This window comes from Gorilla gorilla, chromosome 18 (genome assembly GCF_029281585.2).
Source record: "Gorilla gorilla gorilla isolate KB3781 chromosome 18, NHGRI_mGorGor1-v2.1_pri, whole genome shotgun sequence".
In the NCBI taxonomy this organism is placed as follows: domain Eukaryota; kingdom Metazoa; phylum Chordata; class Mammalia; order Primates; family Hominidae; genus Gorilla; species Gorilla gorilla.
In genome coordinates this window covers 65,965,634-66,109,812 of record NC_073242.2, presented here as the reverse complement: position 1 = coordinate 66,109,812, position 144,179 = coordinate 65,965,634, and the positions used below count along the sequence as shown (strand labels likewise).

At 38.5% G+C, this 144,179-nt stretch overlaps 1 protein-coding gene and 2 long non-coding RNA genes across 6 annotated transcripts; 1 reads left to right on the top strand and 2 right to left on the bottom strand.

Moving 5' to 3' along the window:
* Positions 1–47,187: 47,187 nt before the first annotated feature.
* On the bottom strand, positions 47,188–50,282 carry LOC129523521 (TP53-target gene 3 protein). Of its 3 annotated transcripts, XM_055366799.2 has the most exons (4): positions 49,914–50,282; positions 49,404–49,822; positions 48,436–48,725; positions 47,188–48,223 (listed from the first exon to the last, which is right to left on the bottom strand). In XM_055366799.2, the coding sequence occupies exons 2-3, from the start codon at positions 49,763–49,765 to the stop codon at positions 48,584–48,586; spliced, it is 504 nt and encodes a 167-aa protein (XP_055222774.1). In that variant the 5' UTR covers positions 49,766–49,822; positions 49,914–50,282; the 3' UTR covers positions 47,188–48,223; positions 48,436–48,583. The 3 variants fall into 3 exon arrangements, with proteins under 3 accessions (XP_055222774.1, XP_063556241.1, XP_055222775.1); XM_063700171.1 differs by having other exon boundaries at positions 49,404–50,282; XM_055366800.2 differs by having other exon boundaries at positions 47,188–48,215; positions 49,404–50,282.
* Positions 48,658–137,977, top strand: LOC115931745 (uncharacterized). 2 transcript variants are annotated; one of them, XR_010131547.1, is made up of 4 exons: positions 48,658–48,766; positions 52,307–52,396; positions 136,282–136,366; positions 137,949–137,977. It is a non-coding gene; the product is annotated as an uncharacterized lncRNA (long non-coding RNA). The 2 variants fall into 2 exon arrangements; XR_008672919.2 differs by lacking the exons at positions 48,658–48,766; positions 136,282–136,366; positions 137,949–137,977 and adding exons at positions 49,714–49,752; positions 52,080–52,187 and having other exon boundaries at positions 52,307–56,379.
* On the bottom strand, positions 61,559–67,635 carry LOC129527823 (uncharacterized). Its single transcript, XR_008672920.2, has 3 exons — positions 67,590–67,635; positions 67,402–67,486; positions 61,559–61,868 (listed from the first exon to the last, which is right to left on the bottom strand). It is a non-coding gene; the product is annotated as an uncharacterized lncRNA (long non-coding RNA).
* Positions 137,978–144,179: the final 6,202 nt, after the last annotated feature.

Sequence of the window (144,179 nt, the reverse complement as noted above, 5' to 3'; positions counted from 1 at the left end):
CTTAATGGATTTTGGGCTTTTAAACCAACCTGGGATTACTAGTATAAATTTCACTTTGTCATAGTGTATAATTCTTTTATATGTTGCTAGATCTGATTTGTTAGTATTTTTTAAGGAATTTTGCATTTATACTTATAGTAGTTTTATTTGTCTATGCTATTTGGACTAACTTTCGTATCAAGGTAACACCGGCCCCACAGAATAAATTGGGAAGTGAATATTTCTCTTTTTAAAAAATGTTAGTCAAGAATTAATATCAGTTAGTCAATACTAACAAATATGATTAATATTATAAATTATTAATTTCTCTAATTTTTATTTGCTTCCTTCTGCTTGCTTTAGGTTTAGTTTGCTATTTTTTCCAGCGCCTTAATGTGGAAGGTCATCTTATCTCATCCTTTCCTTTGTCTTTTCATTTTCTAAACAGTGTCTTTTTAGCATCAGCTGAGCTGCACAGGTTGGTAGTACTCCATGTTTATTGCTGTACAACAATGACAGGTAATATGTCCTGAAGACAATGGAAACTTAACATTCAAAATCCTCCTAGATTCCACCTTGTGTGATATATCTCTTCCTTTGATTGGTCCTAATTTCTACTCTTTCTCTATTATAAACCATGAGTACAATAGCATTCAATGAGTTCTGTGAATCTTTCTAGTAAATTCTTGAAACTGAGGGGGTTCTGGGGAAACCCCTGAACTGGTCGTTGGTGTCAAAAGTGAGAATCGTCTTATATGGCCTCTTCCTTTGGACTTTGCAGCTGGACGCAAACTCTGCACAATTTGGGCCAGAAGTCTCGTGTTGACTTTGCAGCCTAAATTATCTTGTATTTTGTCTAACCCTCAATAAATTTCCTTTCATCAAATATTGTATTTGTTACCCCAAAATTACCATCATGTTTTTTTCTCCAAATAACTAACATTGGGAGAAATAGCCAGCTGAATCTATAACTCAACAGAAACAACTGTGTTTCTGTTGAGTGAACCATATAAGTGAACCATTTCATTTTGCCTCCTTCCACCAAATCTTAGCAACCTCAACCATTGCCATGAGCCACTGTAGGCCTACCGTCTACAAACAAACAAGTATCTTTTAAAAACACTTCATACTCCCATTTGATAAATTTCCCAGCAAAGAGATGCCTACTTTAACTCTATGCAAGTGGCTCATATTCGCAAAGTCTGGAGATATTATTCATGTAGTGTGAGAAAAATCATCCCAGCGATGCCAGCACATTCTTCTTGCCATGATCTGCTAGGTTTGCAAACATGTTCAGGCCATAGGTGAGAAATTCGTATTTCACAGTACGACAATTTTATGGAGGGCATTGAAACTTAGATTGAGCATTTTAGTACAGTCACACATCAGTGAATGATAAGGATACGTTCTAACAGATGCATCCATAGGCAATTTCATCATTTTGCAAACGTCAGAGAGAATATTACAACCACCTAGTTTGCACAGCCTACCACGTCTAGGTTATATGGTATAGCCTCTCTCTCCTAGGCTACAAACCTGTGAACTACATTACTGTACTGAATACTGCAGGCAATAAGAACACAGTGATAAGAGTTTATGTATCTAAACATACTTAAACATAGAAAAGTATGTAAAAATATGTATTATAATCTCATGGGACCACTTTTGTATGTGTAATCCGTCTTTGACTGAAATGTTATTATGCATGATATGACTCTATGACAAAAATAAAATTATACATTGTAAAAAATGTATGCATGTATCAAAGATATTATAAAAAGAAAAATTTTTATTCAGTGTAAGAATTTGTAATGATCACAAAATGTTCACAGTTTATATTTAAGTACAGTTTCAAATGCCTAGTGCAATTACTATTTACTTCTGTGTGTATTTTAAACATGTATGTAATAAATATTTTTCAGGTTCAACAATATATATCAATCCTACTGGCTCTTATAAATATTAGTTAAAATCAATTGGTAAATTCATGTATATATATGCACACGTGTGTATCAGTGTGTGTGCATGTATGTGTGTGTAAATGTAATTGTATGTGTGTGTAAATGTAATTGGATGCATCCTAATATTTAGCCTTACCTACAAGATTTCCAAGATTCATTTATTATCTTTAGATGATGTGCATTTAAAGATTTACCAAATAAAACTCTAATCGTGGAAAACATCAAGATGATATTAAATTCATCTTGTGCACATAATTGTTTCTATAAATTTATGTTTCTTGCAAAACTTGCAGTAATGCTCATGCACAAAATAATTTTCTAAATAAAAATAAAAATATTTTCTCAGTCATTAATTCTTAATAATTATTTCTCCCCAATAATTAATGTGAATTAATTCTTAATTCTTAATTATAGAATAATGTTGCCCTTCAGAGATCAGAAACTTTTACATGTTGTACACATTTCACTAACCAGAACTACTTCTGAAATATTGGCCTTAATTAATGTCACTCAGCAATTATTGATTTCAAAGAAATTAAATACCATTCATATTCTGAATCACAAGGGTATTTTGGCATCTAATTTAATCAAGCTCTTTGTATCATCATCTACACTTTAATTACTTAACGAACATTTTTCTGTGTGAGAAAGATTGAGCAGGTTGTTGTGCTTTTGTAAGATGCAACTTTTCCTTAATCTAGAGATAGGCAATGCTCCCTATAAGGGACAAAGAGAAAAATGAATGAGCAATAGAGATGTGACAGGAATGGAAAAAGACACTACATTTGTCAAACAAATAGGGCCACAGATGACGATAATGGGGACCAAATCTTGAGATACTGACTCAGTTTATAACCGCACTGTATAATAGAGCAAATCATTTGTTAATTTTTTGACAAATGGAATTTAATTTAATTAAGATGAATACAGTGTTTTAAACAAGGCAGGTCATCTTAAAATAAAATAGTGGAATAAAGTGATAAAACCAATGTGAAAATCATAAACATTTTATAAAAAATTTTTGTCATATCATTTAATATTTTTGTTTATTTAAAATCACCCAAATCAAAATAATTTTATCTTAATTAACAAATAATCATCAGAAGTTTAACTAACTTTTACTTTATAATACTAGGTTTAAAAATTCTTAAGTATATTTTTAATCATATATGCTTATACATAAAATAGACATAGGGCATATGTTTACATGTTCACAATATTATATTGTTATTGTTCCTATGGATGTGGTTTTTCAATAGAATTAATAAGTACTTTTAAAAAGTTTCAATTTCAATGATATGTATGTTTGATTTTTCTTTGACAAAGCATACATATATTGATAGGTAATAATATGAAAATCTTCTAAAGGCATTACAGGAACATGAAAATGTAATTAAATACTCACTAATTTGTAATGTTTTATGTAAGCGGAACACATTTAACTGAAAATCGCTTTTATATAATACTCAAACGAGACTAAAAACATTTTAACTAGCGGAGTAAGTCTTCAAATTGATAATCGGAACTATATAAGAGTAGAAACTTCAGGCACTCAAATATTTGAAATGCTACAAAATATTTACATAAACTATTATTTAACAATTTCTGTTTGTAGAGTGCTATACAGTAATCAATGTAAATGACATCTCAAGTCTTTCTATAGCTTCGACTGCATTTACCTCCTAATTTTAATTATTAATATGTTGGAGCAGTGCATACAACTAGATTCCGATCTTCCTTTTTAATGAGTAAAAATATATCCTTTGAGACAGCATTAAAGGAAGAGCACCTTGTATGAATTCAATGCAAAGAGACAAGATATTCTTGATTCTGAAGTCTTGTTCTTTGATACAGCAATGTAATTAATAATAAGAAAAGCAGGACATAGATATGGAGTCTATTTTAATCAAAAATTGTCTACAGATTTTGATGATAAAATTTAAAAATCTACTATATTTAGTTACAAAAAACTTGGTTGTGGGAACATTTTTGGTCAATAAAACACCCCTACCAAATGCTGACAAGAAAAAACGTTAGGTACCACCTTTCTTCTCTGCAGATGGCCTGAAATGGGTTAATTTGAAAGAATGCTTCCAAACCTGAGGTGACCCCTGAGAACAGCATAATCCACTGCTGTCTCCCACATTCAGTTTCTCAGTTTGTGCTCTTTTAATTTTGGAGGGAGGGAAGCCAGTCATTTAAACCGATCTTCAGCATGATGGCAGAGCCAAGGAGTGTGGACAGGTGGCACGGTGTCTGACTTTGTTCCAGCAGCCACTTGGGCTTTCTCTGGGTCTTCTCTGCCCTAGGGATAGCACCACTATTGAAAACATATCTTTGTGACATTCTCTATGCCAGGAACTCCCAACACATTTTCCTTGAAACTGATGAAATGAATAAAAATAAACCAAGAGGTGTGCTATTTGTTTCTCTTTCTTCCTTTCTGCAGGCCTTCTTGATCTTCTAATATTTTTAAATACACTGTCGATCACCAAAAGGAGCAGAAGAGCTTTATTGATTTGTAGCAGATGTATTAATAGCCCAGCCCCTATTCCTTACCTGTAGCTGCTGGGAAGAAAACCATTCTTAACACTCTGCAAGGCCTCATCTCCAGAATTTGCACCTGTTTCTAGCTGAGGACTTTCTCTAGCAGCACGGGAGCTTGATACTGCGCATGAAGTGGGAAGAAAAGGTTAGGGTAACAAAGAAGAATCTCCCTGGATTCAGTAATGTAATTCTGAGGCATGTTCCACATAGCTTCCCATAGAATTAAGCCCAGATATCTAACACAGGAACTTGCCTCTTAACACGTGTGGTATTGGCTTTTCTATCTTTCCTGTTTTATTTTGTTCTTTCTTGTCTCACTTTCACTGTGTCCTCACTCCTGCTTTAAGAATACCCAAACAAATACATTCATTTATTTTTTTTAGACTCTCAGAACACAGTTGATAGTTGAACTTGTAATCTATGATAATCAGCTTGGATGCTGTACTGACAGGAAGATGGTGAACTCACAATGTCTAATTAAGATAAAATTTAAAAATATATTGATTCATTTCCAAAGATTTAAAAAACCTAAGCGGCAGTGTCACAATTTCTTTTTTTTAGTTTACATGGTTTCTTAAACGCCTACAATTATTTTAAAGGAAGCCTTCTGTCTAGGAAAAATTGAGACATATGGAATAAATTACTAACCCATTTCTCCTTGAAATCCATTAGATGCTTGATGATTTTTCACATATATTTCTGAATTGAAAAGGTAGTTGTGAATTATTTTTATCAGCATATCCTTATGTAATATTTTGTTTTTAACAGTGAATTGAAGGTTTAAAGATTAAATTATTCTATCCAGAGAATTAAAAGCAATTATTTCACAAGGAGAACATGTGTATGTTGACACGACATTTTAAAATCTAGATTTTAAAGTAGGTCCCATATACTTTTGAGTCAATTAGAATATGTGTGTATCAGTCTGTCTACAGTTTTACAACTTTCAAAATGTACTTGAACTACAACAATTACCTTGAACAATTTTGGAATTTATTATTCCTCTGAAACGGATTAAAAGAATTATGGTAGAGTGAAATTCTGATTGGCATAATTTGGGAGAGAAATTATTCCTTGGACATCAACCTCTGCCAAGATAGTTTATAATGACATTGAGACTTTTTGATTTACTAAATTTGTTATATAAAAAATACTAAGATGATGGCAGATAATACACAGACTTTAATTAAAATTGTGCTAAAATGAAATGTCTAAATGAATCAGAAGGGTACACGGCACATCTAATTGTATGTTTATATATTTTATTTGTGCATTTTATTCCTAGGGTTGCTTTTGCTTTAGTTTGTAAAACGTTATTTTTATGATAATGTAGCATATACTAAATAAAGAAAAATCAGGAAATAGAAAATGAAGAAGAAAACATTAGCTATTGTCAACCAAATAAAAATTGTGCGATCTCTAAGCACATGAACTATGTATTATTTGTACAGCATGTACAGTGTTTATGCTTCACAGGGTGAGGTAGAGACTGCAAAACTTTGAACCTGGGACAAATAAAAAAGTAAGGAAATTTTCACAACATATTAACATTATAGAAAATGTTGAACTTAACAGTTAAGATACAAGTAGTGAAAAATGATAGTATTTAAGGAGATCTAGAAAATTTAATCTATATCTGTAATGTGTGAGAAGTATTAGAATAATGCTTGTATTTCTGGATTGGCATCGATTTCTTTTGAGACGGGAAACATAGTAGAAGTGAGGGGAAAAGAATTTAAATTGTGGGTACTTGAGTTTTCTACCTAGGAGTTCGAGAAATACATTTTGTTACTATCAAAGCAGTTGGCACAAGAGTGTACAAAATTCCCTAATTGTGTCTATGTGGAGAAGACATAGACAAACAGAGAATACCCAAACAGAAATAGCAAAAAAGCACAACTAAATTTTACCTGTATTTTTACGTAAAAGACAATTAGAGTAGGAAAACATGAAATTTGTGTTTTATCAAAATTTTTCTTTCTCATAATACAGTTGATTACATTACTGGAAAAAAATTGAAGCATTGGTATGTTCACAAAAAAAAAAAGGAAAATAGAAGGTCAATATTTTGCAGGGAGCTGACAAAATATACCTAAACATCGAAACTGATTTTGCCCTATGGACATGTACTAAAATGAATTAGTGCAGATTCCTACTGTCATACATCACATAAGACAGTAAAGAAATACATAGTTTTTCCCAAGATAGGGCATTACACAGGAGCTCCTCCCTAAAGCTAGGACCAAAATTTCTATCCTCAGTATAAAGAAGAATCAGAGGTAAATTAGTCCCGTTTCACATTCCCTGGAAATGGCAAATAAAAATGACTTGAGATTGGACAGATCTAAAGAAACTCAATCATTAATGATTTACAGCAATTAATTTAAAAATTGTTTAAATGTGCAGTCCAAACATACGTCCAAACACCTTTAGGCCAAGAATTAACATAATGTGGTCCCAGAATGGTGGTGCCTTTAGTAGACTCACAAAAAAATTCAAATTCTCTTTGGCAAATTTTCTTCTTACTAATCCTCAAAAGTGCACAAAAATAATTTTCAGAGAAAAATAAATATTTGTCATTCAAAGGCATCTAAGTATGCAAGGAAATGATATTCCACCATTTGAAAGGAAAGCAGAAAAATAGTACAAACAGATCCACAAAGGTTCATTAGTAGAAATATCACTGTTAGATTATAAAGCACATTTGCTGTAAAAAAATTTAAAATAAAATGAATATATTTTTAGGAGACTAAAAAATTGATGTAGCAAATTTGAAAACCAGTTCGTATAAAAATATAGTATTTTAAATTAAAAACTCAAAAATGAACTCATCAGATTAGAGATGGCCATGGTGTGAGTTCATAAATATTTCAGAATGCATTACAGAAAATTTAAAATAATGCAAAATGTGGACAGAATCATGAAGAGACATGGAAGATACAGTGAGAAAGTGTAGCATGTGTTTAGTGAGTGTTCTCATAGAAGAAGTGAACTGGGAAGGGACAATATGTGATGGTATTTTGGCTGAAAGTTCTCTAGACTTTTGTAGGACACTAATCCGCATGTTCAAAAATTCCATGCATGCTAAGCAAGCTACAATGGAGATAAACCTACACCTATGTATCTCCTAGAGAAACAGTAAACAATCAGGAAGGGAAAAATATTTCAATTAGCACTAGAAAAATCAAATTACCTTTAATCATATTGAAATCTGAAAGAATGAAAGGTAAAATAAAAAATATTATTTGTTAAGAATAATAATGCCATTCTGAAATTCTCAACCAAGAAAAATATTCATCAACCTATGGCTAAATAACATATTTAGAGACAAAAAACAAAACGCCACCAGCAGAATTCCACTAAAGAAACTAAAGAGAAACTCTGAAAACATGCTTCAGAAAGGTTGAAGTTCTGAAATCAAAGAATGAACACAGAGCAAAATATATTGTAAACATACAGATAGATCTAAATAAAAAATCAGGTGTTGAAACAAAAAGATATTTAAAATTAGATAAGCAATGCAATATGTATGTTAGGAGGCAACTTATTAGGGCTGAAGTATTCAAAGACCGCTTAACTGTCTGACAAGAGCAGAAAGGTGAGTATGACTTTGCAACTCTTTTTTTTTTTTTTTTTTTTTTGAGAAGGACTCTCACTCACTCTTTTGCCCAGGCTGGAGTGCAGTGGCACCATCTCGGCTCACTGCAACCTCTGCCTCCCAGGTTCAAGCAATTCTCCTGCCTCAGCCTCCTGAGTAGCGGGGATTACAGCCGCGTGCCACCATGCCAGGCTAATTTTTGTATTTTTAGTAGAGACGGGGTTTCACCATGTTGGTCAGGCGAGTCTCCAACTCCTGACCTCGTGATCCACACACCTCAGCCTCCCGAAGTGTTGAAATTACAGGGGTGAGCCACTGCGCGCGACCGACTTTAGAACTGTAATAAATTCACTGGACATTATGCATTTCTCTGTTGTATCCATGAAAACCATAAAAATAAAAGTCATAATTTAAAAACAAGAAGACAGAAACTGATAGGAAAAAATGAGGCATTATATATATAGAGAGAGAGAGAACAAATTAATAAAGCAAATTAAGTATAAATGATCAAAGAGTAACTAAAACCTAAGTAGACAGTGTTTTTGTTAAAATACAAAGATTGGCAAAATTAAAAAAATCCGTCTCTTAGTTACAAGAGAGGCAACTAATATATAAATTTACAGAAACTTTGAAGTTCAAACAATACAGATAGTGTATATATATTATATACATACAAACAATACATGAACATAATTTTTTAAAAAGTTACTATGTAGACAAAATAGAATGTAAGTTAGAAACATTAAAATAAGTTAGTCTAACAAGTGTGATAAAACTTTTAAGTTATTAAAAAGATGTGATGACTTAAATGTGCATTAGCCTGATACATATATACATATATACACACGCACCACACACTCGCTCACATACACACATACACACACACGTATTTAGAGAGAGAGTCAAATTATATAAAGCAAAAATATCAGCAAGTAAGTAGAAATGGATAAGCTCCCAAATCATTGTAGACAATTCAAATACACATCTTTCAGTAATAGATAAAAGAAAAAATTAAAAGATTAAGTTTTAAAAGAAGCTAGTGGATTTTAAAAAGGGCAAATGTTATATAAGGAACATGAATATTATCATTCATGTTATTTTCATGTTCATACAGAATACTTACAAAAATTAACATTTTCTAGACAATACCACAAATTCAAACAATTTTCACGGAAATAACGTGACACAGAATATGTTTTCTTTTTTTTCATATTTTTTAAATTATACTTTAAGTTTTAGGGTACATGTGCACAATGTGCAGGTTAGTTACATATGTATACATATGCCATGCTGGTGCGCTGCACCCACTAACTCGTCATCAAGCATTAGGTATATCTCCCAATGCTATCCCTCCCCCCTCCCCCTACCCCACAACAGTCCCCAGAGTGTGACGTTCCCCTTCCTGTGTCCATGTGTTCTCATTGTTCAGTTCCCACCTATGAGTGAGAATATGCAGTGTTTGGATTTCTGTTCTTGCAATAGTTTACTGAGAATGATGATTTCCAATTTCACCCACGTCCCTACAAAGGACTTGAACTCATCATTTTTTATGGCTGCATAGTATTCCATGGTGTATATGTGCCACATTTTCTTAATCCAGTCTATCATTGTTGGACATTTGGGTTGGTTCCAAGTCTTTGCTATTGAGAATAGTGCCACAATAAACATACGTGTGCATGTGTCTTTATAGCAGCATGATGTATAGGCCTTTGGGTATATACCCAGTAATGGGATGGCTGGGTCAAATGGTATTTCTAGTTCTAGATCCCTGAGGAATTGCCACACTGACTTTCACAATGGTTGAACTAGTTTACAATCCAACCAACAGTGTAAAAGTGTTCCTATTTCTCCACATCCTCTCCAGCACCTGTTGTTTCCTGACTTTTTAATGATTGCCATTCTAACTGGTGTGAGATGGTATCTCATTGTGGTTTTGATTTGCATTTCTATGATAGCCAGTGATGGTCAGCATTTTTTAATGTGTTTTTTGGCTGCATAAATGTCTTCTTTTGAGAAGTGTCTGTTCATATCCTTCGCCCACTTTTTGATGGGGTTGTTTGTTTTTTTCTTGTAAATTTGTTTGAGTTCATTGTAGATTCTGGATATTAGCCCTTTGTCAGATGAGTAGATTGTGAAAATTTTCTCCCATTTTGTAGGTTGCCTGTTCACTCTGATGGTAGTTTCTTTTGCTGTGCAGAAGCTCTTTAGTTTAATTAGATCCCATTTGTCAATTTTGGCTTTTGTTGCCATTGCTTTTGGTGTATTAGACATGAAGTCCCTGCCCATGCCTATGTCCTGTATGGTAATGCCTAGGTTTTATTCTAGGGTTTTTATGGTTTCAGGTCTAACATTTAAGTCTTTAATCCATCTTGAATTGATTTTTGTATAAGGTGTAAGGAAGGGATCCAGTTTCAGCTTTCTACATATGGCTAGCCAGTTTTCCCAGCACCATTTATTAAATAGGGAATCCTTTCCCCGTTGCTTGTTTTTCTCAGGTTTGTCAAAGATCAGATAGTTGTAGATATGCAGCATTATTTCTGAGGGCTCTGTTCTGTTCCATTGATCTATATATCTGTTTTGGTACAAGTACCATGCTGTTTTGGTTACTGTAGCCTTGTAGTATAGTTTGAAGTCAGGTAGTGTGATGCCTCCAGCTTTGTTCTTTTGGCTTAGGATTGACTTGGTGATGCGGGCTCTTTTTTGGTTCCATATGAACTTTAAAGTAGTTTTTTCCAATTCTGTGAAGAAAGTCATTGGTAGCTTGATGGGGATGGCATTGAATCTATAAATTACCTAGGGCAGTATGGCCATTTTCACGATATTGATTCTTCCTACCCATGAGCATGGAATGTTCTTCCATTTTTTTTATCCTCATTTCATTGAGCAGTGGTTTGTAGTTCTCCTTGAAGAGGTCTTTCACATCCCTTGTAAGTTGGATTCCTAGGTATTTTATTCTCTTTGAAGCAATTGTGAATGGGAGTTCACTCATGATTTGGCTCTCCATTTGTCTGTTGTTGGTGTATAAGAATGCTTGTGATTTTTGTACATTGATTTTGTATCCTGAGACTTTGCTGAAGTTGCTTATCACCATAAGGAGATTTTGGGCTGAGACAATGGGGTTTTCTAGATATACAATCATGTCGTCTGCAAACAGGGACAATTTGACTTCCTCTTTTCCTAATTGAATACCATTTATTTCCTTCTCCTGCTTAATTGCCCTGGCCAGAACTTCCAATACTATGTTGAATAGGAGTGGTGAGAGAGGGCATCCCTGTCTTGTGCCAGTTTTCAAAGGGAATGCTTCCAGTTTTTGCCCATTCAGTATGATATTGACTGTGGGTTTGTCATAGTTAGCTCTTATTATTTTGAGATACGTCCCATCAATACCCAATTTATTGAGAGTTTTTAGCCTGAAGAGATGTTGAATTTTGTCAAAGGCCTTTTCTGCATCTATTGAGATAATCATGTGGTTTTTGTCTTTGTTTCTGTTTATATGCTGGATTACATTTATTGATTTGAATATATTGAACCAGCCTTGCATCCCAGGGAGGAGCTGATGGAGCTGAAAATCAAGGCTCGAGAACTACATGAAGAATGCAGAAGCCTCAGGAGCCAATGCGATCAACTGGAAGAAAGGGTATCAGGGATGGAAGATGAAATGAATGAAATGAAGCGAGAAGGGAAGTCTAGAGAAAAAAGAATAAAAAAATGAGCAAAGCCTCCAAGAAATATGGGACTATGTGAAAAGACCAAATGTACGTCTGATTAGTGTACATGAAAGTGATGGGGAGAATAGAAGCAAGTTGGAAAACACTCTGCAGGATATTATCCAGGAGAACTTCCCCAATCTAGCAAGGCAGGCCAACATTCAGATTCAGGAAATACAGAGAATGCCACAAAGATACTCCTCGAGAAGAGCAACTCCAAGACACATAATTGTCAGATTCACCAAAGTTGAAATGAAGAAAAAAATGTTAAGGGCAGCCAGAGAAAAAGGTCAGGTTACCCTCAACGGGAAGCCCATCAGACTAACAGCGGATCTCTTGGAAGAAACTCTACAAGCCAGAAGAGAGTGGGGGCCACTATTCAACATTTTTAAAGAAAAGAATTTTCAACCCAGAATTTCATATCCAGCCCAACTAAGCTTCATAAGTGAAGGAGAAATAAAATACTTTACAGACAAGCAAATGCTGAGAGATTTTGTCACCACCAGGCCTGCCCTACAAGAGCTCCTGAAGGAAGTGCTAAACATGGAAAGGAACAACCAGTAGCAGCCACTGCAAAATCATGCCAAAATGTAAAGACCATCGAGACTAGGAAGAAACTGCATCAACTAACGAGCAAAATAACCAGCTAACATCATAATGACAGGATCAAATTCACACATAACAATATTAGCTTTAAATGTCAATCGGCTAAATGCTCCAATTAAAAGACACAGACTGGCAAATTGGATAAAGAGTCAAGACCCATCAGTGTGCTGTATTCAGGGAACCCATCTCATGTGCAGAGACACACATAAGCTCAAAATAAAAGGATGGAGGAAGATCTACCAAGCAAATGGAAAACAAAAAAAAGGCATGGGTTGCAATCCTAGTCTCCGATAAAACAGACTTTAAACAAACAAAGATCAAAAGAGACAAAGAAGGCCATTACATAATGGTAAAGGGATCAATTCAACAAGAAGAGCTAACTATCCTAAATATATATGCACCCAACACAGGAGCACCCAGATTCATAAAGCAAGTCCTGAGTGACCTACAAAGAGACTTAGGCTTCCACACATTAATAATGGGAGACTTTAACACCCCACTGTCAACATTAGACAGATGAACGAGACAAAAAGTCACCAAGGATACCCAGGAATTGAACTCAGCTCTGCACCAAGCGGACCTAATGGACATCTACAGAACTCTACACCCCAAATCAACAGAATATACATTTTTTTCAGCACCACACCACACCTATTCCAAAATTGACCACATACTTGGAAGTAAAGCTCTCCTCAGCAAATGTAAAAGAACAGAAATTATAACAAACTGTCTCTCAGACCACAGTGCAATCAAACTAGAACTCAGGATTAAGAAACTCAGTCAAAACCGCTCAACTACATGGAAACTGAACAACCTGCTCCTGAATGACTACTGGGTACATAACGAAATGAAGGCAGAAATAAAGACGTTCTTCGAAACCAACGAGAACAAAGAAACAACATACCAGAATCTCTGGGACACATTCAAAGCAGTGTGTAGAGGGAAATTTATATCACTAAATGTCCACAAGAGAAAGCAGGAAAAATCCAAATTGGACACCCTAACATCACAATTAAAAGAACTAGAAAAGCAAGAGAAAACACATTCAAAAGCTAGCAGAAGGCAAGAAATAACTAAAATCAGAGCAGAACTGAAGGAAATAGAGACACGAAACACCTTTCAAAAAATTAATGAATCCAGGAGCTGGTTTTTTGAAAGGATCAACAAAATTGATAAACCGCTAGCAAGACTAATAAAGAAGAAAAGAGAGAAGAATCAAATAGACGCAATAAAAAATGATAAAGGGGTTATCACCACCAAACCCACAGAAATACAAACTACCATCAGAGAATACTACAAACACCTCTACGCAAATAAACTAGAAAATCTAGAAGAAATGGATACATTCCTCGACACATACACTCTCCCAAGACTAAACCAGGAAGAAGTTGAATCTCTGAATAGACCAATAACAGGCTCTGAAATTGTGGCAATAATCAATAGCTTACCAACCAAAAAGAGTCCAGGACCAGATGGATTCACAGCCAAATTCTACCAGAGGTACAAGGAGGAACTGGTACCATTCCTTCTGAAACTATTCCAATCTACAGAAAAAGAGGGAATCCTCCCTAACTCATTTTATGAGGCCAGCATCATCCTGATACCAAAGCTTGGCAGAGACACAACCAAAAAAGAGAATTTTAGACCAATATCCTTGATGAACACTGATGCAAAAATCCTCAAGAAAATACTGGCAAACTGAATCCAGCAACACATCAAAAAGCTTATCCACCATGATCAGAATATATTTTCTAAACAAACAGTGATGAAGGTAGATATCAATACAAAAAAGAAAGCTGGAAACGTAGTTCTAATAATATTGGTTGGAAGCTATTTTAATGAATATTGAAATATTTTAAAGGTGAATAGTCAATACAAATGAACCAAACACTTTTGCAAGGCCACTAAGATGCATGTGTAATGTGTAATTCCTCCTTTTATAAGGAGTAAATCTGTAACATCACCTGGGCTATTTGACAACTGCAAAGTGAATGTGAAAAGGAGAGAAACAGTGAGAGAGAGAGAGAAATAAAACCAGCAAAATAAACATAAAGGATGAAGATAGCAAGGCGCCACGGTTCATGCCTGTAATCCCAGCACTTTGGGAGGCTGAGGCAGGTGGATCACCTGAGGTCAGGAGTTTGAGACCAACCTGGTCCAACATGGTGAAACCCACTCTCTACTAAATATACAAAAATTAGCCTGGCATGGTGGCATGAATTTGTAATCCCAGCTACTCGGGAGGCTGAGGTGGGAGAATTGCTTGAACGTGGGGGGTGGAGGTTGCAGTGAGTAGAGATCACGCCACTGCCCTCCAGCTTGGGCGACAGAGCAAGACTCCGTCTCCAAAAAAAAAAAAAAAAAAAAAAAGGAGGAAATAGGACATGAAAAAGCAGAATTAAAGCAACTGAGTATGTATTTAAAAATGCAAAAGCTCACTTTTTCAGAAAAATATTAAAATATTAAATCTAACTAATATCTAGGTAGACTGATGGAGAAAAATACAGAAAATGCACAAAAAATGAATTACCTGGAATGCGAAGTATACAAAACGTTAGCAGTTGTAGATTTTAAATATTCAATGACTTTGAGTTCAAACACGATGCGGTATATTGAAAAGAATCTCTCAGAAAAAAAGAAAAAGAAAACTGTTATAAAGCTATGTACAAAATGTTAAGCACTATTAAAGTCTTCCAATTCTACCAGTTACGGAGTTATTGGTCTTGGACTAACTCTCCTCGAAAGAAAAAAAAAAAACAAAACAGAACCAAAAAACCCCTAAACACCTGGATAAAATAGCCTACCGTGGGCACTGGCAATGCAACCAAGCAGGTAGGACCTGGGTGCTACATTCTCTTTGTCAGAACACAAAGCATTCATACACTCTTCTCACCCTCACTCTCACCTTTTAATCTTAGATCTACTGTTAAATCTATTCAACATTACTATCAATCCTTTGGTCAAAATTTCTTTACTCATATTGTGCTTGATGCACTTGGATAGACTGTTCAAGAAAGTGTGAGTAGTGAATTCCTCAAACTCTTGCATATTTAAAATTACATTTTTGAGCTTTGATGCTTGAAGTGTTGCTTGGGTAACGGGTGGGCTTTAAGCCAATTTTGGCATGCAAGGGGTTGAGTTTATTAGGCATCAGCACCTCTGAAAATCATGGGGATGCAGGCTTAATTTCAACACTCTTCTAAATACTTGAAAGATATTATATAATTCTTTAATAAACTCCTGTGTCTACAAATGGTTCACATTAACTCAATATCCATGATTAAACATCTATAAAATCAAGGCACTGTTATTTAGTGGAGACTTGCTGGCTATTCTATGAGAGGAGGTATTGTTATTTTAATCTCATCCTCTCATAAAAGTGTATCATATTACTCATAACCAGCCCTTCATATTCTATTCTTATTTTGGTATTTCAAAATAAGATATCTTTGAAACACTTCAGTTCAAAGAGGGAATCTGAATAGTTTTTAAAATGTCAATGAAATGCCGTTTCTTCATGCTTGAACAAATAAAAATGGACTAAAGTGCTTCTCTTCAAACTTTCTGGAACATTTTTTATCTAAATTCTAAGAGCAATCACAATAGGTTTTAACCACAATTGTGAGAATATTCTAAATGTTAGGGTGGAAAAAAAATTAAAATAATTTTATAGTAATTTTTTTATCATAGTGATGGTGTGCCAAATTTTTTAAGTGAAATATTACTGTAGACATTTAAGTCAAGATTCTAGGAAACTGTTGTAAAGTCCAAAATTTTGTTTCATATACAATGCTATTATATATATATTTGCATATAAAATTAATATATGTGAGCCATGTTTCAAATACTTGAGAGATTATTATATCAAAGATTCTTGATTATATAAAATGCCAATTACTTATAGGCACATATGCTTTAAATAATTACAAAGGCAGTTGTGGTTGATTCTACTCTTGCTACTGGCATTTATGTGGACATAATATTATGGTCTGAAGAATATTTAGGCAAATTTATCCCTCATATGATCAGAAGAACAATGCAAGATAGCTTATATCTGAAAGGAAAAAAAATCTTTATATGGTTCTGAAAGCCTAAATCATTAACAACTTGGATAATAATTGGCATAAAAATACACAAACATGCCCTCTTCCTAGCAGTAAGTACACAGTGACAACAGAATCAAAGCATGTGGCTATGTGCATATTTCTATTTCAAGACGCAGAGCACTCTATTCCTCTTCTCTGCCCTTTCTAGATGGCACAATTCCTCATGAATCTAAGTGCAGTCATAGGGTGGATGAAGGTGACCTGCCATTTATATGCAACTGATCTCTATTTTGGAAGTAATTAAAGTAAAAATATATTTTTAAAAGATAATTTCAAATTTCAGTGCAAACTAGTATGGTTTCACCCCTTTTCTTTGTAACATTTTTTCTGAGGTTGGAAAAGTAAGGTAGGCTTTAGTACGATTTTTAATAATAAGTTTTCAAAGTGAGACACAAAATGGTGGCGCCAACACATTTCAAGTCTGCTACATTTTGAATACACTTATTGGAGAAAAGACCTTCTCATCATTTTTCTCTTACAGGAAAGGAAATAACATGTACAGTTGACCCTTAAGCAACACGGAGGTTGGGGTGCTGGCCCCCCTGCACAGTAGAAAATCCACTATAACTTTGACTCCCCCAAAACTTAACTACTAATAACCTACACTAAGTCTTGCAAATAACACAAGCAGTCAATTAACACATACTTAATGTTATATGTCTTATATACTGTATTCTTAACAAACATGCCAGAGAAAAGAAAAAGAAAATCATAAGGAAAATATATTTAGTAGTTATTAAATGGAAGTAAATGATCAAACAGGTCTTCATCCTCATCCTTTCCATGGGCAGGGTGTGGAGAAGGATGTAGAATTCTTGGTTTTGCTAAGTGGACCTGCGCAGTTCAAACCCTTGTGGTGCAAAGGCCATCTGTATAGCCATTGAATAGCAATTTATTTTTAGAAATTCAACTCACTAAAATACTCTTAGAAGGATGCCAAGAAAAAAATCAATAAGTAATTTTGGTTCATCTACTTCATCATTTCGTTTCATTTCATCATCATTTCATCATTTCATTTCATCATGTCATTTCATTTCATCCTTTAATTTCAGCATTTCATCATTTCATTTCATCATTTCATCTCATTATTTCATTTCATCATTTCATCTCACCATTTCATTTCATCATTTCATTTCATTCTTTCATCATTTCATCATTTCATCTCATGATTTCATTTCATCTCATCATTTCATTACATCTCATCATTTCATCTTTTCATCTCGTCATTTCATTTCATCATTTCATTTCATCAATTCATCATTTCAGTTCATTTATTTCATCATTTCATTTCATCATTTCACTTCATTTCATCATTTCATATCATTTCATCATTTCATTTCATTTCCTCATTTCAGCATTTCATTTCATCCTTTCATCTCATCATTTCATCCTTTCATTTCATTGTTTCATTTCATCATTTCATCTCATCATTTCATCTCATCATTTCATTTCATCATTTCATTTCATTTCACTTCATCTCATCATTTCATCATTTTATCTCATGATTTCATTTCATCTTATGATTTCATTTCATCTCATCATTTCATTTCATCTTTTCATCTCATCATTTCATTTAATCATTTTATTTCATTTTATCTTTTCATCTCATCATTTCATTTCATTTCATCATTTCGTTTCATCAATTCATCATTTCATTTCATTATTTCATCATTTCATCATTTCATTTCATCATTTCATATCATTTCATTTCATCATTTCATCTTTTCGTTTCATTTCATCATTTCATCATTTCACTTCATTTCATTTCTTCATTTCATTTCATTTCCTCATTTCATTGCACCATTTCATTTCATCACTTCATCATTTCATCATTTCATTTCATCATTCCATTTCATCATTCCATTTCATCTCATCATTTCATTTCCTCATTTCACCATTACATTTCATCTCATCATTTCATCATTTTATCATTTCCTTTCATTTCATCATTTCATTTCATCATTTCATCTCATCATTTCATCTCATCATTTCATCATTTCATCTCATCATTTGGTCTCATCATTTCATTTCATTCATTTCATCATTTCACCATTTCATCTCATGATTTCATTTCATCTCATCATTTCACTTCATCTCATCATTACATCATTTCATCTCATGATTTCATTTCATCTAGTCATTTCATTTCATCTCATCATTTCATTTCATCTTTTCATCTCGTCATTTCATCATTTCATCTTTTCATCTTATCATTTCATTTCATCATTTCATCAATTCATCATTTCATCATTTCATTTCATTTCATTATTTCATCATTTCATCATTTCACTTCATTTCATTTCATCATTTTATATAATTTCATCATTTCATTTTATCATTTCTTTTAATTTCATTTCATCATTTCATCATTTCACTTTATTTCATCATTTCACTTCATTTCATCATTTCATATCATTTCATCATTTCATTTCATTTCATCTTTTAATTTCATTTCATAATTTCATCATTCCAATTCATCATTCCACTTCATCATTTCATTTCATTTCCTCATTTCATCATTTCATTTCCTTTCATTTCATCTCATTTCATCCTTTCATTTCATTCTTTCATTACATCATTTCATCTCATCATTTCATTTCATCATTTCATTTCATCATTTCACTTCATCTCATCATTTCATCATTTTATCTCATGATTTCATTTCATATCATTTCATCTTTTCATCTCATCATTTTTTAATCATGTTATTTCATTTTATCTTTTCATCTCATCATTTCATCTCATCATTTCATCAATTCATTTCATCATTTCATTTCATTATTTCATCATTTCATCATTTCACTTCATCATTTCATTTCATCATTTCATATCATTTCTTCATTTCAGCATTTCATCTTTTCATTTCATCTCATCATTTCATCATTTCATTTCATCATTTCACTTCATTTCATTTCTTCATTTCATTTCATTTCCTCATTTCATTGCACCATTTCATCACTTCAGCATTTCATCATTTCATTTCATCATTCCATTTCATCATTTCATCATTTCATTTCATCTCATCATTTCATTTCATCATTTCATTTCATTTCCTCATTTCACCATTACATTTCATCTCATTTCATCATTTTATCATTTCATTTCATTTCATCATTTCATTTCTTCATTTCATTTCGTTTCATCATTTCATCATTTCCTTTCATTTCATCATTTCATCTCATCATTTAATCTCATCATTTCATCATTTCATCTCATCATTTAATCTCATCATTTCATCATTTCATCTCATCATTTCATCTCATTTCATTTCATCATTTCATTTCATTCATTTCATCATTTCATCATTTCATCTCATGATTTCATTTCATAACATGATTTCACTTCATCTCATCATTACACCATTTCATCTCATGATTTCATTTCATCTAGTCATTTCATTTCATCTCATCATTTCATCTTTTCATCTCGTCATTTCATTTCATCATTTCATTTCATCTTCTCATCTCATCATTTCATTTCATTTCATCATTTCATTTTATCAATTCATCAATTCATCATTTCATTTCATTTCATTATTTCATCATTTCATCTCATTTCATCTCATTTCATTTCATCATTTCATATAATTTAATCATTTCATTTTATCATTTCTTTTAATTTCATTTCATCATTTCACTTTATTTCATCATTTTATTTCATCATTTCATATCATTTCATCATTTCATTTCATCATTTCATCTTTTCATTTAGTTTCATTATTTCATCATTTCATTTCATTTCCTCATTTCATCATTTCATTTCATTTCCTTTCATCATTTCATCTCATCATTTCATCTTTTCATTTCATTATTTCATTTCATCATTTCATGTCATCATTTCACTTCATCATTTTATCATTTCATTTCATCATTTCACTTCATCTCCTCTCTTCATCATTTCATCTCATCATTTCATTTCACCTCATCATTTCATCTCATCATTTCATTTCATCTTTTCATCATTTCATTTAATCATTTCATTTCATTTCATCTTTTCATCTCGTCATTTCATTTCATCAATTCATTTCATTTCATTTTATTATTTCATCATTTCACTTCATTTCCTCATTTCATTTCATTTCATCATTTCATATCATTTCTTCATTTCATCATTTCATCTTTCATTTCATTTCATCATTTTATCATTTCATTTCATTTCACTTCATCATTTCATTTCCTCATCTCATTTCACCATTTCATTTCATCATTTCATTTCATCATTCCATTTCATCATTTCATCATTTCATTTCATCTTATCATTTCATTTCATCATTTCACCATTTCACTTCATCTCATCATTTCATTGCATCATTTTATCATTTCATTTCATCATTTCATCATTTCATTTCTTCATTTCATTATTTCCTTTCATCATTTCATCATTTCCTTTCATTTCACTATTTCATTTCACCATTTCATCATTTCATTTCATTTCAGTGATACATATATTTAAGTGCTAATGTGATGCTCAGGAGACATCCTACTTCCCTTTGTAAAATACCTCCTTCAACAAAAGGCAACCTCTTATGGCTGGCTAAGTCTACAGGGATACCAGGCTCTCCTCAACCACCCAATTTGATTTAGAACCTCAAACAGCACCTCAGTTTCATGAAAACCTAACACATAAACACAACACTTGGTTGTAAGTGAGTCAACAGCTTCTTGTCTCTTTCTCTGCTCAAGGCTTAAGGCCGTGTCTCCCCAACTACATTCAGTGGAAGAAAAGATCCCCTGGACAAATAAGTTTGAGGACTGTCATTGCAGGACTTCTCAGAACCTTTAAAACACAAATCCTCATCAGCAGGGATCTTCAGGAGGGAGATGGCTGATGCAGCACAACTTTCTTTCACAGGAGCATCTTGCAGAATACAGTATGAGATACAGAAAGGCTGCATTGAGTCTTTTTAAGGGTCCGGGCCTTGGTGGGGGTGTGGTAGGAGCTCTCCAGATAGCATCTAATGAGTAGGAACATTCAGGTTGCTTTTTTTTTTTTCCTTATTGGCAAAACTGTGTGTGCACCATGAATGAAGCTGGTCTCCCTTATCCACATCAAAACTAAACCCAAATTAATTGGCTAAATTGGGACTCAACACCACCAGGAGCCACGCAGAAGACAGCCCTACCACACTTTAAAGTAGCTTACCTCCTCATGTTTGAGGAAAGCAAAACGCTTATGACCAGTATGCTGCTAATACAAGTCTACAGATAATGCTGTAGGAAAAATTATTTTTCCCAATCATAGCTGGCATAGTCCACATTTTGCATTACAATTTCCCCTTTTTTAAAATTTAAACACAGGTCTTTTTCTCTTCTTTTAAAAAATTTTAACTTAATTATACAAGACGGAGTCTATGTTGCCCAGGCTGGTCTTCAACTCCTGAGCTCAAGTGATACATCCCTCTCCGCCTCCCAAAGTGCTGGGATTACAGGCCTGAGGCACTGTGCCCAGCCTTAAACACAAAGTTTAATTCATTCTTACAATTATCCTGAGGTTAGAAAAATGGAAGGGGAAGAAAAATGGCAAGCAGGTAGGCTGACTTCGGCTTCATTATTTGGAAGGACAGTTTGCTCGGTTAAAACACACTACTGCCCAAAAGGCCAAGACAACAGAAAAATACAGACTTATATAAATAGATTTTATATGTGACAGCAGTTTGAATGGAGACTTTTTCAATGCAAATGACAAACAGCTGTGCTTGGGAATAAATGACAAAGAATTTTTTTATCTCAACAGCTGTCCTGAGAGCACATCTCTACATCTCTACCTGCATTCTGGAATCAGGGAGAAAGCCAAAAGGGATGATAAGACACTAGGTCAGCCGCGTCCAACCCTTTGACTACAAGGACTTTTCTGCCTATCTGTGGTGGTATCATGAAAATTATGCACAAATCTTTTTTTTTTTTTAAGCTCATCAGCTATCGTTAGCATTAGTGTATTTTATGTGTGGCCCAGGAGCAGTCTTCTTCCAATGTGACCCTGAGAAGCCAAAAGACACCTGTGCACTAGATCAAAAGGCTACTCCTTCTGGAAGCAATTGTAAAGAATTTCTGACATTATCTTCACGTGAAAACCAATGGATAGTGGGACAGAATGCAAAAATCTTCAAGTATTTTTCTTGTTGTTTTTTTTTTTTTTTTTGAGTCAGGGTCTTGCTCTGTGGCCCAGGCTGGAGTACACTGGTGAGATCACAGCTCAGTGCAGGCTCAAGTGCTCCTCCCACCTCAGCCACAGTAGTAGCTGGGACTACAGATGTGCACAACCACCCCTGGCTAATATTTTATTTTTTGTAGAGATGGGGTCTCACTATATTGTCCAGGTTAGTCTCAAACTCCTTGACTCAAGGGATCCAGGAAAGGATAACAGGTGTGAGCCACCACATCTGGCCATGTGCATGAACTTTTAAGACAAACACAAGTCCCCACAAAAGTTAAGGTTTTCCCACCTAATTTCCAGGGGATCTTTTGGTGCAAGGATGAGAAGCCCTTAAAAGTACCCAGACAACTCCAAAGATTCAAGACAGTTCATTGGGGCTGAGCCAGCCCACTGGACAGACTGACCTTCAAAAAAGGCCCACCCATGATATACACCAGATGGCTCTCCAAGAATCTCTCCAGTCCTCAGGGTCCCTAAGGTACTGGACAGAGCTAGGAAAGCAAACCCATGTGCTTCTTCCTTCAGGCAACCCCTTGAGGTCAAGACCCCACAATCAGATGAGGATGGAGTGGCTCACCCTCAGTCAACAGGCCAGACTCAAGGTGGTATTATGTCTTAACCAAGGGTGTGGGCCTCCAGGTCCCACTCCCAACTCAGTGCTCCTTTAATAACCACACTTTGTTAATTCTCCTTAACAGGGGTTCCAGGCAAGTCAGTTCTCCCTCAGGCCTTTGGTTTCCTCACCTACAAGATGAGAGAGCTGGACCAGATGTAAATTCGGGGGGTAAGGGGATGTCCGCTCGCAGCCCACCTCGCCCACGGGCCCCTCAAGCCTCCATGCCAGTTCCCACCACGCTTCCACCCCACAAATCCTGCCCAAGGTGAGGGCTGGTCCCGGGTCCTCCGGCTGCCGCATCAGCGAGTGCAAGAGGGAGAGGAAGCCTCCAACGGGGTGACTCAGGCTCAAGGATGCAACTCGGCCAGGAGTGAACTCGGGCACGGAGGGAGGTGTCTGGGCCGCTCCTCGAGCCCAGCCTGGGTCCACGACCCCCTTACCTCCAGGGTCCGTATCTCCTGCTGGGTGAGGTCCTTGGACACAGCGCACTTGTTGCGCAACCGTCGCAGGCTGCCGATGGAGATGCGGATAAGCTTCTGGAGCTGCCCACACTGCTGCAGCATCTGGCTGGCTGCGGCCCCCGCGCCTCCCACAGACGCCGCCGCATCACCCCCGCCACCGCCCTCGTTCTTCTCTCCCATGGCCCCTACGCACAGCGCCGCTCTATGCAGGCCGCAGCGGCCAAGGCGGGGAGCCCGGGGCGTGGGCGCCTAGGCAAGGAACCCCCGAGCCGGGAGAGCTGGACCAGGAGCGCCCCTCGGCGCTGCCCGAATAAGGACGCCGGTAGAGCTGGCAGCCCAGTGTGCCGCTCCCGCCCTCAGAGCCGCGGCGGCGGGGACAAAAAGCTGGGGCGGCGGGGACGAAAAGCCTCGGTGGCGGGGGCACAAAGCCGCGGCGGCAAAAACCGGCGGCGGCGTGGGCAAAATGCCGCAGGGGCAAAAAGCCGCAAAAAGCCACGGCGGCGGGGGCAAGAAGCCGTGGTGGCGGAGGCAAAAAACTGCGGCGGCAAAAAGGGGCAGCCGCGGAGGCAAAAAGCCGCAAAAAGCCTCAGCGTCGGGGGCAAAAATCCGCGGCGGCGGGGGCAAAAAATATATTTATATATAATATATAAATATATTATATACATTATATGTTATGTTATAAATATCTGCAATATATGAATGTGTTATATAGATTATACGTTATAAATATCTACAATATATGAATGTGTTATATAGATTATACGTTATAAATATCTGCAATATATAAATGTGTTATATAGATTATACGTTATAAATATCTGCAATATATAAATGTGTTATATAGATTATACGTTATAAATATCTGCAATATATAAATATGTTATATAGATTATACGTTATAAATATCTGCAATATGTAAATATGTTATATAGATTATACGTTATAAATATCTGCAATATATAAATATGTTATATAGATTATACGTTATAAATATCTGCAATATATAAATGTTATATAGATTATACGTTATAAATATCTGCAATATATAAATATGTTATATAGATTATACGTTATAAATATCTGCAATATATATATTATATAGACTATACGTTATAAATATCTGCTATATATAGTATAGATTATACGTTATAAATATCTGCAATATATAAATATGTTATATAGATTATACGTTATAAATATCTGCAATATATAAATATATAGATTATACGTTATAAATATCTGCAATATATAAATATATAGATTATATGTTATAAATATCTACAATATATAAATATATTATATAGATTATACATTATAAATATCTACAATATATAAATATATTATATAGATTATATGTTATATCTACAATATATAAATATATTATATAGATTATACGTTATAATATCTACAATATATAAATATATTATATAGATTATATAGATTATATATAATAAATCTTGATGATGATTCTAAGAATGTTTTCATTATTATCACTAAAACTTATGATAAGTGTTTTATTCATTCGTTTGTGACTATATTGCATGATAAAAATTTAAAGATTTATTATGTTTGAATCAAACCCCACAATTTGTGTCATTTCCCCCTGTAATGTGGAAGTCTGAGTTTTTAGTTCACAAATTTGGCAGAACAATAAACAGAGCGGCACAGCTCAAAGCACTAACTCCTCCGGAAGCAGCAGGTCAAAGTACATGCCAGACATTAAGCAGCAGAGCAACTTAGCAAGAGAAGACAGATCCTCAGGTTGGTAGGCAATGTCTGAACAGTCTGCTCTTGGCACCAATTGTTAGTCACTTGCAAAGATGTGGCTTTAAGAGGGTAAGAAATTACTACTCACATAAATTACATTTGTGAGGTAAGTAGGAAGGCCTTTCAAGGTGATCTGACATGGCTTGAATGTGCAAGAAAAGGAGCCAGGCCTGGATTTTTATTGAGGGTAGGTGGCATGCTAGGGTGAGAATTTATTCCCATGGACAGGGTTTTGAATGGTTTCAATCTGCTGCTGGTACCAGAAAAGGGACCACCCAGGTTTCCTCTTACTGTATTATTTTATACACACACACACACACACACACACACACGGTTTAGGATTAAAAATAGTCAAGAGACAACCATCAAAAAATGAAGATAGTTCCTTTTGGTCAGCCTGGCAAGTAAGGACGTAGAAGGTGACATTCACATCAGCGAAAGTAAAAAGGGAAACATAGGCCAGCAATTCTCCTAATATCTATCAGAAAAATAAGTTCACAGGGCAAATCACCATCCCAAATTGGACAGAAGGACACACACATCCACAGAATTATAACTTACTTGATTAGTAAACCACAGGAAACCCCTATGGGAACAAATACAGGTGTAAGAAAACAAACCATTATTGATGAGTGGCTAAAAGTTTGAGAATTAACATTTTCAGGGTATACAAATTTATGAACTTTACTTTCAGAAACATGACATGGCTTTTACAGGGAAGATGATAGAAAAAATGCTTCTTGATTCCAGTAGGAGGAAGGGAAATGTAGCCATTTTTAACTATTCCCAGAAAATTTTCTTTTTAACATTCCTATCTTCAATATAAACTATGTATCAAAAGCCTAACCAACTGAGATTTTACCAGAGCCAGACTTCCTGGAGTAAGAGAAATGCCCAATTCCATCCCCCTCTAACCTTCTTGATCCAGTTAAGAGAGGTAAAGAGTGAGAAGTCCTCATGAAATTCACAGCCTAGGGATACACCGTTTTGTTTTGTTTTGTTTTAATGAGGCTAATGCATAAGTCAATAGAGTGCTTTGCCTAAGCTCTCACATTACCATTACATCAACAGCGGAATAAATACATGGTAGCAGAATACAACTAAAAGAACTGTATGCCTCAGATCTTGTTGAATAAGTCTCTAAGAGACCACAAGGAAATTGAATAATGTTGATAAAGTGGACACATGTATATGTAGAAATACACAATGTACTGACACTGAGTCATGAACAAATAGAAAATCTGAACAGACCTATAGTTGCAGATTGATGCAAAAATCACCCCTCCAGAAAAAAAAGTACAAAACTGTTATGCTGCTGAATCTATCAAACATTTTAAGAATTAATTACCAATTATCCTCAAACTCTTACAAAAACCTGAAGATGCAGAAACACTTCCAAATTTATTCTATGAGGTAGGCCAAAATTACAGTGACATAAAAAATGAACAAAAGCACTACAAGAAAAGAAAGTTGAAGAAAAATGTTCTTTATAAATAATATAAAAACTATAAAATAAATATTAGCAAAATATATTTAGCAGAATAATAAGAGGGTTATCTACCAAGACTAAATGAGAGTTATTACTGAAGTGCAAAGATGTTTTAACATATAAATATCAATAAATGTAGCCAGGCACAGTGGCTTGTGCCTGTAATCCCAGTTACCCAGGATGCTAAGGTGATAGGTTCACTTTAGTCCAGGAGTTCAAGAGCAGTCTAAACAACATCATAATATCCTGTCTCTAAGAATAAATAAATAATAAATAAACAAATAATCATAATATACCGCATTAATACTGTTAAACACCACAACATCTCAATTTACACAGAAAAAGCATTCTACAAGATATTACTCATTCATGGTACAAACACACAACATAATCAACAGTGAAATACATAAAATGTTTTCCTTAATATCAGGAACTAAAAATAGTTCCTCTTTTTTACCACTTCCACTCAACAGAGTATATAAAATTTTAGCTTAAGCAATAACAAAAATAAAATAAAGACAAAAATGCATGTTAAGAAGAATAAAATAGAAATATCTCTGTTCACAGTAATCATATATGCACACAATTCTGAAGACTGTACAAACAGAAAAACACCTCAAAACAGTTTAGAATAAACTAATTAAGTAATGTTGCAGGATACAAAATTAACTTACAAAACTCAGTTGCACTGATGCACACCAATAATGATTAATCTGAAAAGGAAATTAAGAAAACAATACCATGAACAACAGTATTAAAAAGAATAAAATGCTCTGGAATCAATTTAACCAGGATGACAAACTATTTGTACAATAAAAACTTACAAAATGCTGCTGTAAGAAATTAAAGGTACAAATAAATGGAACAGTGTCTTGTGTTCATAGGTGAAAAGACTTTTTTTAGAATTTCAACTTTTATTTTAGATTCAGGGGTTACAGGCACAGATTTGTTATGTAGGAATATTGTATAATGCTCAGGTTTGGAACACATAGGTAGTGAGCACAGCAACCAATATGTAGTATATTAACTTGCCCTCCCCTGTGCACACTTTAGTAGTCCACCGTGTTTACTGTTCCCATATTTATGTCCATATATGCTCAATGTTTAGCTCTTGTAAGTAAGAACATGCAGTATTTGGCTTTCTGTTTCTGCATTAATTTGCTTGAAATTACGGCCTCTGGTTCCACCTATGTTGATACCAAGGACATGATTTCATTATATTTCACAGCTGTGTAGCATTCCATGGTGTATACATACCAGGTTTTCTTTATCCAATATACCATTGATGGGCATCTGGATTGATCCCACATCTTTGCTATTGTGAATAGCACAGTGATGCATTCAAGTGCATATGTCTTTTTGGTAGAATGATTTATTTTCTTTTGGGTATATACCCAGTTGTAGGATTGCTGGGTAAATTGGTAGTTCTGTTTTAAGTTCTTTGAGAAATCTCGAGACTGCTCTCCATGATTGCTGAACTAATTTACAATCCTGCCAATGACGTAAAGTGTTTCCTTTTCTGCACAGCCTTGCCAACATGTTATTTATTGACTTTTTAGTAATAGCCATTCTGACTAACATGAGATGGTACCTCATTGTGGTTCTGATTTGCATTTATCTGATAATTGCTGATGCTGAGCAATTTTTCATGTTTGTTGGCCACTTGTATATCTTCTGTTCAGGCATATCTGTTCATCTCATTTGCCCATTTTTTATTTTTTAATGGTTTTTTTTTTGGCTTGTTGATTTGAGTTCCCTATAGAGTCTGGATATTAGGCTTTTGTTAGACTCATAGTTTGTGAATATCTCCTCCCATTCTGGAGGATGCCTCTTTCCCCTGTTGATAGTTTATTTTGCTGTGCAGAAGCTATTTAGTCAAATTAAGTCCTACTTGTCTATTTTTGTTTTGGTTGCAATTGCTTTTGGGGACTTAGCCAAAAACGACTTGCCAAGGCTGATGTCAAAAAAGTATTTCCTAGGCTATCTTCCAGAATTTTTATAGTTTGAGGTCTTACACTTAAATTTTTAATCCATTTAAATTTAATTTTGGGGCATGTTGCAAGGTAAAGGTCTAGGTTCAATCTTCTGCCTATGGCAAGCCAGTTATCCCAGAATGTATTGACTAGGGAGTCCTTTCCCCATTGCTTGTTCTTGCCAGCCTTGTCAAATATCATATGGTTCTAGGTGTGTGACTTTCAGCAGTGTTTTGTAGTTCTCCTTGAAGAGATCTTTCATTTCCTTGGTTATCTATATTCCTAGGTATTTCTCTTTTTTGTGGCTATTTTAAGTGGAATTGTGTTCTTGATTTCACTCTTGGCCTGGACATTGTTGGTGTATGGAAATGCTACTTATTTCACCATAATCAGTACTGTTTACACTGATTTTGTATCCTGAGACTATACTAAAGTTATTAATTCTAGGAGCCTTCTGGCAGAATCTCTAGGATTTTCTAGGCATAGGATCATATTTTCAGCGAAGAGAGATAGTTTGACTTCTTTTCCTGTTTCGTTACTTTTTCTTTCTCTTGCCTGATTGCTCTGCATAGGACTTCCAGTACTAAGCTGCATAGGAGTGCTGTGAGTGAGCATCCTTGTCTTGTTTCAGTTCTCATAGAAATAGTTTTAAGTTTTTAACCTATTGAGTATGATGTTGACTGTGGGTTTCCCATAGATGACTCTTATTATTTTAAGGTATGTTCCTTGGATGCCTAGTCCATTGAGGATTTTTACCATGAAGTAGCGTTGGATTTTATTAAGAAGACCTTTGTGTATCTGTTTAGAAAATCATATGGTTTTTACTTTTGATTCTATTTAGCTGGTGAATCACATTTATTGGTTTGCATATGTTGAACCAGCTTGCATCCCAGGAATAAAGCCTACTTGACCATGGTGTATTACCTTTCTGATGTGGTGCTGAATTTGGTTTGCTAGTATTTTGTTGAGGATTTTTACATTTTCTGTTCATGAGGGATCTTGGTCTGAAGTTTTGTTTTTTCACAGTGTCTCTGCCAGATTTTCGTATCATGCTACTGCTGGTTTCAAAGAATGAGTTAGGAAGGAGCTCCACCGCCTCAATATTTTGAAATAATTTTAGTAGGATTGATATCATTTCTTCTTAGTGTGTCTGGTAAAACTCAGCAGCCAATCTACCTATTTCAGGCCTTTTTGTTGTTGTTGGTGGTGGTGGTGGTAGGTTCTTTAGTACTGATTCAATGTCAGAAGTTGATATTAGTCTACTTAGAGTTTGATCTCTTTCTGATTCCATCTTGGGAGACTATGTGCTTCCTGGAATTTATTCATTTTCTCCAGATTTTCTAATTTGCGTGCAGAGCTGTTCATAGTACTCCCTGAGGATCTTTTGTATCTCTATCTGATCCATTCTAATATGACCTGTCATTTTTATTGTGCTTATTTGGATCTTCTCTTTCTTTTTTATATTTGTTAATTTGGCTAGGAGCTTATCAATTTTTGTTTGAAGAACCTTTTTTTTGTTTTCTTGGACTGTTGTATACATTTTTGCATCTCAACTTCATTAAATTCTTCTCTAATTGCTGTTATGTCTTCTCTCATGCTAGCTTTGGGGTTGGTTTGTTCTTTTTTTCAAGTTCCTTTAGGTGCAAAGTTACATCGTTAATTTGAGACATTTCTAACTTCTTGATAAAGGCATTTAGGGCTATAAAGTTTCCTCTTAACACTGCTTTGGCTGCATCTTAGAAATTTTGGTAAGTTGTGTTCCTATTTGTATCAATTTCAAGTAATTTTTATATTTCTGCCTTACTTTGATGTTTACAAAGGATTTATTCAGGAGTAAGTTGTTTAATTTTCATGTATTTCTGTAGTTTTGAGAGATCTTGGTATTCATTTGTATTTTTTATTGTACTGTGCTCCAACAGTGTGCTTGGTGAGATTTCATTTTTCCTTAATCTATTGAGGCTTTATTTATCACTGAGCTTGTGGTTGATCTTAGAATTTTTTTTTTGTGCAGATGAGAAAAATGTACATTCTGTGGTTGTTCGATGAAGTTTTCAATAGATGTCTATTAGGTCCAATTGGTCAAGTGTTGAGTTTAACTCCAGAGTTTTCCTGTTAGTTTTTGTTTTGTTTTGTTTTGTTTTGTTTTTTGTCCTCAGTGATATGTCTAATGCTGTAAGTAGGGTGTTGAAGTCTCTTACTACTATTGTGATGTTGTCTAAGCCTTTTTGTGGGCAAAGAAAAAGTCATTTTGTAAATCTGAGTGCTCCAATATTAAATGTATATATATTTAAGATATTTAAGGCTTCTCACAGGATTTTATCCTTTATCAATATGCCCTTGTCATTCTTCTTTTCATTGGTAGGCAAAGAAGAAGTCATTTTATGAATTTGGATGCTCCAGTGGTAATCACATATATATTTAAGATAGTTAAGGCTTCTTGTTAGATTGCACCCTTTATCAAAATGCTCTTCTTGTCCCTCTTAGATTTTTTTTTTTTGGTTTAAATTTGTTTTATCTAATATAAGAATAGTGACTGCTGCTTGTTTTTGTTTCGTTTGCATGGTAGAATATGCTCCACCCTTTTACTCTGAGGCAAAGGGTGTGTCTTGAAAGCAACAGATGGATGGGTACTGTCTTTTTATCCAGGATGCCACTTCGTGTCTTTTAACTGTGGTGTTTAGCTTACTTACATGTTAGGTGAGTATTGATATGTGTGATTTTGAATTCACCATCATGTTGTTAGCTGGGTGTTATGTAGAGTTGATTACATTATTGCTTTATAGTGCCTGTGGGCTATGTGCTTAAGTGAGCTTTTTTGGTAGCAGATATCATTCACTTGAATCCATGTTTAGCACTACCTTAAAGACCTCTTGTAAGGCTGGTCTAGTTTAAATGTGTCACATCAGCATTTGCTTGCCAAAGGAATTTTTTTTCCTCTTTCACCTGTGAAGCTTAGTTTAGAGGGATATAAAATTATTGGTTAATTTTTTTTTCCTTTAAAAACTCTGCAGATAGGCCCCTAACCTCTTCTGGTTGCAAGGTGTCTGCTGAGAGGTCTGCTGCTAGTCTGATGGAATTCACTCTGTGAGTAACCTGCCCTTTCTCTCTAACTGATCTTAAATTTTTTTTTGCACTGACTTTGGTGAAGCTGATGACTATGTGACATGGAAATAGCAATATGGTTTGGATCTGTGATTCTGCCCCAATCACATGTGGAACTGTAATCTTCAATGTTGGAGGTGGGGCCTGCTGAGAGTTGATTGGATAATGGGGATAGATCCTTGTGAATGGTTTAACACCAGCCCCTTGTGCTGCCTCGCGATAACGTTCTCATGAGATCTGGCTGTTTAAGAATGGGTAGCACCTCCCCGCTCTCTGTGTTGCTCCTGTTCTTCCATGTAAGATGCCTTGCTCCCCCTCTTCCTTCTGCCATGGTTGTTAGTTTCCTGAGGGCTCCCCATAAGCCAAGCTAATGCTGCCATGCTTCCTCTGCAGCCTGCAGAATTGTGAGCCAACCAAACTTCTTTTCATTATAAATTACCCAGTGTCAAGAATTTCTTTATAGCAATGTGAGAACTGACTAATACAGATAGTCATATATTATTGTATCTGACTAGGGGCTGACTGGGGTTCTCTTGGATTTGAATGGCAACCTCACTAGTGAGATTAGAGGTACTTTCATGAACTATATCTTCATACATATTTTCCAACTTGCCTATTCTCTTTCCTTCTCTCTCAGAAATGTTGATATATTGTAGATTTGTTCTCTAAGTAATCTCATATTTCTCAATGGGGATGTTGATTTTTCTTAATTCTTTTATCTTTATTTTTGTCTGACTATGTTGATTCAATAAAACAGTGTTTGAGCTCTGAGATTCTTTTCTCAGTTTAGTCTATTCTGCTGGAAATACTTCTGATTTTATTATAAAATCCTCACAGTACATCTTTCAGCTCAAGAATTTTTTAGTTTAGATATTTCTTAAGATTGGTATTTTATCTTTCAGGTTTTGAATCATTTAACCGGATTGCTTGGCTTCCCTGGGTTAAGTTTCAACTTTCTTCTCAATCTAAATGAGTTTCCCTGCTCTTTTTTCCATGTCTGTCATTTTAGACAATTCAGACTGTTAAAAACCATCACTGGGGCACTAGTGGGCTCTCTTGAAGGAGACACTCTGGCTTTTTGCATTGCCAGAGATTTTGAGCCAATTCTTTCTCATCTGAGAGAACTGGTATACCTCTAATTGGGGTATAAATTGAGTATAGTCTATTGGCTTTCTTTTTTGAAGGTTTTCAGAGGACTAGGACTCTGTACAGTGTCTTTGTTGTTGAATTCTTGCTCTTGGTTTCACAGGGGAAGAATTAGTAAAGTGAGTTTTGGTGGTGTAATCTCTACTGCGATCCAGTAGATAGCACTTGAGAGCAGTGGGATGTAGATAGGTTCTTTACCATGCAGTTCCTTTGTGTATCTTCTTTATTTGCAACTATGTTCTGTGGTACAGGTCTGTTCATGAGTCTTGAGAGACTCACTTCCAAACACTGGCACTATGCCCATTATTATTACTATCATTATCATTATTGTCATTGTTGTTAGGTGTTTCAAGCTGTGGGGCTTCCTCAGGGAGATGTCTTCTAGAAAAATACCCTGCATTTTTATCATAACAGCCCTGTGGAAGGAGGTGTGCCTAGGGCCCACGCCAGCCTGTGAACCTGTGTGAATCTGGCCTCTCAGTTTCTGAAGAGTGTGGGTTCCTCCCCCATTCAACTGCCCAGCACAGATCCCAGCTTGGCACTCCTGAACCACAGGCCACAGCACTGGAGTGCCACGACTTGCTCATGACTCCCTCTTCCTGATGCTCAGGGCCAGGTTCCAAGTGTGGTGAGGGATCCGAGGGATTTCTGGGCTGCCAGAATGCATTCAGGTGGTGCAAAGCATCCAGGTTGGGTAGCAGAAACTACAATGTATACATGCTTCTCCCAGGAAGCCAGGCAGGGGCCATGTAAGAGGCTGGTGGACAGGCATGCCTACAGGATAGACATGTCCCAGTCCTGCGGGTAAGCAGGCCTTGCTTTCTCCCTGCAGTTTAGCTGGGGCCAAAGCCCCTGAGAGAGATAGGCAGCCCCGGAGGTGGGACTTTATGGTTGAGCTCCACCAGACCTGACCCATGCTAAAAAGTCCTGGCTCTGTGCCTGCTACAGCTCCATCTCCATCTACTCTCCAGGGAGATCTCCTTGCCAACTCACATGTCCATGGGGGTGTAGAGCTTCCTGCAGCCAGGATCCCAGTGGTCTGCTGCGAGAGTGAGCAGTCTCCCCGTCCCTTTACTCACTTCTTCCCCAGGTGCCACTCACGGCCAAAAAGCAGTCATAGCGTTCAGGCACCCCATAAGCGCACCCCAGCTTCCTTGCTCTTCAGTCTTAGAAAACGCACCTTTTCTCCATCCACACTATGCATTTTCTCTCCAAATATCTATTCAAACTATGTTGATGTAGTCAAAATTGTGGTCTTTCTCTTTGGGAGCAACACTTCCTGGCTGCATCCAGTAAGCCATCTTAGAAACTCTCTTAAAAGTACTAATGTGGCAATTTCTCCTAAAATTATCTATAAATGCAATGCAATCCCAATCAAAAGCCCAATAACTTTTTTTAAATGGAAACAGAAACTAACATTTTAAAATTCAAGTGAAATCTCAAGGAATTAAGAATAGTCAAAACGATCGCAAAAAAAAAGAGATAAAAATGTTCAAAGCTCTAATTTCATAATGAGCAATTTCCTAACGTCAAAAGTCACTCACAGTCATGTTACTCAAAACAGTGTGGTACTGGGATAGAGACTACAAACAAATGAAATAAAATAGAGCCCAGAAAGGTATCCTCACATATATGATAAAATAGTTTAACAAGTTGCCAGGGTTATTCAGTGGGAAAAGAAAGTCTTCAGAAAAAAAAAATTTGCTTGGAAAACTAGACATTCACGTAATGAAGTATAAAATTGGACTTATACCTTACACTGTATACAAAATGAAATCAAAATGCATCAAAGACCTAAAAGAAAAACTTAAAACAGAACAACTATTTAAAAAAAGATAGGGCAAAATATTCATACCATTAGATGTGGGAATAATTTCTTGCATATGACGCCAGCTCAGTCAACAACAAAATAAATACATGACTTCATCAATAGTGAATTTGTCTCTCAGAGGACACTATCAATAGAGTAACAGGACAACTCTGAATAATAGAACATACTCCATAACAATACTCTAATAATACACCTGGCAAGGTATTAATATAGGGAAAATACAAAGTAAAAAGGTTTGAAAATCTTCAACACTCTTCATGATAAAAACATTAAATAAACTGGAAATAAAAAAGATATTGTAAGACATCTATAAAAACCCCACAGCTAACATCATACTTGATGTTAAAAGACAAAATGCTTTCTACCTAAGATCAGAAATAAGACAAAGATGTCTGTTCTCACAACATCTATTCAACATGGTAAAAAAAGCTGTTAGCTGGGAAATTAGGCAAGAACATAAAAGTATTAGTGATTTTAAAGCAAATACACACATAGCACCCAGGCATAAATACAAAAGCAGACTTTTCACTGCACATAAAGGTGGATACACGCAGACAAAGACACACAAGCTTGCTAACTGTCAGAGTTAGCAGCTGAAACACACAAATAAATGCTCAGAGAGACACCCAGTTTAGACCTCTGCTCTCTTTACCACACTCTCCTCCCACATTAGCAGTAACCACTATCTTACACATTGTTTATTTTACTTGTATTATATATTTATTCTTTCCTAGAATATCAGCTTCAAGTGGGCAGAATTATTTGTTTTGTTTTAGTCATTGCAGCACCTCCTAGAACATCTGCTACACAGGGCAAGATTAATACATAATAAATCACTGGGCTCAAATTCACACAACTATACACAGTGCTTTTCCATGAACCTCATCATAGGCCCACATAAACTTGATTTGCACAAAATGAGTTTTTCTTAACTCGATCCTATGTGGCAGGGTGGTGTCTTCTGAACTCCAAACAAATTCCTAAAGGTTAGCTTACTCAAATGAATTGAAAATGTAAGTCCACACAAAAACCTGCACAAAAAAAGTTTACAGCAATATTGATTGTAGTTTTCACAAAACTTGGAAGCAACCAAGATCATGTATTCACCAACGTCAGAGGTACAAAATTATTATACAAAAATCAATTCTACTTCTATACACTTGCAATGAAATATCTAATAATGCAGTTGAGGCAAAAACAAATCCATTTACAATAGCAATTAAATAATAAATACATAGAAATAAATTTTTAAAAATGTGAAAGAAACTTGTAATCTGAAAACTACAAACCTTATCGAAAGAGGTTGAAGATCTAAATAAATGAGAAACCATTCCATGTTTATGAATCAGTAGGTTTAATACATTATGATGACAATAACTCCCCAAACAGTCTACATCCAGTACAATTAGATTCAGTACAATTAGAATTGAAGGTGACTACCATGTAAAAACTGAAGCATTGATGCTGAAATTCATATAAAATTAAAAGGGACTAAGAATATCTTTAAAAATCTTTAAAAAGATGCCAAATAAGAGGACTCACAAATTACAACTTCAAAATTTGCCTCAAAGCAACCTTAATCAAGATGGTGTAGTAACGACACAAGGAAAGTCATTTAGATCAATGAAATACAACTGAGAGCCCAGAGAGAGTAAAATCAGCAAAATGGCAAGAATGTACAGCTTCAAACACCTGCTCCTCCACAGAAACAGGGAAAAACAAGCAGAACTGTCAGAAACGATGTTGTAAAACCTGTTGAAAACCATCGAGTTGTACAGCAACCATGTAAATACAAAATCAAGAAAAACAATGAAGAACAGGAGAAAAGCCTCGTGGACTTTTTACACATCCTTGCCCAAATCCTTCCCTTACTTGATGGCAGTCTTAAAAACAACATCCTGAGTTGCCAGTATGGGCCTCTGCTCAGTAGTTCCAGAGGGAAAAGAGGAGGTCTTACTTGCAAAGTATTGTGTTGTTCCATTAAAATCTGTATTAGGGCTATCCAAAGGTCTGAAACAAGGCTCTCTTTTTTCTCTAAGTCAGAAAAAAATCAGTTTAAAAAATTGGCATGAGTTACTTGGGAGTATTTTAAGGAAACTGAAAGCCAGCAGCCCCCTGGAGAGCAGATTACAGACGACACATACAATAGGTCACATAAAGCCAAGAATAAAAAGCTAACGTGAGATTTTTTTTTTGTTTTACAAATTAGGCTATTAAAAAGCACCCAGGTATACTGGCAAATTGACAAAGCACTCTGTGCATAACCACGAAAAACACATTTTCTTAAAGACCCAAGAAGACCCCCATTTTCAGCACTGGCTGACATTCAGGCTCAGCTCAGCAGAAAGTGAAGACTGAAGCAAAGTTTTCAACAGTCTGCATATGTGTTAAAGGAATGCCCCAGCCCAGAGCCATCCACAAAAACTGGAAGAATCCATCAGTTTGTCTTTGTCTCAGTTTCGTCATATAGACCTTTGTGACACACAGATCTATATACAAAGAAAACGACAAATTTCTAATGAAAGAGCCATGAAAGATCACAAAAGATCTTAATAAATAGAAAGACATTTAATGTGCATGAACATAAAATCTCAATATTGTCAAGATGTAATTTCTCCCCAATTTGAGTTATAGGCAAGAGAGTCACATCATCTGGGTGATTGGCCAAACATATGTTGCAATCCCTTCCATTGACAGGTCCCAAAAAAGGAGTTACATCACCTAGGTGCTCAGCTCTGAGATGTGTCACAACATTGCCCAATACAGGCAGGGCACAGGCAGAAGAGTCACATTTCCTGGGTGCTTGGCCCAGTGGTATGTCACATTTCCTTATGTAGGAAGGGCGCAGGTAGCAAAAGAGAGTCACATTACCTAGGTACTGTGCTAGAGCTATCAGTCTCTGTGTCATTCAATGTGAGAGTTATGATCTCCTTAGACATCCATGTAACAGAGCCTCAACTCCTTCATCCTCAGATGTAAAGGCTAGTGAAGACCAAATAAGCCTTGAAAGGTAATTCCCCTAAAAAGGCAGAAAGTCTTAGGCTTTGGCCTCTCCCCTTCAAGCACAACGAGATCATAAACTCTCTTTTGACTTCTCACTATGCCCAGCACTGGAACAAGGCTCCTGACTCCACACCCTCACCTTTCCACCCTTGTACCTTCACTGGGCAGACAAGAGATGAGAAGACCTGAACTCTGGGACAGTCTGGGGAGAAAAGAATCCAAAAAGGGTTGAGGTGGCAAGGGCTGAGCTCCCATGGGTGCCCCGGCCCAAACGTGCAGGTCCAGGCTGCTTTCCAGGTGGCATTCAGTGCAGGTTCTTCAATGCCACTGGAAGGCATGAAAAACCCACTGTAGCTGCTGCTTCTTCCTTTTCTTAAGCTCTGAAAATGCAAACACTTTTTCAAGGTTTTCAGATATGCCCAGGTACGCCCAACTGAAAAGGAGGATAATGGCATTGTTCATCATGGCTTATTGTCTTGCCCAGGCAGGAGCCAGCCCCTGACTCGCCAATCCAGCTGCCCCAGGCTGGAGGCAATCCTGTCGAGCCTCCTCCCTGCAACTCCACTCCTCTTTTTTCTCTTCCTCAACCACCGGCATACTTTTGGTCATCCTCCTTGTTGCCACAATGGGGGCGTGATACCATAAAGACCTGGGAACCCCAATGATCTCAGTCCCGCAGGGGTCAGGTGAGCATATAGGAAGTCCAGAAGGACAGTCATCTGCCACCTCCAGTTAAAAAAGAACAAAACCCTCGCACTCCAGGAATGAGTCAAGAACCCAGCGAAGGCCACAGGTCTAGCCCACAACCACCTAGCTATGTGGGGTCCTCCAAGGCTCACGCTTGTGTCCTGCAGGCTGGAGCCCATGCGAGGGTCTGCAGTCTTTGTTCTGGATGGGGAACTACTGCTTCAGCTGGTTACCCAGGTGTCCCCGATGGGGAAAGGAAGGAAATGGTGAGAATCTTCAGCACAGCGGATCACATCACCCTGGCAGAGACCAGTCCTGCCTGCGCATGGCACCAGCAGCCGCAGGCTAGAGGCAGTCATGTCAAGCCTCCTCCATACAGCATCTCTCCTGCTTTTTTTTCAAACTGCCCTAATCACTTAATTTGGTCATCTTCCCTGTCACAATGGGGCACCTGGCGCTATAGACACTTGGGAAACACACAGATCTGGGGTCCTACAGTGTCCAGGTGAAGACGCCGGGAGTCAGAGAGGAAAGTCTTTTGAAGCCTCCAAAAGGAATGCACAGGACCCCACTTGAAGAGGTGGGGTGCCCAGTGGCGGATACAGGCCCAACACATCGCAGCAGTAAACAGGTAAGGCGCTCCCTGGCCCGTGCCTGTTTCCTGGAAACTGGAGCCATGCTCAGGCTGGGAGTCACCATTCCAGACACTGAATAAGCTGTTGGGCTGGCTGCCTCACCCAGCACCCGGCCACGCCAGAGAGAATCTTGGATGCTGCTTCCCCACAGGCTGTAGTGCCTTCCAAGTTAGGCCACCCTAATAACACTTCTCCCACAGGGACTCCAAGGTTTCCAGCTCTCCAGCCTGGGGTTTCTCATCACCCAGTGATTCCAAAAGAAACGATCTACAATGGCATGACTAAGTTCCAGAAACAAATAAACAAAATACTGAGGGAAGCCCGTTGGTCACTTTGATTCTTCAAAGGTGACAATTGTCCCTCCCTGAAATCTTAAGAGTGCATGAACAGGATATTCTAATGTAAATGAAATTCACACTAAAACTGATTGAAAGATGATTCTGTTTCCAAGGTACTTTGTATTCTCAAATTGCATCTGCTTACCCTGGTCCCCTCAAAATGGAAGAGTGATGACTATTTGTCTTCGTAGCACTGTGGGGACACAGAGCCTTAAATGGAAGAGTGTCAAAAGCAACATTCCATAAAGGGCTGTCACTTCCAATTTTCAAGCAAGGTTGGAAACCAACCATGACGTATGAAACACTGTTGGCCAAAGTGCACAGTTAGTAATACAAAATGAATAATATAAACTATTGTAAATATGTGTGGACATCGTGGCAATTTGGACATCAAAAAACACTGCCAAATTCAGAAAGAGGAAGCTGTAAACTCATGGCTGTTAGGAAGCTTAACTTCTGTGTACTAGAACCTATCAAAATTAAATTTCTCCATGTCAATCCGTCCAAACAAACATTGAGATGTTTATTTCTATATAATTCCTATTGAATCCTACTGGGCAGGACCCTTCTGGCCCCATCCTCACAGCACTGGTGCAGTGAAACTGCACTTGCTCCTGCTTCCCCCTATATTGTTAGGAGTGGAAATATTTAGTAACAGGGTGGATTGGGAGGCTACTGAGGCCTCCTGCGTGGGTGGGTCAGGTCTCCTGCAGCCCAAACCTTTTTACAATAAATAAGTTATAGGTAAAATTAGAAAAAAATTAAAAAATGGAACTCATTCTGTTTCTTTGCTCACCACAAAGAGAAACACAGCATCTAGAGATGTCTGTTGGAGCCAGGCTTGTCCTGGGAAAGTAAGAAGTGCTGAGCAGGAGCCCTGGGGATGGAGGGCAGGTGAGATGGGGCTCCCAGGAAGATGCAGCCAAGCCTGGCTCACTCAGGCTGGCAGGGGCCCTCTGAAGGCCAGGAAAGTTGGCCCAGGACACTGAAACTCAAGTGGCTCATCTGGGCCAAAGATCTGACCAGGTCGCACTGAATCTCATCAGCCCTGCCAACTGGAGGTCTGATCAGCCTTGAAGATCTTGCTTACTGGAGGCAGACAGCTGGTGGATGGGTCAGGAGAGCTGCCTACTGCCAATGCAGGAGTCCACTCAGTGTAGGCCCGCTGCCCCACTCAGTGGCCTGGATAACCTGCTGAGGCTGCAGCTTCTTCCAGTTTTTGAGCAATAGGGGCATGCATCATTTCCGAAGGTTTTCAGGCAATCCCTGGTGACCTCTGGCAGGGGGTGGTTATCTTGGCAATCTCCAGCAGGGCCTGTGGACTTGCTCCCAGGCAACACCCAGCAATCCCCGTGCCCACCCAGGCACTAAGCAATTGTGGTGGGGCTTTCTGGAAGCTTGCCTTCTCCTGCTGGCTCTTCATTTTCCCCACCCCGGTACTTCTGGCCATTCTCCCTGTCATCATCACAATGAGACAGCTGGGTGCTGGAGACTCAGAAACTGCCATGCAGACCTTGAGTCCTTCCCAGGCGCAGCCAACAGGGCAGAGAATCCAGGAGAAAATTCATTTTCACCTCCTGAAGGACCAGAGCTGACCAGGCACCTAGAAGCTGTGCCCCACTGCAGGCTGCCAGTGGAGCTCATGACAAGGCCGGAACGTGAAGCACTCCCTTGTCTGTCTTTTTTTCCTGAAGGCTGCGGCTTGCCCGGCCAATGTCACCCTTCAGGACAGGGAATCAGAGCTTTGCATGGCTGCCTTACCCCACCAGGGCAGCGCCACAGAGAATCATGGCTGAGGCTTTCCTGTGGGCTGCAGTGCCTGCCCCTTTAGGGTCCCCACAAAAACACCTTTCCTGCAAATAATCCACCGTGTGCTGCTTGCCAGCCTAGGCTTCCTCATCAGTTGGTGATTTCATGAAAACAAACTATAGTGGAATGAACAAGTTCTAAATCAGGAACACACAAAGAATCTGTGGAAAGTCCATTTGTCATCTAGATTTTTAAAAGATACACATTTTCCCTTCTTGTTATATTCAGTAGTGCATGAAGCCAATATTATAATAGATGTGCAACTCACACTAAAGCTGACTAAAGGGTGAATTCTTATCTAAGGTACTTTGTGGTCTCAAATTTATCTGTTCCCACCCCCAGGACCCCATTAAAACTGAATAATTATCATTGAGAGCAGATGTAGAAAGAAACTAGCTAGGCAGATAGAGCAAAGAGTTCTCAACAGAACGTCCCTTCTAACAGAAAGCAACCCAGGAATTCACTTCTCTTTAACAAAGAGCAGCCTGGAAAATTGGGCTGCAATCATACAAAAGGAAGCTGGAAGCTTGTGTGGGCAGGGATGCCTGCAGCTGCATGGGTAGAAATGACCACCTTGGGCCGGACATATCCAACATGGGGGGCCCCACCCCTCTTTGTAGCATATGCACAGTAGAAAAGAGATAAGCAACTTGGAGTAGCTCAGGCTGAGAATCTGCCTGCATAATAAAAGGTTGGGGTGTGAGCTGCCAGAGATTCATGCTCTAAGCAGATGACACACCTGGTCCTAACCAGTTTTTCATGCCCTATGTGGATAACATACCCCCTCCCACTAGCTCATCTATAAAAACACTTGTATTTCACTGCAGAATGGCAACTCTTTTTTTCTGGATCCCTCTCTGCAGCAGAGAGCTGTTCTCTTTTTCTCACCCATTAAACTTTTGCTCTAACCTCACCTTTGGCATATCTGTGTCCTTGATTTCCTCGGTCCTGACACCAAGAAATTCAGGTGTAACCCCAGAAGACAAGGCCAGTTCATCATGACTTGTCTCATTGCCTCTTGGGACATAGAAATGTCAATGAAAATGCGTCCAAAAGGACATTTCATAAAGTGCTCTCTCTTCCAATCTTCAAGCAATGTGGGACTATCCATCATGTATAAAAAACTTATGGCTGAAATGCATAATTTCTAATACAAAAATGAATGCTCTAAATTACTCTATGTATGTGTATTATGGCCATTCAGACATTGTCACACATTGCCACATTTAGATAGAAGAACCTGTGAACTTGTGGCTGTTAGGAAGCTTAACTTGTGCATACTGTCACCTATGAAAGTTAGTTTTCCCTGCGTTTCTTGAAACCAACCTTGAAATGTCCATCTTGTACACAATTTCTATTTATCCCCAGCGAGGTTCACCCATCTGACCCCGCCCTTACAGCCCTGGTACCAATGGAATTGCACTTGCTTATGCTTCTTCAAATTTTCTTGAGGTCATAAACATTTAGTGACAGAGTGGAATGAGAAGGTACTGAAGCAAGGGCTGATGCCTTCTGGGTAGATGGGTAGAGATCTCCTGCAGCCTGGATATCTTCAAAATAAGTAGGTTATAGGTCAAGTTAGAGAAAAAATAATACTCTTTCTTTGAACACCACAAAGAGAAAAGCACTGGATCTAGATGTGTCTGTGAAGCCAGGCTTGTCCTGGGAAAGTGAGAAGAGCTGAGCAGGAGCCCTGGCAATGGAGGGTGGGTGAGATGTGGTCCCCAAGGAGAGACCGCTAGGGTCAGGGCTTGGTACAGTGAGGCTGGCAGGGACCTTCGGAAGGCAAGGGAAGATGGCCAAGGACACAAGGCTGAAGCAACCCATTTGAGCCAAAGATCTGTTTAGGTCCTTCTGAATCTCAGCAGCCTTGCCAAGGAAGGCGTGATTACCCATGGGTATCAGAGACACTGGAGGCTGGCAGCTGGTGGGTGGGCCAGGAGGCCTGACTACTGCACAGGTGTGATTTCACTGGCAGGCCAACTGCAGGGAGTGGATAAAGAGAGAGCTCTGTGTGGGAATCTCTCTCGGTGGATCATCGGGGAGGTGAAGTCTTCTTCACAGCCTCAAACCCAATTTGTGGGATAGCAATTCCAGTGAAGCTGGGACAAGCTGGCACTGCTCAACCAGGCCTCCCAAGATACCAGGTTTCTTTCCACCACAGCTGGGCCTGGATTGGGATGTGAACATCTATCCCAGAATCCAGAGGATGGGACCCTGGTCAGTGATGGTGCTGGTGTGTGGTGTGAAGCCAGGTAGGGCAGACTCTTCAGGTGGGAGGAGAAGCCAGCCTCTCCTGTGGGCTCCTGGGCAAGTCAACACCGTCTTTGGGCCTGTCTCCTCAACTGGAAAATGCAGAAAGCCTGTTGTGCAGGCCTCACAGGGTCATGATAAGGGGCAAAGGATGAAGGAAACTTCAGAATTCTTGTGCCCACCTCTTCCTGAGAGGGATGATGGTGAGAACAATGGTGATAGCCACATGCAACTGAGTCCTCAGGAGGTACTGTGAGGAAGGTGTTGTTCTTATCACACTTCCTAGATGAAAAAACAGTTTCAGGAAGGCCTGGCTGCATGCCCAAGGTTACACACACAGTGAGTGTTAAAGCTGGGAGTAAATCTAGAATCAGGGCTCACTGGAGCTGGTGGGAGCATTACACCAGCTGACTCAGGCAGTTATCCAAGATCTGAGGTCGCTGGGGCTGGAGTGTAACTGTGAGACAGGCACAGTCTCACTGACCCTGTTTCTGACTCTACTAGGTAGGAACCTTTTTAAAGAGTCCAGATGGGGCTGCAGCAGCAGGTGAATTGGCCTATGGTAGGGAGGGGCTCCAGAGAGTCAAGGACAGGGCTCCTCCCTCCCAGCTGGAGTTCTCCACATCAAGAGACCAGGGTGTCTTCCTCCTCCAGCCCTGACCTCCTGTGGCCACAGTGCTTGGAATGCCTTCATTAGAGAGACTAGAGAAAGGGCCTGGGAGAGCTAGGCTCAGAGTAGATTAGACGAAGAGTGAGGGTGGGGACGATCTGACTTTGTGACTTATTAAAATCACACCATAGAGGTAACTAAGAAGTGCTTAGCGTCTTCGGAGGTTAGCTGTGGAAAGAGGAGGGAAAGATTTTGGGCAAGGAGGTGAAAGGTCCTTGGATGCTCTGAGTGAGAGACTTGGGTACGGGGGTCAAGGAGAAATAGGTTGGTGAGAGTTCAAAGGAGAGGTCTTGTGCAGTTAGCTGAGAATTGGTGCTCATCACTGCTACCACCTTGATAACACAGGCTGCTGTGCCCCCACTCCCCTCCCCCCCACCCCCCACCCTGGGCACACTTCTCAACAACCTGCAGATGCTGGAAATTGCCATAGAGGATTATATAGATGTGAGTGAGACTGGGGCAGGCAGGCAGGGTGGGGATCAGGATCCTGAAGCTTGCGAGGACAGAGTCCTGGACTGAATCCTGAGACTGCAGCACTCAGCAAACCCCTTTCCTGAGAGCCTACCAGATGCCCCTGTAAATGGCAGTGTCAGTTCCGTCTTATCTATGAGTGACAGAGCCTCCAGCAAAGACACGAGTTCCTGTTCCTTGAGTAGTAAAGCTGCAGAGCTAAGTCTCAGCCTCTGCCTTAGCTGGTACCCACTGCGGAAGAGAGAAATTGGGCCCCTCCTAAGACAGGCAGGTCCTAAATTGTTGAGTAACTTCTTTGTTTCCAAGGCCTTTGTCTCCCTGTCTATCATCACAGAGAATCAGGGAGAAAGGTCACTGAGCCTCAGTGTCCCTTCTGTGGAGCCCAGAACCTGATGCAGGTCCAAGTCCTGTTTTATGCACATGCTCTGACCCTGGTGGCCCTGGTGGTGGTGCAGCATAGGAAGTATAAGGGATGAGGTCTAGTCCTGTGGCAGGAAGCCTTTCTCATTAATCTTGGCTGTCTACCTCCTAAGAACATATAATCAACACTAATAAAGGAAGAAGGTGAGCAGCTGGCGCTGTCGCTTTGAGGGAGGGTGGGGATGTGAAAGTCAGACACCACCCTGAGGAAGACACTCCTTGGCTCCATCCTCTGCATCTTAGATTTATTGGGAAGGTTTGATACACAGAGAAGCAGGACACCCATCCCAATGGAGGGTTTGATTAGGGGAATAGAATCAATGATAAACTCCTAGAGGAGGGACTGTTTATATCCAACTCTGAGAACAGGTTGGGGCTACATGGGATTGGAGGGGAGGGTAGGACCCCTTAAAAGAAAGGCCCTAGAAATTGTCCCTACCCCCTCACACCCCCACAAGTTCCCTTTGTCATCTTCCACCCAGGACCTGTCAGAATCCTGCCCTTCCTTCTATCTCCATATCAAAGTCCTCCAGGAAATGCAGCTGCCTCAGTGACAAGAGGTAATTGTCATCTTCTGACTGAGGAGGAATTTGGGGTTTGGTTCCAGTGCATGAAGCTGCACAGTCAGAATAAAAGATGAGGGCCTAGCAGATTAGCAAAGACTAGGAGAAGACTCTATCCTGTGGCCAGCTTCAGAGAACCTGGGGCCATAGCTCCCTGGTCAACATTAGGCCTTGCTGCATGGGGACCCCTGGGCAGGCAGTGGGAAGCCTGAGGTGTGGCTCCTGGTAGCCTCACAGCTGCCACTATTTTCTGAAGCTCCTACTTGTTTTGTCAGATGGGCCCCTATTCCAGCAGGCCAGCAACACCCTCAAGACCAAGAACAGGCCATGGTGAATCTCAGGGCCATTGAGTGCCTGGGCTGGCAGGGGCAGAGTGCCTCAGGGCTCAGTGACATTTGGCCTGAGTGTTGGCTTTGGGAGTCAGACAGCTGCACTGGGCTCCCAGCTTCACCATGACCAGTAATGTGTCTGGGGCCGGGGCCTCAGTGCTCTAAAACTTGAGACACCATAGTGATAAATTTTACACACCCTTCTAACTGCTTTTTCTTTTTTATCTGTCTTTCTCTATAATCACCATGTACTACTGATCTCTGTGTTTATTTAAATTAATAAGCATGTTATACAGTGTGTATTATTCTTCCTCGTGATTTCTTTACTACATTGTATGATTCCACTCATATGAGGTACTTACAGTAGTTCCATTCATAGAAACTCAAAGTAGAAGAGTAGTTCCTAGAGGCCAAAAGGAAGGTAACGGGAACAGAGTTTGAGTTTTGCAAAATGAACAAATTTCCCTATGAATGTGGATGATGGTTGTAGAACAATGTGAGTGTGATTAATTCCTCTGTCCTGCACTTTTAAAAATTGTTAAAATGGTTAATTTTATGTATATTTTACCACAATGTAAAAAATGACTTTTTAAAATGAACAAACTGTAGATATCTGTAACAGCATAAATATCACAAATATAATATCGCATTAAAAAATTGATGTAAAAGTATCCATACTGTGTAATTTTTTATATTACACTCAAAAATCAAAACTGAGCTTCTGGCTTCCACTAATGATGAAGTAGCTAACTGAACTAACACTCTCACACAGAAAAATGATGAATCCTGGGTAAATTATTATATATCGTTATAGAAACACTTCTATATACAATACATACATGAAATATGTGTATATAAAAACTGAATGCATATTTTGGCTATGCCTTCCATAGGAGAGATAAGTATTGAAGATAGAATCAAGCCCATTTAACACCCTCTTTTAAAAACAACACTCTTCACAGGGACAAAACAGAATCCAGTCTTTTTAATCCAGTCTTGTATACAGTCTCCAGGGCATAATTTCCAATTCAAGAGATGCGTGAAGACACGTGAAAATGTAATAAATACACAAGATAAAAAGCAGGCAGTAGCCATCTCCAAGATGTCCAAGATGTAAATGGCAGACAAGAATTTGAAGGCAGCTATTATAAACACGCTCATGAGGGCAAAGGAAAATATTCTCATAAATGAATAGATGTGAAACATCAGCAGAGAAAAAATAGCCATATAAAAAATGGGAAATAAAAATAATAATTTTGAGCTTTTCTATAGTTCAGAAACAGAGACATAGCAATATAATTTATCCAATCTGAGGACAGAAAAAAAAAGAAGTTTAAAGAAAATGAACAGAGACTTACAGACCTGTGGGATGACTGAGTCTGAGAAAAGGTGAGAGATAGAAAAAATCAAATGGAGTATAAAAGTAAATCAACAAAATTTAAAGAAAATAAACACAGCCTTAGAGACCCATGGAATTATTGAGTCTGAGGAGAGGAGAGAGACAGAAGAATTAGATGGGTTGCAAAAATAAATCAATACCTAACAGCTGCAAACTTGCAAAAATTGTTCAAAAACCTATTCTTTTCTTTTTTTATCTAAAGATCCACGAACCCCCCACAAAAGTACAAATAAAACCATACCAAGGCCATATTGCGATTTAGGAAAGTAGCAGGCAGGACTTTCAATGGATTTGATATGATTTATCATTTTTACTATTTGTAAGAATGGAAATAAGTTCTTAGAGTTTTTGTCTTGGAGAAAGTCTGACGTGAGGGACAAACGACAGTTATTAAAGGCAGATGACTTTCCAGACTTGTCTTAAATGTTCCATTCTTTACCTTAGAACTTATTTAAATTTGTTTCTTCCAAATACTGCAGTAATATTGATGCTCCAGAGAGATGTCCCACGGAGATTCTGCTCTTGTGCGTCTGCCCTGCACGGAGCTGAGGCAGTGTCTATCAGTTTCAGAAGCGAGTAGTCGTGCAGTACTTAACCTGAAAAACTTAATGGAAACATGAATTAAGAGAATGATCACTGTTTAGTTCTATCAGAAAACTATTAAAAGTGGTCCAAGGGGGTATTTAAAAAGAGATATTCAAGTATTTTCCAAGGGAGTCCTATTCAGGGCAGAAGCGCAGACACTCTCTCTGACCTCACCACACAAACTACCCTCATGTGTTGAGAGGGACCAAGGGGCGCTCTGGTCCTGCTGACCTGCATTAATCACGGCCGGGAGGTCCACACTAAGACCCTGAGGCCTGGGAAGCAGCCTGGGTGGGGTCAGAGAAGCGGTGGATGAGGCTCCCACAGCAGCTTCCAGGGTCCCATCCCCGTAGCTGTTTCCTTAGTGGATGCAGCAGGGTCAGGCCCTTCCGCTGTGACGTTTTCTCTTCTTTATTACACTGGCGGGAAAGTCTCCGTGAGAGGCCCGACCTAGATATGGACCACGCAGCGAGCCCGGGGGTCCAAGCGGCGCTCCTGGGGTGCAGAGGATTTGTGACAGCCTAGAGAACAGAGGAAATGGTTTTGAAAAGGCAAATGGCAGGTGACTAGGGACACGATGTTTTCACTTCTGGCAGTCAAGTGACAGTTTCAGACACTCATGAGCGGGCTTCTCCAGGGGATCCCAAGGAGCCTGAGACCTGCCAGGTCGGCCGCCATTACCCTACACCTAGGGACGGGCTGCACTGCGCATTTCCGAAAGGGCAGGCCCCTTAGCCCCACCCCTAGGAATGGGTGCACTGCGCATGTGTGAAAGGGCAGGACTTTTATCCCGCCGCTAGGGACGGGCTACACTACCCATGTCTGAACGGGTGTGACAAGAGGGAGGAGCGAGAAGGGACGGGGCGGAGCGGGAGATGGGCAAGAATAGGGGCGCGGTGCGGCCAACGTCCGGCGGAGGATCGTTACCACGGCAACGCTGCTGTGGAGGTCATGAAAGGCGAACGGCCCTTTGTTGCCTGACAGGAAATCGAGACACTCGTGAGGGGGCTTCTTGAGGCGATCCCAAGAGGCCTGAGAACTGCCACATCCGCGGCCCTTAACCCAGCCCTAGGGACGGGCCGCACTGCGCATGTCTGAAAGGGAGTGACAAGAGGAGGAGCGAAGGAGGGTGGGGCTGAGGAGGAGGCGGGGTGAGAAAAGGGGCGGGTCGCGCCCAATGCTTGTCCGAGGAGCGTTACCTTGACAACCCTGCCGCGGAGGCAGTGAGAGGCCACCGGCCCTTTGTTGATCTGCAGGGTATCAAACTTCGAACATGACAAGCATAAAAGCCTGCAGCTCGAGGAGACAGGGTGTCACAATTACCAGGTGAAACTAGCCGCCCTAGCTCCAATGTCTCCTCAGCAGGAGAGATTTGGAAACAGCAAGGTTCCTCTCTGCAGGGCGAAACTGCTGGGCTGCGAAAGGCGGGACAGGGAGTGGAACCGTCTTCAACCGTTCCGGGAGTTCTGGTGTCTGGTCCGCTCCCGGCTGTTGGTCGCAGGGCAGAGGGTCTAGGATGCCAGCTGGCTGCGGGCTGGGAGATGCAGGGTGAGGCGCGCATCGCGGTGCATACTGGGAGTTGTAGTCTCTCCACCGTTCCCCACGGTGGATGGTGGGGCTACAGGAGGACAATCCCAGATTGAGACAGGAGCGGAGGCGGGGCGCGGCCGTGCAGGGAGGGGGAGGGCGGTGTAGGCGGCTTCGTTTACCAAGCTTGCTGGCCATTGATTTCATGCCAAACCCTCGCCGAGGGGATTAAATCAGGAGAGGAACTTGAAGGGCAGGCCTGGTCTCGCCAGTGAGGAGGATGTGTTGTTGGGAAGTGCACCCCGCCTTTGCCTAAATCGGGAGTGTCTGGTCCTCACTCACGCGACTTCGACTTCCCGCTGCTCAGCTCGATTTTCTTTCCCACCCGCACCCGAGTTCTTTCCAGAGCGTCACACCTCCTCCAGCCCATGGAGCCGTCTGCTTTCGTAAGTGGCTGTGGAAACTGGTCTGAGGTCCCAGACGCTGTCACTGTGCTGCTGCCCTCCGCTCTCTCCAAGCAAAGCACAAGCTGAGCCGCCTTTGAAAGACAACCACGGCCTGGCCTGGGAATGCGCAAGTTCAGAGCTTTTCAGGGAGTGACCATGGGCTGTGGCTTCGTGAAAATGTCACGTTCACCAGTACCCTTTTTGCGGATGTGGCCGTGGAGCCATGAGGGGGGTAATCACTGGGTTACAAAGGTGCTGCTAAGAGCGGAGGAGAAAAACCCAATTCCCAGCCATGTGTCTGGTATGGCATTTCACCAACCCATTTAAGTGTGCAGGCCTCCAAATATCTACTTAAAGATTATGATAGATTAGGCATTTTACACTAAAAATCACTGGCTTCGTGTCCACTAAAGCCTTACTGGCCAGTGCCTAAAAGAAACAGACGATAACCTGATCCCTCAGGAACAGATGGTGTTCTAGCTTTGTGGAAGTGAATTTCAAGGTATGGAGCACTTGAGGGGTCTTTGAAACCTGCCAGGTCTCACATCTCTGCTTTTGGTGAAAAGCTCATCAACTAACAGTAGTCAGGAATGTGCCTTTACTTCCTGGGGCTGGTCTGTTGAAATTTTGTGTCTAGACAATGGAAACATCCAGGAGCATTTCTGCTTTCCTATAGCCTCTTAATAATTGATGCCCTAAAGTCCTATATCCTTTGATTCCTGGATGGTACCAGTTTTCATGCTGTTAAATCTAATCTGCAAAAACCTGAGCGTTAATCTCCATGAATAAAAGAACTTGTTGTTTCTTATTTAAATGCTCTTTTTTCTCTTGTCTTAAATTCTGAGCAGGATTTCCAATACGGTGTTGAAAGAAGTAGTGAGAGTGGGCATCTTTTTCTTATAATAAATCTTAAAAATAATTCCAAAATTTCACCATTGACAATAATGTTAACCATGGGATTGTCCTATAGCTTATAAAGAACATACCTCTTTATTTTGAGGTATATTCTTTCTATACCTAATTGTTATAGATTTTATTTGGAATGGATTTTAAATTTTGTCAAAATAATTTTAGGCATGCATAACAAAGTCATGATTTTTAATCTTTTTGTTGTGTAAATAAGGAGTATGGCATTTATTGATTTCCACATATTAAAATATTATTGCATCCCAGAAATAAATCCAACTTGATCATAATAGATGATCCTTTTAAAGTGCTTTTGAATTTCATTTGCAACTACTTTGTGGATGATTTTTCACCTATGTTCATCAGGGATATTGGCCTGTAATTGTTTTCCTTGTGATGTCCATCTCTGGTTTTTGTATCAGTGTAATGCTGGCTTCATAAAATGAGTTTGGAAGTATTCCTCCTCCTTCAATTTTTTCAAAGATTTGGTTCTTTTTAAATGTTTAGTAAAATTCAGAAACAAAGTCATCAGATCTAAACTCCTTACCCATTACTGATCTATTCATATTTTCTATTTCTTTGTGCTTCATTCTTGGTAGGTGGTACATGTCTAGAAATGTATTCATGTCTTCTCCCTTATCCCATTTGGTGGGATATCATGGTACATAGGAGTCTGTGTACACAGCAGTCTTATGACCTTTTTTTATTTCTATTTTACCAGTTGTAATGTCTTCCCTTTAATTCTGATTTTATTTATTTAAGCATTTATTTCTTAGTCTAGCTAAAGATATGTCAACTTGATGTTTTCATAAAACAAGCTCTTACATTTTTTCTACATTTTCTATTGTTTTTCTAATCTTCAGTGTATTCATTTCTGCTCCGAATTTTTTTACTAATTTTATTATCTGGGAACGTTGGGATAAGTTCTCCCTCCTCTAGTTTCTTGAGTTGTGTCATTATTTGTTTATTTGTGATCTGTTTTCTCTTTGGTTGAAGGTGTTTACTGCCACTCCATTTCACTGGGATTAGCACCCATATGCATTGTGGTCTTTTTGTTTGAGTTCATCAAACTTCTGATCCTAAGTCTGCACCTTTAGCATACTGGTAAGCAGCAGTGCTAAAAGCCTACACGATGAGTAGGGGATTTACGATGAGAGAATTACCCAGTAAGTTTTGGGAGGGACTAATATTAAGTTATCTTTCTTTTTTTTATTTCTTATCAGGGCCTGAACCATAAGGCACAAGGAATGAGCCCCTCATCGTGAGAGTGCATGTGACAGGAGCAAAGGAAGCGGCAGCTCAGGAAAGACAAGGTCACTGTTCTTGCTCCCATGACAGTAGCACTTGTTAGAGCAACTGAGTGACGTGCATAATTCTCTCCAAAGTAAAAGTCCTTTTTGTTTTTTGCAATTTTACAAAAAACCATCCCTGGGCCTTTCCTGAGAGTGTGCAATAATAAGCAATGTTCATATGACTACCCGGGCATTTAGTAATGGTAAGCAGACCAGATGAAGTGACCACAGGGATATAGCCTGACTCTTGGTAATCAGGACTGAAGTACTCACTGATTAAGGTTCTGTGTTTTCACTGCCTTGAAAGGCAAGTGTCTTGCAAGCTGCATGCCAAACAAAGGCTAAATATGATGACACATCAGGCTGGAGCAGAGTCAACTGACCATATATGTCTAGGTGATGAGTGTGCTTTAATGTGGTCAGGGAAGGCAACTCATGATAAAGGCCACAAATGGCTATTTAGACCAAAGCAAAAGCCCACCAGAAACTGGTGGCTCTGACTGAGGTGACTTTTAATGTATCATGAAATCAGTAGGCCAAAAGCAGTTAAAGTTGAGCCGATGTCCTCAGTCATGGTTGGTTAATCCAGTTTGTATTGTGAATTGTTTGATTAGCCTCCCCTTTACCCCATTGGTGAGGGACAAATTACCACCCTTGTACAACTGGAACAGTTAAAACCATGGCACCAATCATTGGACAAATGAGATTGACAGCAGTTATTCGTTACATATAATCATGGAAGAAGGAAATTATATAAGGTATACAGATCCACACAGGGATTGCACTTGGGAGCAGAGAGAACAAACAGGGGGTGTTGGGGAAGGCTTTGTAGTATCAAGAGGGTGCGATGCACCTGGTTCCCACAGGAGGTTGTTATTGGTTGGTCTGGATAATTCTGTGACCTTGGGAGAAACTGAAACACATTATACTACCAATTGCTAAGACTACAATAACATACTATAATAGTGTAATGCTATAATGTACCATATACTGTAATACTAATGACAGTATGTTCTCCCTTTTTTGATAGATTCTCAGAAACTGTGACTTTAAGTAAAACAATGTACTATATAATAAAACCAATTTTACCATTGGCTAATTGATATAAACAAGAGTTAATTTTCCATGGCATATAGTATTTTGTTTCACTTAAAGTCAGTTTCCAGGGACCTATCAATGATGTTAAGTGAGCACTTACTGAACATGTATTTTAGTGATGTGTAATAGAAAGTAGCTATAAAAAATATACTGTTCATGTACAAAACTACATGTGGTACACATTACAGTCATGAACCACATAACAATGTTTGAGAAATTGACAGACTATATATATGAGGGTGTTTTCTTGTGAGTATATATATAAACCTACCTTTAAAGGCCAAAGGAGATGAGAGTTTGAAGAATGAGGCTGACAAATCAAGTTTCTCAGAAAGAAACATTTAAGAGGAACATTTATTAATAGAAGCTATGTCTCAGATAGCTGAAGATGGTGGAACCTCACACTGTGACCCCCTAAACCCAGACACTTATCACAGGAAAGGGAATGTGAAGGACAATTGAAATCACTATATAAATTTGCCTAAGGGTAGGATTTATGCTAAGTACCTGTTCACAATAGCATCAGGGTTGTTTTGATTTAAGGGTAGGGCTTATAGAACTGTAGGTTTCAATATATGACATAGGTATTTGAAACCCTCACCAAAAAACATTAGAGGAAGTAACTCTGTCATCATTTTAAGTTTCTTTTTTTTTTTTAGTAATTTAAAATCTTAAAGTCTGGTTATGTTAAATTAAGTAATCTTAAGTTTCTCACTAAAAATTAGTATTGCTAAGCATTAAAATAATAGTTTTAAGACAGTTTTACCCCAGGACTAGTGATTGGATAATACGGCCCCAGGCCCCACCCCTTCAGGTTCTGAATGAGAGAAGATGTGAGCCGACTCGTAGCCAGATGACAACAGGGTAAAATGTTCCAAGCCGCAGCCTTTTTCAGTCAGGACTTCCTCCTTATGCTGAAGCCCGGCCTTCACTGTGGGATATTTGCATTTAACCTTATATATAAGGTTATTTTTATTTATAAATTGTATATATGTGGCCAGGCATAGTGGATCTCACCTTTAATACCAGCACTTTTATAGGCTGAGGGGATAGGAGCTCTTGAATCCAGGCGTTTGGGACCAGCCTGGGCAACAGAATGTGAGGGCCCCACATCAAAACTTTTCTACAAAAAAATGAAAAAATTAGCCAGGAATGGTCACACGTGTCTGTGGTCCCAGCTACTTGGGAGGCAGAGGTGGGAGGGTCACTTAAGCCTGGGAGGTAGAGGCTGCAGTGAGCTGAGATCAGGCCACTGCACTGCAGCCTGGGTGACAGAACAAGATTCTCTCTTTCTTTCTCTGCCTTATTTGTGTGTGTGTGAAGGGGGAGGGGTGTGTGTGTGTGTATTATTCAAAATAGAAACAAAATAATAACAATTATTTTTATTTTTATTTACATTTTTTTGAGACAGAGTCTCACTCTGTCACCCAGGCTCGAGTACAGTGATGAGATATTGGCTCACTGCAACCTCTGCCTGCCAGGTTCAAGTGATTCTTCTGCCTCAGCCTCCCAGGTAGCTGGGATACAGGCACCCACCATGTTGCCCAGCTAATTTTTTTATTTTTAGTAGAGACATGGTTTCACCATGTTGACCAGGCTGGTTTCGAACCGAGGTCAAGTGATCCGCCTGCCTCGGCCTCCCAAAGTGCTAGCATAACAGGCATGAGCCACCATGCCCAACCAATTACAATTATTTTTAATTTTTAGATTTTACAATCTTTCTGGCCTCTTGGCTTTTGAGGCAAACTGAGCTTTGAAATTAGACAATCCTCTATTGCAGCAATGTGCAATAGAAGTAAAATGTGAGCCACATGTGACAATTAGAATTTGCTAGTAGCAGCATAAAGAAAAAGAAAAATGAGTGAAATTGATGTTAACAACATAGCTCAATATATCCAAAATATTTTAACATATAATCAGAATGAAATAATTAAAGAAACATATATATGTGTACATATATATGTAGACACACATAGACATATGTTTCTTTAACCCAGCATTATATATTTTTATGCACATATGTATATGTAACTAAATATTTAAATATTTTCTTGTATTTCTCCCCAGCATATCTTAGTTCATGCTGGGCACAATACAGTTGCTCAGTAGCCCCTGTGCCCAGTGGCTGCCACATTGCAAGTGCATCTCTGAGGGATCCAACTTTTCTGACCTTAGGGAGGTTAAAGGGCCTGAATCCTCCTTTTCTGCCAGATAGGAGTGAATGCCCCTTCTCTGCCAATATCACTCCTGTTTAAAGGATAAGAGAGGTGGTGCCCTGAGAGACAGTAGGGCCTACAAGAAACAAGTGTTCACAGGTAGAACACTGCTGTCCACTGCTGCTTGGTGTGGACTCATCAATCCTCCAGAGATCATACAGCAGTCCAAAAAGTGGGGCCCCAGAAGAGGGAAACCTCATGTTTTTAGATCTGTCCATAGGCTTGATCTGATGTCAAGAGACTAGATTAAAGGCAAACTTTTTATCTTGCAATTTGGCCTTGGCAAATTAAATAGAAATATGTCACTATAAAAATCAATTAAATAAAAAGGAAGGCAGTAAGAGCAGAAAAGAGGAGAAAACACCTACAAGAAACAAATAGAACTATTAACAAAATGGAAGTAGTCCATTCTTTTCACAATTAAAATGAATATATACATAGAGTAAAATTTCCAACAGAAATGTGTAAATTGGCTAGAGATTGAAAGAAAAAACGATTTGTTTTCTGCTGTCTATAAGAAACTCACTTTAGATCTAAGCACACAGATAGGCTAAAAGTGCAAGTATGAAAAATATCTTCTAGGAAAATTGCAATCAAATGAGAGAAGAGGGGTCATAATTATGCAAAATACACATTAAGTCAAAACTGAATTAAAGGACAAATATAGTGTATAATGATACAAGTGTTGATTCACTGGGGAAGCTGTGTTAATAATAAATATATGTACACTTCACATCGGGGTTCCCAAATGTATAAAGCTAAGATCGACCCAGATGAAGAAAGAAATAGCTAAGCAAAAATAGTAAGAGACATAATTATCCGACTATTAGTAGCAAACTCTGTAAACTGAACAGACATATAGAAAACACTCATCACAGTGAATAGATTCAGGAATCTGAAGGCCCATGGGACGTGACCAACTCAGCATTCCACTGGAGGCTATATGATCAAACAGCAAACTGTTTATCATGAATGCAGGATGTGGGCAAACTCACACTGCCCTGCCACCAAAAGGTTTGCTGAGGGCCTTATTCCCTGGCACCAGGCTCCTTGAAGTTATCTATTGAGAAATCCAGTGCCTATTGTTCTAAGAATGTAGTCTCTCAAGTCAGCTGTGAATCAAGCTGCTGGTGGAAAACCACCCCCCTCTTCTCACTATCTCTTTTACCTAATAAATATGGAGGGCTGTGTAAAGCTCAGGTACCTTGTCCACTAGAGGAAAGGTGCCCCTGACCCCTTTTTCCAAATAAACCCCTTTGTCTCTTGTCTTTTATTCCTGCATTCACCCTGCTTTGTTCAGTCCAATAGGTCCATGTAGGCTACAAATAGAAGTGAAAAAAAAAGAAAAAAAAAACACTTCACACAACAATATCAGAATACACACTTTTTCCAATAGGTCATGAAACATTCTCCTGAGTAGATAACCTACTAGGACACAAAACAAGTTTTACCAAATTTTAAAATGTTAAAATATGGGCTAGGCATTGTGGCTCATTCCTATAATTCCAGCATTTTGGGAGGCTGAGGTGGGAGGATTAGTGAGTTTAGGAGTTCGGCGCCAGCCTGGGCAACATAAAGAGACCCTCTCTTTAGAAAATATAAAAGTTAAAAATTAGCTGGGCATAATGGCACATGCCTGTGCATCCAGCTACTCAGGAGGCTGACGGGGGAGGATTGCTTGAGCCTGGGAGATCGAGGCTCTGGTTAGCCATGATTGAGCCGCTGTGCTCCAGCCTGAGCAACAGAGCAAAACTCTGTTTCAAAAAAAAGATTAAAATATTACAATCATTTTTTATTACAAGGGAATAAAATTAGAAATCAATAGCAGAAGAAATATGGAAAATCTACAAATATGTGGAAATTAAACAACACACTCTTCTGCATGCTCTCGTTCAAGGGTTGGAAGACAATATTGTGAAGATGTCCACACTACCCAAAATGATCTACAGATTCAATGAGATCTCTATCAAATTTTAACTGTCATTTCACTTGGCAGAAATACAAAAAGCATTTCTAAAACTTATATGGAATCTAAAGTGACTCTCAGGAGCCAAACAACCTTAAAAAAAAGAAATAATATTGGAGGCATCACACTCCTTGACTTTATAATGTATTACAAAATTACAGTAACCAAACTATTTGGTACTGACATAAAGGCAGACACACAGACAAATGGAACAGAATAGAGCACAGAAATAATCTGTCATATATATGGCCAAATGAAGAGTTATTTGTATATCCATATTCATTGCACAACATTATTCACAACAGCTGATAGGTGGAAGCAACCCAAATGTCCCTCAATGAATCAGTGAATAAAGACAAATTGGAATATACAAATAATGGAATATTATCCAGTTTTTTAAAAGCAGGAGATCTGATTATTTTTACACTAAGGATAAATCTGGAGGACATTATGTAAATAAAATAAATGAGTCATAAAAGGACACTGTGTGATTCCAGTTAAATATCTAAAATAGTTAAACTCTTAGAAACAGAAAGTAGAATAGTATCAGTCAGAGCCTCAGGGGAGGAGATAAAAGGGTAGTTGTTGTTTCATGGCTATTGAATTTTAGTTTTGCAACATAAAAACATTCTAGGGATATGTTGCATGACAATGTGAATATATTTAATATTATTTAACTATGTACTTAAAATATTTAAGATGGTAAATTTTATGTGGTTTTGACTACATTAATAGTGAAAAACTTTCTAAAGAGATACATATTTATCAACCTTTTCAAAAATTACCTTCAAATCATAAAAATATCAGAAAATCAATAAAGAGGCCAGGTGCAGTGGCTCATCCATGTAATTGAAACACATCAGGAGGCTGAGGAGGGAGAATAGCTTAAGCCCAAAAGTTGGAGACCAGCCTGGGCAGCATTAAAAGACCTCAGCTGCAAATCACAAGCAGAAGGAAACTGGCAAATGAAAAAAATATGTGAAACTTAGAACACTCTTGACTTCTTGTTCAAGGGTCAGAAAATTTAATATTATTAAGATGTCAATACTACTCACAGTGAAGCACAAATTCAAAGTATTTTCTATCAAAATCCCAATGTTACATTTTTTTCAGAAATATTAAGTCTTAAAATTCATATGGAATCTCAAGGGACAATGAGTAGCCAAAGTAGCTGTGGAGAAGAACAAAGTTAGAGGTATCACACTTCCTGATTCCAAAATATATTATAAAGCTATAGCAATACAAACAGAAAGACAAATAGATGATGGAACAGAATAGAGAACCCAGAAATAAACCTTTATGAATATCATCAAATAATCTTCAATCAGGCTGCCATGACCGAACAACAGGGAAGAACAGAATAGTGTTCTAAAATTGAGTATCAAAATGGAAGAAAATAAAATTGGACTTTTCACTTGCACCATATAGAAAACTATCTTAAACACTTAAATGTAAGTAAGATCGCTATAAAAGTCTTAAAATATAAGGTAAAAATCATGACATTTGTCTTGATAATTTTTTTAACATGACATTAAAAGCAGAAGTAACAAGAAAAAAGCAGGAAACTGGGACTACCTCAAAGGTAATAAGCTTGCTGATAAAGAGAAAACAGCTGGGCCTGGGGGACCACTACCACCAAGACACAGAGACCAGTAGTGGCCCCGAATGGCTGGGCACGCTGATATTTATTGCATACAAGACAAGGGGGCAGGGTAAGGAGGGTGAGTCATCCAGGTGATTGACAAAGTTAAGCAAGTCATGTGATCATGGGACAGGAGGCCCTTCCCTTTTAGGTAGCCAAAGCAGAGAGGGAAGGCAGCATACGTCAGTGTTTTCTTCTATGCATTTATAAGAAAGATCAAAGACTTTAAGACTTTCACTATTTCTTCTACCACTATCTACTAAGAACTTCAAAGAGGAACCAGGAGAATGGGAGGAACATGAAAGTGGACAAGGAGCATGACCATTGAAGCACAGCACCACAAGGAGGGCTTTATGCCTCCAGATGGCTACGGGCAGGCCTGGATAATATCCAGCCTCCCACAAGAAGCTGGTGGAGCAGAGTGTTCCCTGACTTCTCCAAGGAAAGGAGACTCCCTTTCACGGTCTGCTAAGTAACAGGTGCCTTCCCAGGCACTGGCATTACCGCTCGACCAAGGAGCCCTCAAGCGGCCCTTATGTGAGTGTGACAGAGGGCTCACCTCTTGCCTTCTAGGTCACTTCTCACAATGTCCCTTCAGCACCTGACCCTATACCCACCAGTTATTCCTTGGTTATATGAGTAATACAACAAAGAGTAATATTAAAAGCTAGTGATTAATAATGTTTATACTAATGATGGATAATGTCCACGATCATCTCTATATCTAATTTGTGTTATAACTATTCTTTATTCTAACTGTTTTCTTTATTATACTGCAACAGTTTTTACCTTCAGTCTCTTGCCTTGGCACCTAGGTAATCCTTCACACCCACATGTTTCTACAAAGGAGATATACAAACGGCCAAGAGGAGTTTTAAAAGATGCTGCAAATCATGAATCTTTAGAGAAATGAAAAGCAAAACCCCAGTGAGATATTACCTCACATTCATTAGGATGGCCACTATCAAATAAGAGAAAATAACAAGTGTTTTCAAGGATGTAGAGAAATTGGTATATTTGTGCACTGGGTGGTGGAAAAAATAATCATGCAGCCATTATGAAAAATGGTACAGAGTTTCCTCAGATTATTAAAATTGGAATTATCATGTGGTCTGGCAATACCATTTATAGATATCTACCTAAAAGCGCAAAGCGGGACCTGAAAGAAACATTTGCATACCCATGTTTATGACAGAATTATTCTAAAAATCCAAAAGGTAGAAGCTACTTGAATGTCCCTTGACAGATAAATAAGTAAATATGATATATACATACAATGAAATATGATTTTAAAAGGAAATCTTATCACATGCTGCAATGACAATAAACCTTTAGGGCATGATGTTAAGTGAAATGTGCCAGGAAACAAAGTGACAGTGATTGTGTGATTCCACTTATGAGATATCTTAAGTAGTCCAACTCACAGAAATGGAAAGTAAAATGTTAAGGGCTCAGGAGAGGGTAAAATGGGCAGTTGACGAATATGGGTATTGAGTTTTAGTTTTGCAATGGAAAAGCTCTAGAAGCCACATTGTTGCATAACAATGTGGATATATGTACTACTAATAAATTATGCAATTACAAATGTATAGACTGGTAAATTTTGTTGTGTTTTATTACAGTTAAAATATTGTAAAGTGATACATAAAAGAGATACCGAGTTACAAACTTTTTGGAAAATTACCTTCAAATTATAAATGTGTTTTCCTCACACAAAGAAAATATAGATTTGTTCAATAAATACGTGGGTAAATTAAGACTACTTATATGACTACTGTCCTGAACAAGACAAAACAACTTTTGACACCAGCCAAGAAGAGAAATATGCAAGATAATTAAGAAGAAATGGACTATATTTATAGAGGCAAACAAACACACGATTTTATTGGTGGTAGATATGGCTGACTCATATTTTGATTAAACATCACATTGACTTAACATATACATAGAGTTGCAGATTTACATCCAAAATCATAATACGTAGGTAAAACCAAACTCACAAAACACGAATGTCAAGGAACTTACCAAAAAAAAAATAGTAATATGAAATTTCAAAAAAGAATGAGAGAAACAACCAAAAAACTCCCATATAAAACATAGATTTACAACGAAGAAATAATCCTCCTAGATAACTACAATCTTCAGCTGTGACTGTGCATCCGTGGTGAGCAGGGATTTTGAATCAAGACTGCGTTAGGAAGAGGCTCAAGGGGGCAGACAGTGCCACCTCCAGAGAAGCCACTGCTCCTACTCCTGCCTCTGCTGCTACTGCCGCCACCGTCCTCTGCTCCTGCAGCCCCCACTGGGCGCCCGATTCTTTCTTGGAGTGCGGAGGTCCTGTTCCTTCAGGAACGACAGACAGCTTTTCTCCCCGTCTCCTCATTTGCTCAGCCGGCAGGTGCAGGACTGGAGATCTGAGGTGGTCCTGCGTCTCGAGGAGCGGGGCGCCGGACTGTGAGAAGGAGGAGGCAAGCTATGGGGAGAATGGGTGACAGGAATGCCAGGCTCATGAGGCCGGCGGCCGCGGCCCAGGCAGTGCTGGCTGCTGCCTGGGCCGGATGGTAAGAGATACTGTGGAAGGAAAATAAAATAAAATAAAATAAGTAATAATAAAGTTTAAAATAATAAACCTAACATAGGTAATAGTTAACATTCAGCATAGGTTACTTAGAAGTTATACATAGGCTAAGAAATTTCAGCAGTCCATTCCAGCATTGCTAACAAGTTGCAGCTGCGAGCTTATCTCAATCTTCCATGCTTATTGCCTGCCTCCAGACCCCCGCATATTTCTGTAATTGGTGTTTTCCGTTACCCCAGCTCTGTTCAGCTTCAAAGTTGACTGGACAAAATAACTAAATTGTAAGTTCTCTCCGAGTTGTCACGGGTTGGATAATTTACTGTCTTTGTCTGAAACCTGTAACCTGCCTTGTTTTCCCGCCTCAAACGGCACTTAAGCAAGCCTGCTTTCTTTGCAGGGGTCGGCAGCCATTTTGGGCATGAGCCTGCTGTTGGCTCAGGTGCCTTAATTAAATAAAGTTCTCTTTGGTCTCCAAAGGTCTCTTCGTGTTCCTTGGCTGGAGTTTTACTACAACAGTACCAGAAGTCGCCACCATCCCCATCCTTGGCCCCCTAGCCGGCATTCATACATCCTGTGTTCAACAAACAAAAGCGGCAGCGGGAGCTGCTGCTCCGGGAGGGGGAGTGGCCTGGCAGGGGGCACACAGCTGCTACCTGCTGCGAGGCGAGTTGGTCTGCAGCCTGGGCCTTTGTGCAGGACACATCGCCGCCCTTGTCCCGCTTGCTCCCCCGCCTGCCGTGCAACATGCTCAGGTGCCAGATCTCGGGCATTCCTGGCAAGCGTACTGTGGCGGGGAGGCAGCAGGGAGGAGGGGTTTGCCAGGAGCCCTGAACAGAGGTTCTTGGCATGGAGAAGAGACAGAGGTGGCTGACTGGTTCCAGTTTTAGGTGGGTAGGGGGAGGGGACGGCAAACCCCATGGGACTTTGTTTTTTTCAAGGAGACTTCAGTTCACTTCTTATCTGTTCTCCACCCGCGTAAGCCTCTGAGAACAGAGGAGATGGGGCTGTTTTAAATTGGCCTGGCCGTAATGGTCTGGACCCTTGCCGCAGGGCAGATCTCATTTGGGGGCTCTTTGAAGCCTGGAGGCTCACGCCTGTCCATCCCAGGTGTCTTCAATATAGGGTCAAGTTAGGCCTGGCTGGCAATGATGCTGGGATGCAGGACGATCTGGCCAGATCTTCGCCTGTTACAGGATATTTTAGCCTTCAGCACCCTGCACCATTTCCCTCGCCTGCCTCACCTGCAGAAGCCCCCGTGAGCCTCAGTGTTGCTAGGGCCCAGACCCTGGATGCCTCTCTGTTAGGGTCCCACTTTACCCCACCTAAATGCACCAGGCCCTTACTCTGCCTTTCCCCTTTTCCCAGAACATGCCCCATTCAACTCCAACAGGACATGTCTGGACCACGTGCAACCCTCTTCAGTGTTAGAACAGAGAAAATAATGTATTTTTCACTGAACATGTAACTGATTTAACATATAAGGAGATCAGCTTTATGTGTAGATATGCATGTAAATATACATAAAATTTCTAACGTTGTGGGAAAATTAACATCTTTACACTTTGTTCAGTGATTTTATAGTTTTCTCTCTCTTACTCACTTGCTTTTTTTTTTTTTTTTTTTTGAGACAGAGTCTTGCTCTGTTGCCCAAGCTGGAGTACAGTGGCAAAATATCAACACACTGCAGCCTCTGCCTCCTGGGTTCAGAAGATTCTCAGGCTTCAGCCACCCGAATAGCTGGAATTACCGGCATGAGTAACCATGCCCAGCTGTTTTTTGTGTTTTTAGTGGAGACGGGGTTTCGACATGTTGCCCAGGCTGGTCTTGAACTCCTGGCCTCAACTGATTTGCCCACCTTGGTCTCACAAAATGCTGGGATTACTGGCGTGAGCCTCTATGCCTGGCCTACTTGTCACTATCTCTATGTTTATTTGTTCAATAGGAAAATTCTCCGTGAAGACTCCTCAGCATGATGAAGATAAGCTTGCACAATCAGTCATTGATAGATGCTTAGTGGAAAAACTTCCAATTCCCATTTACAGCTCTCAGAGCTAGGATTAAAAACTCCTGGTCATAACCTCATGTGATGAGAAGTTATAGCATGCCCTCATTTTCTACATATCCACGTGCATTTACAATTAACTTTCAAACTTGCTAGAAGGGAAAGAAGTGGGAATGTGTCCCCCTTAGAGCTACTTTCCTCCCCTTGCTGGGTTTCCAGTTTGTGCATTGTCCAGATGGCCCAGGAGCTTATGATCAAAGTGAAGAGGTCCTGTTTGTCATGAGAATGCTGCTTTGCTGCATCAGGATTCAGTGAAACTGTTCACCGCCTGGAGCCCATGTGGACTCCAGAGGCAGGACGAAGCTCAGAAACCATCACTGAGGTTAGGAAGTGAGCACCAAAGTTGAGGACTGCCCACAGGAGAGGGCCAAAATGCTCCCTTTGGATTTCCAAGTGGTTGCTTCTTGCATCAGTCTTGCTTCTGACCACAATGTGTTCCTGGTCCCTTCTTCCTGGCATTTTGCTGTTTGTGTCCAAGGGAAAGAGTCCTGGACGGCAGTGCTGAGAAGGATGCCTGCCTGCTAAAGCTGATCCCCTGGTGAGCTCTGCAGCCTGTTAAGCAGAGCCTGAAATTCTTTCTCACTGAGTGGTGATTCAGATCACGGAGGGCCCTGTTGTGGATCTGCATTCCAAAAAGATTGTGCCTTTTCCTGAAACTCTGGGACTTATAGAAGATCATGCAGATGACTGGTGTGGTTGCTCCAGCAGATAGATGGCTCTTTCATGGCTTGTGCCTGTTTCTGCCACAGGTAGACCTATGTGCATGGGCTACTAAGGTGCTCCTGCTCCAGGTTGCCATTGAATCATGGCATCCTGGGACCCGTTGCCTAAGCTCCACCACTTCTGAAGGTGGGATGTGTCCTGTTGACCCAGACTCTAAAATTGTGGCTAAGGATGACCAGGCTGTGGCCGTCCCTTTAAGGCAGAACTTCCAGGCCAGTGTCTTATTTTTCTTGTCATCCTAAAGTTTTCCTTTCGACTGAGGCCAGAAACAAGTCTGTGTATGGGAGACCCTCCCTCCTAGAGTTGGTACCATTGACATATGACTCCTAAGTGCCAGAAGAGGTTGAGAGAACTCTCCCATCTGCACAGCCAGGGTGCTATGTGCATCATGACCCTTGGTGCCTGGCTCACACAGCCTGCAGAGGGATCCAAAAAATCACAGGTTGTGGGAGGTGAAGGAAGAGCTGGTACAAATGACAGGTGGCTGCTGACAGAATAGGAGGCAGGAAGAAGATGAGACCTTCCTGGGGTAGTGCACATGTTTTGTTCCAGCCAAACAGTCAGATGAGGTCTTGGTCTTGGACCCGCTGCCAGGGAATTCACAAGCCCACTTCTGCTGTGGCCTGGGAGCTGAGGTCTTTGGTTCTGAAACCAAATGTAAATTTTGGACTCTGAAATGCCTGTCTGTTTAGCCAGTTTCTCTATAATGGTGATTCCAGGAAAGGAATTCTCTTGGAAAATGTTGAGGGTCCTTCTCAAAGGCTTTAATGAGTACACTGGTGTGTGATTGAGTGATGGATGTCCTTTCCTCCTGCCTTCTTATTTGACTTGCACAATAAATATTAACTATGGCAGTTATGGTCATATCATTCTTTACAACACAAGAAACTTCAAGTCATTCATTGATGACACCAAAGCCTCATTCTCCTACATTAAACATTCTCCTACATTAAACTTCTTGAATCTTCTGTGCCAACTGTCTAGAAAACCTAAACACATGAAATACTACAAATTAGAAATAAATACCTCAATAGGCACCAATTATAAAAGCAAATCCAAGAAGGAACAGAGTATATGAATACACATATAATAAGTAAAGAGATTCAATTAATTAAAAATCTTCACAAAAAGAGAAGCCCAGAGCCACGTGGCTTAACTGGTAAATTCTACTAAACATTTAATGAAGAATTAATGCCAACTCTTTACAAGGCCTTCCAGAAAATATGGGACAGTTATTGAGAACACTTCCCAATTTGTTCTGTGAGGTCAGTATTACCCTGATACTAAAGCCAGAAAAAAGCATCAGAAGTAAATATCAGTATGGATGAATTTCCCTGATGAATACACACAGAGAAATCCTCAAAAAAGCGAAATGAATCAAGAATATATCAAAATGAATGTACACCATGACCAAATGGAATTATTTTACAGATGCAATATTGATCTATCCGATAATCAATCAGTGCCTTACACAAAGTAATAGGATAAAGGAAATTAACAGAAAGAGCCTTTCAACAGACACAGGGAGCATTTGACCAATCCAATATTCATTCACAATCTCCCTGGAAAGGAAGGGTACAAGCAAACTTCCTAAATCTGCTAAAGAGCATCAGTGAAAAACTTACACCTAACGCCATAATAGTAAAATACTGGTTGTTGTGTCTTGACATTTTAGAACAAGGCAAAAATGTTAACATCCAAAGAAATTACGTGAGAGAGAAAAACAAAATCATCAATGTGGGAAAATAAGATGTTAGAATTGTCTATCATTGCAGAGGACATAAGTGAATATAAAAGTTTATTAAAAAAACTCATTAAAACCCACTAAAACCAATACATGAGTTCAGCAAGGTCACAAGATACAAAATCAATATGCAAAGTTCAATTGTACTTTTATGTACTAACAATGATCAACCTGAAAATAAAATTAAAAAAAAATCCATTTGTGTATGTATGAAAAAGAAAGAAATATTTAGGAGTAGATTTAATGAAGTACAATTTTACAGTAAAAAGAAATCTTTGTTAAAAAATTTTAAAACACTGAAAAAAATAGGCATCAATGTTTATTTAGTTAATGTTATTCCATTATCCAGTGTATCCATTTAAACTCCACACAATAAAACAAAATATATTTTAGCATTATTTTAGTGTAATAAATACAGGTTTGTAGAAAACTCATAAAAGGAACTAATTCTACATGTCCAGAATAGCCCATCCTAATTTTTCTATTTTACATCTATTGTAAATCAAACCGATTTTGTTCCATATTTTATAGCGGAACGTAAGATAAAATCCAAATTGTTAAATATGTGAGATTGATTATAAGCCCACCAAGGAGGTTTTTACTCAGTGTGGGAATTCAGAGAGCATGAAGTTGCAAAGACAGAAGCAAATGTTTTTGAATGAATTATGAGGGACAATACTCACAGGAGTGCTTCGCACTTTCATCAACTGACTCATGTCATCTCACTTTAGGAGAAACTGCCTCTAATTTTAGACATTGGTTCGTAGCAAATGCTAAATGAACCAGCACCAAGTTTATATCCAGGAGAACTGCTTACTCTAGAGGATTTTGTCTCCTGGATAATGACATGATTCTGTCTTTCATAGGCTACTCCAAAACTTCTATAATGATGGTAGAGTTTAGTGAAGTGGAGCATCGGCCTGCCATCCCCATGCTCCTGACAAGCAGCAGCAGCTAACCTAAGCACAGTCACATAGGGCATGCCATTGACACCCACCTTGCTGTTGTTCACCTCCACATACTAAGTTGCCATACACTTTGCAGTGGAATTTCACCTTACTACATCTGGTTGGTCAGCAGTCCTGCAGGTAGAAAGAGTTGGTCGGGAGGGCACATTGAGAGAATAGATGGGAGCTCAGAGGCTGCCTAGCTCCCTGCACCCTGCCCACAGGCCACAGTCCTCACCCAGCTGTCCAGCATGCATGTCTGCTGAAGGCTGCTGCACTTGTTCTTCGTCACAGAGGTGGGATGAAAGCAGTCTGAGGGCACCACACTCCATGATCAGAGTCTACTTCTGGTGCCATAGCTCCAGGTGGAAGGACATGTAAGCAAAAGACAGGTCCCACCTTCCACATCCAGCCCACACTCCCACCAACTTCCAGGCCCACCTCAATATCCTGATGTGCTGCTCTCCTTAGACCTCTTGCGGTTCTTCAGCCAGGAGATGGAGAGAGTGGGGTTGCTAGGAGCCAGGCAGTGAAAGTTGGTTGTGGTGGCCAGCATGGCTGGCAGTTTCCTGTCCATCCACTGGGGCAAAGTCCAGGAAGGGGTCTCTGCTGGTGGAAGCACACATGAAGGCCATAGCTGAGGCGAGGAACAGAGACCCATCTGACCAGACCCCCGATTCAAGATCACCCTGCCCACCCCGAGTCTCATGTTTTTCTCCTGTGTAGGGAGAGTGTTGACATTTCAAGGACATCTACTTGGGCTGAATGAGGCTCCCAGGAGCTTCAACACAATGTCCCCACCCAGTCATGCTCAGAGCTGGCAATGTGTGCCTTTCTATTCCCTCTGCTTCCCCCAAGTGGCTGCTCCTGCTGAGAGGTTGGGGTTCTTCATCCTGGCCTGAAAGCCTCAAAGAATAATGGAGTCTCGAGGGGATACCCCACCTGCACAGGGAGGCACATGGGGAGGGCCCACCAGGAAGGAGGCCCAGCAGGTAGCCCAGCTAAGTCAGTGAGTCAGGACAGGCATTGGGAGCAGTTTACCAGGAGAAGAAACCCAGCCCCTTGCAGAGCTGGGAGCCTCAGAAGCAGCTGAGAAGCCTTGGTCCACAAGCCTCTGAGCCCATAAGCCACCCCCTGCAGAGCTTCAGGGCCTGGCGGGCACTGGTGAGGATGGCGTCCTGGAGGCTTCGTCTCTTTTTTATCCTGACTTCCAGGGCTGTCACCATTCCCCCTCTCACACCTCAGCTAGTTTTTCTAATTTCTGGGTGCCGGGGTGGGGCTGCCTTCCTGCCTGGACTTGTGGGTAGGCTGAACTGCCTTACCCCCAGGAGAGAGTCAGCAGGGGCCCAGGAAAGAGAAAGGAGGCAGCCGCTTCCCCACGGTGACCTCCTTGCCATTCACGTGCAGCGACAGGCCCACCTTTCGGTGGAGGATGCTGAAGCACAGCCGGGAGCTGTGTAGAGAGACACTGCGAAGAGGCACCAATCACAACTCTGAGCTGTCCTCTGGGATTCCAGGGGTGGGAGATGGGGACCCACTGGTGATTAAGACAGCTCAGCAAACTGTGGCACAGGATGTTCCCAGGACTGGGAGACAACAGTGACTCAATGCTGCTCACTTCTAGACTGTGCCTTCTTAAAGTGGCTCTTCAGTTACCCCCAGAGCTTGAGCCCACACCATCCTGGGATGGCTGGGTAGGCAGAGGTGAGCAGGGACTCAGGGGGAGTGCACAAGGGTGTGTGGGCAGGGGCAGAGGCTGTTGAGGCAGGTGAGGGGAAATTTTCATCCTTTCCTGTCTGCTCCTCCTGGGGTCTACTTTCCTCTCTTCCCTCTGCCTCTGGCTCCCTGGCTGGCTCCTCCTCACTTTCTTTCCTGCTCACTCCAGAGGTCTCAGGGGCTCAGCCCACCACCAGTGGTCCCCAAGTTGCAGCTGCCTCTCCCATGTCTATCCCATGAGGACCCTCATCTGCCTGAGCACATCTCTGGGCTCCTCTGAAACCAGAAGCCCCACCTTCCTGACAGACCCCTCCACAACTGGGCAGAGTTCACCTGCCACTGTTCCAGGCCAGAATGACTGGGAATTGTTCCGCTGCTGCTGTTTCACACCCACAGCCAATCCCCCACAAATGCTGTTGGCATCACTTTTACAACCCTCATGGCCACCCTGCCCTCCTGCTGGGCTGTAGCTTTTGTCCCCTCCATCCATCTGCCCCTCAGCAGCCACCTGAGCCCCCAAGCACTGCTGTGCTCACACCTACAGTAGCCACCTCACCCAGAGCCAACATCAAAGTCCCCACAGGCCAATCCTGGCCTCCTCACTGCTCCTGGAACCCCAGGACCCTGTGCCCCAATCTCCCCATCTGCAGCATGTGTGTCTCCTCTGACCCCCAGCCTGCCCCACAGAGCCCAAGACATCCAGAGCCATCTAATAGATATGTAATACATATCAATTACATAATAATTCATGATACATCATATTATATGCAAAGTATGATGTCATAATGTACTGTGATGCCATAATACATATGAATTATGATGTCATAATATATTGTGATGTCATAACACATACTGATGATGATGTCACAATATATTGTGACATGATAATGCTTATGAATTTTGATGTCATCATACATGTGCAGTATGATGTCATGATATATTGTGATGTCGTAGTATAAATTATGATGCCATAATATATTATGATGTCATGTTGTGTGTGCATTATGATGTCATAATATATTGTGATGTCATAATACATATGAATTATGATATCATAATATGTTGTAATGTCATAATATATTTATTTATCACATTAATGGTGTAATAACATAAACTTTGTCAGGTAATTTTACAAGAAAATTCAGTGAAATTTTATAACAATATTAACATATAAAGTAGCTTACAATCATGATGAAAAATGAAAGAGCAGCAGGAATCTCACATGGTAGGAGTTGAAACAGGAAAGATCAGGGAGGGATATGCTTCACTTTTAAGCCACCAGATCTCATGAGTACTCACTATGACAAGGACAGCACAGAGCCATGAGAAATCTATCCCCATGATTCAACCATCTACCACCATGCCCCACCTGTAACATTAGGGATTAAAATTCAATATGAGATTTGGAGGAGACATCTAAACTATATTATATGACCATTAGTGTGGGCGAAAGATCACCAAGGTGCCAAGGCAAGAGACTGAAACAAACTGTTTCAGTATAATAAAGAAAATTGTTAGAATAGAATAGTCATAATACAAATTAGATATAGAGATGATCATGGGCAATTATCCATCATTATTATAAACATTATTAATCATTAGATTTTAATATTACTCTTTATTGCATTGCTAATATAACCTAGGAATAACCGGCAGGTATAGGGTCAGGTGCTGAAGGGACATTGTGAGAAGTGACCTAGAAGGCAAGAGGTGAGCCTTCTCTCACGCCCCCATAAGGGCCGCTTGAGGGCTCCTTGGTCAAGTGGTAATGCCAGTGTCTGGGAAGACACTCATTACTTAGCAGACCATGAAAGGGAGTCTCCTTTCCTTGGAGGAGTCAGGGAACACTCTGCTACACCAGCTTCTTGTGAGAGGTTGGGTAAATTATCCAGGCTTTCCCACAGTCATCCAGAGGCCTAAACCCCTCCCTGTGGTGCTGTGCTTCAATGGTCACACTCCTTGTCCACTTTCATGTTCTCCCCATACTTCTGGTTCCTGTTTGAAGTCTGTAGTAGATAATGGTAGAAGGAAGTCTTAAAGTCTTTGTTCTTTCTTATAAGTGCATAGAAGAAAATGCTGACGTATGTTGCCTTCTCTCTGTCTGCTTCGGCTACCTAAGAGGGAAGGGCCCCCTGTCCTGTGATCACGTGACTTGCTTCACCTTGTCAATCACTTAGAAGATTCACCCTCCTTACGCTGCCCCCTTGTCTTGTATGCAATAAATATCAGTGCGTCCAGCTGTTCGGGGTCACTACTGGTCTCTGCGTCTTGGTGGTAGTGGTCCCCCGGGCCCAGCTGCTTTCTCTTTATGTCTTTGTCTTGTGTCTTTATTTCTTACAATCTCTCGTCTCTGCACACAGGGAGAACACCTGCTAAACCCCGTAGGGCTGGACACTACACATTAGAAAAACAGATGAGGCTGGATACGGTGGCTCACGCCTGTAATCCTAGCACTTTGGGAGGCGAAGGCGGGTGGATCACAAGGTCAAGAGATTGAGGCCATCCTGGCTAACACAGTGAAACATGGTCTCTACTAAAAATACAAAAAATTAGCCAGGCATAGTGGCACACACCTGGAGTCACAGATACTCGGGAGACTGAGGCAGGAGAATCACTTAAACCCAGGAAGCAAAGATGTAAGCTGCACTCCAGCCTGGGCAACAGAGCAACAGAGCAACAGAGCAACCAGCACTCCAGCCTTGGCAACAGAGCAAGACTCCGTCTCAAAAAGAAAAGAAAAGAAAAGAAAAACAGATGAAACATTCATGGTTTCTACAGATACTTTCATTCCAGAGTAAACGGATACACAATTGAATTCTGTGGTTAGAAGAGAAAAGGGAGGTGTACGGGGGACTTTGGCTGCATTTGTTCTACTTCCCTTATGCTGTTGTTGTGAGTTCTGATGTCACCACCTGAAGGGCTCTTCATAGACAGAAGAATTATGGCTATTGTTGTGATTATTCCTTTTTCTTTTACCTTAGTAAAAATAAATTTTTTAGCTTCTCATATAATTTTTTTAAAAACCCTAAGAGATTTAGTCAAATTCCTTGTTATTATATGGTATAAAAATTGACAGGGAAATGGCTAAAATATATTAAAATTACACAAACTCTAGGAGTCAAGTTTCTATTGGGCAGTATTAGGAAAGACAGAACTGGAAACACTCCACCATAATAGACATCGAAGGGGGCCAGCCCCTCCACACCTGTGGGTATTTCTTGTCAGGTGGGAGGAGAGACTAAGAAAAGAAATAAGACACTGAAACAAAGTATAGAGAAAGAACAGTGGACCCAGGGGACCGGTGCTCAGCATACAGAGGACTCGCACCAGCGCTGGCCTCTGAGTTCCCTCAGTATTTATTGATCATTATTTTTACTATGTTAGTGATGGGAGTGTAGCAGGGCAACAGGTGGGGAAAGGTCAGCAGGGATTTCCCTGTCTCACCCTGTCTAAAATCTCCTCACTAACCTGGTGATCTCTCTGGCCTTCGCTGTTCATGGCCACCACCTCACCTGAAGCAAGGCTGGTGATCATCCACTCCTCCCTCCCCTTCTCCAGGCTAACCTCAGGTCTTCTCTGCTCCACTGCCATGTTCCCAGGCCAATCCTCTTGCCTATTCACCCACATCAGCGGCCAGACTGTTCCTCAACACACCAGGCATGTTCCCGACCTAGGGGCTTTGCAGCACCTGTTCCTACTGCCTAAAGTGTTTCCCCTAGAAATCTGCATGGCTACCACCCCCAACTTTACTCAGCTTTTCACTCAAATGTTGCCTTCCAAATGAGGCCTCTGTGACCCATGCCCACACTGCCTCTGCCCTGGCACTCCCAATGCCCTTGGCCTACAGGATTCATCATCTTCTAAAAGAATATATAACTTGCTGGCCTGTTGGCTTATTTACTCAGCATTACTGTCTTCAGTCATGAATGTACTCCCCACCAGGGCTTACCTTGTTCCCCAACAGGTCCCAAACACTGACAGCCAGTGCCTGGCAAAGAGAAGCTGCTCTTTACTTTCCTGCTGAGTGTGTTGATCTACAGGAGATGAACAGGCTTCCTCTGGTATTCCAATGACCAGCTCTGTCCCAACCAACACATCCCCTGCACTTCCCGCAAAAAGCACAGTGACATTTCAATAGGACTATATTTGAAATAGTTTATGAATGAAAAGAAAGAACTATTAAAAGGAAAATGATGCAGCACCACAGATGTGAGTAGATCGTCCAGCTGCTTTTCCTACAGAATAAATACTAGATTCTCTCGGGAACGCTCACAGTGCTCTGTCACCTGGATGCAGTCCCATCTCCTCTCCCTTGACCCAGCCTTGCCCAGCCCACACTGCACTGTATATCCAGTCCACCAAACTTCTCTTCCTTCTCCGAGGGTATGGGTATTCTCGCTTCTATGCTGGCTCGTGGTTTTGTTAGTTTCACTGCTGCCTTAGTCATGTGGGGGAATTCCTGACCAATTCATCCTTCTTTTTAATCCCTCAATCCTGATTAGGTAACTTTTCCTCTATCACTTTCAACATTACATTATCAGCTGCAATAGAAGACCCTACACTTCTGACTTGTGGACTCCTGAGGGCAAGGTCTGTGATTATTCCACATGTGTATGGACAACACCTCTGCAGAGGGCCTGGCAGCTGCTAGATGCTCAATAAACCTCTGCCGAAGGCAGCTGCTAAAAGAAAAAAGAAAATCTTACTACGGAAAGTAAAAGATGATCCTCAGGCAAGAAACAAAAAAGTGCGACGGAAGCTCTGTTTCTATCTCTTCAGGGCCGTGCTTCATTATTATTTCCTCATTCTCCAATTCCTCACAAAGCTCTATTTTATAAATGTTTGCAGAGCTTTAAGTTAATCCTAACATTTACTCTCCAGCCCTCAATCTTTAATGACTCCTTCTCTAAAAAAAAAAAAAAGGCAGAAAAAGTAAAGATTTATATAAGTTCAAAAGAAACTTAAAAATCCAGACAAAGACTTATCATCAGCCACGTACAGAATGTGAGTGGATTCTTGCCTAAAAAGCTAGCTCTAGCTGCAAATTTCCTATATTCTCCCAGTGCCACGGGACGGTGACGAGAGGTCTCCCACTCCATGGGGCTCTGCCCACCTCTGCTCACCCACTCCACACCTCCCACCACACTTTTCTAGTGCTTGAAGGAAGTGAAGACAGTAGCCTTTAACATGTTCCATTACAGCAACTGCTTTGGTGTAGTGACTTACAAGGAAGCCTGCAAAGGAGGCATTTAAGAACTGGTTTTATAAGTTCATAGAATAGTTAAGAATCTGAATAATTTTCTTATTCCTTGTATTTGTACTTAGATGTGGCTCCCAAGATAAAGTCACATTGTCTCCTTTATTTTCTTGTTCTTTTTATGCTAAAAAACATTTAGAATATTATATCAACAAAACACACAGACACAAACCCCTTTCCAATTCTCTCAACCAAAACAAATATACAATCATGATAGAAAGTTAGTACGTGAAAGTAGAAGGCTACACTCTTAGGTGATATTAACATCACTCCTGAAACTAATTCTTAGTATTTCAGTTTTCCCATGAGGGAAATGATATGCTATATTCCATAATTTGCAAGCTTTTAATTTTCACAAAGCATCAAGAAGGCAGGCCATAAATAACCCTTCAGCAAACATTTATGAACCATTTACTCAGGCCAGGCACTGTGCTGAGTTTGGGAACAGAAAGATAAATGAGGCGCAAACTTTGTCATTGAGGAACCCATGATATATCTGGGTCTCATAGATGCAAAGCAATAATAACATTAAAATCTGTTTACTGCACAATCAGAAGTATAGGCATATGGTACGCAGAGAAAAAGGACTTTAGCAAGTATGTGTATATATGCTCTGGGAGCCTGGGGCCTCCAGAAAGAGGTGGCATTAAGCTGAGTTTCACTGGATAGGTTGGGAGGAAGGGCTCACAGAGGATACACGGCCTGCAAAGGCACAACATAGTCCCACTTTTAAGAAGAAAAACTGATAACTCACATTTATTTCTCCTACTTAAAAAAGTCATATGGAAATCACTAAAGCAATATAAAATTAAGAAAAATATCAATAGCAGCTCCAGGAAACACAAAAGGGAACACCCAACAAAGGAAAACTAAAGAACTTTTTTGAACACTATAAAGCATGTATGATTGGATCACACAAAAATAATCCATGCTTAGTTAGCATCAACACAACACAGAGGCAGTAACCTTATACGAAGGCACCTTACAAACCCCTAAAAACCTGCAAGCCGTAAGCAGCAACCTGGCTGTACACCACAGCCAGGGAGAAATGGGGCAGCAGAAACTGAGGGGCCACCATGGCAATGCCTGGAGAACACGGCTCACCATGTAATTGGGAGGGTAGGTGTTGTGCCACAGATCGTTTACAGTGGGGTACAAGGGAGGACCACAGTGACAGAGAGGGAATGGGAAGACCAGTCTTGCACCACACCTCCAGGTCTACTCCCCTGCTAGCTACAGCTCTGACTGGACACAGGCTGCCTGTGACCCCAGCCCTAACCAGTGCACGGGCTCTACCAAAAAGAGTAAGGAAGAAGGAGCAGAAGATGGGAAGCAAACCAACACACTTAGGGATTCTATCAAAAACTCCAATAGAGAGTGGCTGTCCACAGTATTCCATCCCTGTGTTGTCTCAGAGAGAATATCAACAACAACAAAATCAACTCCATCCCCACTAACATTTCCATGGGTACCTGCGTAAGGTTTACTAGAGATCCTGCACTTAGGGAAATAAACACATGAAGCATTGAATCTTCCACCACTGCCCCCAGCTGCACTGTCAAATACTCTTTCTCCTAAGAAGAACCTTCAACCACATGCGGGCAGATCCAAGACATTCCTGGTTACTTTCTGACATCACCACTCTAATGCAAGCCAGTCCTATGGCTCAGGGCACGTGGCTTGGGAAGGGCCAGGCTCTCCACTGACTGGGAAGAGAAGCTGAACCTGGTTCTGGGAACACCTCCCTCTTTCTGGTCCTGCTTAACTGCCTGAGGTTACATTTCCTTCTTTTTGGTGATCTCTATTTCTTTGTTTAACAATGCCCAGCTGGGTCGCTAGGTGGCAAATAGACACACGCTAACTCAAGCATACTTTGCTGAAGTTGGATCTGCAAAAGCCTGGGGGTGGAAGGGAAGGCTGTACACTGCACAGTTCCCTGAGGGAGGGAGAAACATGGCTTTGGGATAGCCTCTTCTTCTTTTCTTTTCTTTCTTTCCTTCTTTTCTTCTTCTCCTTCTTCCTTCTCCTTCTCCTTCCTCCTTCCTCTTCTTCCTCCTTCCTCTTCCTTCCTCCTTCCTCTTTCTCCTTCTTCTATAACTTTGGTACCAAGGGACAGCCTCTTCTCACACACTGCCTGCCCTCAACAACTGCTTCAAGCACAGCCAACAACACCACAGCTTACAGTGTCCAGCTGCTGGGGTTTCCTCACTGGGAGTGCATCTTCTGGGTAGTGTACCTTTTTAAGAGACAGGGGGTGGCTATTCCACTGCTGTCCTTTCTCTCCGCCCTGCCATTTCTCTTCCCATTCTCTTCTCCCCTGCTTTAGTAGACTACCTGTATTAGAACTAAGCTCATGTAACAGTGATAGAAAAGCTAGAGAAGTTTAAATAAGATGAAGGTTTATTTCTCTTTCACTTACATAAGTCTGCTGGTAGACAGAAAGGGCTAGTGTAGTATCCTAACAATTACTAGGGACGTTATTTTTTTCTATATATTTCTCCATTCCCTGCATCACATGGCTTCCAACTCTTGGTACAAAATGGTTGGCAGAATTCCTGCCATCACATGCACCTTCCCATCAAGAGGATTCTTTCCCTTCTACTTTATGGATTCTTCTAAGAAGCTGCACACATCATTTCTACCTAAAAGTGATTTCTTAGAAGGGGGTCACATGACCACACCTAGGTATAAGGGGAGCTAAAAAATGTAGTTCTTCATGTCTGAGGACATGTACTCAGACAAAAACTGAGAATTCCACTACTCAGAAGAGAAAAACAGAAACTGACAGAAAACCAACAGTGTTTTCCATACTACCTAAACAGATTTCCAACTAAGGAGTAAGATCCTAGTCTTTTTTTGTTTTTAAAGCACCATCGAATTTTCCAAGTAAGTCTTCTGCTGCCCACCTCACTTAGCTTGGTGAGAGGAGGGAACGGCCATGGTATTTCCTAGTGGGCTGATGATTCTCAGCCCCCTCCTTCTACTCAATGTGGTCTGACAGCCAGGGAGAGGAAGGGATGGGGTAAAGAGGGAAGGTGCTGGCAGATAGCAAAGTTGGTTCTGATAACTGCTTCTTAAGACCTGAGGAAGGAATAGTCTCAGTTATTGATGGTTTTCTTGAGAAAGTGAAGACTGGCTGGGCACAGTGGCTCATGCCTATAATCACAGCACTTTGGGAGGCCAAGGTGGGCGAATCACGAGGTCAGGAGACGGAGACCATCCTGGCCAACATGGTGAAACACCATCTCTAGTAAAAATACAAAAATTAGCCAGGTGTGGTGGCACACGCCTGTGGTCCCAACTACTCAGGAGGCTGAGGTAGGAGATTTGTTTGAACCTGGGAGGTGGAGGCTGCAGTGAGCTGAGATCGCGCCACTGCACTCCAGCCTGGGAGACAGAGTGAGACTCTGTCTCAAAAAAAAAAAAAAATGTGAGGACTTCACATCTCTAAGACCTCTGCTTTGGACAGAAATCATCAGTGTCCAGAAAAGTCCTCCTCAACCCCTGTGGTGGCTTCCTAAAGGGGTCATGATTCTTGTCTGTTCCCAGGAAATACACCTGGAAGGGAAGGCCAACTTTTGGCCTGTGGACCCTAGTGAGGTTCATCTCCACTGGCCAATTTGGTGAGCAGAGACCCCTGGGAGACAGCAAACAGAGACTTCCACAAGTGCATCGAGGGGCACCTGCCAACTACCCACATTGATCAGTTTATACCTCTCTATAAAAACAAGCAGGCTATAAAGGATCAATGAACACTGGAAGAAGACCAAAAATGGGAGAGGAGCCAAGCTGAGTAGGCAGGGGAAACGGCCTTTCCTCTGTATCTTCTGGGAAATGCAAAGATACTGCCTCTCAGAGGCAGTACAAGAAGCCTATGAAGAAGGAAGAGCAAATGAGTACCAAGAAAGAGCTCCAGGAAATGAAAAACCAGTTACTTAGGGAAGCTACTCACTGGAGACCTTAGGCAAACAAATAAACATCGGGGAAGATCAAATCTTGATTTAGAAAATGATCTGAAAGTGACCTTCCAGAATGTAAAGGAAAAATAATGAAAGAACAAATGAGAAACATAAATGTCATATCCAGGAGTTATCATAGCTGTGAAAACAATTGAATGAAAGAGAAAGAATCATCAACCTAATGAAAAACTTTCAAGAGGATAAACAGCCCATGAAATACCAGATAAGAATATTGACAGATCATCTACGCACAAACTCCTGGTAGAGTTTCTAAATAAAATAATGAAAAGAAAGTCACTATGAGCTCCCTAGTAAGAAATAAGGAAAGGAAGGAAAAGGAGGGAAGAAAAGAAGAGGAAGAAAGGGATAGGGAAGGCAATTCTAAATGCTAAAAAGTATAGAGCAATAATTACACAAATCTGAGGAAAAGGATTATAACCCCAGAATGGAAACAAAATATTAAACAGTCAGCCCTTCGTATCCATAGGTTCAGCAGCTGCAGATCCAATCAACCACAATTCAAAATATTCAGAAAAAAATTTTAATAATAATACAAGAATAAAAAGTATTACTTTTTAAAAATACAGTGTACCAATTATTTACATAGCATTTATAATGTATTAGGTATTATAAGGTATCTAAGACAATTTGAAAAATACAGCAGGATGTATATATGCTGTTTACAAACATCACATCATTTTACATAAGCAACTTGGGCATCCATGGATTTTGGTATCCAAGAAGGCTCCTGGAAGCAATCCCCCATAGATGCCAAGGGACAGCTGTATTAAGTGTAAAAATAAAGGAAAACTGTTTTTTTTTAAACAAAAAGACTTAGAAATTATACAACCAATGCAAGATATTACTTGGGAAATACTTCAGCCAAAAAAGTACAAATAGATAAGACATGCAACAAGCAATAAGTAATAAAGATAATAACTCTAATTATCCCAAACCATTTTAAATAATGCAGATAATAGGCCAGGCGCGGTGGCTCATGCCTGTAATCCCAGCACTTTGGGAGGCCAAGGCGGCCAGATCATGAGGTCAGGAGATCGAGACCAGCCTGGCCAACATGGCAAAACCCCATCTGTGCTAAAAATACAAAAATTGGCCGGGAGTGGTGGTGCATGCCTGTAATTCCAGCTACTTGGGAGGCTGAGGCAGGAGAATCACTTGAACCAGGGAGTTGGAGGCTGCAGTGTGCCGAGACTGCACCACTGTACTACAGCCTGGTGACAGAGCAAGACTCTGTCTCAAAAAAAAAAAAAAAAAAAAAAAAAGCAGATAATGAATTAACTGCAATTGTTCAGAAAGATATTAAAAGAGAAAAGGCATACTGTAAAAACAAGCTGATCTAGTATTTAAAATATAAGTTATTTCTACAAAACCTAGAATTTCAGGTAGAAGATGGCAGACTAGCTTAAAAGTTTGCACAAGATTTCCTTTGATCCTTGGCAAGGATACAGTGGCATGAAGATTTTGCTAGTCTTGGAATTTACAAGTTCAAATATTCTAATGAGGAACAACCAACAACATATAGTTGGAATGAAGAACTCAACTGGAGGTAGAATATAGTTTTAAAGAAATTAGATCCATCAGAGACATCAGAAACATAAAAAAAAATTAAATGAGAACACAAATTTTAAAAACAAACAAAAAGGAATGACAGGAATTAGGACAAGGGTAATATGCTGTGAAAGATAAGGAAATCTCCTCTCCCAATTTTGCTAGATGATATTACTCCCCTTTCTTAAAAATGTAGTTAACACTGACATTCTTATCTGTTGCCATAGTTCACACAGCTGTTCGGTCTTACTTTTTAAAAATACCAGTTTTATTCAGACATAACGATATATATAATATATATATTATACATAATATATATATTATATATATATATATCTTTTTTTTTTTTTTTTTGAGATGGAGTCTCATTCTGTCGCCCAGGCTGGAGTGCAGTGGCATGATCTCAGCTCACTGCAAGCTCCACTTCCCGGGTTCACGCCATTCTCCTGCCTCAGCCTCCCCAAGTAGCTGGGACTACAGGTGCCCGCCACCATGCCCAGCTAATTTTTTGTATTTTTGGTAGAGATAGGGTTTCACTGTGTTAGCCAGGATGGTCTCCATCTCCTGACTTTGTGATCCACCCGCCTTGGCCTCCCAAAATGCTGGGATTACAGGCGTGAGCCACCACTGCCAGCCAGTATTTACTATATTAACTGGTTTCTACAACTATCACCATAGTCCATTTCAGAGCATTTTAATCATTTCAAAAGAAACTATGTATTCATTAGCAGTCACCTCCCCAAACCCTGTCCCTTCAACCCTCCCCAATCCCTAAAACCCACTCATCTATTTTATGTCTCTATTACCTATTTTGGACATTTCATGTAAATGTGGTCTTTTGTAAGCTACCTCTTTCGATTAGCATAATATTTTTAAGGTTCATCTATATTGGAGCATGTATCACTACTTTATTACCTTAAAAAGAAACTGTCAATCTCACTTGTGTATGAAGTCTCTTTTTTTGTTTTAGTGGTTCTTTGAGAGACAGGGTCTCCCTCTTTTGCTCAGGTTGAAGTGCAGTGGCACAATCATAGCTTACTGCAGCCTGGAACTCATGGGCTCAAGCGGTCCTCCCACCTTAGCCTCCCAAGTAACTGGAACTATAGGCACACACCACCATGCCCAACCTTCATTCCTTTCTAAGAAATACTATTCCTTTGTATACCCAATGTATAATACATTTGTTTATCCATTAACCAGCCGATGGACATTCGGATTGTTTCTATATTTTAGCTGCTGTGAGTAGCACTGCTATAAACATTCTTGTTTAAGTTTTTGTGTGGACCTCTGCTTTCATTTCTCTTGGGTAGAGTAGAATTGCTAGATCATCAGGTGGTAGTTCTATGGTTAACAATGTGAAGAACTACAGACTGCTTGCAGAAGTGGCTACACTAATTTACATTTTCATCAGTAGTGTAAGAGGTTTCCAGTTCTCTAATTTCTTCACCAACACCTGTTATGATCTGACTTTTGATTCCACTCATCATAATAGATATGGACTGGTATTTCATTATGGTTTTGATTTGCATTTCCCTAATGACTAATGATGTCAAGCATCTTTTCGCATGCTTATTGGTCATTTGTAAATCTTTTTCGGAGAAATGTTTACTCAGTTCCTTTGCCCACTTTTTAATTGGGTTGTCTTTTTATTACTGAGTTGTAAGAGTTTTTAGATATTCTAAATCTCTATCCCTTATCAGATACATGATTTGCAAATAGCTTCTCTCATTCTGTGGGTTGCCATTCGCTTTCTTCATGGTATCTTTTGAAACACAAAAGTTTCTAATTTTTTTCTTTTAAGAGTTTTATGCCTTTAGCTCTTACATTAGGTTTTTGAAACTGATGCACTGATTTTAAAAACCATACGAAATAGCAAAGGATCCAGAATAACCAGAAAAAGAACAAAGTTGGAGGACTCACACTTCCTAAATTCTAAACTTATAATACAAGCAACAGTAATAAAGGAAGTGCTGTACTGGCATAAGAATAGATGCAGAAATCAATGGACTAGAAACACGAGTCCAGAAAAAACCCACGTGTCTCGGATCGACTGATTTCGACAAGAGTTGCTAGGACCATCCAGTGGGAAAGAGTAGTCTTTTCAACAAATGGTGCACGGACAACTGGAGAGCTACATGTAAAAGAATGAAGTTTGCCCTTACTTCATAGCATATATAAAACTTAACTCAAATGGATCTAAGACCTAAATGTAGCAGTCTCAGTTTTATATTTAAATACATTCACTATTTACCAGCAATTCCTTTTACTGTGGCTTTACTATTCCAATTTTATTTTGCTTCATCAATTTGCTGGCTGAATTATACTCTCAGATGGTTTCCAAGTAGAAGTACATAAGTGCTGAATAACCACAATTGTTTAATATTCGTTTTTAAAAGTTTGTTTTAAAATGGTCTTGAAGGGAAAATTGGATTTATATAAAGTTCTGGAATCACATTTCCTTTGTTCCACCGTCTTCTAAGACCAAGAACTTATTCATTCATTCATTCATTTAACAAACATTGTTGCGTGCCTACCGCATGTCAGACAGTAGTGGCGAAAGACAGTGTCCCTGCCCTCAGGGCTCCTTTATCCTATTGGAAGGAAATAATCAACAAAAGTTATGTATCAGGTGGTGGCAAACACTACAGAGATAAGACAGGATGAATGAGGGATATAGTTAGAGACTGAATTATAAATGTAAACATACTGTCAAAAAATGTGTCAACTTCTATGTTTTTCATAATCCTTTCTTACCTTTACTGTTGAGGATCTTTTAGGAACTAATGTCAAATATTAATCTAATGAAAAGGAATTAATCTGAAGTTGAGGAGTTCTTTCAATGTCACTATTTATTCCTTAAACTGAAAATATGCTTCTATGAAATCCGACCCTGTGCTAATTTCAAGAACTTAAATATTGAAGAAGGTTCTAGGGCATACAGCTCCATTTCATAATAATTTCAAACCACATCAGAGATAAGCATGATAGACTTCTGAGCTGAAAATCCATGCATGAGACAACTTTTTAAAAACACTGTAACAGAAATCACAAATACTACCCCTAGAAATAAATTCAACATCTACTGTTAAATCTCTAGTACCTTCAAAGTGTTACACCTGTAAAAAAATCCCATACTTAATAGAGTATTCTTATCTTCACAAATTAGATGTACTTTAAAGTCATGCCAGAAATATCTACCACTCTTACATGGGTGTGGAAAAGTTCTTGTGGACAGGTTATTTTGAAAATTTGAGCTTTTATAAACCTATTTTCCAACTACCAAAAGTCAGAAAAAAAAATACATTTAACACGAAGAATCCCTGTTTGAACATATAGAACACTGGCTACCACAAGATCATCTTCTATAATAGAGTACCTGATAATAAAGTACATGTTACCTAAGCTAACATACTTGTAAAAGAGTGTCAGAGTGAAAATCAGATTCCATATATGGAATAATTTACTCCTTAGTCATAATTAATCTAGATACAGAGAAAAACTTGATGACAATGTTGCTAATGGATGATAATGAGCAGGAGGATGATGATACCATATATTTATGTGGCATCAGGATCCCACTGAGGTTGGGAATGTTACCTTATTAATATCCTTTGTATCTCTTTGAGGTAAGGAGAGACCACGTATTTCAATTTTGCAAATTAAGAAACCATAAATAAAATAATTTACTTAAAATTCCAACAAATCAAAGCACTGCCAAGCGAAATGACTAGTGTAAACAATCTGCCCATTAAACCATAAATTTAGCAAGCACTTGTCACTTATACCCCACCCACTCCCCAAAAGAATCTGTGACAAAAATTAAAGCAGAAATGTCCAAGTGGCAGCACCAGCATCAAATTCCAAAGGGATTACCTAGAGTAAGACTTGCTACGACTGAAGAGCTGCACAGGACCTACCAATTTCCTTAATCATAAAGTATTTGCCTTACAATCTCAAATCAGTTAAATTGGAGTACAAAACAGTTAAATTTGGAGTAGCAAATTCTTGTGTTTTGAAACAACTTGCTGTGCAATAAGGAAGGACAAAATCATCTCAGAACTAAATTGACACCTTTCAAAGGTCAAGGAAACAACTGCCCTGAGCTAGGGTCAGGGCCATTAAGTTACTACTGCACCAAACTCCTGTTTATTATGTCCCTTTTTCAATGCTATCTTTGCCCAAGACAGCTATTTTGCACTAAATTTCTGGTAAAGATCCAATGTAGGTAATTATATTCTGGCATTAGACATCTACCACACATTAAATTAAGATTGATATCATGTTCACATAGCATCCTGAACTATATGCCACAGAGTTAAAATCTTCCATGGCTATGATTCAGCTTGTGACAAGGCTCTTCTTCTCCTTGAAATATACAAAATAGTCAGAGATCAATGAAATAATAAGTCATCTGGACATATATCTCTACATTTAAAATTATTTATTCAAGCTTTTAGAGTATGTCCATTGCCAAATGGCTCTAGGGCAAGCCCTTCCATTAGACTGACAATTTGAAAGTACTTATTGGTCATACAACACCTACTGCCTAAAAGGAGTGATACAGATTTAAAGCAGCATAGTCTTTAAAGGACTTTTTCTGGATATAGCGCTTTGTGGAGATCATGACCTATGGAGGCCATCAAGACGCCGCTATTTATTATCCCTCACCATGAAATAGCTACCTATTACTATTAATATTTCAAAACAACGCAAAATTCGAGAGTAAAATGTAGCCATTTTTTGAATTTTACAACTCACTTAGTAATTTACTATGATATTAACTAATTTTAAAAACATTAAAGGTATTTCTCCTCAAGTCCTTCCAGATGATACCAGATATTATACCTGGGAAGTCTGACAGCTCATAGTTGCTTAACACAGGGGAACTTGATACAAAGACACATCCCCTGGGCTTGGCTCAATATTCTTACTGACAGAAGCCTTCTGAACTATCACTGAACTTAGCAGGTGATACCACAACTTGAGACTTCTGGAAACAGGAAAGAAATCCTGAACACTTCATCCAATGACATTTCCCAAAATTGTGTGAGGAGACAGCAGAAGTGATCAAAATAAGGACTGTGGGATACAGGAGCAAGGAGTACAAAGACAGGCCCTAATTTTAAGAAAGCTTTCAGTGGGTTTCTGATGTTTGGATTTAATAATGCTCGTTAGAAAATTATTTGAGCGAATGTTTGACGTTAGCGGCTGAAATCTATAAAATACAGCAACTGGAATTAAACTAATAAAATCTTACACAGTATCAATCCATAGATTTAATAACCAGATAAGGGTGATTTGCAATGAGTATATAGACAGTTTATAGGTAAGTCAGAGCTTCTCAAGTACTTAAGAAGTACTTAAGGGTGCTTATAAACAAAGTCCTGTTGTAAGTAGTTCAAACATTCTTGCTAAAATCTTGTTTGCACTATTAGTTTGCTTAGTGGAACTTTTTTCAGAGACTGTTATTGTGAGTTTTAATAAGGCTTGTGTCTGGAATAGCTCAAGTCCTTACTCAATGGGGCCTGGATTAATAAGGTTTTAAATTACCTCAAAATACAACGCCTCATGCAATATGTTAAGTATCACTAGGATTCAGGGAATTCAACTGTATGGTCCAAGCTAGAGGTAAGAAAATCCTAGTCGAAGCCAGTGCATAATGGCCATTTACCCCTCAGGAAACAATTGCCGCTTTATGATTTCGACTCTTTCAGGGGAAAGCAGAGACAAATTTATGTGTCTTGGAATGGACAGAGACTGGAGTTACATCCTAAATCAACTGGCATTTTGACACGTAAAATCTACTTTAACAGTTTTCGTTTCTGTTGGCTCATTTTCCATCAGAAATCTTGGTACAGCAGAAAAAAGTCTAGACCCCATAGTCTGTCACTCGACTCACTCTATCAAGACCAATATCTTACCTTCTTGATCTTCCATTAATCCAGTACAACCTACCCATCTGTCTTCTCCACTTCTACACCCAGTGTGTTCGACCTCAAAGAGAAAACCACAGAGGTCTGCCAACTGGCACACACCTCAGATATCCAGCTTCCAGACTCAGCTAGACCCTCCAGACCACCTGGGACAGGTGACAGCATTTGACTCAAGGAGGCTGTGCCATGCTTCTTGAAATATGTTCCCTTCCCTTGGTCTTTATACATCACCAACTCCTAATTCTCCTGCTACTTTTCTAATCACTCCTAACCAGGCTCTTTTCACTCAACACCCTTGACACTTGATGTTCCCAATGTCTGTCTTTTTCCCCCACAGAACTCATTTTGTCAGACTGATTTCCTCACAGTCACCTACCATTTGATACACTAATGACCTCCAAATCCTCATTTCTAATTCAATCACCTTCTGAGTTCCAGACAAGCATGTCCAGATTCCTCCACCTGAATGCCCTCACCTCCATTCACTCAGTGGCACCAACAGAAATATAAAAATTGGCCAGGCACGGTGGTTCACGCCTGCAATCACAGCACTTTAGGAGGCCGAGGTGGGAGGATCACTTGACCCCAGGAGTTTGAGGCTGGCCTGGGAAACACAGGGAGAATTTGACTCTACAAACAATTAAAAAAAAAAAATAGCCAAGAGTAGTGGCCCATGTCTGTAGTCCCAGCAACTCAGGAGGCTGAGGTGGGAAGATCGCTTGAGCCTAGGATATTGACGTTGCAGTGAGCTATGATCATGCCACTGCACCTCTGCCTGAACCACACAGCAAGATCCTGTCTCCAGAAAAGGAAAAAGAAAGATAAGACAAGTATAGACATCATCAAATCCACTGGTTTCTGGCATGAAGGAAAAAGCACTGGGTTCTAAATCTCTGCTCATAATTACTATGCATTTCTTAACAACTGCCACAAAATACAATTTTTACTAATTTCTAGGAAAACCTACAAATTAATATTTTATATACTATGTGTATTGTTTTATGTTTCTATATTAGCTGAAAACACACTTTTCAACATCATTTTCCTGTGTCTCCCTCTCAATAATTTCCACCACCTTTTCCATTCTGTAACCAAAAAGCTAGCAAGGCATTTAGCTTTCCCCTAAATAAATTAATCACACAAAATTACTTCACAACATTCTGACCTTTAAATTAATTTATATGAATACAAAATGTACGAAGTTTTGCAAACACAGTGTTCAAAGCAACTGGGAGAATTATTTGCAGGACACATTGCAAATAATTTGCCCTCAAATGCAGATGTGTTTTGAGCAATATGCTTAGTAAATGCTTATGCAGAAGAAAAATGCCCATCTGTCATATAATTTCTTTTCTTATAACTTTCCCTAGGAATAGAGAAAAAGTGACAAAAGATTAAAGAAAGTTTCATATACAGTACTCTTATAAACACAATAGAAAATAACAAATTACTCTAGAAAACACAGTTTTGAACAGATTTTGATGAGGTGGAATAATTGTACAAAGATCTCATCCTTAGGTAGCTTCAAGGCATAAAATACAGAAAAGTACCTCAGATTCTGTCAGGCATGCAATTATCCCATGAAACCACAACTTTAGGAGCTGTGTGTGTGTGTGCATCTGTGTAACACAAAGTGTGTTACTGAATGAACTAACAGGACCAATGCAAGTAATACCATTATAGCACACCATAAGCTTTCCCCTAATTAAAACATGCCATTCTTTCATTATTCTAAGTGTGTACACTTCTGCTAAAACATGCCACTCTTTCACAATTCTAAGCGTCTACACTTCCGGAGAACATTATCTGTCCAGGCTTTTATAACGAAAAATTCTATAAGAAATTTAGCCTTTAATTAGTTTTCTCTTGTTACTTTCAGTTTTTTCTTTTTTCTTTTTTTTTTAGTTTATTTAATTTTATTTCTTTCCAACTTTTATTTTACGTTCAGGGGATACATGTGCAACCTTCCAGTTCTTCTACATTCAAGAATATTACATAGCTTGACACTGTTTCCTCACTATGGTCTCAAATTTACTTGGTTTTCTCATAAAAGAGCCTGATGTTTTAATTTCCTGGCTTCCAAAGCTTAAGGGCTTTTGCACTGTTGAAAACAATCTTATAGTTCTTCAAAACTGAATGGTTGATATTATAAAGTGGTACATTTCAGGGGAAGAATGTTCAAATAATAGAAGGATTCTCAGCACAGCAGTTGAGTCAGCAGTGCTAAAGGGTATATTCTTTTTTCTTGAGTATTTGGTTCCACAAGTTTTTTCAGGGTCAACTGTAAACTAAATATCAAAACTTAAGTGCTTATCACCATGTATTACAAAGAAAATATACTATGACCTCATGTTACTATTTTGTGTAATTTCAGAACATTTTAAAATTTATCTTTTCTACTCCATTTATTTCCAAAATACTTCTAAAATTGCAATTTATAGTCTATTTACATTCAAAATACTTTAGAAATAAAATATAAGTAGGTTAAAAATCATATCTTTCTCATCATTTGATTAAGAGTATCCATATTAGTTCTTCCCAAGACAGCAACATTTTCTTAGCACTAAATTTCAGTAGGAAAGCATTTTTAACATCGTTTTAAATGTAAAATTTCTTGTTAGGATTGTTTCTTATATTTATTCTTGATGAAAAACAAAATATATGGCTTTGATTTATACATATTTAAACCAATACTTGTCACACTTACATATGATGCGTTTTTCTTCACTGACTGTGGAGTTAATATGTTATGGCTGTTATGGCATACATGTCAGGACTGGCTGATCTAGTGGATGGACTCAGCAGTGTGTCCCTTGGCTGCCTCTTTCATAACTACTCAGCTCTTCTACCCCTGAGCTGAGCAGCTGACAGTTCACTATCAAGCTTGCTGATGACTGATAGAAATGCTGATACTCTATATTGCTGGGCAAAAAGAGAAGCATTCTTGTAGATAACAGACAATTAAGGAGCTTAGCTTGCATGTACCTAAACCATATCAATAGGCCAAGACTATAGAAAATGACTCATTTAGAAAAATATTTTATATCTTAAATTAATCTCAGAGATTAACTAGTGCTTCATACTTGTCCTGTGAGTCCTGCTGGAAGTTCTTTTGCTCCCAAGGTGGTGTAGACATGTGCTCCACAGCACTGATCTTAGTTTGTTACACGCCCTAGAAGGTATGTAACATACCTCATTTTTTTGGTTTTGTGTTTAAGTTTCAGCTTTCTCTCTTACTCACTTTGCCAATTACTCTATGAAAAGCAAGTTGCTAGATTGGTAACTGAGTTTATAAAAATAAAAACAGGAAGCAAGATGTTAAGTGCTGTTATTACTGTCAGTATTTTATATTCAGCATTTCATTTAATCTTTGTAACAATCCAATGAGCTAGGTATTTTTATTCTAATTTAAAGGAGAAAAGTGGCTAGGTTTGTATTTAGTGCCACTTCTTGACTGACCAGTCACATTTGGGAACACATTTTAGGCTCTTTGTTCCCAAACTAAACTCAGATACGAACATTCACACATCCTGATGACTCTACATTCTGTATTTCGTGATTGACATTTGGTTAAACCATGAAGAAGTAGTGACCAGCCAACTCTCAACAGTGAAACAGGCTCCATTTAGGTGACTTTTTATACAGATAGCTTCCCAAATCCCATACTACATCTATGATATCAGACACTTGAGGAATGGGAATTCAGAACGTTATCTTTAGGTACATGGCCAGATTCAGGAACCAATGGTTTAGTAAACTACACCTCAGAGATCTTAGGTCCTGTAATTGCTGTCAAAAGCAGACTAGAATCCAAGATTCCCAGCTGGGAACTTTTCACAATGCCACAAAGATATGCTTTTAAAAGGCAGGGGGGTCTCTTTCACAAATATGTTAGATCTGAGCACAGAAAACCATTCAATCCTTGGTTCGTTTAAAGCAGCACAGATAAGTCTAAGCAAGGAATAAATCAAGCAGCAAAGATTTAATGTGAACCCAAAACATCAGGAACAAAGGAGATGAAAACTGGTAAAGATACTAAAAAATGGAAAGGGAAAATGATTATTATTACAGAATGTGATAAAAGCTGCCAATGTCAATGACAAATTGGATCTTCATGTCTATCAGCAGAATTCTACAAAGTATCAAAAAACACATTACTGTACTCTCCAAAACAGATTGCTTATATTTATTTTGAACATAGCCTCAATGACCAGTTGGAAAAAGTGGTCTAACATGCTATTGAAATACAAGAAAAATACTTGAAGATATAATGGCTGAAAACTGTCATAAATTGATAAAGACTGTAATCCTTCTGATCCAAGAAACCCAACGAACCCTGAGCAGGATAAACACAAGAAAAACACACAGCACATCAGGCTGGGCATGGTGGCTCACACCTGTAATCCCAGCACTTTGGGAGGCCGAGGTGAGTGGATCACAACATCAGGAGTTCAAGGCCAGCCTGGCCAACATGGTGAAACCCCGTCTCCACTAAAAATACAAAAATTAGCCAGGTGTGGTGGTGGGCACCTGTAGTCCCAGCTACTCGGGAAGATGAGGCAGGAGAATCCCTTGAACCCGAGAGGCAGAGGTTGCAGGGAGCCGAGATCGTGCCATTGCACTCCAGCCTGGGTGACATAGCAAGACTCCATTTCAAAAAAAAGAAAGAAAGAAAGAAAGAAAAACACATAGCACATCAAAATCAAATTACCCTAAGCTAGTGATATAGCAAAAATGTTGCAAACAGAGTGAAAAAGACCCATAGAGAAATGAACACAAGGATGATAAGATTACTTGTCAAAATGTTAAACAGAATCTAATCTAAAAAGAGTTTTAAAGTGCTAAAAGTCACTAGCATTCTATATCTATGAAAATAACACTCAATAAGGTAAAATGAAGATATTGGCTGACACAAACAAGAGCTGAAAAAATTCACTGAGAGCAAACAGAAACTACATGAAATGTAAATCAGACTAAACAAAAACTATACCAAATGAAAACTTCCATCTATGTAAAGAAATGAAGAACATCAGAAGTGATAAAGATGTGGGTAAATAAGCCTTTTATTCATTTAAAAATTGTTTTAAAAATTGTTTAAAGTCAAAATAATAAAAATATATTGCAGGGTTAAAAACATGGGGAAATAAAATCTATGAAAACAATAGAACAAAGACCAAATGAGGAAATGGAAGTATATTATTGTCAACCTCTTACATTATATGGGAAGTGATATAATACTGTCTACAAATAGAGAGAGATAAGATACAGGTGCATACTACAAAATCTAGAGAAATTATTTTTTAAAAAATCAAACGGGTATAAACAAATAAGATAAAGATTTAAAAGAATGCTTTAAAAATACCAAATTCAACCCAAATAAGGCAAGAAAAGACCGGGGAAAGGATCCAAGAACAAATGTGACAAATAAAAACCAAAACATTAAAAGGGCTTAACTCAGCAAAGGACATGAACAGATATTTTTCAAAAGAAGACATACAAATGGCCAAAAAGCATAAGAAAAAATGATCACAACATCTCTAATCAGGGAAATGCAAATTAAAACCACAATGAAGTATCATCTTACAACAGTCTGAATGACTATTACTAAAAAGTCTAAAAATAGAAGATGTTGGTGAGGATGTAAAGAGAAGGAAACACATACGCTGTTGGTGGGAATGTAAATTAATACAACTTATATGAAAAACAGTATGGAGATTTCTCAAAGAACTAAAAACAGAACTATCATTCGATCTAGCAATCCCACTACTTGGTATCTACCCAGAGAAAAAGAAACAATTATATAAAAAAGATACCTCCAATTATATGTTTATCACGGAACTATTCACAATAGTAAAGATGTGGAAACAGCATACATGTCCATCATTGGAAGACTGGATTAAAAATGTGGCATATATACCATGGAATACTACTCAGTCATAAAAAAGAACAAAATCAGGGCCGGGTACGGTGACTCATGCCTGTAATCCCAATACTTTGAAAGGCTGAGGTGGAAGGATTTGCCTGAGGCAAGGAGTTCGTGACCATCCTGGGCAAAATAATGAGACTCAGTCTCTATAAAAAAAATTAAAAATTAAAAATTAGCAAAGCGTGGTTGCACATTACCTATAGTCCTGGCTACGTGGGAGGCTGAGATGGGAAAACCCCTGAGCCTAGGACTTGAGGCTGCAATCAGCTATGATTATGCCATTGCATTCTTGTCTACAGCAAGACTCTGTCTTCAAAAATAAAAAGTAAAATAAAATAAGAACAAAATCATGTCTTTTCTAGCAATGTGTATGAAACAAGAGGCCATTATCTTAAGTGAAATAGCTCAGAAACAGAAAGTCAAATACTGTATATCCTCACTTATAAATGGGAGTTAAATAATGTGTACACATGGACATAGAGAGTGGAATAAAAGATATCACAGACTTGGAAGGGCAGGAGGGGGGTGAGGGATGAGAAATTACGTGGTGGGTATAATGTACTCTATTTGGGTGATGATTACACTAAAAACCCAGATTTCGCTACCACACAATATATCCACTGATCCAAACCGCACTCACACCCCCTAAATTTATAGAAATACAAATGAAATAAAATTAAAAGACTATAATCTAATTAGATGAATAATCACATTAAGTGAAATGGTCTGAACACTCTAATAGAGATTTTCACACTAGATAAAATTGTTGTAAGACTCAATAATATGTTTTTTATGTGAAATATAAGTATGAAGACAGATTGGTTAAAAGGACGGACAGTTTTATCATGCAAACACTAATGAAAAGAAAGCTGGGTGGTTTCAGCTACAAAATATAAAGAACTTGGGTTTACCACTAGTTCTCACAACAAGAAAAATGCTGAGGAAATGGAAAACCGATGACTTTTCTTAGGTCCATGTGAGAATTTAGGTCACAGGGCAAACAACCACATTAAAATTATTCTTTTTTATTTTTTTTCTGGAGAGACAGGTGAATATAGAGAATGGCAGTTGAGATTGGCTTATCTGAAGGAGAAACCGCCAGGAAAATCAAAATGGTAACTTCAGTGAATTCCTGCAGAATGAACATGCACTAGCTTGGGAGTTAAAAAAGTCCCAGGAGCCCCAAATTGGAGGAGTCCCCACACTTTTAAGAATTTTACCTCCAAGAGCTCCAAGACAGTCTTTACGGTGAACATCAGAGAAAACCCCCTCCTGTTGCAGTAACAGTTTTGAAATACACCAAGGGTGTTCTGGTCTCCCTAACAAAAACTTGCCTTCTCAGGGAAAATGCTTCGACAAAGTCTTCTCTGACCTAGGGGAAAAGCAGACACTCAACTCTGGCCATATCTATCTGTCCTGTCTCCTTTGAAAGAGAAAGAAAAAAAAACTGCTAAGAAACAATTCTGGTCACAGGCCAGAAATTCAGCCTTATTTTAAAAATAGGACCTTACCAACATTCATCAACAGGGCTTCCATATAGTAAGAGTGGATTACAACTGAGAGAGCAGTAAGCCACAGACTCTATTTAGGAAATAGTTCTCAAGGAATCCCAGACAAGAGAGTGAAGAAACAACATCACAAGTCAACTACGGAAAACTAAAACCTGTGGCACTTACAGCTATAGCAAATACTAAACAAAACCCAGCTCATAGTCAGATTAACATAAAACCTCACACTAAAAGCTTACTATCTCAGTTCCTATTACTTGACAAGTCAAGTCCAGCTTTCAACAAAAAAATGACAAGGTCATGACAAAAGAAAAGAAAAAACACCATCTAAAAAAACAAAGTGAGCATTAGAAACAGATTCACATATAACAGATTTTTAAATTATCAGATAGGGAAGTTAAAATAATTATCATTAATATTTTAGGGACCTTAATGGAAAAAGTAGACAACATACAAGAAGATATGCATAATGCAAGAAAAGAGGTGGGAAAAAGAACCAAAATAAAATGATAGAAATCAAAACACTGACAGAAATGAGTTCCCCTGGCATGACCACAGAAAAAGTCAGTGAGCTTGAAGATATATCAATAGATGCATCGCAAACTACAATGCAGAGAAAAGAGAATAAAAGAAATGAAACAATGTCCAAGAATTGTGATACCATTACAAAAGGTGTAACCAACATGTAATGAGAATGCCAGAAAAAGAGCAAAGAAAGGAAGGAGAAGAAGAAATATTTAAAGTAATAATGGCTGAGAATTTCCCAAATCTAGCAACAAATAACAAATCAAAAGTCAAGAAAGCTCAGAGAACACCAGAGACGATAAAAACCATATATATATATGTGTGTGTGTGTGTGTGTGTATATATATGTGTATATGTATATGTGTGTATATATATGTGTGTGTATATATATACGTGTGTGTGTGTATATATATATATATATCTAGGCATATCATAACTGCAAAAAACCAAAGAGAAAGAGAGTATTTTGAAAGAAGCTTGTCAAAAAACAAGCAAGCCAAAAGACAACCGTATGAAATATTTAAAAGTATTAAAAGAAAAACACCCAACAAACTAAAATTTTATATACAACAAAATTATCCCCCCCCAAAAAAAAATAAAAATAAAAACTTTCTAAGGCAAATAAAACTGAGGGAATGTATTGCCAGGAGACCTGCCTGGCAAGAAATGCTGAAAGAAATTCTTCAGCGAGAAGGAAAATTATATAGGTCAAAAACTCAGGAAACAAAAACAACCACCATTAAAAAAAAAAAAAGAAACAAGGGTAAAATGAAATCGTTTTTATTCTTAACTGATTTAATATATAACTGTTCAAAGTGATAACAGAAACGAAACAACATATGGGTGATTATAGTAAATGGATAAGTGAAAAGAAGGACAGCAATGTTATAAGAGGTGGAAGGGAGATGTTCAAAATACTCTGTTACAAAGTACATGAACTATCTGTTAAGCAGCATACCGTTATTTAAAAGTGAATTTAAATTAGCTACTAATGTATATCCCAAACTTTAGGGCAACCACTGAAAATTTTTTCCAATAAGTTTTTTGGTTAAGACAGGAGAAAAAATAGAATATAAAATGCTTAATAAAAATCAGAGAAGGCAAGAATAGAGAGGAAGATGAAGAATAAAATATAACTGCAAAAAATAGAAAACTGATGCAAATATCACAGATATTAATTCTACCATATCAATAATTATTTGCAATGTAAATAGTCTAAATATACTAATTAAAATACAAAGAGTGACACGGTAGATAAAAAATAAGACCTGACTATACGTTGTCTGTAAGAAACTCACTTTTAAGTATAAAGTCACAGGTAGATCAAAAGTAAAGGGATGGATAAGTGTATATCATGCCAACACTAATCAAAAGAAAGTTATAGTAGGTATATTAATCTCAGAGAGAACAAAGAAAATTATCAGGAATAAGGAAGACATTATGTAATGATAAAGGGGTCAATTCTCCAAGAAAACATAATAATCCTTAACAAGTAAGCACCCTACAAAAGAACAACAAAATTCATCAGACATGACTAATAATGCAAGGGGAAATAAAGCCATTATTAGAGATGGAGACTATACACCTCCCTCTATCAGTAATTCACAGATCCAACTGGCAGAAAATCAGCAAGGACATAGCTGAAGTGAAAAACGCCATCAATCTGCTAAAAAGAATTGATATTTACTGATTACTTCAGAGTACACATTCTCTTCACTGTCACATAAAACATTTACTAAGATAGACCATGGATGGGACCATAAAACACACAGTAACAAAATTCAAAAAACAGAAATTAAACTGTGCCCCCAGATCACAACAAAATTAAATTTAGAAAATACTTGGAGATTAAATAGCATACTTTCAAATAAAAAATAGATCTGAGAAGTATCAAGATAAATGTAAATATTTTTAACTAATAAAAGTAAAACTACAATTTATCAAAATGTGTGGGATGCAGGAAAAGCAGTGCTTAGAGGAAAATGTATAGTATTGAATGCAACATTAGGAAAGAGGAAAGTTCTCAAATCAATAATCTTAGGAAACTAGAGAAAGAAGGGCAATATAAACCTAAAGCAAGCCAAAAAAAGAAAATAGAGCAGTCCCCCTTATCTGTAAGGTGTATTTTCCAAGATCTCCCGTGGATGCCTGAAACTGCAGACAGTACCAGATCCAACTACTATGAATTGGAACACACGTTTGTTCATGTCTTCTACCCACAAATTTAACGCCTTTCCATCTTAACTGGACATTTATCATGCAATGTGGCCCAACTTTCGCAGTTCAGCAAAACTAGCAAAACAGCAAAACTAGCATGACTTTTTCTTTCCCATTTTAAGAATAGAAGATTCATTCTTAGCAACCTCAGTTTATGGTTTTTTTCTTTCCTTGTTGGGAGATTTCACCTTAAAGGAAGGCTAGATGTAGCAGCACAGGTCTGTAATCCCAGCACTTTGGGAGGCCGAGGCAGGCAGATTGCTTGAGCCCAGGAAATAGAGACCAGCCTAGGCAACATAGCAAAACTCTGTTTCTAAAAAAAAAAAAAAAAAAAAAAAAAAACAGAAAAATTATCTGGGCATGGTGGCACACAACTGTAGTCCCAGCTACTTGAGAGGCTGAGGTGGAAGGACTGCTTGAGCCTGGGAAGTTGAGGCTACAGTGAGCTGTGATTGCGCCACTGCACTCTAGCCTAGGCAACAGAGCAAGGCTCGGTCTCAAAAAAAAAAGCAGAAAGCAGACAATGAAAAAACAGACGATTGTCCAGAAAACAAACAAACAACAGAGAATCAAGGAGTACTTCCAGAAATAAAGGGGAATCTATCACAATAAAAAAGTGGTCAATTAATAAAGAAGGCATAACCATCCTAAACGTACATGGACCCAATAATAGAGCTACAAAATATATGATGCAAAAGCTACCACAACCAAAAGGAGACAGAATCAAATTCAGAATTATTATTGGATATTTCAACTGTTTTATCAGTGATTGCTGAAACTAGAGAACAGGAAATAGAGAAATAACACTATCAACTAACTTGAACTAATGGACAATTAATGAACACTATATCTAAGAGCAGATGATTATATATTCTTTCCAAAATGCTCATGTAATAAGACTATAAAATGGACCAAAACCATGTTTCCACAAATTTAAAAGGATCGAAATAACAAAGAAAATACTCTCTTAACAACAATAGAATTAAACTATAAATCAATAAAAACAAATTCTAGAAAATATGCAAATATTTAGAAAGAGCATATTTCTAAATAACCCATGGGTCAAAGAAGTCACAAGAGAAATTAGAATATGTATTTTAATTGATTGAAAATTAAAACATATCAAAAATCAGTCAGCAAAGGCAGTGCTGGAAGGCTAATTATGGTTTTAAACACTTACAGAAAGAGCAGAAAGATCTAAAACACATAATCTAAATTTCATCTTGAGAAGCTAAAAAAAAAGACAAATCGATCCCCAAGTAAGCAGAAGAAAAGAAATAAACATAAAAGCTGAAAGTAATGAACTGGAAAGGAAAAAACAACAGAGAAAAATCAATGAAGCCAAAGGTAATTTGCTGAAAAGATCAATAAAATGAAGAAATATTTACAGGTAGCACTGAAAGGTGGTGGGGGTGGCGAGGGTGGAGGAGAGGAGCGTGGAGAAAAGACACAAAATTTTCATGCCAGGAATGAAAGACAGCAAATTATCTGCAGATCTTACAAATATTAAAAAAGAAATGCTATAAACAACCACAATTGATTTTTTTTTTTCCCCCTGAGACAGAGTCTCACTCTGTTTGCCAGGCAGGAGCGCAGTGGTGCTATCTCCGCTCACTGCAACCTCCGCCTCCTGGGTTCCAGCAATTCTCCTGCCTCAGCCTCCTGAGTAACTGGGATTACAGGCGCGTGCCACTGCACCCAGCTAATTTTTGTATTTTTAGTAGAGACAGGGTTTCACCATGTTGTCCAGGCTGGTCTCGTACTCCCTACCTCAGGTGATCTGCCTGCTTCAGTCTCCCAAAGTGCTGGGATTACAGGTGTGAGCCACCGTGTCCAGCCCACAACTGACCCTTTTAACAACATAGGAATTAGGAGTGCCAACCCCCCTTGCAGTCAAAAATCCATTTATAAATTTTTACTGCCCTGAAACTTAATTGCTAACTACTTACTGTTGACTGAAGTCTTAATCATGGATTAATATATATTTCATATGTTATATGTATTATATACTGCATTCTTAACAACGAAGTAAGCCAGAGAAAAGAAAATGTTAAGAAAATTGTAAAGAAGGAAAAAACGTTACATTTCCAAAAAAGTCAAATCTAAAATTAAGCCATATTGTCACCAGGTCACCATTCTAACACTACTGAAGAAAGCTGCATACGCTGCAGGTATACTTGGTAAAGAATTAAGCTTATCTTGTTTTTTAAAAATAGAAATAATTTTTAAATTTAAAATGTTCAACTTAATTCAAAATATTCTGCCATCCATAACCTTCCTCACCCTGCTTGTCATCCACAAAAACCTTTACAATTTTTGTTTCTTCATTGAAATCTTCAGCTACAGTTCTGTATAACTTTTATTTTCTCAGAGTATTAATTTGAACCTTCTCTATCTACTGGCAACAACCTGACATATAATCTGCCTTAAACTTTAAGGTCTATAATGATTATAGAATAGAATTACACTGATTATATGACTCAAATCATATCTAAACATACACAGCTTCACTTAATGAAACAATAAGGAGTTATGTCAAGTTCTAGACAGTGATTTTGTTGAGATATAATTCACATACCACGTAATTCACCCATATAAAGTGTACAGTTCAATGGTTTTCAGTAATACACTGATGGTTGTTGAGCAACCATCAACATAGTCAACTTTAGAACATTTCTAACACTCTCAAAAGAAACCTTACACCCCTTTTAGCAGTCACTGGCCATTTGTCCCCAATCCCTCAACCCTAGACAACCACTAGTCAGCCTTCTATGCCTATAGATTTATCTATTCCAAACTCTTCATATTAATGGAATCATAATATGTGGTGGTTTTTACTAACTGGCTTTTTCACTTACCATAATGTTTTCAAGGTTCATCCAAGTTGTAGCATAAGTACTTCATTGACTTTAAGTGGCTGAAAATATTTCATTGTATAGATAAATTACATTCCATTTATCCATCAATAAATGAATATTTGTGTTGTTTTCATCTTTTGGCTATTATGAATAATGCTGCTGTGAACATTCATGTACAGGTTTTTCTATGAATATGCATTTTAATTTCTTTGGGGTATATATCTAGGGATGGAATTGCTGGGGTACATGGTAACTTGACATTTAACCTTTCAAGGAACTGCCCATCTATTTTCTAAAGTGGCTACATCACTTTACATTCACACCAGCAGTGTATGAAAGTTCCCATTTTTCCACATCCTCATCAACGCTTGGTACTGTCTTTTTTATTATAGCCACCCCAGTAGATGTGAAATGTCACCTCACTGTGGTCTTGATTTGCATTTCCCTGATGGTTAATAATGTTTTTATGTGCTTATTGACCACTGACAGTGTATAGAAATACAAATGATTTTTATATATTGATCTAGTATCCTGAATCTTTGCTGAATTATCAGCTGAAATAATTTTTAGTGGATTCCTTAGGATCATCTATATACAATATAAGATGATGTCATCTCCAAATAGAAATAGTTTAACTTCTTCCTTTCCAATGTGGATGTCTTTTGTTTCTTTTTCTTGCCTAACTGCTCTAGCTCCAGCCTCCATGCAATGTTGAATGAAGCAGAGACAGCCCATAATCTCCTCTTGTTACTCATCTTAGAGGGAAAGCATCCTATCTTTCACTATTAAGTATGATATTACCTGTGAGTTTTTTCTAGATCCTCTTTTTCAGGTTGCAGAAGTTCTCCTTTTCCTTTTTTAGTCTCACTCTGTTGCCCAGGCTGGAGTGCGATGGCGTGATCTCAGCTCACTCCCAGGTTCAAGTGATTCTCCTGCCTCAGCCTCCGAAGTAGTTGGGATTACAGGCACCCACCATCATGCCCGGCTAATTTTTGTATTTTTAGTAGAGACGGAGTTTCACCATGTTGGCCAGGCTGGTCTCGAACCCTTGACCTCAGGTGATCCACCTGCCTCGGCCTCCCAAAGTCCTGAGATTACAGGCATGAGCCACCTCTTCCTGCCAGAAGTTCTTTTATTCCTAGTTTGGTGGCTATTATCATGAAAGGGTGTTTTATTTTTTCAAATGTCAAATTTTTCGGCATCTACTAAGATCATTATGTGGTGTTTGCCCTTTGTTCTACTGATATGCTATATTACAGTAGCCAAATTTTGTATATGAAACCAACCTTGCATTCCTGAGATAAATCCCACTTGGTCATGGTGTATAATCCTTTTTATATGTTGCTTGATTCAATCTGTTAATATTTTGTTTTGGATTTTTGCATCTATTCAGAAAAGATATTGGTATATTGTTTTCTTGTGATGTCTTTGACTGCTTCTTGATATTTGAAACCATATTGTATAACCTAAAATCTTAAACTGTCAAACATCCAGAAAACTGCTATGAGCCTTAGGAGTTTACATATGTATGACTGATGCTGCATATATTCATATTTGTTCCAAGAAAATAATATTTTAAGGCTAGCCTTGAGAACAATAAAAGTATGCATAAAAATTGAAATTGTCAACATTGAATATGTATGCCTAAAGGTCATAACTTAGGCATATGTTATGCCTATATAAATAAATAAAATAAATAAAATAAATTAAAAAATAAAAACAAAAACAATGTACATATCAGTTATGAGATCACACAGAGAATCCTAAACAGCAAGATTTAGAAACTAAGATTATATAAAAAGAATCTGAAATGTCTTAATATTTTATTGGTTCTACTTTAGCGGAGGCAGAATGCTTTCAACTTCTTTAAAATTTATGTTTATGGAAACGGAGTTTTAGTTTACCTTTGTAAAAGTAGTAAAATTACTATAGATAATACATTTTGCATGCTTTAATACATCATGAGAAAACACTACAATGCATCCAGAGGCATTTTTTTTTAAAAAATCAAAATCAGAAAGCCCCTTAATGGCAAAGAAAATGCTTACTGAAATAGAAATCCAGTGGGGGAAATTAATATTTAATGTAAGTGAAGACAGTGATTCTGTTAATAGTCAAAATAAACACTGAAAGAGGAAATTAGGCAAATTTAGGACAACAGAATTACCTAAAAATAATACAGCTACTCACAAGGAAGAATGTTGCTTAAACCATACATCATTAGATTTATTGTTTCTGCTTAAACAGCACATGGAGGGTTACTTTAAAAAGTTTAAACTCCAGCGCTGCATATGTGCTTATCTACTACTATACTGGAAAAATAAAACAAATGTGAAAGGTTTTGTAACATCATCTTCCTCTAAATTTCTGCAGCAGTTCTACCCCCAGCTGAGATGGTCTTGAGCTTCCTCCTTCTCCCAGCTGCTTCTCCTGCATTTGGCTTTAATCAGGTGCAGAGCAGGAACTCCACATCCTGTTGCCTTACTCTGATTAGGAGGAGTCAAATTCTACAAATTGGCAGGTTTCTGCCTGTAGTGATTCTATTTGATGAATCATTTGCTTTTAAGTATTTGAAAAGGGCCATTAGTGAAGGAGCAGCCCAGCTTGTTGCTATTTTCCGGTCTATTTATAACCAGCCATTCTAAGGAGCCAAATGCTGATCATCTTTATCTACTGGAACCTAGAAGTTAGGAATGAAACAAAGAATGGATAGTCACCTGATTCTGAAATAAAAACAGCAGAGATCAACAGATGAGACACTAGTTGTAGTGGTCTCTAGACCCTTAAGATAGTCGATTAACGGACTAAGAGATCTAGGTGCCTTTTTCCTAATAATAAAGAGACATAAAATGAGTGTTTAAAGGCTTAGTCCAGAAACTTAAGCATTCAATCACTAGAAACAATAAATTCATAAGTAAAGATACAAGGTGGAAAAAAAGCCAAAAATTAATATAATAAGTAAAATATTTGTGGCTCTCTTAGTCTCCAGGTCTTGTGTTAACCTCAGTTCCTAAAACTCTAATCCCAGTTTTGCAAGTGGGCAGCATGTTGGACAGGTAAAAACATAGCAGTTATATCCACTAACGACAGCATTCCAAGTTCCCGTCCCCACCCAACTGTGGAAATGACTCTCCACCACACCACACACCCTGCACTCCTGGGCTCCAATCCCTCTGTAAGGCGATACTAACAATGCATGCACCACCCAGCTGGTGGAGTGGCAAGGAGCCAGGCTTCCTCAGCTGGATAGTCTTGATTTAGAGGTTGTGAAATGGCAGTCTCATTAAGACTTGGCCACTGTCTCTTTCTCAACATCATTAAATTGCTAACACAGCAGGCCCAACATCAAATGGCCTTTGTGTAATCCTAATAAGCCAAAGGATGAGAAAAGCTGGACTTGAGGATGAGGGAATGCTTTTCATTGAAGCCTGAGTTTTATAGCCTGACAGGCTGCCTAAGCCTAACAAGGCAACAGGGTATGGAAAGACGACACAGGCAACTCTTACAAGCTGTACCAAAAGTAGAAGATGCAAAACCAGAAGGACAGGGAACAGGGTCTCAAAAAACCAAAGTGGAGCAAAATCTAAAGAAAATCTCATAGGAGGGTAAAGAAAAATTTAAAGCAAATATATCAGCCAGGGTAGGAAGGGCAAACCTTCAAGGTACTAATTGTAAATGGGTGGATATAGGATCCACACATAGAAGCAGTAGCTCTTAATCCCTAACTGGCATAAAATCTGTGCTCTGAAAGACAAGTGACAATTTTGTGGCACTTTTCTGGTATTCTTTTGCATTTGTGAGATTCATGAGATTAAGAGCACCATAGTGATGTTACAAAATATTTAAAATAACATGAATTCAATGATTTTTAAAATTCAAATTTTAAAAGAAAAGGAGTGGAAAATATCAGAAATGAGATCACCTGTTAAATCTGCTCGCGATAATGCACATTATGAAATAAAAAGCACCACCACATTTAACAGCACAAAACTGAACTTAGCTGCACAAGATTTGTTATTATCTATACCCAAGGTTCTAGTGCACAGAATTTTAGACTACTAAAATCTGTATTTTTGAATTTCATTCTATTGACTGCATAGTTGACGAAACAGGAAAAGAGCATTCCCAAAAGAGCAAAGATTTTACTTTATATGTAAAACACAATTGGAAATCAGTTAATTAGAAAGCACCTCAGCCAATAATAGTGAACATTTAGAACACAGACAGAGAACTTCCAAAACTCCAATAAGCCCTCTGTCTGAGGAATAATAAAAACTGTTCAGGCATGTGTCTTTTAAGAATTGTGTGTTAAATCTAAATTTATGTAATTAGAGGGTTTTTAAAATTATTTATAATTTCCTCTCTAATTTATTTCATTAAATACACAGATCCTGGAACTTCTTGGCAAATAATGTCAGCTAATACTGATGTAGGACCTAGAATCTAGGTAAATGGTCATCAAACTGTGTCTCCAGAGATGTTCTGGGCATTTTTCAAATAGCTGGCTTGAATTTCATTTTACACTATAGGAAAACTATATTCAAATTCACATGTAAATGACACTGACTTTTAAAACACTAGTAATTACCTAGATATGTACTGTCAAACTTATTTATAGTTTGACTTGAGAATAAAGCTTCCCCTGCCATCTTTACATATACTCGAACCTCTTTCATTAATGATGATGGCCATAAGCTATAAAAGAACAGGACTTGTGTCTCTTCCTCGTAACAACTATGGGTTGGATAAACTGTTCTGTGCCACAATTTTCAGAATTCAAAACATAAGAAAACTTGTTTGAAACAGGTGAAACCTCAGGAGTCTTGGCACAAGCAAAGGTGAGACCCCCTTCAGGGGCCCTTCTGCAGGCCAAGTGGACAGCATTCCACGGAGGGCAGAGATGTGACACACAGGAGCATGTGTACTCCAAGAACTAAACACAGAATACAAAAGACTCTCTAAAATAACTGTATTTGAAATGTTCAAAGAGGTACAAGAAGGAAGTAAAGCCACAGGCAAGAAAAGGTAGATTTGAAGTAAGCACTAAACTGATTTTTCATATATTTAGTAAAATGGTCATAAAAATTATCCCCAAATGGATAAGGTGAGTAGGAGACATCATGCTCTAAAAGAGATGAGAACATCATCCAAAATGCTTCACAAAAACCAAAAAGTTAAAAATAGATGAAAGAGAATCTTAAAGATACGGAAGAGAGGCTGAGATGCTCCAAAATGTGCCTAATAAAGGTTACATAGGAAAGAAATAGATAATATGTGAGTGAAGCAAGGAGATATGGTTGAGAATTTTCAATAATCAAAGAAAACCACAAATTATCAGGTTAAAAGACAAGATTAACCCACATCCGGATATACTGTAATACAACTGAGAAACACAATCAGGGAGAATTGCTTTTCACTTTCTAATAATCAAAAAAACAAAAAAAAATTGAGGAGAAAAGAATCTCGAAAGAGTAACAATTACACCAATAGCAAAAATAGATAGTAAGAGATAATAGGATATTTTCATATTGCTAAAAAAAAATTACTGCCAATTTAGAATTTTGTAACTAGCCAAAATACTATTCAAAAGTAAAAGCAAAACAGATTTTTTTCAGACAAGACAGAGAGTTTATAACTCACACACCTTCACAGAAACTATCATCAAAGGACAGACTTTATCAAGAAGGAAGATGAACTCACAATGCAGCAGCAAGATGGCAGAAATAACAGTGAGTAAAGAAACTGGTGAACATATGGATACATCTAAAGAATTACCAGCCTTATTTAAAAATAACAAAAATAACAATGATTAATTTGAAAGAAAGGCAAACAAGAAAGAATGAAATTACTGGAAAGCAATAAATCGAAACATGGGAAGTAGCAGTTCAGGGTTAAAGTGTTCTCAGTAGGCAGTGGGAACTATTAATTAGATTTAGACTTCATCAAGTATGCATGTTAAAGTTAACTATAAAAGCAAAAAGAATACAAAGAGAAAGTATAAATTTGTAACCAACAGCCATGGAAAAGGAAATGAAGAAAATTCTATCAGACTAGCCAAAAGCAAGAAAGAAAAGAGAAGCAAAGAAAAAGGACAAAACATAAATTAACAAGATAGAACTCATCTTTATATCAATAACAGCAATAAGTGCATTATTACCTATAAAAGGGAAAGACAACTCCTAAGTTAAAAAAAAACCTAATTATCACTCAAATACACTGAAAGCAAAAAGGACAATTAATTGAAAATATTAGTAGAAAAAGAAATCCCAGGCAACTAGTCACAAAAAGAAAGTTGATTTAGCATTAATCCTTTTTTCTTTTAAATTCTAATACTAATAAGAATAAAAAAGTATACCATATACTAGTAAAAGTATCCACCAAAAGGATATGATAATCATACAACAAGGAGAAACAGATAAAACTATAATGGCAGTGAGAGATTTTGATACTTTGTAGGAATATTATAGTCTTCAATGTAATCATTTAGAAAAAGATACTAAAATAAATGAGCCTAACATTCAATAAAAGAAGGAACAGAAGAAAACAACTCAAAGAAAGAAGACATTAAAGTTGATTTTTATTTTTATTTTGTAAAGACATCAAATTTGTTTCCATTTGTATTCACATGTTGTTAATGCCATTAAGAGCTTATATATTATTAAATATACTGGAATAATTCAAAAACCAAAACTATTAGTTCTGTAAATCTGATGGTGGGGTGTGTGTGTGTGTGTGTGTGTGTGTGTGTGTGTGTGTGTGTGTTTTGGTAAATATTTATTAAGTGCCTATTAAATGGTCAGGATAAAATGTTCATGTCAAGAAAATAAATATTTAGAACCAACACACATGCACACATGCACACACACATACATGCACAGTGGAAGATTTCTTTCTCCTTGTAATTGAAAAAAAATCAAATCAAGCATTCACTTAACATTATACAGCTATTATTATCCAAGTAAATTAAACTAACATACTGCATGAGTAATAAAAAGAAAGTATTTCCTAATACTTGTACCTTAACCTTTGGGTCTATAAATGAATGAATAAAGATGTATATACCATGTAGCCAGCTGCTAAGTCAGTATGTTCTCCAGCAATCTGAATACATGCTTCAAGCTCAACTCAGTATGTACAGAATACAAAATGGAAACAAAGAGGGCAAGTTCTTTCTTAATCCTAAAAAACCGACATAGGAAATTGCCTGAATAATCAGCTCTGTAAATTAGATTATTCTAACAGTCACATGGTAAATTATCATGTCTCCCTTTCTCTTAAGATGTTACATTTTTTTTGTTAAAAAAAGATTTTTAACTGCTACATGGCCTCATAGTCCTTAGAACTTTTTGACATTACCAAATAACTTTTTAAATTAATTTTAAGGTTCCTTAGCACATTGTACTCAAATGCTCAAGTTTCACTATATTTTTAATGTAAGAGGTTTAACTCTAAGAACAATTACTTTAGTTCAACAGATACCCACCAAAAACGGTGCTCAAAAGGCAAAGGGAGGTCAAAGGCCACCACCTGGTCCTAGGCCAGAGACCCCCTGGGCTTTCTGGCCATGTGGCTCGCTCTTTATCTCAAGGTGTGGAAAGCCTCCCAGCTTCTCTCACTTCAAACTCAAAAAGCTCCATCTAGTCTTAGTTCCCAAGCACACACCTTCACTCTCCATTCATGAGGTTCCATTTGTTCTCCTTTCCCAGTCCTCACAAGTATCTTCAGAATGCATCATGGACTTAATGACGTGGAAAATAAGGATAATAATAACACCAAGTCATGCAGAAAGATCTTTGCAATTTACACGAGACATAAAGAGAAGGGTTAACGCACACATCATTTCTCTTAGCATGATATTCAAAACCACCAGCAGCTGAATCGACATTTTTATTTTCTACATCACTGGCCATAGACACAAACTTGTTGTGAATCTCAGTTTTGTAATTTGTACATGTTGTCAGAAAAATTGTTTTAATTTCAGCATGAACATTTCCTAAAGTGCTCACAGCCACTCTCAAAACTTCCTGGGAATTCCTCCCAGTGCCTGGTTTGGATAATGCTGATGGATACAGAGCAAAGTGAACTTCATAGAACCCAGTGTCTGTGGATGAGGCAGCCAGCTGCCAGAGCAATAGAGAAGTGGGATGTCAGTGCATATTAATCAAGCTGAAATTATATACTTTGTAACTTGACTATTACAGCTTCATTAGTTTATTGAATATTGCCCACGTGAAGACCTTTGTACTAATTCTGAGATGTTTACCAAGAAATAGGAAATGAGGTAAATACATTTTCCAAGGAACACAGATCATATAAGAAATAATAATATCAAAGAAAATATACCAAAAAATCCCCCAGAAATTATGGAATACATTTTAGCATGTACATAATCAAAAACATAATGGTAAACTAAGAACAGGAACCAGAGAATATAGTTTGAAACAAGATCATTGTGTCTAAATGGCTCCATGAAGAAGAGGACCCTGGCTGGTACTCTGGAAGTTGTAGCATTCTGATCTTATGAAGCGAGGCAGAATGAAGTCCTCGGAGAAAAACGTGGAACAGGTGGACACAGCCAGAGGAAGGAGCGAACACATTTTGGGCAAGGACATTCTCTATGTGAGACTGGCTGTATGGGCAGAACAAGTGAAGGTAATGGGAGAAAAAAGGCAGCCAGATATAGAGAGATTCACAGGTAGAAAGCTCTGCAACCCAGGGCTTAATTAATAATATTTTCTTTTCCTTTGAGTTTAGCATGCTCAGAAAGGGGCTAAGGTGATTTTATTTTAAAGCAGGGAATTTGAAAGATTTTTATTTGAATATATAAAATATGCAGAGATGGAGGGAGAAATTCTTGCAAGTCCAGGAGAAAAGTGTTAGGGTTTGGAATAGGAAGAGAAATCATCAACATAATGATAAGCATATTTGGCAGGAGTGAGAAACAACAGCAGAACTAACTGCTCTATCAACACGGCAGCTAAAGGCAAGGAAGATTCTTCCAGAAACAAATGTAAGGAAATAGCAGAGTACAAGACAGTTATTAGAAAACAGGGTAAATAGCATGTAATAATACAGACACAGCAAAAAACCATAAATTTACATTTCATAAAATTTATGAAAAGTTTTTATTAAAAATATATTTTTAATGGAAAGTAAAAACTTCACAAAATGATCTGCAAAATTTGAACAGGTACAGTAGAAGAAAATGGAGGTTTTGTCATATTAATCAAATTGGCTTTCTATCGTGATACAATATATAAACTCATTGCCACTGCAGAGTCCTTTTCTTCTACACTTTTGGACTCTTAAAAAAATTCTAGTGTCTATAGTTCTTTGAACAAAGGTTTAAAAAAGCTTCAAAACTTTAAAGAAAAACAGAACTCTTGGCGAAAGCTACTATTAAAGGGCCCGCCTTAAAAAAATCTAGCTTGTAAAACAATATCTTACATATTTCAATGAATTCTGATTTGGATCTCCATTTTAGCTTCTTTGAACAAACATCGTTATGTGTAAAATGAATACTTTCGTTCACACAAACAGCGTCTCATTCCATTTAGTGTAATTCATAAGACTGCTTAGCATATGACATTGATATAAACTCACCTTATAAGATTAAAAGAAGCACAGACAAGTTCACTTAAGTTAAATATGTTTTAAGTTTCTCTAAGTGAAGAAAAGCTAAACACATTTTTAAACCCTAAATCATTTAGCTTCTGCAATTATCTCATCTACCAGAACTCTAAAATCAATTTGACTGGACTTTCATTTATGCTTTATAATAGGAAAAAATGACACATTTCCAAATTTAATTAACCAAAACAAAAATTCTTAGGACACCCCATGTAATTCTGAGCGGACTAAACAATACATCTTCGTCGCTCAGGACAAAAGGTCATTTGGAAGGGATGTACCTTTAAGGGTTTACAAAGGCTTGATCTTCAGTCTTGTAACCAAAGAGGAAGCACATCTCAGCAGAGGAAGGATGCCCACTTTAAATAAGGAAATGGGCTTGCAGGATGCACACATGCTGCTTTCTATTAATGATAAGCACAGTCTACAAAAACAGCCTCAGAATGCTTTAACTTTCATGTAGAATACCTGCAGAGAATGTCTAACATAAACAAAACGACAAGTAATGTGTCCACTCACCGTTTTATGAAATGATTTATGTGTTCATAATAGAGGCTAGTAAATACTAACGACTATATTCCAGTTAACAGCTGTAATTACTGGTGTGATGATTGTATGCCAGGATCCACGCCAATAATGTTTTGGGAGCAAAGCATACTTTAGGGGTTTATGAGGATAATTATACAAGATAGATGGCTCTGCTGGGTGATTTTTTTCTTTTTTTCTTTTTTTTTTAACCAGAGGGAATGAGATGGCAGAAATTAAGACCTTTACCATACCTTTTTTAAAAAATAGATAATTATATATGTTTAAGAACTGGAAAGCATTTTCTTAAAGTTTAATCTCTTTCAAGACAGAAAGTAAATCCAATCAAAATCCCAGCAAATATTAATCTAAATTTAATTGTGGACATCATCTTTTGGCTTCTTCCATCTCTGCCTGTGTCTGTGTGTGTCTGTCTCTCACACACATATATTTACACACACACCCTAACCAGATATTTTGCAACTACATTAAAATAAATCATAACCTTTATTTAATTACTCAGCAGGTGACTGTCCGGTTTGTCAACCTGCCCTGTCTCCGACTCCCCTCAAATTCCTTCTCACCACCTATCAGTAATGCTTGGGGCATTCTGCTATTTCTTAACACCTCAACTAAGAGATACGAAAAGCAGATAAATTATCTACCTGGCAAAAATTTACTGCAAATTGTCCAGGGTATTGGTAATTTCCCAGAATTATGTCTACATTGACAGGACAGTTTTGCCAACTGCACCTGCAGTCCAGCCCAACCTCTCCTCCCAGTATAAGTGGCAAACTTAAAAAGCCTGGAAACACTTTGCTCATTTTACAAGACTTGTGTCAGGCACCACTTCTATTATGAAATAATCTTGAATTGTGTTCTGGAGGGATCTGGGGCCAACCCCATGCTGGATCACGTAAGTCTTACTAAGTGTATGCTTGGATTCCATGTGTCACCCCAAAAGAAAAGCTTATCTTTAACAAATTTATCTAAAATTTTGACATCAAAATATTCCAAAGAAATATTTTGAAGAAGGTACTTTAATTTAAATATAAATTTAAATTTTGTGTCATTTTGAATTATATATTGGGGTGTACAGGAGCAGCATGTAATACTATCTTCTGTGCTGGGGGCCTCCTAAGGATTTTACTCAGGTCCTAGTCAAACCTCTACAATAAAAACAGATAGCATGCATTACATCCAACTCGTGAACTGCCTTTCTCCCAGTGATATGAAGACAGTCCAGAGAAGAGGGCTGGTTGGAGGAGGAGGGAAGCGGGTGCCCACACAGAGATCAACACACAGCCCATGTGGTTCCCACAGCATGCTCTGCACAACCAGACAGATCCGTCACTGCTGGTTACTGTCCATCTCCTCCACAAGAGTCTGTGGGTTTGGTCTTTGCAAGATCATTTCGAAATTAAAAGTGGACAAAGATAATATATGCCCACATCTTCTTAAAGTATGTGTGGGGGTGGTGCATGGGAACACCTGTGTCAAATTGTGATGCTGGAGAGCCAAGAAAAAGATAACGGAGGCAAACCTGAATCTGGTGGTTGTAAAGCACCTGGAGGAAATTTTGCTGTTCTTTCTCCAGCATCTGTGAATTTGTAGGACGAAGTTAAGAGGGAGCACACAACTTCCAATGTTGTCCCAACTTCTATTTTACATGGACCTTGCTCCCTACATAAAATGCATATAAAACCCTTTCTTATTTAAATTTCCCAAGGATTTGCAGCAGTTTGTACAACACACTTGGCCACAGTAAGTCTCAGGGCTCTAAATGACCTCTGGGGATGAATGACATGTGCGCACAGAAGAATTTATAAGACTCACTCTATAACAGTTCCTTTGGAACTATTACTTTCTGAGGGTGAAGGTAACAGATTTTTTTTTAAGTAGTACAGTTGACAAACTATGCATTGGCTCCAAACAAGGCCGTGTGCGCTAGATAAACATAGTAAAACTGTTATAAAGTGGTTCGCTAAATTGTAGCTATACTGAAGCTCAAAATGTATTGCTTGGGACATAGTGATATATAGCATATGTTTCACTAAAATGTGAAAAAGCCTAGAACACAAGTATTATCTTTGTGACTCAACACCAATACAATAACAAGGATTTTCTCCAATTCCTTTTATAAACAAAATAAATTATTACTGTATCAACTCTCTCACACGTAAAGATGATCACATTACTCTCTACACCAGGGTCACAAATTCAAATGCAAGCATGTAGTATAAATACATAAAGCAGGCCAGGTGCAGCTGCGGTAAACTCAAACAATGGTTCTCACACTTTAATGTGCATACAGAAATCGCCCTGTTAACACGCACATCCTGATGCAGTAGTTCTGGGGTGGAGCCATGGATTTTGAATTTCAAACAAGCTCCTCAGAAAAGCAAAGAACTAGAGAGCTCTTTTCACTTTCAGCTGTTTTGCCCAGGCTGAGGCCTCCACACAGGAGTGCCACTGGGCTTGGTGCTGGTGATTTCTCAAAAGCTGGAAATTCACTCATTCAATCAGTTTCCCAACCTCTTCTGTGTTCTAGGTATCCTAGATACTAAAGATGTAGCAGTGAACCAAACAACTACAAATGGATGCCCTCACAGTTACCTGGATAACAGGAGAGGAGAGACACCCAACAAGATAAATAAGTAAAATGTATAGACCAGTGTAAGTGCTTAGAGAAAAAAAAAAGAAAAATCAAGTTGAAAAGGTGTGTGGTGTGTCAGGGTGGGGATGGGGATACAATCTGAGATAGGGTGACCAGAGATGGTCTCACTGAAAATGTGATATTTGAGTCCCTGGAAGACAGTGAAGAAGAAAGCTATGAGGACATCTGGCGAAAGAGACAGAAGCAAAAACAGAAGTAAAAAACAGAGGTAGGAAATCTGGGCTCAGGGCATTCCTGGTGTGTGAAACTGAACTGCCCCAGAGGCCAGGCAGCTGAGGAGCAGAGTGACTGTGGGCAAGCCTGGCGGGTACCTTAAAGCCTAAATGTTTCCTGTACTTTCTTCTGATTTCTAAATGCTAACAACTAAGTTGTAACTTTAGAAAATATTTTAGGCCCATGGTCACCACTTTCTGGCCTCTATAGTTTTAAAAGTTTGAAAATACAATTAACATTTTAGTGAAATGCCTTATAAAAAAAATTGGCCATTTTTATTACTGCCTAATTTCTCCTAAGTCTTAAACTATATTAAAAATTTATAATTGTATAATCAGAATTTATTATTGAAAATGGGCACACACAAACATCCATAAAGAACAAGTGTAGAAGTTAGGGCCTCTCAATGACCAAAGGGTGGAATAAAATCCCAGCAAAAGATAGTATCCAGTTGCCCATCAACAGTTGCTAGTTCATCATCTAGAAGACATATACTGTGAACTGTTTTTCTGGTGCTGGTGATAGGTTTGAACTGGAGACATACAGCTATTCCTCAGTCTCTCTGTAATCAATGTCAAGCATTTGAAAGGAAAGTAGCCCAGGTCAAGGACGCCTTAAGAGACAATAAATCAAATTTGTCTGTTATCTTCTTCTTATGGAATCCTATACAGCTGGAAATCTCAGGGCCAAATCTGCAAGCCTTCTCAGGAAATCTACAGAATTTCATGGATATAATTTGTATGTGTACTAATCTCATTTTTGGTACCATCTTATTTTGCTCCTTACTTATATTTTCCCATTGTCTCATTTTCCATACCAATATTAAATTTATTTTCTCTTGGCATATTGTATGTATTTGCACAATCCTTAAGTCTCCTTAAATCCCTTTCAAAATGAGATCTGGAATCCATTCATTTATTAAATATTTACTGATGCCTACTACACAACAAGTATTGTTTTAGGTTCTTGGGTATATATCAGAAAACAAAACAAAGATGTCGGCCCTTAGAAAGCTTACGAAAATATAGAGAGAGGCATAAAACAAAAAGGTAACTTGCTCACAAGGAGTCTGATTTAACCAGTAACCTAACTGGTAGCAGTAGTATCTCCATTCATCATTATAAAACTGCTAATTCACAGGTAGCTAAAATGTCTTCCACAAAGTCACCATATAAAACAGAGGCAGCATTTGGAATACAACCTGTGGTGATAGATACGATACAGTTCCTCTTACTGATTTGCCATGTAACTCACTAATTCCTCCAAGGAGAGGATGCAAAGAAAACTTCTAACACCAATCTGGAACTTCTCAAATTTCATTTTTAAAAATTCTAAATTGAAAGCGTAAAATGCAAATAAACATGTAACATGTAGTTAAATTAAGTTATCTTTTCAAAGGAAAAAGTATGTTAAATCATGCAAACAGTTGAATGAATTATCATGAAGGAAAATGAAGTCTTTGCAATTCAAGTAGTTTCCAATCCCAGATTATTTTAAATTGATACTTCCTTCATTTATAGTTTGAGCCAAACCATATGACCAATGAAATAATAATTGCATAATCACTGAATCAATAATGCAATGATTCATTAACCAATGCATAATTGCTGAAAGACACCACAAACCCAATCATGTGGTTAGGAGTAAAGAAGGCAGCAAGAAGTTTCCAAAGTATCATGTTATACTGCTCTTAAATTAAAAAGCTAGAGCAATATTTCCCTTAAACATCTATCGTATTAATTGATTGGGAGGGTTCTCAATTATTTTGGACCAAGGGCCTAAGGAAACCTTTCCAGACTTTCTGAAAAAGATGTATACTGAAACTGGTCAGGCATAGGACAAATCCTTCACTTCATCACTGAACCAAACAGTCTTCTGTCTTCTTAAACCTTTTGTAAGTAACTTCCTAAGGAAAAAATTAACAATGTTTGATTTATAAGAATAAATTTATTTCTTAAAAGAAATGCTTTCAGGATATAAGAAGGCTTCTGGAAAGTAGTTACTTAAGGATTAAACTATCAGGTGTTCACCGCCATTGCTTTTATTGCCCCTTTTGCCCTGTGATGAGCTTAGATCCTACCAGTACAGATGAGTCGTTCCTAAACTAAGTTGCACAAAGAATCACCGGAGGTACTTTCTAAAATGCAGATTCTTGGGTTTAACCTCCAGAGAACATGTTTCAGTAGCTCTAAGATGGAGGTGTTGAAACTGTACTTTTCACAATTGCCAAAATGTTTCTAATATGGCCTATTTGTAAATATTCTGGAATCAGATCCGAAGGAGACTGTGTACCAGTCCGGAGGCATATAAAAGAACCCACGGGGATACTGAAAAAAATATTAAAACTTTCATAGTCATTGTTATGTCATCCATTTCAATTTTTTAGTCACATGATTTCTAACACACAGAATATATTGGTACAGGATTAAAGGTATTTAATGAGAAATAGATATATGTATATGCATATATGTGCGTGTATATAAGGGACATGTGCAAAAATATTAAATATGTGCACTTATCTTCTATAACAGGGGTCAGTAAACTTCTTTAGTTTACGGACAGACAGTAACTATTTTAAACTTTCCAGGCCACATATCATCTCTGTTGTATAATCATCTTTGCTGTTTTTCTTTTACAAACATTTAAAAATGTAACAACTCCTATTAAAAAAAAAGATTACATACTGTATTATTCCATTTACATGAAATGTCTAGAATGAGCAAAGCTACAGAGACAAAGTACATTTGTGGTTGCCAGGGGCTGGGGGGTAGGAGAGAAAAGGAATGTTAGTGCCAATGGGTATGAGCGTTCTGTTTGGGGGTGATGACAATGTTCTAAAATTCACTGTGAAGATAGTTACACAACTCTAGGAATAAACTAAAAACTACTGAATGTTATACTTTAAATAGTTGAATTTATGGTATGTGAATTTTAACGTCAACAACGCTGTTATTAAAAAACGTAACATTCCTTTTTACCTCTGGGTTGCAACTGGCTCACAGGCCAACAGTGATCTAGAACAACAGTTCTCAAAGTACGGTCTGGAAGTCCAGAGAGTGTCCAAGACACTTCTGGGGTGTCTGCAAAGTCAAAACTATTATCAAAAAATACAAACACATCATTTGCCGTTTTTGTTCTTATATTCTCACACGTATACAGTGAAGTTGTCCAGAACTTACCTGATACGTATTAAAACACACCAAATGCAGAAGCAGATAGGAGAAGCCAGCCAATCCGTTTCTGGCCTGGAAGGTAGGCGTCATTCCCAAGGTCAAGCAACCACTTTTGAGACCATGAGGAAGAAACCCAGGCTGAGGATGGTTGGGGGGAAAAAGAAGAAGCTGCCACCCCTGCTAGCTCTATGGAACTGCTACACCATCTCTAGTCTACCTTCTCTAGCCTTCTTACCATATGAGAAAGAATGATTTAAGCTGTTTTCAGGCCTCTAACTTATAGCTGAATAAAATTCTTCACACACACAACATCACATTGCTCCACAATTCATAAACAGAACCCTCCCCCGAACACTGTCTCATCTCAGATGGCCTCAAGAAAGGCTACACCATGTGGAGGGCAGGCTTCATTATGAAAGGTGTTAATCATTAACAAAGATGTCAAATTAACTGTTCTCCCCTCATGTGCCAAGTTTTCTCTCCTCGGTATGTTGAATGCTGTGCCTGACCTGCCTAGATGCCCTTCTCTCCATCTCCCAGAGCTCAAAGCTTATCCATTCTTCAAGGCCAACCCAACTCATGAGTCAGCTCCTCATGATATCAGGATATGTCTTCCCTGATTTTCCAAGGATTCACCACTATACTTCTCCCACATCTTGTGTCTCAAATGGCACTTACTTTCTATTTGGCATTTGACCTATTTCTCTGTCTTATCATTCATTTCTGTATCCCCATCATACACACCAAGGGACTTTTCTCCTAAATAAAAGCTCAAATTTGTGTCAATTATATCAACATTATTACCTATGGTCAAGTTATTTAGGAAGCAGAAAATAACATAGAACAACAGAGTAAAAGAGTAACTTATTTATTTATATTTATTTATTTATTTATTTTTTGAGATGGAGTCTCGCTCTGTCACCCAGGCTGGAGTGCAATGGTGCAATCTTAATTCACTGCAACCTCTACCTCCCAGGTTCAAGTGATTCTCCCACCTCAGCCTCCTGAGCAGCTAGGATTACAGGTGTGCACCACCATGCCTGGCTAATTTTTATATTTTTAGTAAAAACAGGGTTTCACCATGTTGGCCAGGCTGGTCTTGAACTACTGACCTCAAGTGATCCAACCACCTTGGCCTCCTAAAGTGCTGGGATTACAGGTATGAGCCACCGTGCCCAGCCAAAAGAGTACTTTAAAATCCTCTCCACAAGTAATCTCGTGTCGCAGGGCAGCCTGGCCTGGGGGACTGTCTCAGCCGTCATTTATTGCACCTCTAAGAATCAGATGACAGTGTTCTCCTTTCACCTAACTTTAATTTAATGTAAGAATTTGTGTGCCTAATGAAAATCAACTCAACCCTGAACTCCCTTTTCAAGTCAATGAAGGAAATCGGGAGACTTAATTAAATGGTGAAATAAAGCCCTTTTAAGGAGGATTTATGACCCTTCTGTGTAAAGTATTTAAGATAACAAGGTGTTGATAAATTAGGTCTTGGCTGGATAAAGATCTAAACACATCAGTATAACAGATTATGAAGTTGTCTTTCATAAACGCAGATCTCGGGAATAAACTCAGTTATTGATTCATTAATAGGTTTGCTAACTGGAAAAAAAAATCACTGACTTTCAGAGCCTTACTGTTTGTTGGCACCTAGTAATCAATGCTTCTTCCCAGGAAGGTCTGTCTCAGGGATCACTCAGTACATCAACTGTTCTAGGCTTTAGCAATCCATACAAGGCATATAGAAATTCCTGGCGTTACCCATTATCATACTTGTGTGTCCCAAATAAATGGGGCTCCAGGCAAAATGCCAAGACAGTGTTAAACAGTAAGACCATATATGCTGATTAATGATAATTCTCTTCCTATAAATGTCAGAAAGTAAATATAGGATATACTGAGAATAAGCAGTTATCCTCACGAAGCATATTCTATGGGAAAAATAAACCATAAACAAGATAAAACAAGCTGCACTGAAAGACTTCAGAGCCTATGGCATGCTGATATGTACTGTGAAATCTGCATGGTAAGCAGTATTCTCCAAATTAATGTGGCGTAGCTCACCTTATGCTATCTTGAGCCATAAAACACACTTTCGTAAGTAAGGTTTTAAATAAGTGCTCAGTAGATACATCCTAATTTCTACTCCTGTTGTACCTGGAGTTATCTTTTGGAGGTGAAAGGTAATGAGGTAGGAACAGCCTGAACTTGTGAGATAAAAGGAGGGAGCCCTTGGTAGCATCATGATTACAAATGACACTTCTCTAATAAAGGTACCTGCACTTAGGGAGCTGAAGAAATGGTTCAGTCAGGCCAACTGTCTGTATCAACACTTCATACGCTTGGAGCTCTCCCATGAACTGACAATGCCCCTTCAACTTCACCCTCAATGAGAACTGCTTCTTGTACAAGTAAAAGAAGGTGGGAAACAGATAAAAATCTTAGTGGAGAGTTCCAAATGGTCCAAAAAGGAGGTAAACTAGATTAAGTTCCCACACTGCAGAATCAGTCAAAAAACTACACGATGTTGTGGTAACCAGAGCCTCCAAATAAACCATTCCCACTGAAGTTCGCTGGTTCACACTGCAGGTCCCTCACTAGTCAGCTGTGCATGGGGGTCCTGCTCATTCTGGACTCCCAGGACAGAGAAGTAGCATCTGACACATGTCCCTCACAATGGGGGAGGGAGTAGCAGGAAAGAAAACTCTGGTTTGGTAAGTCTGAGTTCAAACAGACAGAGAAGTACAATCCTATCTTGTGCCCAGAACAAGAAACCAAACATCTGTGATGGCATCAATGTCTACGTCATAGTTCACCTCAAATTATATCTTTGGGAGGGGAAAATTCTACAAATTATGCTGTAACATAACAAAGCGCCTGGATGCTGTGAATAGAAAGAAGTGGTTGCTTGGGATTTGGTTCTGCTGCTCTCTAGTGTTTACAACCACTCAAGCCGCACTTTCCTTACCACTAAGGTCTCAAAGGTGTTGGCAACCTGCACATGGTTTCTAAAGGAGCCTGAAAGGAAGACATAAAGACAAGGAGCAAATGAAGACAAGAGAGCAGGGGAAAGAGAAAAGCGGTAAAAATAAATAAATAAATAAATAAATAAATAAATAAATAAATAAGTACTGTAAGTAGTACTAGTATAATGGTTGTTTCCAAAGATAAACATTTTAACTATTCCCTGCCACAATATCTCCAGTTTGCCTGCCTTGGTACACCATACTTTTAAAGTTAACCTTGAACCTTGAAATAAAGAGGGTGGGGGTGGGGGGGTGAAAAAACTAGCTCACCAAAGCGCCCTTATAAATTAAAGCCTGAAGTTGGGCTCGGTCCCTTTTCATTGAAGATCGCCCCCCTTTGCCATCCCCACCTCCTGACACAAAGCTGGTTTTGTCCCAGCCTTGCATCAGCTGCACAGTACAGGGTGTACATGCTGAAAAGCAGCTGTTTGCTGACAGACTGCGAACTGGGACAGCTAGCTAGAGCTAAGTGAAGTGGTTAACCCACATCCCTTCCCCACTGATAAAGTGCTTTGATAAGCAAACTATACTGGTAAAAGCTGGAAAGACTGCCAGAAAAGCCGCGCTCAAGAATGAATGCAGGCTTGTTTTGAGGGAGCTTATGCTTTCACATTGTCGACTTTAGCCTTCACTCCTGGTCCCCACCTCCACTGGGCCCGCACACTTCAGTGTTCCTTCAGCTAGCAGCAAGACCCATTCTTTGATATGTCAAATCAATATCCTGCTCATACAGAAAAACAAATATATATTTTAAAACACTGCAAAAAAACAGCTCTTCGTATAACTTTTCTCAAAAATATTCTTCCCAATTCAAACTCCTATGAGAAGCAAAGCATTAATTCCTCCCGAAATATGCTCCTCGGATCAGTGACTGCTGAGTAACATAAGCACATAAATTTTTTCTCCAACTTTTATCAACAAAATGAAATTTGAAGTTAAAAAACATGAGGGTTATTTGGAGTTTCAACTACTGTGCACTCTGGACATACAGTTGCTCATTAATGGCAGAAGGCAGGGGCAACGTGAAGGCACACTAACCTTAACTAATGTTTTTCTTTGGGAATATGTCCCTCATTTAGATTTGTGGACTGGAGTGCTTGAATTCCGCTAACATACAGCCATGTATCACATAACAGCGGGGATACATTCTGAGAAATGTGTTACTAGGCAATTTCATCGTGCAAACATCATGGAGTGAATTTACATAAACCTGGATGGTACAGCCTACTATACGCCTAGGCTGTATGGTAGAGCCTATTGCTCCTAGGCTCCCAACCTGTACAGCAGGCTGCTGTACTGAATACTGTAGGCAACTGTGACACAATGGTAAGTATGTGTGTTTATAAACAGGAAAAGTACAGTACAAGAGATGAAAAATGGTACATCCGTATAAGGCACTTCCCATGAATGGAGCTTGCAGGACTGGAAGTTGCTCTGGGTGAGAGTGAGTGAGTGGTGAGTTGATGTGAAGGCCTAGGACATTAATCCACACTAATATGGACTTCATGAACTTTATGGACTAATATGGACTTTATGAGCGCTGTACACTTAGGCTATATTAAAGTCACAAAAATATAATTAACCTTAGCTCACCGTAAATTTTTTACTTTATAAACCTTTTAGTATTTTTAATTTTTTGATTCCTTTGTAATATTACATAGCTGAAAATGTAAACACACTATACAGTTAAACAAAAAATATTTTCTTTCTTTATATCCTTATTCTATAAGGTTTTTTTTCTAATTTTTATGAACTTTTTAGACTTTTTTGTTAGAAATGAAGACACGAGCACACACATTACCTTAGGCTTACATAGGGTCAGGAACATCAATATCACTGTCTGCTACCTCCACGTCTTCTCCTGCTGGAAGGTCTTCAGGGGCAGTGATATGCAAGGAGCTGTCATCTCCTATGATAACACCTTCTTCTGAAATCCCTTTTGAAAGACCCGCCTAAAGCTGTTTTATAGTTAACTTTTAATATAAGCAGAAGTACAGTCTAAAATAATGATGAAAAAGTATAATAAGCACATAAACTAGTAGTATAGTCATTTATCAAGTATTATGAACAGTACATAACTGTATGTGCTAGACTTCTATACCACTGGCAGTGCAGTAGGTTTGTTTACACCAGCGTCACAAACACCCGCGTAACATGTTGTGCTACAGTATTACAATGGCAACATCACTAGGTGATAGAAACTTTTCAGCACCATTATAATCTTATGGTGCCACTGTATATCCAGTCCTTCATTGACCAAAATGCGGTTATGCAGCACATAACTGTACTTCTTCTAAGCCCAATGGCTCCTCATTGCCCAAGTGGGAGAGCACACCAGACCACCCTTGTACCTCTCTACTAAGAAGGGGGAGTGGCAAAGGGCAGGTAGGCTGCTATGTCCACAGATGCATTTAAAGTAGGGGCTCAATGCAACACTGGGCCAATAAGAACATTCATCAAAGTTGATCAGCACCAGGTGGTGGGCATATCATAAGTTTGGCTTAAACCCTGTGTAATAAAACACAATTTTATGATCATGCTTTTTAGAGAAAGAATCAGTGACTGTGTGAAATTAGAGGCTAATTACTATCCAGAACATGGGTTAGGAAACAGTTATATGATCTACATGGCTTACTTGCTATCAGAAAGGATGGCTCTTTATAGAAAGCACATTAATAACATTACCTTTGTATTCATTATTCATATGTTCCTTTCCAGCAGCAATGTACATTAATTTTTAAAGTAAAATATATCAGCCTGTAAGAGCTGTAGAGGACTTTATGAAGAGAAAGTAGAGGCAATAGGAGATGATGAGGTTTAGGACACATTGCCCCAAAATATGGCACACTGACATTTGAGAAAACAGCAGAAGCAGGAAGGTCACTCTCACCTTCTCCTCACCCTTCTCCCCCGAAGCAGGTCATAAAACTCTCCTTCCAGAGGTGTCCTCCCAATACCCAGAGGAAAAGAACACCCTCATCTCTGATCAAAGAGATCAAACCCTGTTATCCTCCAATCACACTTGTGTAGACTGTCTATTTCTTCATCAAACACAGCACAAAAATACACAGGTTTCCCTGTTTCTTTGGGTCTTCATTTCTGAAGACTGCCGTGTAACTTAAAATTGACAGCAAATAAACGTCTACGCTTTTCTTTTATTAATCTTTTATTTTAGGGGCCTTAGCAATGAACCTTGTAATAGATGAGAAAGGACATTACTTTTTCTCCCCTACAGAGACAACTTTACTTGCAGAATTCTTGCTCTGTGGTTCTAAGGTAGAAAGCTAACTAATACTCAAAAGGATATTACATCCATGTACAAATGCATGTAAATATGCATACAAAAATGCACATATGCCAACATATATATAAACAGAATTTCTAATAACTGCAAAGCCTGCAGTAAAAGGTGAAAAAAAGATTAGATAAATAAATGCCTAAGGCAGTACTTGTCATATGTATGCCCAAAAAACAGTAATAAATGAAAACACTGAAATGCAAGAGAATGTGACTATTTCAGTCACCTGGAGAGTGCTGTGTTCACTAATGGGCCACAGGCAACGACAGTAACACCCATGACATTTATCTCAGACCATTTAATTAAACTATATGGCATGGGACATTTTTTACACAGCCATTCTGACACCAAGGCCATTTTGACTGGGCTTAAAGAAAACAAACCATTGAACTGTTTCGACTTTTAAAACATTATCCACTAACATGTGCTACAGACAGCTGACCTGATCCCTGATCCTCACCCTCCCATCCTGGGCCTGAAGAAGAGGTGGGGAGCAGTCTGCGGTGAGGGTCAAGGGGAGGTGGGGTCATGGGGAGGTGCAGGTCAGGAGTGCAGTAGGGCTCAGGGGTGTCTGCTGAACATACTGCTCGATACATTTTTTAAACATCAATTTTATACCATATGACATTGTAAAAACACATAAATTTGGAAACTCCTAGAAAAGTTTCAGGTAAAAATGGTAGAAAGTCTATTACAAATAGCAGCATGGACAGAAGTGGAGATTAAGTAAACAAATACCTTTTTAAAAAGAAGATATGTGTCCCAGAGCAGAGGTGACAATGCCACCCACAAATATGACCATTTCCCACATGCCTATGCACATGGACTGTGTAATATTCCATCCCATCCAAGGAAATTGCTTTAATGGAAAAGATATCACTTAAAATTTGGGTCAAACGCCCTGATCAATAAGTGAGACTTTGGGTCTGAAGGAGATAACCCTGAGATAACTGTGGGAAATCATGACAAAATGACATATAATTTTAGAAAAGGCAGTAAAGAAAAACATTTTAAGTTTGCTTGCTTGAAAGCTACATGAACTTGCATTTATGGGTGTTCCACTGATTGTACTTAACTTTAACAAGCATTGCCTTTAACAGTGAATACCTTAAAGTATTCAACAGTTAAGAAAGAGGAAAGACTATTAAAAATTATCCACAATGGCTAGGGAAATTTCCTGGCCTCTTTTCTTCTCCTAATGCCCAATGGCTGACCCATCAGTAGGTCTTCTCTGTTCTACTCCCCAGTATCTCTCAAATTCACTTCCTTCCAACCCCACCTGCACTCAAACTTGTCCCCACCCCATACCCTGGGCACCCTCCGTAGTGTGGCCAGAGTCACCTTTACAGGCTATACACCTCTCTCCAAAGCTTACAGCAAAAGAATTACATGGGAAAATTGTTCCAAAACACATTTACGGGGCTCATCTATTGACAGTCCAATTTTTAAATTCCAATTTAAAAAGTTGTAGCTTAAAAAAATTTTTTTAAGTTGTGGCTTAGTACTAAGGAACCTGAATTTTCAACATGGAATCCAGACAATTTTGATACATGCAGTCTTTAGAACCTATCTTGAGAAGTGCTCTTATTAGATTCAAACCCTTTATCATTTTCAAAACAAATCAAAAACACATGAAACTTAATATTTTTTAAAGACCCAGTAACAAATAACAAAGCCTGCTGATGACTATAATTACTTTCCACTCGGACTCGTTTCCTTAAATTAAGACACTAAATAAATTATGGTATGATTCACAAACACCCTCCAAAATGTTTAGGTAAAGTGAAGACTGACTATGACCTAAATATTCATAAGCATCCATATGACACTTTCTAAAGTTCCCTTGGTTCTAATAAAGTACTAATAAAGACAGCACTATGGCTAGAAAGACATCTGTGGACGTCTCTGGGGTTTCATCAAGCCTCACGAGTCTAAAAGAGTGATGTGAAGACAAAGGGGTCCTGCAGCAAGCAGAAGGTTCCTGCCGTCACTCAGCACCTCAGTTCGAGGAGGCAGAGATGGTTTGCCCACAGTGACAGCTGTCCTCTGCAGCTAGCTTACATGGCTTCACAAGTCAGACCTCTCTGTTCAAAGCAAGTTCACATCACTGTTGAAAAATCCTCAGTTTTCCTGTCCCTTAACAGGGCTCCTGCAAATCTTTACTATTCAAGCAATCTTGTAGGAAAAGTACTCGAATATACCTCATAAGATCCTAGTTGCTTTCCTGATTTCATCTCAGCAGTCTCAACACCTTCATAAGCTGGATGGAGCTAGAGAGAAGCAAAGCCAGAGCACTGGGAGCCACAGCGGGCAGAGCCAGCAGCACAGCCCTGTCTCCACAGCTCCCACCTGTCTGACCACAGCAGCCCCTGGCACAGAAACACTTGGAAGAGGGCCACTACCATATGGTAAGCACTCATTTGGATATTTTGAATTAAATAAAACATATTATTAACACTAATTTATCTGTTTAAGTTTTTTAAATGTGGCTATTATAAAATTTGAAATTGCATGTGATACACTATATTTCTGTGAGACAGTGCTAGCTTGCACTCTTACCTGTGAGATAAAAAATAAACTTGTTTTTGAGCTTCTGCACAGCAAAATAAACTATCAACAGAGTAGACAGACAAGCTTACAGGATGGGAGAACGTTTTTGCAAACTATACATCTAACAATGGTCTAATATCCAACACATATTAGTAACTTAAATCTACAAATTTGCAGAAAAAAAAAACAACAACAACCCCATTAAAAGTGGGCAAAGGACATGAACAGACACTTTTTAAAAGAAGACATACATGTGGCCAACAAGCATATGAGAAAAAAGCTCAACATCACTGATCATTAGAGAAATGCAAATCAAAATACAGTGAGATATCATCTCACACCAGTCAGAATGGCTATTATTAAAAAGTCAAAATAAAACATGCTGGCAAGGTTGTGGAGAAAAAAGAATGCTTACACACTGCTGGTGGGCATATAAATTGTTCAAACACTGTGAAAAGCAGTATGGCGATTCCTCAAAGAACTAAAAACAGAACTAACATTCAACCCAGCAATCCCATTACAGGGTATATACCCAAAGAAATGTAAATAACTCTATCATAAAGACACATGCACACATATGTTCACTGCAGCACTATTCGCAATAGAAGACATGAAATCAACCTAAATGTCCATCAATAGTAGACTGGGTTTTAAAAAATGTGCTATGTATACACCATGGAATACTATGCAGCCGTAAAAAAGAACAAGATCATATTCTTGGTGGGGACACGGATGGAGCTGAAGGCCATTATCCTTAGCAAACTACTGCAGGAACAGGAAAACCAAATACTGCATGTTCTCACTTGAAAGCGCAAGCTAAATGATGAGAACACATGGACACACAGAGGAAAACAACAGACACTGGGGCTTCCCAGAGGGTGGAGGGTGACAGGAGGGAGAAGATCAGGAAAAATAACTCATGGGTACTAGGCTTAATACCTGGATGATGAAATAATCGGAACAACAAACCCCGTGGCGTAAGTTCACCCATATAACAAACCTGCACGTGTACCCCTGAACTTTTAAAAGTTAAAAAAAGATGTTTTTAAGTACAGCATAGTTTCAAAGTGAATACAGGAAATGCCATTATTAATTGGAACACTTCAAGTGTTTCACGGATAAATATGTCTGTTAATGGTTCCAGGTAGAATTTTATTTATGCCTGGCACTTGTTCAATCTATAATTTTTTCTTTTCTGTGTGTGTGTGGTTTTTTTTTCAGGCTTTTGATAACTTTACAATTCGATTAGGAACTATCTCACCTTTTTCAAAGCACTCCGAAAATTAAATGGCACAAAAATCATCCATTCACTAAAGGCTTATAAAATGATGAAGAAAAAGAGCCTTTCAGAACTTTGTTTTCACAATTGTTACTAATGTTTTGTAACTGTTATTTCTGTGGTCACTAGCCTAGATTTTCTTGAATTAATTTTAATAATTTATATTTTCCTATAAAATTCATTTCATTATTTTTCCCATATCTTTTATCACGTTAAAAAGTCTTAAATTTAAGGAAAAATCTCCTCTCTAAAAGATATTTCATCTCTCATTTCTTACATTTTTAGGCGTGTCTTTCTTCTCTCCTTTATTCTTGATTAGCACTGGCAATCAATAACCATATTTTAAATTCATTAATTATATTGTTTATATACTGCTTAATTTTTTTATATTTATTAATTCCTTCCTCTATTTCTCCAGGTTCTTTTTTTTTTTTCCTGAGAAAGAACTGAATAATTAGCTGTTTTTTTCTTTCTTGCTTAAGGACAAAATTTCAGCATGATTTATAATTGTAATACTATTGCTAAGGTCAAAATAATCCATTCTCAAAGTTTCAGTTTATTTTTTTAATTCAAAAAGTTAAAAGGCATCATGTTGTTGTGTTTTATATTTCACCATAATTGGTTTTGGGGGTTTTGTTTGTATGTTTGCTTATTTCTACAAGAGGTAGGGTTGCATGGTGACAGTGGTGGTAAGGGTGCAGGGAGGAGATTATCAACCTTTCCTGGAGTAATCCTAAATGTCATGACAATGGAGTTCTTAAACTAGCACTGAAATAAAAAAGAGCTAGCCCCAGTCAAAAAAAAAATCAAATTAAATATATTTTACTATGAGCTTGATTTCAACAATCCCATTTGTAAGTAATAACTATAACACCACTAGACATGGATGAAGGCTACGGGTCACTAAAAACAATATGCATATATGAGACAGCTTAGTTTTTAAAATCATAAGCTCAGCTGGGTGCAGTGGCTTACACCTGTAATCCCAGAATTTTGGGAGGCCAAGGCAGGAAGATCACTTGAGCTCAGGAATTCAAGACCAGCCTAGGCAATATAGCAAGACCTGTCTCTACAAAAATGTAAAAACTAGCCAGGAGTGGTCACACACACACCTGTAGTCCCAGCTACTCAGGAGGCTGAGGTGGGAGGATCGCTTGAGCCCAGGGAGCAGAGGCTATAGTGAGCCAAGATCAGGCCACTGCACTCCAGCCTGGGCAACACAGCAAGAGCCTGTCTCAAAAAAGTAAAATAAAATCATAGACTAAAGAAAATTAGACAAACCAATGTGTTTTGTAAAACTTTAAGGATTCAAAAGCTGACAGATTTCTGAAAGCACATTGTTTAGCGAAATCTCTTTTTTGGTCCTCATACGAAATAACTAGATTATCATAGGAAATACCCATTAATCAAACCTAAAAAGTAACACATTTACAAATCACAGTATTAATTACACAGGCAAAACCTTCCTTCTATGATGTTTCCTTTTGTTTTTTCTTTTTTGGACACAGGGTCTCACTCTGTCACCTAGGTTGGAGGGCAGTTATGCGATCTTTGCTCACTGCAACTTTCACGTCTCAGGCTCAAGTGATCCTCCCACCTCAGCCTCCAGAGTAGCTGGGACTACAAGCAGGTGCCACTACCCCCGGCTAATTTTTTGTATTTTTTTTGTGGAGATGAGGTTTTGCCACGTTGCCCAGTCTGATCTCAAACTACTGAGCTCATGCAATCCGCCTGCCTGGCCTCCCAGTGTGCTGGGATTACAAGCTACAATGTTTCTTGAATTTGCACATCATCCATGTTCCCTGGCTAAACCAATGTCCAGGTTTCCTATATTTATATATTACTTGAATAAAGTAACATTAATTTGCTCATTTTCTGACAGATTTTTCAAACTGTTGGGGGCAGCGATAAAGAAATATGGGCAGTGATTGGAAGACTAAAAGTATCCCCCGACTCCATCATAATCCTTACATTAAATGGTGAATTCAGGAATTAGTTTTCTTTTTCTACTCATGTATACTCATGAATTTGTGCAGCACAGAAGCGGATTCATACACACAAAGCAATTACTAGAAATTCTGACTATATTGAGTACAAATTTTACTTTTTAGTTTTGTTTGGAAAAATTCCAGACACTAAAAAATCAGAAGCAGCTTGACTATATACTAAAGTCAATACCCAATTCACATTCTAGATTATAGTTGTATTGTAACTGACACTTGATATAATCCACTAGAACACAAATCTTTTGGCCATTCTCTTTGTACTGTCCTGCATAGTTCAAGTTATATTAAGAGTTGTGAGCACACAACTCTGGCAATATCCTTGTGAAATGGATTCACCAATGTAATTTTACCTTAACAACGAACTAGGGAAGTGGAAAAGAAAGTGTGACTACTGGGGTCACTGAGGAATCTGTGGCTGTGCAAAGCAAATTTAGTGTGGAATTCCTCTTAAAAAAGTCACATGACTTCTAAAACCTGAATTATATTCAAATCATTCACATAATTTTGTTTTTTCTTTTTTTTGAGACGGAGTTTCACTCTTGTTGCCCAGGCTGGGCAGTGCAGTGATGTGATCTCAGCTCGCTGCCACCTCCGCCTCCTGGGTTCCAGCGATTCTCCTGCCTCAGCCTCCTGAGTAGCTGGGATTACAGGTGTGCACCACCTTGCCCATCTAATTTTCGTAATTTTAGTAGAGATGGGGTCTCGCCATGTTGGCCAGGCTGGTCTCAAACTCCTGACCTCAGGTGATCCACCAGCCTCAGTCTCCCAAAGTGCTGGGATTACAGGCATGAGCCACTGCACTCAGCCCATTCACACAATTTTTAAGCATAAAATTACATAAAGAATATACATATTAAATATTTTTTTAAATGCACTGTCACCATTTAAAGGAAATTCCACAAGGAAATTACATGTAGTGTTAGAAAACTTGGCAAAGTTTGATAACTAGATTTTGGATTCCAGATACTTTTAGATGAAGCTATATCAATGTTTCCATAATGCTTATACCCTTGGGTTCATACTGAGTAACAGCACTAAAAAATGTATGGTGCAATCACTCTGAAAACTAGCATTCAAGAAGTCAACAGCCATTATTCATGTGTACACATTCTCACGTGCTAACAGTCTCTGATGACCAAGAGGAACCTCATCATTCAAACTGCAAAGATCAAAAAACTGGTTAAGCTTTTTACGTCCTGTATGAGAGATCTTTCCCTACCTTAAGGTTATGAAAATATTCTACTCTATCATGTTTTAGAAGGCTAATTATTTTTTCTTTCACATTCTATAATCTATGTAGAAATGTTATAGATGGTATAAGAATTTTTTCCATATGGCCAGCATCAATTATTAAAAAGATAAGTCCTTCCCAAGGCACTATACAAAGTCCTTAATACTCTGTTCCACTGGTCTATATGTTACTCTCAGGCCAATGCCTCACTGTTTTAATTAATATGACTTAAAATAAATTTTACTAACCACCTGAGCAGTTCTTCCCCCATGCTATGTTTTCCTTCAAGACTGTATTGACAATTCTTGTCCCTTTGCATTTACATATATATTTTGTAATCAACTTATCAATGTACATATTCACATATACATCTGCTGAATTGCTTATAAATCTATAGATGAATTAGGGGAGCTACATATTAGTGATATTGAGTCTTCCCACTGACCACCATCATATTACCTACTTTCTCTTAAGTCTTCTATAATTTCCTCTCAATAATGTTTTTCTTCTTGTGATCTTGCATATTTTTTACTGCTTCTAATTGATATTTTATGCTATCATAAACAGCATATTTTCAAATTTTTCTTTTCTGTTTGTTGTTACCCTATAGAAATACAACTGATTTTATCCACTGTATTGACTTTGCATCCAGCAATATTTCTATTAAGGACTGAATGTTTGTTTCCTCTCCTAAAATAACAATATGGGGATGGAGATAGGCCTTTGGGAGGTAAGCAGGGTTAGATGAGGCATGAGGGTGGGGGCCTCCACATGGGATTCGTGCCCTTATGAGAAGACACACCAGAGAGCTTACTCCCTCTCTCCCTGCCACATGGTGCCACATGGGGACACGACAAGGAAGGAAGCAAGCCCTCAACAAGAACTGAATTTGCCTTGATCTTGTGACTTCCCAGCCTCCAGAACTGCAAAAGTAAAAACTTCTGTTGTTTAAGACACCCAGTGTGCAGTATTTTGTTATGGCAACCTGAGCTAAGATTAATGCCAAAAATTATGTATTATTCCAGTAATTTATCTATAGATTCATTAGGAATTTCCTTTGTTTACAATCATATTTATCTGCAAATATGAGAGATTTCTTCCTGAGATCATATTTTGTTTACTTATATGCCTAAATGTATTGGGTATGTCCTCCATTCCAATGTCAAATACATATGGTGTTAGAAGGCAACGCTGTCTCATTTGCTGTATCAGAAAGATTTTTATAATTAAGTAGAATATTCTTTACACACATTCTTAGCACCGCGGTACTAAGCAGAATAATCTCCCCCAACACAAATGTTCATGTTCTAGTCCTCAGAACCTGTTACTACGTTATACCTCAAAGCAAAAGGGACTCTGCATATGTGATCAAGGTAAGGATCTTAAGATGGGGAGCTTGCCCTGGATTATTACCCAGATGGGCCCAGTGGAATCACTAGGGTCCTTTTAAGGGAAAGAGGGAGGTAGTAGGGCCAGAGTCAGGGAAGGTGCTGTGATGACAGATAAAAACGTTAGAGCGATGCTTCAAAACCGCACAACAACATGGAGACTGAACAACCTGCTCCTGAATGACCACTGGGTACATAACGAAATAAAGGCAGAAATAAAGATGTTCTTTGAAACCAATGAGAACAAAGACACAATGGACCAGAATCTCTGGGACACATGTAAAGCAGTGTGTAGAGGGAAATTTATAGCACTAAATGCCCACAAGAGAAAGCAGAAAACATCTAAAATCAACACCCTAACATCTCAATTAACAGAACTAGAGAAGCAAGAGCAAACAAATTCAAAAGCTAGCAGAAAGCAAGAAATAACTAAGATCAGAGCAAAACTGAAAGACATAGAGACACAAAAAACCCTTCAAAAAAATCACTGAAACCAGGAGCTGGTTTTTGGAAAAGATCAAAATTGATAGACTGCTAGCAAGGCTAATAAGGAAGAAAAGAGAGAAGAATCGAATAGACGTGATAAAAAAATGATAGAGGGGATATCACCACCGATCCCAAAGAAATACAAACTACCATCAGAGAATACTATCAACACCTCTACACAAATAAACTGGAACATCTAGAAGAAATAGGATAAATTCCTGGACACATACACCCTCCTAAGACCAAACCAGGAAGAAGTTGAATCTCTGAATAGACCAATAACAGGCTCTGAAATTGAGGCAATAATTAATAGACTACCAACCAAAAAAAGTCCAGGACCAGACAGATTCACAGCCGAATTCTACCAGAGGTACAAGGAGGAGCTGGTACCATTCCTTCTGAAACTATTCCAATGATTAGAAAAAGACGGAATCCTCCCTAACTCATTTTATGAGGCCAGCATCATCCTAATACCAAAGCGTAGCAGAGACACAACGAAAAAAGAGAATTTTAGACCAATATCCCTGATGAACATCAATGTGAAAAACCTCAATAAAATACTGGCAAACCGAATCCAGCAGCACATCAAAAAGTTTATCCACCACAATCAAGTCGGCTTCATCCCTGGGATGCAAGGCTGGTTCAACATACGCAAATCAATAAACGTAATCCATCACATAAACAGAACCAACAACAAAAACCACATGATGATCTCAATAGATGCAAAAAAGGCCTTCGACAAAATTCAACAGCCCTTCATCCTAAAAACTATCAATAAACTAGGTATTGATGGAAAACACTGCATTTTCTCACTCATAGGTGGGAAATGAATGAGAACACTTGGACACAGGGCGGGGAACATCACACACCGGGGCCTGTCGTAGGGTGTGGGGCTGGGGGAGGGATAGTATTAGGAGAAATATCTAATGTAAATAACGAGTTGATGGGTGTAGCAAACCAACGCGGCACATGTATACCTAGGTAACAAACCTGTACGTTGTACACATGTACCCTAGAACTTAAAGTACAATTAAAAAAAACAAAAAAGGTTAGAGTGATGCAAGGACCATGAGCCGAGGAATGTAGGCAGCCTCTAACGCTTCAATAGGCAATGAAATACATTCTCCCCTGGAGCCTCTAGAAGGACACCGCTTGCCAGTGTCACCTATGTTGGCTTCAGGTCTCCTGTAAGAACCATAAGACAATAAGTTTTTGTTGTTTTAAGCCACTAGGTTTGTAGTTATTTGGTAGAGCAGCAGTAGAAAACATATATATGGCAGATTTTTTAAGTTCCTTTATTATCAATTTTCTGCTTCTGGTAAAAGCAGCATATAATTTTTCATCTTTATTTAGATAACATGGTAAAATACATTAATTGATTTTAAAATGTTAAACCATCTATATATTCCGGGAATAAACTCAATTGGCTAATATTATGTTAGGCTTATTATATATAACTGGCTTTTATTTGCAGGATTTTTTGTGGGGTTTTTTGGTATGAAGGTTCATAAGTGAGATTGGTCTGTGATGTTCCTTTCTCTAACTATTCTCACTAACTTGTACCACTTTATAAAGGAAGTTGAGGAGTATTCCCTATTTGTGTATTCTTCGGAAGAATATGTTTAAGTCTGATGCCATATACCCTAATCTAAGCATATATTAAACCACATGATTTGGCCCTTAGCTAAAGTGATAATTGTGTTGTTCAAATCTTCCTTCTTTTCCATCTGCTTCTAGCAGGTATTAAGAAAAGTGGGCTGGCCGGGTGCAGTGGCTCACGCCTGTAATGCCAGCACTTTGGGAGGCCTAGGCGGGCAGATCACGAGGTCAGGAGTTCAAGACCAGCCTGGCCAACATGGTGAAACCCCATCCCTACTAAAAATACAAAAATTAGTCAGGCGTGGTGGCAAGCACCTGTAATCCCAGCTACATGGGAGGCTGAGGCAGGAGAATTGCTTGAACCTGGGAGGTGGAGGTTGCAGTGAGCCAAGATTGCACCACTGCACTCCAGCCTGGGTGACAGAGCAAGACTCTGTCTCAAAAAAAAAAAAAAACAGAAAAGAAAAATAGGCTAAAATCTCCTGCTATGTTTGTAATTTGCCTACTTCACCTTTTAGTTCAGTCAACTTCTGCTTTATATGGTTTGATGCTAGGTTAAATGGAGACAAATTTAGAATTGTTCTCTTCCTAAGAATTGAATCTTTATATTACAAAGTATCTTTCTTTACCGGTAGTAGCACTTTTAGCTTTAAAGTCTCTGTATTTTCTGATATTTAAGACTTCTGAAAAGAAGTTATCTCTAAGCTGAAAGTTAAAGGATGGGAAGAAGTCTGTTGGGTAAACAGAGAGAAAAACCTCCACACAGCAAGGTGTGCTTGGTCCTGACAAGGTCCTGAAGGCAAAGGGAATACGGCTCTTTCATGGAACTGAAATATCTTTGCCATCTAAAATCTGTGAGTAAGAACAACAGTCTCCACCTTACACTCCTTCCTTGGTAACAGCCAGAGTCCTAATTTTGTTCTGGTATTCACTCTTCCAGGTGGTCAGGAAACACATGGTCTAGACCAAGAGCATAGATTATTATGGTTGCAAGACAATTGTAAGAATTCTCTTCCCCCAGCCAGTGGAATAGAATACAGGATAAACTTTTAAAAAAGGTTTTCTCCTCTAATACCATCATGGGGAAAAAATCCAGATATCTGGAGCTGTAGCAACCACTTTGTAAGAATGAGGAAACTAGCCCTAGGACCAAGATAATACAATAAGACTGTCAGGCCCAAACAATAGAAAGAGCCTCTGTCCACACTAACACTGCTGACCTAGACCTGTGTCCAACTTTCTGCTTTATAAGCTTATAAACTTCTCATCGTTAGGAAATTTTTAGCTAAGTTTTTTCTGCTTCTTGCAACTGATGCAAGATCCTTACATACCACTTTTTGATTGTTTTTTAAAATTCCCAATGTTAAATAATAAGAGATTGCTGAAGAATATTTCCAAAATTGTATAATCTACACAAGAAAATATATATTTTTTACTGTTTCCCCATCCATTGATACATACATATTACATAATTGCCCAAAATATTTAGAAATGTAAATTTTACATTATCAAAAAATAGGCCTTATATAAAACGTAAATGGTAAATATATAACCATTTGTAAATGGTCAAATATATAACCATTCTATAATCCTTAAAAATTAATAGTCTTACAGTGATTCTATTTGAAAGTACAGTTTCCATGTCTGGTCTTGACAAAGGGAAAGTACAATATATTAAGAAATAAGACATAAAAATGAATGTAACTAAATCCCAGGAAAACAACCACACAAATGGCATACACACAATGCAGCCTAGAATGAGACATTTCAAAATTAAAGCTCTTATGGCTTTTCTGAGATTTTTAAACAAATTAGCAAGTATAAAAAGAAATTAAAATTTTTACATTTTTCATTATTTTCCACATTCAAACCTACACTTATTAACTTTTTATAGTTGTCCTATCAAATTTTGCATCATAATAGTTCAAAGGAGAAAATTATAGAAGAGTGAGACATACATTATCTAATAAGGTACTTATTCAACATACTAAAATTTCACAGTACGGAATTTTGAGAAATAAGGGATTAAACACACTGAGAAAAATTTTTTCCAGTTCCTATATGATCAAGCAGAAACCTTTGATTTTTTAAACTATAATCAAGAAAATAAAGATAAAATATTTCTAATAATGGATATGCACTGCTAACTAGGTTAACATTATGTTAACTAAGTAAATAGTTGGGCAATTCTCTAGGCAAATTAAGCAGAGTTTACTTTTCCTCCTATTACATACACAATTATATAACACAAGAGTTGTTAGCAGGTCAAATGTTTCAATATATAAAAGAAAGCATTCTAATTCCTATAAAAACCACATCAAATGTGCTCACTGAAAATTCAGAATAAATTATATTCATGAAAGACACTAAAGTTACAAACGAATACATTCATTTATCAGGGAAAATGAAGCAAGAGTTGTAAACCTCCACTGCAGGGTGTTAGGAAGCAGAAATTTCATTATTTCTTCAGCCCGAAATGTAACCTTTATAGATGTCTTCTTCACAAGAAACATCTGCGGGTATTAAAAAGGAAGATATCCAGAAGAGTCCTCTCCAGAAGAAATTTTAAAAGACCTATTTTTTAATTGCCCACATATAGTAACTATAAACCATGAATGACATCTAAAAACAAACAAACAACAATAACAAAACTAGCTAATGGCATCTGAGATCATCAAATGTGGGAAGATTCTGGAAGGGAAGTGACACTTGCAATAAAGATAAAGGAATAGCTCTAGTGAATTTCCTAATTTTTATGAATTTGCAAGCTCCACAGATACCAAAATCTCCAATAGAAAACCCATTGTCTTACTGGCTTGAAAAACCAAAGGACAGAGTTTAAGGCAACCATAGCTATTGGAAATGAGGTTGGCAATAATAGTGAATCCCAGCAAAGAGACAGACCTAGAGAAGATGATGCATAAATTCTGTGTATAAACTCTGCCCAAATCTCTGGCTGACATTTAAACCAGACTAAGACTAAAACAAATGAAGTATGATTTCAGTTACCACCCATGAGTCTGAGTTTGCAGTCTGAGTCACCAAAATTAATTTTTTACCCAGGGGGAAAAAAAAAAACCATTGTTGGAACAAATGTAACAGAATCCAGGAAAACAAAAACAAAACAAAACAAAAAAACCACATGATCCATTTTCAGAAGAAAATCAATGAAGAGTGACCCCTGACCCTGAGTAGACCCAGATGTTGAAATTAGCAGAGAAGGATCTTCAACCAGCTGCTATAAGTTTCATCAAGGTTATACAGAAAAATATGCCCATGATGAATGAAAAGAATATCATCAGAAAAAAATCTGTTGTAAAAAAGAATCTAATAAAAATTCTAAAACTAAAAAACATCATACGGATATAAAATCGACATTGTTAAGCAGCAAATGGGTTTAGCAGATTGGTAATGACAGAGTCAGTAAAGACTTTCCTGTAAAGATACAGCGATAAAAACTACTGAATCTGAGGAATGGAGAGAAAATGTATCAAACAAAATGAAGAGATCTTAAGAACCTGTGGGACAATATTATAACATTCTTGTAATTGGGCTCCCAGAGAAGAAAAAAAGAGAGACAGAGAGAGAGAATGAGGCAGAAGACATATATTTCCCTAAAAGGATATAAGTCATAAATCTACAGATTCATAAAGGTCAGCAAATCCCAAACAGGATAAATACAAAGAAAGCCACACATAGGCATGTCAGTCAAATGACCATCAACAATGAAGAAAATCACCTAATTGTTGGCTGGTCCACTATTTACTATATGACATTCACAGTCTTCCTACTTACTATCATGTCTGGCCATGATGCTTCTGGTATTTGTACAGTCCAGAATCTTGCCCTAAGGATGTCAAATTACTGTATTCTCTTTCTTAACCAATTTTTCCCTTAACCTCATAGGTTAGCATTTAGGGCTGAGTGGTTAATGGAGAAAACACTAAATTGGACTCCCCTTGGTTTATATTTCTTGCCACATTACCGAAAAAGGACTAACTAACTCTGCGGATTAGGCACAGAACTGTAGATTAAATATCAGGATAGTCAGTATAGCACAGTGGTTATTAGGCTGGGGTTTAGAGTCAAGTGTGTTTAAATCTTAGTTTTGTGATTTTCTTAGCTGCCTCAAAATCATGCCCCAAAATACCTACTATGATTCCTGTTATGAAGATTAAATGCTTAGCACTGTCCCTGGCACAGAGAAATGCCCAATACTTGCTTGAAATTAATACTCATCATTGTAATTTTTCAGTTTAAAGAAAAGACCAAAGCATTCCACTTTATTTTTAATAATTAATACATCTAATCATTAACATGTCATAAATGAATGTAAGACATCATCAATGTAAGATAAGATTTTATTTTATGTTCCACACAGAAAGAAAGAATGTTGCCAGCTGAACCAAAACATTCTACTGCTTGTATGTCACCATATAAGAAACATATGTCTCCTGATTCCAGAGGTAATAACAAGTACATCTTATTAAATAAGACACATATAACTCCTTCAATTATCACAAATTAAGCTCTACAAGATAGATACTATTATCCCTAATTTTCAAGTGAAGAAATTGAGGTCCACAAAGTTAAGTAAGTCCCTAAATTACAAAGGTGGTAAACAGTAAGGCAGGATTCAAAGGCAGGCAAACTGGTTTCAGAGCTCTTGCTATTAGCCACTGCATATGTAAGTACCTCTGTTTTTCTTGAGTTCCATCTTTTTATTAACTTTGAATGTTCACCAATACCACAAGCCTCAAATCTGCACAAGAATAATGTCAGACTCTGACAGATGTAAAAGAGGGCCATTCCATGCTGTGAGATACAAAATGTGGTATCTATTATTTATTACAAATTTCAACACAAGAGACCATGGTTTTCAACCCTGGCTACCCATCAGAATCACTTCAGGTGCTTAAAAAAATCATAGATGCCAGGAAATAACCCCAGACTTACTAAATCAAAATCTCCAGGATTGGAATATAGAGATATGCACATACTTTAATGCTCCAAAAGTCACTCTGCCACATGGCTGGACTTGAGGACCAATCAATCTTGACCAACCAATCTTGTTTTAGAGTAATTTTTTTTCCATTGGTATACTCTCTGTTACTCTTACTACCATTAATCTGCAACCAGGTAATAAAAAGTTCACTCTACACCAACCAAAAGTGTTCTGATGTTAATATGATCTTAATTTAACCTCATTATATTTTTTAAAATAAAAAAAATGTATTACTGGTATATTTGAGACTGCTGAGAAAGGGAATTTCCATTTCTGTATAAATACAGCATTACTGCCCATTTAATATGAATACACTGAAATGATCAAAATGTGGCAGTTCCTAGCCTGATGAGGAAAATGAAACAAAGTGCTTTTGAATAAAACAATGTCTTTGTCAAACTACCACCTCAGTGACAAACACTGAAAGTGCCTGCTTGGTAATGCCTTCCCAGGCCACCAGCCTTACTTCCTAAGGACATCATCCCTCTCTCAACCACAGCACATGGCAAAATACAGTGATGTGCTTCTGTGTTTATCTCACCCACTGATACTATCATGAGACCCTCCCAGGGAGAGATCTCATGATAATATCTTCTATATGTAGTTCAGTGTCAGAACAGAGTAGAAACTCAACAAATAAGTACTAAATGAATGAACAAATTCTTCCTCTAATTCATACTTCACACTTACATCAGTGTTTTACATATATGTACACACATATTTTTAATAGAACTTAATTTCCCCAACTTCTTCTTTTTCCAAGTACATCTCTAGGTGAAAACCTCACACTTTAATTGCCTGTAATGTTGAATTACTCATGTCTTTGTTACACAGTCTTGCCAAGAAATTAACAATTCCACCAATATCTCTTCTCAAAATCATACTCTTCCTTCAAAACACAAATTAAACTGCATCTCTTCCATTTAAACTTGCCTGACTCCCTCAAATAAAGTGTCACTTTAATCATCTGCTATAGTAAAATTGAAGAAATAAATGCAGGGAAGTATGGAGAAATAATTCATGGAATTCTTTTTATTTTTCAGAGTACTGGGGATCAATATCGGACTACAGCCACACTGTCCAGCAGAACTTTCTGTGGTAATAGAAATATTCTGTATCAATGCTGTCCAATAGCCACATGTGGCTAATGAGTACTTAACACGTAGCTAGTGAAGTTTAAGGGCTAAATTTTTCATTTCATTTGGCTTTAATTAATTAAAATATAAATCAAAATAGTGCACATGACAACCACCTTGGGCAGCACAGGTCTAGAGGCACTTCGGGGTACACCACAGAGAAACATCTCCAGCTTCAACCCACTCAATCTTTATATTAGCATTAATACCTCACATCAAGTGTTTCAATGATAAAAAGCTGAAAAGGGGCTAGGCACAGTGGCTCATGCCTATAATCCCAGCACTTTGGAAGGCCAAGGCAGGCGGATCACTTGAGGTCAGGGTCTGAGACCATTCTGGCCAACATGATGAAACCCTGTCTCCACTAAAAATACAAAAATCAGCCAGGCGTGGTGGCATGTACCTGTAATTCCAGCTACTGAGGAGAATCACTTGAACCTGGGAGGCAGAGGTTGCAGTGAGCCAAGATGGCATCACTGCACTCCAGCCTATGTGACAGAGTAAGACTCAAAAAAAAAAAAAAAAGCTGAAAAGAGAAGTTAATGCATTAGAAGGAGGAAAAATGTCCCTAAAAAAGATACTGGTGCCAAGATACCAGTACCAGTGGTATCTAGCACATTTAATAAAAATGAGTAAAAAGAGACTAAAACACCAAACCCCCAAAACAAGCCAAAACCCTCATGAGAGTGTAGAGCTATCCGAAGGTAGAAAAGAATATCTTGAGAGGTAGAGAGTTCCATATAACCCAAGATGTTCAAGAATCTCTCCAACTACCATATTCAGGATTCCTGGGAAGGGATGTGGAGCCTGGGGGCAATGTGTGGAATAGCAACCACCAAAGTCTAAGCGTGGAAGTCCAGCAGAGATCAACGGAGTCAAGACAGAAGAATCTGCTTTTCTAAATATTGTCATGTGAGTCAGAGCGACGGCTGCGAAGGAGATCCAGACCTTCCGACCCTCCGATCCATTCTGCCCACTAGACTAGGGGCATCCATCACACATTTCAAAGTTGTTTAAAAGGTCCTAGATTTCAGCTAAAATTGCTGGCAGTGATGTCCATTAAACATGTCATCAGGCCAGGTGGCACCTGTAATCCCAACAATTTGGGGGGCCAAGGTGAGCAGATTGCCTGAGTTCAGGAGTTCAACACCAGCCTGGCCAACATGGTGAAACCCCATCTCTATTAAAAACACAAAAATTAGCTGGGTGTGGTGGCGGGTGCCTGTAATCCCAGCTACTTGGAAGGCTAAGCCAGGAGAATCTCTTGAACCTGGGAGGTGGAGGTTATAGTGAGCCGAGATCACGCCTCTGCACTCCAGCCTGGGCGACAGAGCGAGCCTCTGTCTCAAAAAAAAAAAAAAAAAAAAAAAAAAAAGTCATCATGCCCAGCGTTTCTTTATGAACCCAAAAGAAGTGTATATTTGAAAATATGTAATTTATTTGAACTATTGTTTTTTTAATTTGAGGCATATTAAAAATCTGATTAGAATATTAGAAAATATTTCACAGTTTTGCCTACAGAGCTCATTATCATCCCCTTAAGTGATGTTTTAGAAAATTATTCACTTATTTAGCAAGACTTAAAAATGCACTACTGTTCAACTCCTAAAGAAAAAAAAATGTATTTAATCCTTAAATACTTTTTAAACTTACCAACCCCAAATATATAATAAATAATTCTGATAGAGTGAAGCTCAGAGACACTGGCCCCCACAAATTTGCATAGTAATAAATATAATCTTCTAAATGAAAGTAGGACTGCCCCATTCTCAACCTTGGTATTAGAATCTACCTTTTGAATTTCTTTACATTTATGAAATAAGCTTTATTAACGAAATGACAACAAATAATATAACCACATTTTCAAAATAAAAAAAATACATAAGCAAATAATAAACCTCCCTCATTTTTTCACTAAGCTACGTTTTCCTTTCTTCAAAACTGTTCTCTGTTGTCATTAAACCACAGAAGGGACATCAGTGACACAAACACCGACGTTTGATAGGTGAAAAACTGACTGGGATCACTTGTCCAGCCTCCCAAGCAAGGCGACCCTAGCGTACTGTTCCCGGGTCCCTGCATTCTCTGCCCCTCTGCTCCACACTGCTCATCACAACTGCCTTGCTGCTTTGACTCCAGAAGAGGCCTCCATGATGCTCGTTTTTCGTTTTTTTGTTTCCTTTTTTCCTTAAATACACAACAGGAAGCACAGCTTGAATATTCATATTTTATTTTAAAGTTCTTGAAAACAGCAAAACAAAATGAAGCTAGCTTTGAAGTGCTGTGATGACACAGAAAATCTCCTTTCATTCATTCAAATCATGATGATTGGGCACTTACGATGGGCCATCACCATTTGAGACACCATTCTAGCTTATCCATTCTAGGAGGTGCTACACAGATAAAAATCTCTGCCTTAATGGACCTCTTATACTTTAGTGTGGGAAGAATAAACAACAGATAAGTGAAATATGTAGAGTACGTTAGATAGTGATAAATGCTATGGAGAAATGTAAAAGCAGAGAAAAGGATGAGGTATGAGCAGACTGCATGTCAAACAGGGTGAGGGAACACGTCACTGAGAGGTGACCAAAAAGAAAGAAGGGGGCCGGGCGTGGTGACTCACACCTGTAATCCCAGCACTTTGGGAGGCCGAGGTGGGTGGATCACGAGATCAAGAACATCCTGGCCAACATGGTGAAACCCTGTCTCTACCAAAAACACAAAAATTAGCTGGGCGTGGTGGCAGGCGCCTTTAATCCCAGCTACTTGGGAGGCTGAGGCAGGAGAATCGCTTGAACCTGGGACATGGAGGTTGCGGTGAGCCAAGATCCCGCCACTCCAGCCTGGCAACAGAGCAAGACTCCATCTTAGAAAAAAAAAAAAAAAAAAGAAAGGGAAAGGGAAAGAAAAGAAAAGAAGCAAGTTGTGAAGGCGTCTGGGAGCAGAAGGCCGTGAGGCAGAAGCACGGATGCTGTGTCCTGGGTCTGCAAGAAGGCCAGTGTGGCTGCCATCCTGCACCCGAGGTCATAGAGGAAAAGGACTGGAAACGAAGGTGGAACCAGACCCTGGAAACCCTTGCAGAACAGACTAGCTGCTTGTTCACCGCCTTTACCACCCACCATCCTCACTCACACCCTGTCTCCCTGAACCTCACACATCTGAGATGAGATGAAATCAAGTAAGAAGTCATTACGGTATTTTGAAAAAAAGAGGAAAACATTTTTCCATGAATTGGCAGTTTCCCCAAATCTATCCTCAGGTGTATGAAAATCAGTATTAAAGATCTGAGGTGGGCCAGGCATGGTGGCTCATGCCCGTAATCCCAACGCTTTGGGAGGTTGAGGCAGTCGGATCACTTGAGGCCAGGACTTGGAGACCAACTTGGCCAACATGGCAAAACCCTATCTCTACTAAAAATACAAAAAAACTAGCCGGGCATGGTGGTGCACGCTTGTAACCCCAACTACTCAGGAGACAGAGGCACAAGAAATGCTTGAACCTCGGAGGCGGAGGTTGCAGTGAGCCAAGATTGTGTCACTGCACTCCAGCCTGGGTGACAGAGCAAGACTCTGTCTCAAAAAAAAAAAAAAAAAATCTGAAGTGGTTACCAACCCTCATTATTTGAAACTACCTCAGTTGGAATGATCATTACAGATGCTTATTATAGCCCCAAATAAAACAATAGGAGACTAGAGGGTAGAGGAAGAAATATGTGTGTTGACATAAATTTTATCTCATTAGTCATTATTTATCTTTACAATACATTAAAAGGATTCAAATGTTTTTACAGCTTTGAATTCTGACTTTAAAACCTGAAATCCTAAGCCACAGCAAGGTAGTTGCCCTGGATTATATCCTAGTGCTACAAGTTTGGCAGCTGAATAAAATTGAGAACTATATGTTAATCATTCACTCAATATTTTCTTGACCACAATTATGCCTAGATCAGCACAAGAAACCAAAGAAAGCCTGCCAGCAATATTCCCTGCAGCAGGCCCTGAGGCAATTTTCCCATCTGTGGTCACAGGAGGGGGAAGCTTCTTAGTGGCCCAAGAGAAGCATCTACCTGAGGCGCTGGATGGGCACCTGAGAGTCCTGCATGGTTGCATGCAGCAGTCGCTCTTCTGGGGCATTGTCTCCCTTCAATAAACAGATCTATCTACTGCAAAATCTCATAGAACGCTACAAGTAGGTCCAACTCAAAAACAAAATTCAGACTGCATAAGGGATCGTTCTGCATTGCTGACCTGAAACATTTGTGCCTTGTGACAAAAACTAGGAAGAGGGATCCCATACACTTAAGATCGCTGGGACTGACGTGGATATCTGTAAAGATGCCAAGAAGAACCGTGACAGATATATTGTCACTCTGCAATAAAATTAGAAAAAAAAATCCTCTTGCCGTAATGTATATATACATAAACTGTATCCAAAAATATGTGGCTGGTAAAATTTTAAAGCCAATCATTCTTCCTTCATTCATTCAAAAAAACAAAACTCAAGATACAAAAATAGCCATTTTCTTTGTTGATCCAAACCACCAAGTTTTAAATGTCAATGCCTTGATTTTATCTTAAAAAGAAGTTAATAGCATTAGTCTAAAACCTGTATTCAGAGATAAATCATAATAGAAAGGAACAACTGGCAACAAAAAGACTGGAGTTTTAAAATTCTCATGACTACCTGTGATTTGGGACAAATTAATTAATGTTTCTGAGGCTCAGTTCATTTACCTATAAAATGAAGCTAGTAACAGCTCTTTCTCACTTGTAAGGGTTGGAGATATCATACACAAAGCATCTAGCTCTCCGTGAACAGTAGCTACGGCATTACTGCTACCAATCTGTGTTAGAATTTGCTTTTGGTGAGATCCTATAGACAGGGCATTTGCTATGATGAGCCAGAGATACAAATTGTGGCACACAAGCCCAGGACAAGGTTTCTGTTTGTCTGCTTCATTGCTACCTCCCCAATGCATGGCACAGTGCCTGAAACTTTAAAGGTATCAAATAAAGATATTTTTATTGAAAAGTAAGAAAAAAAGATAAATCACTACCCTTGTGGAGTATTATAATAAACCTCAAATTTGGGATTGGCCTATCACTTCCTGCTGTAATAGTATACTCTGGTACTTCTGGTACTGAAGATATCTAATCAGCAAAAGTTTTAATTTCTTAAGGAATTCATTTACCTGAAACGGTAAGATCTGTTGTATTTTTTCAATTTGTAAGTAAATACATGTCAAGACATTCTGTGTGTGCCCAAAAGGCCAAGAAATCACAAAGCACAAATATTCACAACCATAAACACAGTGGCTGTATTCCTCATAATGGGAAACTATGTAAAAACAAACCAAACCAAACCATAATAAATTCTAAGTATAATATTAATGCCAAAATGAAACTATAATAAATATTAATATGTAAAATGTTTAAGAAACTGCTAACACTACAGTTAAAACCTTTATGAGGCTAGCTCTCACAGGCATGTTCCAAACTCAATAAAAGAGGTGAATGCCACAATGGCTGTCAGAAACATACAAGTCAAAACACAATCTAGAGGGAACAAAGCATTCGTGGAGCCCAAGGTCTCGGCAGCCCTAAATAATATCCCACCTGTCATTATGTCAAACAATTTGGCCCACTTCCATAACAAGACAAAAGTCACTTTTGTTGCATGTCAAATGTGCGGAGAGAACGAGCCAGAAAAAGCTGTTTGAAGGATAGAAGTACTATGAGCAGTTTAAAAGAACAGCAATAAATAAAACTTGTTAATGCCCCTAACACTGCTAGTCAAAAATAGTCATGAATTAACAGATGTTACTAGTATAACTACATGCCCAAGTGACGGGCAAATTGAGTTATCTAAATAGGTGATCTACAAATAAAGATATGAAGAATGAATAATTAATAACAGACCATGTGGAAAAGAGATCTCACACATTTAAAACACCAACAAAAGGCACCCAATAAAACAGCTTTCAGAATACAAAGAGTAGATCTCACATTTTCATCACCTGAAAAGTAGACCCTGCATAAGTTATGTTTTCATTGATCCAAGTGATACTAAAAGTTTAGAGAAGTACTTCAGAATTTTTAAAAATTAAACTTTGTTAATAATCACAAATTATAAATG

Excerpts from the sequence above, each read along its gene's own strand:
- LOC129523521 (XM_063700171.1), bottom strand. The coding sequence starts at position 49,765 with ATGCGCGCCTCACCCTGCATCTCCCAGCCCGCAGCCAGCTGGCATCCT. Across the intron at positions 48,726-49,403 it reads TCCGCGGCAGGGTTGTCAAG|GCTGTCACAAATCCTCTGCA; the intron begins GTAACGCTCCTC and ends TCTGTTCTCTAG.